Source organism: Rousettus aegyptiacus, unplaced genomic scaffold, assembly GCF_014176215.1.
Source record: "Rousettus aegyptiacus isolate mRouAeg1 unplaced genomic scaffold, mRouAeg1.p scaffold_m13_p_5, whole genome shotgun sequence".
NCBI lineage: Eukaryota > Metazoa > Chordata > Mammalia > Chiroptera > Pteropodidae > Rousettus > Rousettus aegyptiacus.
The window spans coordinates 105497668-105641846 of NW_023416308.1; the positions used below are offsets into that span (position 1 = coordinate 105497668).

Sequence of the window (144179 nt, forward strand, 5' to 3'; positions counted from 1 at the left end):
CCTCTGCTGGAAAGTGGTAAATAGGGATTTAAATACACAATTATCTAACTCCAGAATACATGCTCTTTTAACACATCTTGCTGCAACACTTTTAAATTCGAATCTATTGTTGGCATTGAATCCTATAGGTCATCTTCTATTCACAGTTCTTACCCATTAGCCACTATTAAAAGAAGACTAAAAGGCTCATTGCACCACCATATTTGTCCTCTTTCAATGAACAAAAGACACAAAAACACACATGGAAGCTGGTACGCCCTAGAATGGCCACCTGTGACTCATCTAGCTCTCTGAATTTGATCTCATTTCAGAAATACAAAACCAAAAATATTTAAATCAACATATTATAATCTAGTCACTATTCACACATAATGAGAAACCCATCCAATGATTCCAGGCAGTTCTCCCACCTGTATACCACTGGGACCATGCTGGACTGAGCTATGGTGGACAGGCCATCAGTGATATAATTTTTCAAACCTTGGTCACCCAGTACATGACAGCATAAATGACAAGCCACACAGATGTAAGAAAACTGACCCTATTCTTCTTCTGAGGAAAGACTATATCAAAAACATTCCCTCTAGCTGTAATATAGAATGGGATTGAAGAAGGGGAATAATACGTCATGAGCACAGAACTCTGCAAGCCTTCTCCCTACAGCCATATTCTCAACAACCTACAAGATACTCCATCAGAGTACATTCCCAGCATCTGAGAACTGAATAATGCGGTGGTTCTCAACCACAGGAGACACTGCCTAGCCCCCTCCTCCAACTAGTGGTGCCAGTAATGGGATTTGGAAATGTGTGCGGGGTCTGAGAAGTGTTGGTGTTGTCACATAAGCGGAGAGTTGGTCTATCCTTTAGTGAAAGAAGACCGGAAATCCAAAGGTGGCACATTAAATTATCCTGCAAAATATCAAGATACCGACTCCTTTGTTGGGAAACAATGCCATAGAACAGGCATTTAGTTCCAAGCTTGAGGTTGAAATTATTGCCAGATTACCTCCTTGCCCCTCAATCCCTCAGACCATCACACTCCTTTCACACAAAAGATGTTACTAAAAACCAGCATTGCCTCATATGTTAAAATTAATATTAGTTAGATATTTTCTAAAAATTTAGTCATAAATGATAAGGGGGAAAAATAGAGTAAATTGGGGAAAATAATAACGAATTCTTAATCGAAATTACAGATATCACATTTCTTTATTCTAAATATAACTTTTTAAATATTACTTTTTAAAACATAAGGGTCAATCATGGATTTCAGGTCAAGGTGGCAAGTAAATAAACATTGTGCTCACCTCCTCTCATGATCGCATCAAAATTGCAATCAAACTACAGAAAAACCATCAATGAGAATTGCCTAAAGTCTAGCTGAACAGAAGCCCTACAACTAAGGACATACAGAAAAGGTCACCTTGAGACCAGTAGAAGGGGTAGAGATGGGGAACAGGCCTGTCTCACACCCATGTGTAGCAGTTAACAATACATAGGGATATCTGAAAACCAGTGGAAATTATGGCTGAGTAAGACAAAGGCCTGCTGGAGTCCTAGGCATTCCTCTTCAAGAGCCCATGCAGGAACTTACTCACTGACCAACTCACCAGCTCTGAGCTCCAGTGCTGGGGAAGCCACTAGAAAAGCGCCAGGGACATACAGCAGGAACAGAATTGTCTGGCTTCAGTACAAGGGCTGTAAGGGCACTGCTGGAAAATACATTGTTCCTTTGTTGAGTCCTGCTCCTCCTATCCGTAGACTCAGGTGGCCACCATATCAAAGTCTCCATCAACCTGGCTAACAGCATTCGCCCTGCCCTGATAATTCCCCGAGACACTGCTCCACCCAACATGCAGGATTACCCAAGCTGCTACCAACAGATTTTCCATACAAATGGCCTGTCTTGGCTCATGCTGCAAACTCTTCTAAAATCTTTCAAAGGTTCATTAAACACAAATAGGCAGCATCTGGCCTTGGCGTGTGCCGTACCTCTTGCTGAGAGCACTAGCGGCAGTCTGCTTCCGTTCATGGCTTTGCCTCTTGAGGCACCTCCAACCTCAGAGTGAGAGGCAACCTTCTGAAGATGATGGCTCATGCCAGATAGCTCTGGGCAGGGCAAAGGCTGTGAGTACACTTGGCCTGCAGTGAGTCCTCTCCCAGCAAACCCGAGGGTGGCACACCTGGACCCAGCCAGGCTACATCCAAGTACAACACACTCAATGGACAGACTACACAGGCATCAGAGCCCTGCTAAAGTAAATCCTTCTCCATAAAGTCAGCCCCTGAACAACAGCTTCTCCACTATAGTCACTGGCCAGTTATCATAACTGATCAACCTGAAGGGCAATCCCTCCCATTGATGTGCAAACAGTAACCAAGGCTCAACTATATGGAGGGCACACAACCCATACAGTGGACAGAGCTGAAGCACCCAGCTCAGGTGACCAGGGAGATTGTGCCACTAGGCTCCACAGGACACTCTCATGGCTGCCCCAAAGTTCACTCTACTAAGACCAGGAGACATAGCAGCCCTACCTAATACATAGAAACAAATGCAGGGAGGCAGCCAAATGGGGAGACAAAGAAACATATCCCAAATAAAAGAACAGAAGAAAACTCCATAAAAAAAAAAAAAAACTCAACAAAATGGAGACAAGCAGTTTATCAGATACAGAGTTCAAAACACTGATTATAAGGATACTCAATGATCTCAGTGAGAATTCAACAAAGAGATAAAAAATGTTAAAATGGAGATAGAACACTTAAAAAGAACCAGTCAAAAATAAAGAATACAATTACTGAAATGAGGCATACAGTAGAGGGGAATGACAGTAGATTAGACGAAACAGAGGATCAAATCAGTGATTTAGAAAATAAGGTAGCAGAAAACAAACAATCAGAAGAGTGACAAGAAAAAGGAATCCAAGAATATTAGGGTAGTTTAAGGAGTCACTGGACAACATCAAGAGTACCAATATTTGCATCATAAGGGTACTAGAAGGAAAAGAGAGAGCAAGGAATTGAAACCTATTTGAAGAAATAATGATGGAAAAATTTCCTAACCCGACAAAGGAAATAGACATATAAGCCAAGAAAGTTCAGAGTTCCAAATAAGATGAACTCAAAGAGGCCCACACCAAAGCACATTATAATTAAAATGCCAAAGGTTACAGACAGAGATAATCTTAAAAGCAGCAAGAGAAAAGCAGTTAGTGACCTACAAGGGAGCTCCCATAAGACCGTCAGCTGATTCTTCAACAGAAACTTTGCAAGCCTTAAGAGACCGGCAGGAAATATTCAAAGTGATCAAAAGCAAGGATCTACAATCAAGATTAGTCTACTCAGCAAAGTTATCTTTTAGGATTGAAGGACAGATAAAGAGTTTGTCAGACAAGGAAAAGGTAAGAGTTTATCAACACCAAACCAGTATTACAAGAAATGTTAGAGGGACTTCTTTAAGAAGGAGGAGAAGAGAAAATATTTAAATATTAAAAATAAAATGGCAATATCTACATATTTATCAAAAATTTTTAAATGGATTAAATGTTCCAATGAAAAGATAAGGTGACTGAATTCATAAGAAAACAAGACTCTTACATATGCTACCTGCAAGAGACTCACTTAAGATCAAAAGACACACATAGACTGAAAGTAAAGGGATGGAAAAAAATATTTTATGAAAATGGAAACAAACAAACAAAAATATAGGTTAGCAACACTTATACTGGACAAAATAGACTTTAAAATAAAGGCTATAATAAGAGACAAAGAAGGACCCAGTTATCCCACTTCTGGGTATTCATCCGAACAAAGCCAGAACGCTACTTTGAAGGGACATGTGAACCTATTTATTCATTGTACCATTATCTACAACAGTCAAGATATGGAGGCAACTTGAGTGTTCATAAATAGGTGAATAGGTAGGACATATATACAATGAAATATTTCTCAGACATAAAAAGGGGTACAATCTTGTCATGTATAACAATGGGGATGAACCTAGAGTATATTATGCTCAGTGGAGTAAGTCAGACAGAAATGATGATTGCAGCTCTTCTTAAAAACCACTGATTTGTCCCAGAACCATGCCAAATGGCCACCAACCCTGGATATATTTTAATAAGAGAGATGAAGAATAAACAGGTCTTAATGTGCCATACCTGCATGTGGTCTGGAAAAATTTATCAAATATGAAGTCCCATGCACCTTAGCAAAAGATCAAGTTTCACTGCTTCTTGAGAAGAATGCCCTCATTTTGTCTCAAGGTTACCAATAGCCCCCTTCTCCTCCAGGTCCTTATTCCTGTATTAGTGATCCAGGTCTCCAAACAGTCATCTTGAGCTCTATCACTGCAACCTCAGTTTCCATTAGTTCTTTACTATTGAGTAGCAATAAATTAGGCAAATATGAGAGAAGGAATTATGAAGATCTTAATTAACAAGGGAGACAGTTGGAGGATTGAGAGTGAAGGCTGATCCCAGTCTAGTTTCTCTGGGAAAGAGCATCATCTCAATCTCATTTGCCGGTAATTAGCTCTGCCTTTATTGCATTGTAAATACTGTTTTAATTGCCATGCTCCTGAGTTCAGAAGATGGAACTCAGTATCCTTATTGGATTTCATGTTCTGGCAATCTCTCCTCCTCACTCTTTGAGCCTTGCTCTGCATAATAGAAGTATGCAAATGCAACTGGCAGGCAGTGTGAGAGGATTACAAGGGGTAGAGATGAGCAATATGAGAGATGCACAGTTCTGTAGAAGGTGCTTCCTGCCTCTCCCTAATTATCATTCTGATCCCTCTTCTCCTCGAGTCTCAAGAAGAATTATCCAACATGGATAAGGCAACCCTGTTGGGATAACTTCTGAAAAGGCTCAACTAAGCCAGCAGTGACAACAATCTTCAGGACTTCCAGGCTACCAAAAGGAAGCGGTCATTAATTAGACATTAATTAGCATCAGTTAGGAAGTGCGCCAAGAGGAACAGTGGCTGGAGTTCAGGGGATGTGAACTTGATGTTCAGTTCATCACGTAATTCACCATGGGACTTGGATAAATCATTTCTCTTTTTGGATCTCAGCTTCTACCACTGAAAAATATAGTTAGATTAGGTGGTTGCCTATAACTCCAGACCAAAATTTTACGGCTTTATTAATTTTATATTGAAAGACATTTTAAAGAGCATCTATTCTAATTCTGTGTGGCAGCCATCACATTCCCTAAGCCCATGTCTCATTTCATCTGCATCTGTAGTAGACAGCTCTGTGAAATCTACGCCTCCTCTGAACTGCCAATATCACACCTTGAGCATGTACCCTACCTTTCCACGTTCTGTTCCAGGGTCAGCTCACTGAGCAACATGCAAGTACAGTCCTTGAGTGTACAACAACTAGGGGACAGGAGTGTTTAAATTAAGTGCTCCAGTTTCCCATCTTTCAAATGGATAATACTGGGCCACACCCAGTATGCTGCTCAGGAGTCCCAGAGGAATTGATCCCTGTTGCTTACAGCAGTGACCATGGTGATGTTCCCTTACATTGGCTTTTCTTCTTTCCTTGCTTCTTCACATAATTTTCCTAAATTCGTTTCCTAAAACGCTGCTTCCAGGGAACACAAAGATACCATTTTAGTTTAAAGACAAAGAAATTAAGCTGAGAAGTGAACAATGTAACTAGGCCAAGGCCCGTATTCTTTACACTGCTCTATTTATAGATGGATAGGCCATGTGGTTGCAAAACATACTTAGAAAAGACCTACTGAGGTTCCTTCTTAGTATCTTGTCCAAGCAGATACAATCTAGCAATAGAGGAATATTAATAAACTTTGTTATGTATAAAGGGTAAGAAATATAGGTGATGGAAATTACCAGCAACAAAAATCAAATAAGAACATGTGCTCTGATATCAAATGGACCTAGATTTGATTCCTGGTTCTGCCATTTAGTAGCTCTGTGACTTTATTGCATAAGCTTTTATACCTGGTTACTTTGTTCTTCTGTAAGATATCAGGAATATGATATATAAAATAAAGTAACCTCCCAGTAAATTATTACTATAACCTTTTACTTATCATTGTTATATGTAATAATTATGAGATTGCCATTCAAACTAAAAAGAAAACTATCAATGCTGCAGATTGTAACCTTACTCAAAAGTCAACGTTTAGCTATACTCTGCCCTTTAAAAACACCACTCAGGAAAGTTCTTTTTTCCTTTTTTGTTTTTCTGATTATTGTGACACCAAGACTCAGGAAAATACCAATGAAAAGAAGCACTGTAAATTCATTCCCTTTCTCCCTTTGTCTAGAACTCTGACAGAGACCCACTGATGATACTTGGCGCCGATGTACTTCATTCCTTTGGGTTGTGGACTGACACTCCCAGGGTTGGTGAAGGCTGAGGCAGAAATCCACCTTTCCTGCCTCTCCATATTTCCAAGCCACTTGTGCCAACTGTTAGCTGGGATACATTCCCAGATTCTGCAGAATTAGCAGGCAAGTATTCAGTGATGAATACACAGGAATGCAAATCCATGTCAGAAAACCATCCAATCTCAAGGACCTTAAATGACATCAGACCCCAACCACAGAAACCTTGCCAAGTGGTTGCCCTGCTTCTCCTAAATCCTGCCACATTCCGAGGCAGCATATTTCATATTTAGCCAGCTCTGACTTCTATAAAGCTTTTCTTTATACTCATCCAAAATATTTCTCCTGTAGTTTACATTCATCATTTGTCATAATTTTAATCTATTAAATCATTTAGAACAAAAGTTCATCCTTTCTCCGTATGGAAATCCTTTTCTCCTTGAAAAAATTTAAAAAGTTGTCTAGCCACTTGGGCTAGACAACTCCATATCCTTTCTCAGTTCTTTTATATACCACAACTCAGGGAGATCAGAGAAATAACTTAAAAGTAACTAAATTGCTAATAATAATAATAATAATAATAATAATAATACACTTTAATTTCTAAACAAATAATTGAGATCTGGCAATGTGATCAAATTGTCTATAACTACAGATGGTTATGCAGGAAGAACATGACTTTGGAATCAGACCAACTTGAATTTGAACCTCTGCTCTGCTGCTTACTTACTGACTGGCACATTTCTTAACCTCTCAGTCTCAGTTTCCTTATCTGTAAAATGAACTTAAAACACCTGTCCAAGAGGGTTACAGAGAGGATTAAGTGAAAGAAATAATGTGAAGGTGCTCAGCATGCAGCCTGGCCACATGGTGCAGTAGAAAGTACCCAAGCTTTGAAGCTAGAGGAGCTGCAATCCTGGCTGTGCTACTGCTTATCTATGAAATACATCCAAGTAATGCAAGTGCCCTGAGCTCCATTGTCCTCAGTTGTCAAATGCCAAATAACACTGAATGTCAAACTTGTAAAGATTAGAAATATTATTTGGAAAGTATATAGTACAGAATCTATTTCTTGAGCTATCTTTATTTTTATAAACTCAAAAAAAAGTTTCTTTTTCCTTTCACTTCCATGGAATCTTATTAGAAAATTCAAAGCATTGGTATCTACTAATTTTGGAATTTTACCAAAAAAATAGTGAGAGAAATGGGTGTTATGAAAAGAAGATGTCTAGCATGAATTTATGAAATATCAAAAGATATTTAATAAATACAGAATTTACAAAAAAGTACAGAAGAATTTACAAAAAAAATAAAACAATGCAAAGACAATATGCATTCTGATTTTTGCATACTAATGTTCAAAAAGATACCAAGAGAGTCATTACTGTGATAAACCAGGATACCAGTGATTCTGTAATTTTTGAGTTTAAAATATCAGAGGAGAAATTCACAAGGATGAAGTTAAGTGTTTGGACCATTTGGAAGAATGTCAAATATTTTGATGGTGCAAAGAGAGAAAAAGCACATGAAGATTCTATCTTGGGGCAAACCTTTCAAGAGGTACGGTCCTGCTCAACAGATATAATGAAAAGATTACAGTGGGCTCGGTGTTGATACATCACTTCCCCAGGGAAAATATGTCCAAAATATACATCCTTCTGAGGACTCTCTGAGTGTATGAAAAGCAAATTAGAAGTGACACACTACAGGATAAGGACACTATGACTTCCAACCCTGATGTTAAAAGCAACTCTGAAAACACACAGTGGAAAAGGTATCAGTTTTCACTTCTGACCTGTTCTTAACTCTGCTTTGTACCTTGAACATATGACTTCTCCCTCTCTCTAAGCCTGAAAACAAGATGTATGATGGAGTGGGGCTCTAATGGATAATTCCCGAGGTCCCTTTCGGCATCAAGAAATACTGTGTTTTTTCTCTCCCAAGGTATTTCATATTGATTAGCATCATGAAATTAGCAAATTGTCAGGCGGCTCCTAGCATAGAGCTTGGAACATTAGAAGTTGAATAAGAAAATATGCTGGAAGTATACCGCTTCCAAATTAATGTCAATCAGTGAATGTCTAGTTAATGTTCAGAGTGGTTAGTTAACATATGGTTAATTGAAACATAAGATCACCTTGAGGATTTTCGCTTTCACTATGTTGGAACTAGTACAGACTGAAACCCAGATCCAGAAACTCTTGCACTAAAGTATAATTTTCCCAAGAACATAAGAGTCTCCCTCACTTCTTTTTAAAAGAGTCCTTGCTAAGAGTCTTAAAGGTGGTAATGTGAGCTACTATCTTCTAAGCCAAGAGGAAAGACTCCACGTCCTCTTTCACATGCATCCCATCCCTACATCCTTCCTCTCTAGTCTCAATGTGTGGCATTTCTTTATCATAGGCACAGGCTATACACTTTCAAGTTTATGTCCTGTGCAGAAAGCAGAGATGAGTGTTGGGGTAAGGCCACCCACACAGCACCTGCTCATTTGCTATCTAGATCTGAGAGAAAAGAAAAATGGAGCTCCCAAATGCAATATTCTTAGAGGTACATCACTTCTGTAGATATAACCTAAATGTTCAAAATCAATAATCTAATTATGTAATCGTCACATCCGATGCTAATTATAATGTAATCATTCTGATCACTCTAGTGGAACATGAGCACCCTCATTCAGTCACATATACTTTTTATGCTGTCAATAGGGAGGTTATAAATTGCTTCTTCATGGGCTCTTTTCTCATCAAAATGAGAATGCTCCAATACTTTGTCCTCCTGGCCATTTCTAGGGAAGCCAGTTGCCCCAATGAGTTGCTAAAGGAGGCAACTTATTAATCCCTTCCCCTAGCATGAAGGAAATGCTGTATTCATCTTGGGCTACCCACACTCTATCTTATTCCTCATCCCCTTCATTAAATGCCTTTGCCATTCCATTCCAGCAACAGAAGGCTAGGGTGGGCCAGCCGGATGCCGTGGTGCTCAAATCACTCCCGATAAAAACGTGCCTGCAATGTTACAACAGCTTTCATACTGTTGTAATGCACCCATAAAATCAAGGAACATATGTAGAGGCAGCTGCTGGTGGCAGCAAAGGAATGTAAAAAATATGAGGCTGTTGAAAAACTTTGATAGATTTTACTTCCAGCCAAGTATATATATTTTTTATGGCCTACTATATGAACCTACAAAAAAATCATGCTTTTCTTTAGTGTATTTATTCATTGTATTGTTTATAACAAATTTCTGAGACAAACTAGGAGAACAGATGATTAGTTTTCAAGTCATGGTCTCTGTTTTAGCCTTAAGAAACTCAGAGAGAAAGGAAAAGTCTTTTAATAACTGGTCCTTGGAAGGGAAGCCCTAGGTATTAGGAAGTGATTAACGTCACTCTACATAAACCATTTCCCTACATCACACCCTCTGGATGCATCAGGACCCTCAGAGGATGGCTAGTCAACTTCCTTGATCCAGGGTGGGTTTTGCTGTAACTAAATGAGGGTCAGGCAGAGCTACCATAATAAGTGAAGGGGAAAAAATCAAATTACCTATGCCTAAGGGCAGTACTAGTACACAAACAATATAAGGGTACGCAAGGTAATCAACAAGATGTTGGAAGAAAATATTAAAACTATTATATTCATTGGTATGTAAAATAACAGAGAAGAAGTTATGCTTTCCTAATATTTAATATATGCTCAATAGGAATATTCCTATTACTAGCAGGTCAATGCAGGAGAGGACTTGATCAAAAATTTATATACCAGATATTCATATATGGGCATAAGTGCTCCAAAATTTTTTACTATAAATTTGTGATTTAAAAAAGTTTAGTTTGCTGAGTTAATATTACAAAAGCCTTCACCTAACTATACAGAAAAAAAAGCACAAATTATTAAGAAATAAAAATTCCTAATACAATATGTTTAAAGCGTGGAAAACATGGCAAATTTCCAGATCATTTTATTTGACTAGAACATGTGTTCTGTGTTTGGTTGGTTGGCTTTTGTTTGTTTGTTTTTGCTTTGAATGTAATCCTTCTGTGACTCCCATGTTGACACAGTTTTTTTTTTTTTCTTACAATTTTTATTCTACTGGCATTTTAATGGGTATCTGGAAGAGTTAAAATGCATATATCTACAATCACCCCTTATCCAGCTCATTCCAGTATGCCATTGAGTCTCCTTACTGAAAGCCACAGTCAAGTTCAAAAAATTAATTAAATACTAACAGTCAAGTCTGTGGATAGAGCAACAGCCATATCTATGAATTTTAATAAAAGGGAAGTTGAAAGGTGTTTTAAAAACCATGGGTTTGGCAATGGAACAGGGTTCATATTCTGTATCTGCCATATATATATATAACGCTCTGTGTTAGGTGGACGAGTTACTATCTCTTAGACACAGTATCATTATCTATAAAATGAAGATACTTTACACATATCTTTACAGAATTGATGGTACTCAATAAATGAAAACTATTATAATGAATATCGTAGCATGATATTTATTTTCTGTAACGCCTGTCTACTGAAGAACAAGTAATATTATCATGGTAAAAATAAGGTTGGAAAAGAAGAAAGCAGTAGAGGAAAATAAGAGAAGCTTGAATAAAAAATGAGAATGGGGGAATTTAAATTGCGGTCTAATGAATCTCTTTCAGAGTCCTGCTTAGCAATACAAGATAAGGGAGTAAGCACAATTCTAAGCAGCCAGGAGTTGCTATCTTTGGGAAAAGACACTACTTGATTTAAATCTTTCCAATGGTCTTCAATGATTTATCTCTTGGCAACACAGGAACCAATGAAACAAGCACATTTCTGTTCCTGACTTCCATGGCTCAGGTGGAAAATCTATTAATAGGCATGCAAGGCCAGATGGACAGGCCAAGGCCTGGAGCACAACGGTTAGTTTTAGAGGAACCATCTGGGGCTCCTTCTCATGCATTAGAGAAAGAGCCAGTGAGAGCCCAGCACACACAGTCAGTTAGGAAGGGAGTCGTTGGAGGCCTGCTGGTTTTGTCGGCGTTTCACTGCAACAGAAAAACGCTGCTTTGGAGAAGGAAAACCTTTATCACTTGTTTTCTTCTTCCTTTTCTAATTTTCAAAAACAAGTGGACACTTTAGGGTCATTAAGAAAGTAAGCAGAAAAGCTAAGACTTGTCTAGGTACATATTTCCTGGTTACACAGGAGAAGTTTCCAGAATACTCTCCTACCATCTGATGTGTTGTTCCCATGATAGGGTAGGAGAGAGGTCTGGCTCTGGGCATCCACTATTGTAAAATTCAAGCTACTCACCAGAATTTACCAAACACCCTCACAGTTTGGTCCCAACCAATATCACCCACCTTCCCATAGTATTCATGTTAACATTTCAGATTGATTTCTGATACAAAAATAAATACCTCTATCATCATAATAATGAGATATGGTTTTAAATGTCAGCTTGGTGACTTTTTCCAGGTGACACTGGGGAGGGCACAGGCTATAGCTGAACTTGGCCTTCTGCAGGCCCCCTCCCAGGAGGTTCTGGGGCTGGCACACCCAGTGGTGGGCTTCAGACTGAGCTGAAACACCACCCAGGGCTGCGTCCAAGACAACACACCCAATGGGAAGACTGGGCAGACACCAGAATCCTGCTAAAGTGAATCCTACTTAGTAGGTCAGCCCCTCACCAGCCAGTACTCACAAACAATCAGCCCAAGAGTCAGTCTCTTCCACTGATGTGCAAACAGAAACCAAGGCTCAACTACATCATGAGGGCACACAACCTATACCAGGGATACAGCTGGAGCATCTGGCTTAGGTGACCAAGGAAGACTGTACCACTGGCTCACAGAGGACACCTTCTACATAAGGCCACTCTACTAAGACCAGGAGACATAGTAGCTCTACCTAATACATAGAAACATATATAGGGAGGCAGACAAAATAGGAAGACAAAGAAACATGTTCCAAATAAATGAACAGTACAAAACTCTGGAAAAAGAACTAACCAAAATGGAAACAAGCAACTTATCAGATGCAGAGTTCGAGATATATAAATGCTTAATCACCATGTTGAACACCTGAAACTAATATAATATTTTATGCCAACTATAACTGAAATATAAAAAAAATCATTTTAAAAAAGTCAGTTGTATATCTTTCTAAACACTAGCAATGAACAATTCCAAAATAAAATTAAGGAAACAAAGTTCAAAATTTATATTCTGAAAATTCCAAAATATTGTTGAAAGAAATTAAAGAAGACTTTAACAAACAGAAAGGCATCTGCATTCACAAACCCAAAGACTTACTATTGTTATGATGGCAATACTCCCACATTAGTCTACAGATTCAGTACAATCTCTACTAAATCTCAGCTGACTTTTCTCAGAAAGTGATGAGCTGATTCTAAAATTCTATCGAAATGCAAGGGACCCAGAATAGTACAAGACAATTTTAGGGGAACAAATGTTGGGTGTCACACTTCCCAATTTCAAAACTTACTAGAAGTCTACAGTAATCAAGACAATGTGGTACTGGCATAGGGCAGACATTTAGATCAGTGGAAAAGAACCTATGGTCCAGAAACAAACCCTTACAATTAGGGTCGATAGATTTTCAACAAAGGTGCCAAGATAATTCAATAGTCAAAGAAGAGTTTTTGCAAAAAATGGTGCTAAGACAACTATATATCCTCATGTAGAAGACTAAAGCTGGACCTCTATTTTTGCAAAAATATATTCAAAATGGATGAAAGACCTACTAATAAGAGCTAAAACTATAAAACTATAAAAATCTTCAGGACCTTGGGTTAGTCAACACCTTTGTAAAAATTATATTAAATGTACAAGTGACAAAGGAAAATTTAAGTAAGTTGGATGCTATCAAAACGAAAAACTTTTGTGCTTCATAGTACACTTCCGATAAATGTATAAAAGTTAAAAAAAATGTGAAAAGATAACCCTGAAAATGGGAGAAAATATCTGCAAATCACATATCTGCTAAAGAACTTGAATCTAGAATACATAGGAACTCTTACAACTCAACAATAAAATACAAATAACCTAATTTTAAAGTGGGCAACATATATGAATGGATATTTTTCCAAAGAAGATATATAAATTGCCAATAAACACATAAAAAGATGCTCAGTATCATTACTCTATCAGTTTCTCAAAAATTATGCATAGTTACCATATGATCCATCAATTCAACTTCTAGGTATATATCTAACAAATGAAAACATATGTTCAAACTAAAACTTGTATACAAATGCTCATAGCATAATTATTCACAATAGCCAAAAATCAGAAAGAATCTAATGTTCACAAACTGATGAATGGATAAATAAAATGTAGTCTATCTATGTAATATATTATTATTCAGCAATATAAAAGAGTGAAACATCAGTACATACTACAGTACAGATAAATCTTAAGAACAGTATTCAAAGTAAAAGAAGACAGTCATAAAATATCACATATTGCCTGAGCCTGTTTATATGAAATGTCCAAAATAGGTTGATCTATAAAGACAGAAAGTTGTTTAGGGTTTGAGAAAGTAAACCTAGAGTCTGGGAAAGGGAGTGAGGTGAGAAGTGACATTAGTGAGTAAGGTGTTTCTAGTTGGAGTGATGAAAATATTCTAAAATTGATTGCAGTGAAAGTTGCACAACTCTGTTATTATACTAAAAATCATTAAACTATATGGTATGTTAATTATCTTTGAATAAAGCTGTGGGCGGAGGGGAGTTCAAGTGTGAGTCTTTCACTGATGAACCTCTCTAAAACAAGACAACGTGCCATTTTCTCTCCTGCATGATTTTACTACGTTGGTTCCAGACATCTGAAGACACAAGTGATATTTCTCTGTGGGCAAATATATCCCTTCCAGAAATTATCCACCTAATATGGAAACGATATCCTTAATTGTCTTTATTCTATAGATAAGGCTGAGGCTAAAGATTATGCTGAATCGAACGCTTTGCTGTAGAAGATAAAAGAGGCAAAAATAGTACACAAGAGCTATTTTATTCTGCAGAATTTTTTTCCTGTTGTGACCACCGAAATCACAGTAAATGCAGCAGGATATAAAAGTTCCACCTATATTCTGACATGAAAACTCTAAGGTTATGCATCCCTATCATGTATTACAGGAAATCGTTAGATATATTCTGTTGAAAAAGGCCACCTTTCCTTGGGTAGGATGAAAATACTCCCGTCTCACAGAAAATAGGAAGGTCGTCAGGCAGTCATTGTGTTTATTTCAAATTGATCCTGGAGGAAAGGGGAACCATTTATTCTGCGGTTGATAGTTTGAGTTCAGTAATGATTTGAACTCAGACACTTCGTTAAGAGCTATATGAGAGGGAAAGAGAGAGTGTGTTTGTATGAGAGATTGAGAGAAGGCAGGGGGAGAGCTTTCAGTATGGAGGGACAAAGGAAGTATAGTTGGAAAAGTGAGGGTCTGAAGGAGGTAGGCAGCAGAGAACAATTCCAGGAGACCAGAGTTGGAAAAGTGATCTAAGGGGAAATCTGATAAGTATATGTTGGTGAATGGCCAAGAGAAGGCTTATTGTGAGTGTCCCAGCATTACTTATGTCACTAACAGTCAACCTGATAGGAATGCACTTGTGTCCAGATATCACATGAACAGGAACTTCCCTTGGTCCACACCAAGCCCTCACCATGAGCAAGAGCAATATAGGGGGTAATTCTGCCACTGTCTGGATGTATTTTGAGGATGCCTTCCTGCAGTGCTCCAAGAGGAACTGTAAGAAAAAAAGACCAAATAGTATTTTAAGAGGGGCTATGAGGCAAGGTGGAGTCAAAGGAGAAAGCTTCAACACCCACACTTGAAAGGATGGCAGTCAACAACCTTGTCCACTAAGCAGTTCTCTTACATAAACTAGATTGTTAGAGAGATCAGGTGCTCATGGCACATACTTTTTAATAGGATTGCTTGCATGACAAATGCTTTGAAAGAGGATTTTATTTTGTAGGAACTATTGATTATGATTTACAGCTGAGTCTTGTGCTTTGGGTAGGATAAGGAATAAATAAAACACTTTAAGGGAAATCCTACCACTTATTAAACTGTCTACTGAGTACAAAGTTAGTCCACATCATAGGAGGTAAATGTTCCCATTTTACAAATAAGCTGAGTCTCTGGAAGAAGAAACATCTAACTCAACAGTCACACTGCTGGTAATAGCAAAGAAAAATCTCACACTCTCCCCTTCACATTTCTTAGACTGGGTTTCTGAAAATCTGGTGCTATTATCCTTACGTGGTTGACATATTGCTTCTGAAGAGTATGTGAGCAGTAGAGGCACCATTAGGAAAAAGTGCATGGTGACGTCTTTATAGACAGCAAGGTAATATTGCTCATTATTGGTGTTAAATACGTTGCTTTTAATAAAATTATTTTATTTTTCTTATTGAGATATAATTGTACTGACTGAAGGAAGAGAAAAGGACACAGAGCTGTTCAAAAAACTTATCGGCCTGAATATTATAATCGGAAGTCTTCCGCAGCTCCACTAATACCTTGGAGTCCTCATCCCTTTGTTAATGATATGATTATGCCCTTCTCTAATGTCTGATCTCAGCAACACCCCCACAGATAACCCAATTCCAGAATACATCCAAGGTGAATTTCTATCTCAAGTTTCACTAATAATGAAAGTCATACATCATAGCTGCAAATTGCCCAAGACCCTGGGGTAGGTTAAGAGGAGACATTTTAATGGCCTTTGGTAATTATTAAGCACAGATACTTGCCATAATAGGAAATGGAAAAAGCTATATCTCAGGTATAATCCAGACAGTAAGAGGGCTGACCTTCTTTTCTATAGGTACCTCCCAGCAATCTAGTATCACAGGAAGCATTATAAGATCAAATCAGTTTTGTCAAAAGAATCCCAAATTGTAAAGAAGAATGAAGTCGAATATGCAGAATAACTGAAGTTTAAGATTGCCGCAGAGGAAAAAATAAATAACAACAGTTTTCTCCACTCACTAATTCATTTAATAAGGATAATGACCAAGATAGTGGTTTGTTTCTGAGTGCTAAAAGGAACTGTTTTAAGACATAAGGGAGCTATTTTAAGAGCTGTAATAAAACTCAAAAGCATCCTATATAGAAGTACACATACAAGCCATACCTATAAATAAAAGGAAATGAATAGTTCATTTTAAAAAAATCCCTCAGTATCAGCCAAGTGAGAAGTGAGTTTATTTTTAGCTGTCATTGTTTCTCCAGGATGTGATATGGAATGCAATATGAGCTCTACTGTTAGCTCCCATTCATCAGTGAGCTCCCTTGGGCAAATTTCTCATTACTTTACCCAGTATGGCTGGGTACTTCTGATGCCATGTCCTATTTCTCTCTGTGTCCGAACATTTAGTTCAATGTGTCCACTTGGACTTTTGTTTCGGAAGAGGGGCAAGCTCAACTTAATTTTCAAATCTTATCAGCTTTCTTTTCATTTGGTGTCAAGATCACCAATGGTCTTCATGTTTTGTAAATCCAGTGGACAGTTCCTGGTCCTTAAAACACATTTTTTGCTTGACATCCAGGATCTCAAACTCCCTTGGTTTTCTTCCTACCGCTCTTGCTCTCAGAATTCTTTACTGACCCCCTCCTCGTCGACCTTCCCTCTAAATTTGGGAGTATTTTAGGCCTCATCTGTTGAGCTGCTTGTTTTCAATCTGGACTCACTCCCTGGGTGATCTCATCTAATCTCATAGATTTAACTGTCATTTAAATACATTCGCAAATGTGTTTTTCCAGTCCTGATCTACTATTTCCTGAAATCTAGACTCAGTTAGCCTCCTGCCTACTCAACATGTTCATTTGGATGGCATCTAAAATTTAATATATATATCCATTTCTATTTATATCTACGAACCTGTGATCATCTACTCTTTGTATATTTTTCCTCACCACCCCTCACAGTACATTTAGAAGATGGCAACCCACCCTCAGTAGCTCACAGCAAATACCTTAGTGTCACCCTAGTCTCATCACTTTCTCTTACACAGCAAATCGACCCCAGCAACAAAGCGTGATGGATCACCCTTTAAAGTGATCCTATCATTTTTTACTGCATCTACCACCACAACCACCCTGATCCAAGCAACAAACATTCCCATCAGGGTTGGCCTAACACATTGTTCTAGCTTTGTTCCCCCTATAATCTATTCTCAGTACAACAATTAGAATGATATCTTTTTAGAGTAAGTCAAATTATGTTCCTTTCTTATTCAAAATCTGTTAATGTCTCACTCAGAGTAAAAGTCAAAGTCCTTACAATGACTTAGGAGGCTTTAAATAATAAACCCACCTCTCTAAACTCAGCTCTTGTGATTCCCTCATTGGCTCGCTCTACTCTTGCACAAATAGCTCCTTCTTACCCTTAATTGAACATAAAAGTCAGGCCCCAGTTCAAAGTTTTGCACTTGCTCTTTCCCCTGTCCAAAATGTTCCTTCCTTCCATCTCCCAATTCCTTCAATTCTTTGATTAAAATGTCACCTTCTCTGTGAGATCTTCTCCAAATATTCTATTTTAAATCATAACACCCACTCAGAATTACCTATCATTCTTCTATGCTTTGTTTTTCAATTTTCTTCCTAACATTTATCACTATCTGACATACTATATATTTTATCCTTTTTGATATATTGTCTGTCTCCTCCCATATATGCAAATTCCATAAAGTCAGGAATTTTTACTTTTTTAACTCAAGGCGTTGGCCCAGTTCCTAAAACAATGTGTGTCAGATCCAAAATAGGCAACGGATAAATATATTTTAAATGAATGAATGAATTCCTTCCACATGCATCCCTTTCATATTTAATAACATAAATTATTTGCTTAATGACTGAGAATCAAGCAAATACAGTATGTCACAATCTTCAAAATCAGCCAGTCCAATGTCTCTCCTCCTACAAATAGGGAGGCTAAGGTCTAAAGCAGAATCACATGCCCTGTTTCTCACTCTGGGTGCTTCCCATGAAAGTGTTTAAATGGACCCTCGACAGGGCTGTTCCATTATCTGCAGTTCCATTAGAGCTACAGAACCCTCCCATTTCCTTCAAGACAGTTTTTCTGCTATTTTGTGCTGCTGCTGCTCATGATGATGGTGTGATGGCACTAGCTAACATTTATTAAGTGTTTACTCTTCTTTAGTCATTGTAATAAGAATTTCTCATGCATCATCTCATTTAAGAGTTCATACAGCTAATCAGTAGCAGAATTTGGTTATGAGCTAAGATCTACCTGATTCAAGAACCCAAGCTCTTAGCCTCTACCCTACACATTTTCCTTTAAGTCTCTGCCTCAGGTGTACCCAGCCCCCTCTATAGATGGAGTCACTGTTAATGGTCCTGATGATGGCCACTATGAAGAAGAAGAGGTATTACAAAGCACTCAAATGATTGTTTTGAAGTCCTTTGAGTTGTAAGGGCAAGGCCCCTCTGTATAAATGACAAAAACTAAAATGACTGCAATTGTTCATTTAAAGTAATGAATCTTGGTCTAAGCATAGTAAAATTAAATATTATGAAACTTTTAGTAGCAGTCTCTATTTCAGTTTTCAATACCAGCCAAGACATTAGAAGGAAAACTTGGATTCACTAAAACTCTTGATGCAAATGGTTCATAAATAAAAAATAACTGCATGTAATTCTTTCAAAGCTCTTGCCAGCTGGAATTAGCTAAATCAAAGATCTTGAAAATAAATTTTTGAAAAATTGCATAATGAATTAAATTCTTCTTTCATTAAAACGTTTGCCATTTTATTAACATTGACAAAACATGTACTCGTATCCCTTGAAGCAAAATCTGAGAGACTTAGTTTAAACCATGGTTCCAATACTTGTTAGATACAGACATTAAGGATCACTGTTTGCCATGACAGGTCTCAGTTTATCCATTATTCTTTTTTCCATTTTTAATATTTTATTAAATTTATGGGGATGATAGTGGTTAATAAAATTATATAGGTTTCAAGTGTACAGTTCAATAATACAACATATGTATATTGCATAATGTGCTCATTTTAAAGGTGATTAATGTCACCTATCTCTCATGTGTTTTGAAGGCTAGTGACTAATGTTCTTTCTAAAGCTGACTTACATAGTAGCTAACATATAAATTCCCAACAAAGATTAGCTTGCAATTAGGGTCTCTAAGAAGGTGTATTAATTGGCAAAGAGCAATGGTATGTTATGATTTGTTAAAGGAATTTCAAGACAATTTCTAAAAGCATTTTATTACCCTTGCCATTTCAGAGACAGCAACCCTTAGTATTTTGAACTCTCATAGCTCTTTTGGATTGTGTAAGTGTAAAGCTTAGAAGTAAGATAGTGAAGTCCTGGTTAGTGAATTCACGAACACATCATATGAGAAACTGAAAACAATTTCCTGTGTGTTGACACTAAGCATGTATGTGACTGTCAACCCCAGAATGTGGTCTTTGAGTGAACGATAGAGTGAAAGTGTCTAATAAAGAAGAGTGTGCCCAAAGAGAAAAAAAAAAAAAAAACACGATTATATTCTTTATAAATCCTATTTCAAGAAATAGGCACACATGATTATGGATGCTGAGAAGTGTCAAAATCTGCGATTGGCAAGCTGGAGACCCAGGGACCAATGTATACATGTATATTTCTGCTCAGGGCTCTGCTTCTCTGATTGAAGTCTAATGAATAGGTATTATTATCAACACTGAAGCTTAGACAAAGAGAAACCTGCATAAGAATCTACCATGTCTTTTCTTTTTTAAACAAGTTAGAAAGCCTGAAGTCATATAAGACCATAAAAAAAATTTTACCTGTCAATATGTAATAGCTTTAAATATGTCCATACACATCAAAAGCCATAATGAGACTGAGGTGTCATTAAAATTATATGATGATAGTCTTTCATAAAAGGAACAAGGAATGTTCAAACCCTACTCTTAGCCATAACCACCTTTTCATAGCAAGTAATATTTAATAAATTACAGATCTTTACAACTCTACTGAGATGGTGCATAGATGGGTGTATGTGTTGTGTAGGGTGAGGAGTGGAGTAAAAGATAATTCAATCTCATTTTCATAGTGTGAATTCAACAGACCATGCTCAAAATTTAAAAAAATAACAAGTGCCAACATAAGCCCATTAATTAGAAATATAAAAGTAAATATCAAAATGAATATCTACAATAATAAAGAGTGGGTGCCTCTAAGGAGAGAGAACTTGTGGCAATGGGTGAGAGGATCCTATAAAATACGTGTATATATAGCTTTGATTAAAAATTTAAAATAAATGCAAAAGGTTTATACACAAAGATGCTCATCAAAATTTTTTTTTAAAAAATCAAAAAATAACACTAAATGTCCATATTCACAAAATGAATAGCTAAATTACTATATGTTACATAATGAAATGTACTACTAAAAATCATCTTTCAAATGGTTTAAGTAGATACATGCTTATGATAAGTTAACAGAGGTCAGCAGGCTTCAAAATTGTATAGTTGGCATTGTCTGAAATAGGAGAAAAATTATCTGAAGTAGGAGAGAAATTAACTGAAATAATGGAAATATGTGGATGTATAAATGGTAAAATATAAATGAGTTTTTTCCCTGATGCTTCTCATGTGCATATTTGTGTGTTCCGAAATTGTTAAAATGAATATGAAAAGGAGGAGAGAAAGAAGAGGAGGGGAAGGCAGAAGAGAAAGGAGAAGAGGAAGGAAGGAGGAGAGGGAGGGGAGAGCAGACTAGGAGGAGGTTAGGGAAATGACCATGACACCAAGAGCAGGAGCAGAACACTGTTTGGTCCTAGCTACAGACCCTGCTTTCCATACCTTCTTGCCAAGGATACAGAAGCACAGATGATAGAAATTTTGTGCATGTGGAGCTACTCTAAAGATTATCCAAGACCATTCTAAGGAAATATTATTTTCTTAAGAAAGAATTTCCCTGATAAGTATATAATTATACATATCTCTCTACATTCCCTTTTCTACCTTTTAAAGTTCAATTTACAACCAATAAAATGCACCAATGTAAGGCGATGCTTTGATGAGTTCTGACAAGTGTATATACCTGGAGAAACATCACTCCAATCAAAACACAGAGCATTTTTATCACTCCAGAAAGTTCTCAAGTTCCTCTCACACAACCTAACACTCCCATAGGAAATCACTGCAGTTAACATCTATCATTATAGTTTATTTCTGTCTATTTAAGACCCTTCTTAGTAATTGAAATGTATTCTCTCTTTATCAGGATTATTTTGTTCAGCATAATAATTTTGAGATTTATCTATATTTTCATGTGTATTAATAGTTTGTTTATTGCTAATTAGTATTACACGGCATGAATATATCATAATTTCTCCATCAGTTGATGGCTATTTGAATAGTTTCCAGTTTGATCTATCAGAAAAATCACTGCTATGAAAAATTTTGTAGATGTCCTTTGAAGGATATATGTCTTTTTTTTTTTCCAGTAAATATTTAGAAATGAAATTGCTGTGTCATGGGGTAGGTGAACATTGAACTTTTAAAAAATTGCCAAACTGTTTTCCAAAGAGGTTATATGTTTTTATACTACCACCAGAGACATAAAAGGACTCCAATGGCTCCATGTCTTCATAAATATTTGATATTATCAATCTTCTTAATTTTAGCTATGATACTAGGTAAAAAATGAAGTATTATGACACTGCATGCGTTTGCTTTTTGGTCATTTGTACACATCTTCTGTGAAATGTCTGTTCAAGTTTTTGTTTTTTACCTACTTTTATAGGGTTGCCTTTCTATTGAGGAATTGTTTTTTAATGTTCTAGATATAAATCATTTGTCAGAAATATTCATTGCAAGTACCTTCTTCAGACAATGACTTGTCATTCTTTTAATGCTGTCTTCTGATAATCAGGAGTTGTTGTATTTTTATTTTCAGGAGATCCAGCATATCCAGAAATCTTTGTCTATGTCAAGGTTACAAACATATTATTCCATATTTTCCTTTAGGTATATTATTCACCTCAAATTAATTTGTGTGTGGTATGAGGAAAAGATTGAGTTTAATATTTTATTTTGATTTTCCATATGGCCATCCAGTGGTTCCAGAAGTTTTGTTTAAAATTTTTTTACATTCTCCATTGAATTACCTTTGTGCTTTTGTTAATATATAGATATTAACAAAATGCCTTTCTACAGGTGTTCTCTGATTATCATTAAACACTTCATCTAAGAAAGGAAGCATTATATGTGGGGTATAAACCTAAAAGCAACAAAGGAACAGGACAAACAAACAGAAACTCATGGACATGGACTATAGACTAGTGGTTACCAGAGGGTAGGGGGTGGGGATGGAGAGGGGAGGTAGACAGGGTAAAAGGGGTCAAATATAGGGCATAGAGGGAGGGTAAAGTGGGTAAAGGGAACCGAATATATGGTAGGTGAAGGAAACTGGGCTTTGTGTGGTAAACACGATAGAATATACAGATGTCAAATTATAATGTATACCTGAAAATTATATAATTGTATTAACCAATGTTACCCCAGTAAAATTAATTTAAAAAAAAAAAAGAAGAAAAAGAAAGGAAGCGTATCAAAGAAGTGCGATGATGTACTACAGAAATCTAAATCTCTGTTCGTGATTCAGATCCTCTTGGTACAAATCTTGGTGTTTCCGAAGAATAAGCAGAGGGAATTGACATTGAGTGTTTATGTTTTGCCAGGTACTTTAGCAAGCACTTTAAGAACATAATCTCAATTAATGCTTTATTGATATTACCAAGTATCTATTCAAATTCCATTATATAGATAAGGAAATCAATACTGCAACAGTCACTTGGCCAGTTGGTGATAGAAACAGGATTTGAATCCACGTCTGTCTAAATCCAAAACCACAGTTCTTTCTGATATTTCGAGTGATCATTCACAGAAGATGTTTGAAAGACATCCCATTAGGAGCCATGAAAAAAGATGGAGAATAGTTTCAGTTATTCCTGATGTACCAGATCATTGATTCTCTTTCAAACTCCGTAAGTTTTCTTCTTTTTTTTCTAAATTGACCATCTCAATTTTGGTCCTTGCGCTAAGTTTTAAATAACATAATACCCTGAAAGTCAATGTATTGTGAAAACTTATAAATATTCCCAGAGACAAGTGTTAGTAACTCAATTATAAGAGAAAACTCAGCTTTCATATATTTCCAATGGAATTTTAAAAGTAAATATATTTACTCTAAAGCAAATGTATTAGATGACAACCTGTGAATTTATTTATAATTACTTCCTTCCCCATTCATGTGCATATACGCCTTTGAAACTAATTATTACAGGATTTTCTTGACAGCATTTTACTTTTCCATGCAGTAAATAATCTTCGTTAGCTGTAAATAATAAGAAAAAGATAACCTGTGCCAGTTTTTACATTGTATAATAGAGTTGAGGGGTTTGTACTAATATAAGGGAAATAAGGAAGGCAGAGACTTGCTTTAACAATCAGAGGAATTTAGAGTGATCAAGTAACGTTCTCTCCTGTTACTTTGACAAAATCAGTTACCAGTCCTATATCTTTCTTACTACACTTTAGAGCACCATTGGGTTTTACCTAGCAAGTGTTGTATGTAGTCAGACATGTATTTATTTAAGTAACTTGTGTTTTCAAGTAAATTAAAGGCATACAGTAATAAAAGCTATTAGTGTATTTATAAAATTACATCTCTTTTGTCATAATCTGAAAGGCAAGGTATGAGAACCATGTAATCATTTTTATCTGCCCAGTAGGTCTCTGGGTTTCTAACACCCACCAGCTCTAGGGATGAAAACAAAACCAATCACCAAGATGTTCTAGAAACGAGTCAAAAAGAATGCTGATATAATTTAAACTTGGGATGCATTCACATCTATGTCAGCTTAGGTTACCGTATCTAGAACAAAACCATCTCTGACAAATATCCAAGATAACTCCATGGGACAGAATACCAAGCATGATGACAATGTGGACTCATGTACAACCATCAGAAATTTCGAACAAAGTAGTTATGTGAATGGGTTTGAAGGGTCAGAAAAAGGAACCTGATTACCAAGCCAACTTCTACTAAGAAGGTGTTTTCTGAAGATGGTATTGTGAACGTGGGACCTAATGGACGAAGGGCAAACAGAACAGAATGAATTGTATCTGCTTGGTAGGGGGCATCAAGTGGACAAGAGACAGGTCCATCCTGACACACATCTGTCCTACGTACTTCACACTTAATCAGACAGAGTGGTGGCACTGTTCGTGTCTTTTGTAGTTATGTAGCCTTTTATGTGAACTTGCCTTGAATCTCCTACTATATTTTAAGCAGCTAAAGAATGTATTATATGTGTAGCTTTTAAAAATTCCTGAAAGTGCCTAGCACAGAACTTCATATGTAGTCAATTCTCAACAAATACTGAATAAATGGAAGGATAGAACATCAAATGAAAGAATACCATATAATTATTATTGAAGTAAGATCATTGTATACAAAACACTTTATCAAATCCAACTTGTCATCTCTATGCTTGATTCTGTTTTTCCCTTCTCTGTCCTTACTTAAAGCAATGTTTTCATACTTCTCAAGTCTCTAGTGATACCTATATACAAAGTTCATTTATTTTCGGAATCTGTTCAAAACTTACACAACTTTCTCCAATTCCCTTCTCTTTGTTCTCATCCTTACCTTTTAAAAGTAGGGTGATTTTTTTAATCCGGTAACATTTTTCTTTAATTTTTAGCCTATATTTTTCTATTGTTTTTCAAAGCAAAGCAACCAGTGTGTAGACATAATGTCTAGATGTGACTCAAGAGGTAAAAAGCTGGCCTGTTCTAACCACAAGTTCCTTGAGAAGAGAGAATGGGGACTACACCTCCCCAGATGAACTGTACATAAGATTGCTGTTAAAATGCAGATGACTCCTTAGCCACATCCCAGACATACATCTACCAAGTCAGATCTATGGAAGTGGATGTCACAAATTCATTCATACACGTGCCCCATTATCCCCAGGTCAGTTTTATGCTCACTGAGAATGAGGATCACTATGAATTTCTTTGACTTGAGGGATAGAGGGAATCAAAGTATCACTCTGATTAGAAAGAGCTCACTGTGGTCACAGATTAAAGTTAATTGTTAATAAGCACCTGCTTCCCCTAAAACAGAAAAGTTCTGAAAAAAAAAAAAGGTTATTTTGGACAATCAAAGGCATTACAAAGAAATATTCTAGAACTGATGAAGTCAGAAGCCATTTACTGTCCCAACATCAGGCCTGGGGATCTCTTCCAAAATTATTTTCAGGACAACAAAGGAATCTCAGTTTCGATTAAAGGCTCAGGACACAGGGATTATTTTCGAACATCCATTTCCTCTTTGTTTAGGACAGAGCCGCCAGCACACGGGTTTACACTTAATAATCCACTCGAACACTGGTAAAACAATCCTGTCAAATTCTCAAACTCTGTGTGATCTAAAACCCTTGGGGAATTTCCCTTTAGGGCAGGGGTCCCCAGCCCCTGGGCCACTGACCGGTAGTGGTCCATAGACTGTTAGGAACTGGGCTGCACAACGAGAGGTAAGCAGCTAGCTAGCTAGTGAAGCTTCATCTGTATTTGCAGCCGCTCCCCAGCGCTAGCATCACCACCTCAGCTCCACCTCAGATTATCAGGCATTAGATTCTCCTAGCAGCACTGGTCCTGGTGCCAAAAAGGTTAAGGACTGCTCCTTTAGGGTACCTGAGATCTGTGGAAGTACTGAGTTATGATTTTTCTTTCTCTTAAGAACAGGTATATTGAATAACTATAGTTATTTTTTTATATAACATATATTATATTCTTTGAACCCTTTCTAAAATATAAGCTACATATCCACAATACTTACAAAAACATGTGTGATCCAAAAATTTCCTCCCTTAAATTTTCCCTTTGTTAAAAAGTCATGCCTGCCTAACTTGTGTGTTTCTATAAAAGACTGGGGAAATTTCTGTCCCATGGTATTGTAAGTAAGGTAGAGTGTACTGTGATTAAAATGAATTGTGACCCATAATTTTTGCTCCGTAAGAGAAAATAAAAAGAGTCATAAGACCTCCCAGCTTCACGACAATCCCTCAGCATAGTCCACTGAGTGCGGTGTGAAGAGCAGGCAACCCTCCATCATCATCCAGGGAGCCTTGTGAGTTCTGGGGCCGAGTCCCAACACAGTCAAAAAAAAAAAAAAAATCTCTTGGAAGCAGGTAGGTACAACATAGGTTAATACCTGGACATGTTTTAGTATTACAGCAGTATGATTCTTTATTTGCTAGCAGGAAAAAAAAAAGAAAGAAATGAGCACATTCCTGAATAATGTGAACCTTGCTGTGATTTAGGAAAACATAAATAAATGATCAAAACTTTGTTGGTCCAGAAAAGAAAGCCAGCTTCTAAAATATCCTGGCTGAAGAAGATATGAGTAAGATAGAGTAGGACACATTTTTGATAACCTCAGATAGTGTAGACTCGTGAAATTTTGATGCTAGAAAATTCTCAAAATAATTTAGTTCATTGGTTTGCAAACCTGGCTGGCTGACCAAACAAATTACCCTAGATTTACTGAATCAGAATTTTCAAGGGCAGGAGCCAGGAATATGTATTAATTTTTAAGTCTTCAAATACATCTAAGACCATCTGGATAGATGAGGAAACTGGGGGATTAAATAATTTGTTGAAAATTACGTATCTTATCAACAGCAAAAGTAGTTCTAGAACATAAATCACAAAGTCTCAGAATTAGAAGTTCCTTAGAAAGTCATCCTAACATAACTATCTCATTGGTCCTTAGAGTACAAAAATTTTTTTGAGAAAATTCAGATTCTAGCCCCTAACTGAAGACATTCTCAAATGCTGAGTCTGAGGTGAAGCCTAGAAATATGCATTTTTAATAAGTCTTTTAGTGGATTCTGAAGGAGCATGATTTCAAAAGCTCTGCCTGTTAGTTGTTTGAGTCCCTCTTATGATGTTTCCTCACTTTTGTTTAAACTCATTCCAATTAAGAGAAGCTCAATACCATTGTGATACCTTTCTTTTAATGTAGGTCTATTAGGTACAGTCTTTAATATTTTTTCCTAGAAACCTGTCCCTGAAATCCTCCCCCACAGGATTTAATTCTGCCTTCCCAGGCCATACAGAAGGTTTGCTCCAAAGCAAGATGCTAGCCCTATGAGTATTCATAACCTTTCTAAGACCCTTCCGGGGAGGAGAATAAAGATTGAAAATTCCTCTAGCTCATCTCTCCTCTCACTTTGTGATTTCTCTCATTTATGGCCAAAACTCCTCTCTCACTGAAAAAGAGTGATAATAATATTTAGAATCATTGACTGATGTAGCTTCTTGCTGTCTCACGGCGCACAGCCATAAGTCTCACACAAAGTAGCTGGATCCAGTTGTTTTCTAACATTTCACTCTTCTCAACCAGTCATTCTCTGGAATACAGTCAGAGGCTGAGTGACTTCCTTTCTCCCCACAAGTTCCACAGCCTAAAGGGTGAAAATGCAGCACAAGTGGAGGTCCCTGGGAAAGCAGGTCTGGAATGACCGAGTCTCCAGGTGACGTGGTTTCTGCCTCTTTACTCCACGCCAGCTGGACTGACAACAGGTCTACCCTGCCATCTCAGCTAAGCAGCCATCTTGTTTCCTGTCTTTCCCACCCTCTTTCACTTTTCTCTCTTCTTGTTTGTTGTTTGTTTAGAAGAAATTGTTTTCTTCCATGAAGGGAATGGAAGCAGGCAGACACACTTCTCAGGGACTACAGAGAGGAACCGAGACAGAGGACCTTTTTAATGTTAAAAATCATTCAAGGCCATGCACAAAATGCCCTCGAATGTGGAGGGAAAACTAGAACTGTGCTTAATTTGTTAAAGGGTTTGAAATGTTTTGAGTGCATGGACTCAGAATAAAGCAGGGAACAGGTGAATACAGAAAAATAAAGTTCTGAAGCCTCGGAGTGGAAAAGACCCCAAAGAGACCAGACTTGGCTATACAAATGTGCAGACCCTTCCTCAAAAGTAGCTTATCCTCTAGTCAAGTGGTCCCCAACTTTTGTGGCATGAGGGACTGGTGATCCTATTGTAATGGCTGAAAAATGACTGCTAGACATTTATTACTTGCAGGAAAATCACTGCTTGGCTATGCCCATGGGAACATGGCTATCGCCATGGGAACATAGACTGTCACCCATAGGAACATAACATTTTAACAATAAGCTTTCTGCTCTGTAACCCCGCTTGCACACCCGACCTGTGGGTTGACAGGTAGTGGATAGAAGAAAAATAGACCTTTGCGTTCAGACAGAATGAAGAATGGGATTTAGAGCTTAAAAACCCTCTACATTTCGGGGCTGCTTAATTTGGGGTCTGAGTACCCCTGGAAGACCCAGCTGGCTGAATAAAGAGTGTGTTCCCTATAACTCACTGAGTTCTGGTGGTCCATGTGTCTTTCGGGGGCTGGTAGCAACAACACTATGAGAATCTAATGCCTGATGATCTGAGGTAGAGCTGAGGCAGTGATGCTAGCGCTGGGGAGCAGCTGCAAATACAGGTGAAGCTTTGCTGGCTCCTCCACTGCTCACCTCCTGCTGTGAGGTGAGCCTGGTTTCTAACACGCAACGGACGAGTACCAGTCCGTGGCCCAGAGGTTGCAGACCCCTGATCTAGCTGACATGTTCCCCCTTCCTCCGACTCCTACTGGGAGGTAGTAAGTGTGGTGATGTGGCTTCCTACTACAGGGTCAGAACTCAGGTGTGCAGGGACTTGCATCCCTGCTCTGTCACTCTGTCAATTACCAGCGATTACCTGACTGATTTAGCCTACTCCTAAATTTCATCAGCTAAAATTGGAATAATAATTCCTATTTATATTAGCGTGAGCTAGGTTCAGCTAGCAATCCTAAAGGCTCAGAAAATGCACCCACTCAAGCTGTATGTCCCACACCAGTCAGCAAGATGCTCTACCCTCCACAATTGTCCCCTATTCCAGCAACCAGGAACCCAGGGCTTCTGTCACTGCCACAGAGAAGGAGAGGAGGAGAGAGCCTGAAGGACTACACAGGGCTTCACACATTCTCAGTCTGGAAGGGAAGTGTGTCCCTTCTACTCACGTGTCACACTCATGTGAACTGGCTGTGACCTCTTCTACCTTAGACCTGAAAAGTACAGTCCACTTTATGCCTAGAAAAAAAAAAAGATAAAATGTTGATAAACCGAAGTAATATTTATCACAGGGAGGCATAGGGCTGCTGTGAGGATTAAGTGACAAAGTGCCAATAATGTGGTCAGTGAAGTGCCTGGCTTGGCACAATGGAAGTGCTCAAAAATAGCAGCTGTCATCGACCTCACTCTCTTGTGTTTAGTTACTCAGAGCTCATTATTCTAATACACATGAAACACCTCACCCAGGAGTGGAACACATCCCCAGGAACACTACGTCCAAGAGCTCATCATTTTGAACTAGAGGACAGAAAACAGGAATCGTAGGCCACAGTCTTCTTGAGCTTAGAACCGTGTGGCCCTTGGCGAGTCTCTGAATGCACTGGAGCCAGTGTAAAGGGGGTCACCACTTAATAGAAGGAAAGGGGATAAACTAGAAGAGAAGTGATTTGAATGCTCATTCCAGCCTTGCAATTTGTTGGCAGTAGAACCTTAGACAAGTCATTTCATCTTTCTGGAATTTTGGTTTCCTTATCTATAAAATGAGTAGATTAGGCCAGATTACCAAAAGCTCCATAACTAAGAATACCAGTGATTACAAATAATGCTTTTGCAAGAATCATGCTATATCTACTAAAAATTGGAGTTTTCAATTACCTATCCAACCCTATAGCTCCAGGTCCTAAATTCTATCTAGTTAAGCCCTCCTGGAACCCTGAATAACTTAACTCATGTCACACTGGATGGATGGCAGTAAAGCAAAATGACTCTTAGTTGCTCTAGCAAAGCAGAGAGTATATTAGGGTTACAGAGGAAATGTTATGAGTGCCCTTAGTTTTCCCCAACAGAGACTTTAATTTTAGCTCACCCTTAATCAAAAAGCATCTTTTCCCCCTATTACACAGTATATAACCTCTCACAGATTATCAGGACAGCAGAGAATGAGAAGAAGAAGAGAGAACTTTGATTCAGACTGCAGAGAAAAGCAGGTAGAAGCTCTAGACAAAGAGAGGTAAAACTATCCCTCAGTAGGCAGGATAATGAGCCCACCCACAAATATCCTTGTCTTAATCTCCAGAATCTGTGAAAATGTTACAGTTTGGGGCAAGGGAGATTCAAGATTGCAGATGGAATTAAGGCTGCTAATCATCTCACTTTAGATAAAGAGATGATCCTGGTTATTCAGATGAGCCCAGTGTAGTCACCAGAGTCCTTTAAAGTGGCAGTTCAAGAAGAAGAGTCAGTGTCAGAGTGATACAGCACGAGGAAGATGTGGCCATTCATTGCTGACTCTAGATGAAAGGGTCATGAGTCAAGGAATGTGGGAATCCCTAGAACCTGGAAAATGTAGAAAAGGGGATTTTTTTCTCCAAAGACTCCAGAAAAAAAAAAAAAAACAGCCCTGTAGACACCTTGATTTTAGCCTTGTAAGACCCATGTCACACTTCTGACATCCATAACTATAAGATAATAAACATGTTGCTTTAAATCACTAAATTTGTGGTAATTTGTTACAGCAGCAATTGGAAGCTAATACACTCCATGAATAATTAGCAGCAGACACTTAGCAGAGGTGGGAACAAGTTTTCATGAAAATCACTTGGTAAGGATTACAGGAGCAAAGGTATGCACAACAACTACGGTTTTCTGTAAACTATTAAAAGTACCCTAAAATATATAACAGTAATTTTGATGCAGGCCACATGCAGACAAGAATACGGGTATTTTCTCTGGAAGTGAAAAGCAATTAACAGTTTAAAATCAGAATAACATTGACTATCGGCTCTAGGTTTTGCGCATATTCTGAGGAAGTAAAATCTCATGGGTAAGAGTATGGGTGCTCGGACCAAAATATTTAGCTCTGTCAGTTGTTCATTCTGTTGACCTTGAGCATAAACACTCGAAGTTTGTGTTTCCTTACATATAAAATGAAAGATAATAACATCTACTTTATGGAGCAATGAAAATTAAATGGGTTAATTCAACATGAAACACTTAGTACAGTACCTGTATACAAGGGGTTCAATAAATGTTATCCATTTCTATTATATTTGCTTTCCCTGCTTCTATATTAATAGAATTCTCATTCTAAACATTGGCCCTTGGCACTTTAACTAATTATTTTGTTATTTTTGTAAAGACCCAATTAAATAATTGCTCCCAGGATGGTATAGTGTTAGAATTGGGTGAACCCAGTGGAGGAATCACAGTCAATATCCAAGTACCACACAGCAGGAAAAGCCAGGTAAGCATCTCTGTTGGCAGTTTTGTCTTAATGAGGGGTATTTCTGCCTGTGTGAACTATACATTATAGCAGCATCTGGACCTATTCTCTGCACCCAGCAGGTGTCTGCGGACACCAATGACTCCCATTTTTACTATAAGAGAGATGGGTAAAGAGCTGAAACCAAATGAAACAGAAGGTATCAGAAACGTCCATGGTTCTTGGCATTACTAAGCCTAAAGGACAGCTGAGTTGTTTCCCTATTCATCAACACAGATGATAGTAACTTGCACCTGTGCTTAAGAATGAAAAAAAGAGAGAGAGGAGAGAAAAAAAAAAAAAAACAGGAACATCAAGAGAAAAAGAGACTCATTCTCAGAAGTAATCAGTCAGACCATCACTCACAGTTATAGAATAGCCACTTAGGGACCTATGCTCCTCACCGAACTGAGTTTGTTAACTACAGAAAATGTCTTCATCATGTTGTATCCCACATAGTAGATGTTCAACAACTATTTATTTGATATTATTTCAAAGAGTTAAATGATATAAAATACAAAATTATGAAATGCATGTCAGGATAATTTATTAATGCATGATGTATTTTTCCTACTGTAGAAGAATGAAAAAGCAATAGATACACAACACTCATCTCTTAGGAGAAAATATGTCTTTGTACCATGAAATCCATAGTTCTCCACAAGAGAATTAAACTAATTGGTTGTTAAAAGCCAGCACTTACAGAGGAAAGAGCTAAAGTCTATGCAGAGGGTGAAGGATATACCCTTGAGATTTGTCAATGAAAGAAGTAGCTAAAAGGGAATGGCCTAAGGCAGATGAAGGAAGTTGAGGATTTAGGGGAAATTTATGAGTGGAGGATGCCCAGGCTACAGGACCTTTGATCAGGTGGCTTGTACATGTTGGAAATCTCACAGTTAAGAACCGTGGTGTTGAGAGCTATAGCTTTTAAGGCCCTAGATAAAGCTGCGCCATATAGTGGGATAGAGAAGATGGATGAGGAAATCCTGGTCAGTGAACATCTCAGTTTGGACTGTGCTGGATTAAAGACTAGTAGCCTGCCTTTTGGAGTTGCGTGTGGATTCCCAAAATTCGTAGGAAGAGAAGACAGTGAAATGACGTAAAAATTCATTTAATTTAATTTAGAAAAATAAAAAGGTATCTTGCTTCTGCCTATAGTTGTAGAGTAAAATTCAAAAAGCCTACCTTCCTACCCATAACTCTGTAGGTGATGATGCAATGATTTTTCCTGGAAACAATGGGCCCTGCACTTCTCTGGATCAAAGTCAAATTTTGTGCCTGATTCTAGCCCTCAAGAACCTAGAGAAGCCGTGATGTTCAGAGAAACACTCTGATTCTTAAAGAATCATAAAAGTCTGTTCCAGCACACATAATAATCTTGTTGATGTTCAAAGAGTACAAAGTTGGCCAAGAAAAAAAGACTCTTCTCTCCACTGGGAATATAATGTGGTAAAAAACACAGAACATCTAATTCACCATGGGAAAAAAGTTTTAATGATTTTACCAATTTTCTAAACTGAAATCTCTTTGACTAAAGTATTGTCTTATTTCTACATGATTAACAAGGTGCCTAGGTTCTTGCTGAATGAATGAATACTATAAATCATCGGAGCTTGGTTAATAGGTAAAGATTAAGACAACGGTTCTGTTTTCTAGATTCGCTCCTTTATTCATCCATCAAAAAACACTTTTGACCACCTGCTCTATGCTGATTCTGTCAATTAGATAATTCTCAATCTAAGGGGACAGCTATAAACAAACCATACCAATTCAATGGCTAAAGGCTGTAAGAGAGATGCAGAGAGATGCAGGGTAGAGCTTAGGAACAAATAAATTGCTGCCCAACTCAGAAAAGTGAGTCACTCTGTCTAAAGAAATCAGGGATAGTGTCCTAGAGGATATTATTATAACAGCAATTGATATGGCTCTTAGAGGATGAGTAAGAGTTTTTGAAACCAGCGGGAAGGATAAAGCACTTGAAAAAGCAGTCTCTTCTTACATTATCTAGTGAGGCTCTATGCTCTCAATTGTAACTCAATATTACTGACTGATGAATAAGACTGAAACTGCTAACCAGTAACTTGGTTGAAAGGAAGAGAATCCCAACTCTTGTCTATTCTACTGTAATTCAGTTAATTTGAAGTCCTCTACAGCTCTCCTTCTGCATAAGGACATATTTCATGAAGTGATATCCTTGCAAAGAATTAAAACTGCCTTTCACATGATCTGCTTGTTTCTAACATTTTTGATTTTGTTAATTCCTCTGTAACCTTCCCAGCTGAGAGTCCTTTGTAATGATTAGATAGTCTGTAACAATGCTTGAATAGACTTGTTGCCTTAAGAGTAGGTTTGATTTTATTGATTTTCTTATAATGCTTGTAATTGTTCCAGTTTGTTGAGCTTTTTTCTCTCCTTTCTTTTGTATTTCCTAATTGCTTTATTTCTCATAGAAAAGATCTGTTTGTGGTTTGTTGATCTTTTCCTTCATTAAGAATTTATGTTGTAAGATAGGCTTGGTGAAGAAAGGCAAAACTCTATTATCAAAAATTTTATTATGCCTCTGATATATGTTTCTCTCTCATAAAAACACTACAAAATGTCTTTGTTTTTCATTTCATGAATAACTGTACTCTTTGGAGGAAGAAAAACAATCTGTTACGTTCAGTACTTTCATTCTAATGTTATATTATCAGTGTTTGGAATAAAACATTTATCTTGGTTATTTGATTCTCTTTGTCCTTCTTAGTGCCTCTGCATTATCACCTGTGTTTTAACAAATTAAATGAGAAGTCGTTCAAGGTCAGTGCAAAAATCCTGAGGTGTAGCATTTCTTCCCATGCATGCAATCATCTGGCAACCATTTACTGAAACAAACAAAATGCAGTGTAGGTTGTCAACTATTAGAAATAAGGAGAGAACAAAATCCAGGTTGCCTAATGCTAAAACAGGGCAAAAATGCAGAGGGGAATGAGACCCATCAAAGGCTCCATTTGCAATCCACAGGATTTAGGTTTGGACCAGGGCCTCTGGAATCATACAAGTGTGAGTTAAAGTCCAGTTTTGCTATAAGGTGAGTGACTTCAGACAAATTGCCCAATCTATCTGAGTTCCAACTCATCTATCTATAAAATGTAGGTACTAGTATCACCTGCCTCAAGATTTTTGTGATTATTAAAGGAAATACTGCAGGTAAAATGCTAATCAAAAAAAAAAAATGTCAGATACAAAGTAAGTACTCAGTAAAAAGTAGTTCTAGATATATACCGATCCTGCCTCATTTGTATTAACCAACTAAGCTAAAAACATAGAAGTATAAAAATAAATAAACAGAAACTTCGTTTAAAATTAAATCGAGGTGCAGAAGGGGGAGCTCTCACATCCTACGTTGATTTTGGAGCTCACTCTTTGTTTATAAAAGCTCTCCCAACTTCTGCTTCTCTATAAGAGTTTCCGATTCTTTTTTTCTTGGGACCTGCATGTGGTTTGTCATTAGACCACATGCCCCAAATTGTTCCTGAACAAACCCGTATTGCTGGAGAAATAGCTGGCTGTTTGTTAAAGGTCAACAGAAAGTTCCCAGTAAATGTTTGTTGACTGAAGCTAGTCCAAATATTTCACCCGCAATTCAATCGGTTGATGCAACATCAGACATGAAATTGAAGATTTCTTACTTAAGTTGGGGAAGTTAAAAGTGTATTCGGAGGTGAATGTGGCTGTGCCTAACATGTGTATTGCAGTCCAAATCTCTTACAATAACCTACCTCAAATTATCTATTCATTAAAGGTAAGATGATGCATTAGTCCTTGCAGTTATAGTAAAATGAGCAGATATTTAGAGAAATGATATTAAACAAAAGGTGCTTGCCCACGAGGGGTCTCCTCCATGCTGTAAGGAATTATAAAATAATGATAGCTCTAGGAAAAGAATTATATAAGTCTACAATGAAGACTTCACTGAAAATTAGTAACATCTTAAAAATCATATTTAAAAAAACAAGTCAAGAGTTCTTGAGGGAGAATAGCCAGTTGTAACAGGCAATCAGTAGTTAATTACATGCATTCAGCATTTTCCAAAAGATTATATATGAACTGGAAATTCTCTGTCCATGTGAGTAATCACCTGAAGAGGCACTGGGTATATGAAATGAAATAAACTGAACTCCACTGAACTAATACAATAAATCGAACTACGAAAAAAAACATGTAGTTAATGTTACAGAGCAATAGTTTTCAATGTTAAGACACAGAGAGGTGTTGTGGGCAAAATTTCTATGGAAGTCTAGAATAAATTTGTTTAAGAATATATGTTAGAGGTGAATCCTGTCAAAAATAACATAAAAATTATAGGTACTGACTGTGGTTTACAGTATTGTCCTTTTTTGAAGGTTGATATTTACCATCACCCTGATAAATGCCTCTTTATAGTCTATTCATTCCTCATTGGCTCATATCTCCTACCTCTAATATTTATTACATAAATAAATATTTCTCAGACTATTCAGAGATAAATTTCTTCATTGATGGAGGGTTTTTCCACTGCCTATTATGTGCCTACTAGCCTCAGCCAACAATTTATTACCAGTTGAAAAAGGAGGCAATGAGGTAAAAGACAGAATTGGTTTTATGGCCATGTCTATATTTCTTAAAGAGTAAGAACCTTTATAAAAGAAATTCATCCTGGAGCCACATGAACCACCATTCATTTGGAGAAAAGTGAATTTGTTATGAAATATTGAAAACAGAATCAAATTCTATGAGGCTGTTACTTTGTTTTACTATTAGGAGCTATTAAAATCTGCACCCAGCTACCTTCTGCCTATTACCAACTAAAATAATGCTGTGAGCCTACAAATATGGGTTCCTTTGAACATCACAGATATTGGATAGAATCAACACATTGTATTAGAATGTAGGGCCTTAACACAACTTCTATTTAGGGAAAGCTCCCTCTACTAAATATGCTAATTGAATTCTTATTAGCCTTGAAGTACATAGCATGGGATAAGGGTAAGAATATTAGAATAAGAGTCAGAAAACATCAGTTTTAGTCCCAGTAGTAACATTGGCATATTTTGTTACCTAGGACAAATCATTTAACTTCTTTGTGCCACATTATCCTAATGTATTTAATGGGAGTTTAGACAAAATGACTTCCAAGATCCTTTTATTTAGGTTCTACACTATTTGAGTCTGTAGTTACCAAATAATACAAACCTTTAAATACCAGCATGCCCTTTCGACACCACATCCACTATCAAGTAATACATTTTAGGTATTGCCTGTACATTCACATCTGTGAGCATTCTTCAAAGTGAGATATACCAATTGAGCAACAAAGTTTTAATACTGACAAAATATGATTGTACAAATAGCCATTTAAATTCAGATGAGCAATCAGTAATTGCTTATTCTTCAACTACTAGATAAAATAACCAGACCTTTGGCAAAAATCAACAGATTTCTCCTTTCTCCCCATCCACAGTATAAGTGTTAATGCATAGTCACTACCCTGAATCTCAAAATTCAGATTCTAATGTGGTCAGCATTGCCAAACTCCAGGTAAGCAGACTTAAGTATTAAGTAGATTTTGTGCCCAAAAAATCAACAGAGAAAGATGATAAACCAATAGATAAATATGTTTAGCCTTGACTCAAAGGAAAAAAAAGAAAGAAAGAAAAGAAAGAAAGAAAAGAGAATATATTATGTTCCTACTGTCCTTGGTCTTTCTGGTTATCTGATAGATCCATCCCATAGGCACTAGATGATTTAGTTTGGCCTAGACCACCAGAGGACTGCAGTCCATTTTGATTGGATATTCCTACAATAAGACATATGTGGCCCAAACACAAGCCCTGAGGCAGAGAAGGAGCGTCTTGACAGATACAGATCTCTCTGGGGAAGAGGCAGCTGTGCACCCACATTACCATGGCGATGTCCATTAACCTCTTTAGGCCCACTTTCATAAGTTCAAGAACAAGAATGTTGTAACAGCAGTTATTTCCTGGCACACTGAGGCCAGTAAAAAGGCATATGAAGGAGTTCAGATCCTCTAATCCTATGGCAGAAAGTAATTTTTTTCATTTTAATATCATTCAGCTTTATTAAAGTATAATCATAAAGTATAAGCTTTGTATAAGTATACAGTTTGATAAGTATTGACAAATGTATACGACTACCACCCGATAAGTTTGGAATACTCCTATCTCTCCCAAAAGTTCCCTTACATCCCTTAGCAGACAATTCTCATCCTCCACCCACAGAAAACCAACAATCTACTGTAACTATGGCTTTGCTTTTTCTCGAATTTTATATAAATGGAAACACCATATAGTATTCAATTTTACATTAATAATCTTTCATTTATGATAACGTTTTTGAAATTAATCCATATGAGTATTAATATTTTGAACTTTTATTACTACACAAAATTCCATAGTATAGCTATGCCAAATTTATTCATTTGCCAGTTGATGGATGTTTGGTCTATTTCCAATTTTGGACTCATGATAAATGCTGCTGTGAACGATCTTATAAAAGTCTTTACATGTACATATGTTTTCATTTTTCATGGGTAGACATCAAAAGGAGGAGTGGCTGGTAAGTGCACATTTAACTATGTAAGATACTGTCAAACAACTTTCCAAAGGGCCATAGTGTTTTCCATTCCCACTAGCAGTATATCAAAGTTCCAGTTCTACATCCTTGACAATACTTATAATTTTCAGTCTTTTTAACTTCAGTTTTTCTAGTGGGTATCTAATGGTATCTCACTGTGGTTTCAGTTTGTATTTCCCTGAAGACCAATCATGTTGAGCAACTTTTCATGTGCTACTAGCTATTTATATTCATTTTCTGTGTGTCTATTCAAATCCTTTGTGCATTTTTAAAATGAAGTTATATGACTTAGTACTGAGCACAGAATTTCTTTACATATTCTTGGTAAAAATACATATATATATATATATATATATATGTATTTTTTTTTTCTTGCAAATGTTTTCTCCAAATCTGTGGCTTGCTTTTTCATTTTCTTATCAGTAACACTCAACGAGCAAGTTTCATTTTGATGAATTCCATTTTTCCCCCTCTGTGGTTTGTGCTTTTTGTGTCCAAAATAAGCAAGTTTTGACTAACTCAAGATAACAAAGATTTTATCCTGTTTTCTTCTACAACTTTTATGGTTTTAACTTATTTTTAATCTGATCTATTTTTAATTAATTGTTCTGTAAAGTTTGATAAAAGGATGGAGGTTCATTTTTTCCATGTGAATACCTCTAGTTACTCCAGCTTGATTTGTTAAAAATATGATCCTTTGACATTAATTTACCTCTGCAACTGTAACTAAGATTTTGACTTCACCTTTTATTTTTAAATGCTGACAGCTTTCAAGCCACACTTCTCTCTTCCTATTCTGCCCCTTCTCTGGGCAGGTGCCAACAGGAAATTCAGATTTTCCAAAGTCCCAACCAGCATTGGGACACTTTTTCCCTCTGCCAACCCCAGCCATTATAAAGTCCCAATCCACTCTTTCTGCCTCATTCCTGCCAGCCTGGATCTGCTTGTGCCTCCATTCCCACTAACACATTTTCTCTCACATCCTCTTGGTGTGTAGAGTGTCATCATCCCACCCGTAAATTAGGAGATGGTCCATCTGCCTCTGGCTTTGTGACCACAAAACAGATTTGTCAGAAATTGATTCGCCATATGAGTATAGGTCTATTTTTGAATTCTCGAGTAGATAAATATTTTTGTGTCAAAACCATATGGTTTTAACTACTATAGCTTTATAATTACTTTTAAAATCAGATAGATGATAGATAGATAGATAGATGATAGATAGATAGATAGATAGATAGATAGATAGATAGATAGATAGATAATAGACAGACTGATAAACAGACTGACAGACAGATCTTCTATTCTGGCAAAACCATATTGTCTTGGTTACTATAGCTTTATAATTAGTTTTAACATGAGACAGATTCTTTTTTTAAAAAATTTATCTTGTGTATTATAGATGCTTTGCAATATATAATTTTAAGAACGAGTTGTCAAATTATCAAAAAATTAATGAGATTTTGACATAAATTCCATTATATCTGAAGAAAAATTTTGGGAACATTGTTATCTTAATAATATTAAGGTTTTTCAACTTAAGGATTCCATGTAACTATTTAAGTCTTCTTTAATTTATCTCAGCAGTATCCTGTACTTTGGAATGAAAAGCCCTTACATAGCAAAATTTATTCCTAAGTATTTTTGTTTAATTTTATTTTCAAATTTTGAGTTGCTAGCATCTACAAATACAATAGATTTTTATATACTAATCTGGTACCCTGTGACCTTGCTAAATCCGCTATTAGTGCTAATAATTTTAGTATATTCCTTAGGGTTTTTCCATAAATTTGACCCTTTCATCTTGAATAAAGACATAATTACTTCTTCCTTTCCAATATGTATGCCTTTTTTTTACCCTTACCTTACTGAACTGGCACAGTTTTCCAGGTTAATGTTAAAGAAAAGTAGTGAGAATAAAAATCTTTTCTTGTTCCTGATATTAGATAGGAAGCATTTAGTCTTTTATCCTTAGGCATAATAGACTTATTGTATCCCGACCCAATTTTTCACCCTTTCTTCTATTTCTGTTTACAACATTTTCGATGTAATCTTATGGTACCATGCCACTCAACCACTCAATCTGGACCAAGTCACGTGACTTACCTTGGCCAATGGGGTTTAAATGATATGATTCGAGAAGAGGATAGAAAAGTGTTTATGTCCTCCCTTATTTCAATAAAACTTGTCTGAGCTAGGCTTCTAGAAATAAAAGACATGTAGAGCAGAGACAAGCTGACCCCGATATCTATGCCAAGTCCATCACAGATCAACCTCATCATCCCATGACTTTTAGACATATGAGCAAGCCCAGGTCCAAAACGTCCAAACCACCCAGCCCAACTTCAGCTGACTTCAGGTTCATAAGCAAGCCCATATGAGATTACCTGAGCCAGGTCAGAGCATCTGAAACTTGCAAACACATTTATTTCTCAATGCCACTGAAATTTTATGTCTGATTGTTATGCAGCATTATTGTGGCACTAGATAACTAACATAGTACATTAGAATCAGCCTGTGCAAATCCCATTTTATTTAATCCAAGAATACCAATTAGTCATCTGAAACTCTTCCATACTCTCAAAGCATCAAACGCAGCCTTATTCTGCAATTGTTTCAAAGGAAAGGGCATGAGCTATTAACATCTCGGTTTAAATGAATTTTTCATATTCGGAGGCTTTCTGTAATAATATTTACAGTGTCCTTGAAAACAGTATTTATATGTGTGTTGCAGGGGAGGGAGTGTGTGGTTGGAGAGAACCAAGATTTGACAATACTAAATAAAGTGGGCCTATTGTTACATGACAAGAGTCTTGTCACCTGCCACATTTCTTTCTCCAGCTCCAAAGGCAGTTCCCTTTCCTCGTGCTCCATCATGAGAGGAGTCCTGGCAATGAAAATGCAACATTCCTCTTGCAATTCCAATTTCACAGTTCAATGAGGAACAAGCATGAGCACAGAGTATCCTAAGAAAGGCATGACAAGCATGGCAGATGGAAGAGCCTAGTCATTCATTCTGCAGCCTCCTCCTTCCCATGACCCTTTCACTTTGTACAACAACAACGACAAAAAAAACTGAGAGTGGGCTTCCAGTTCTGATGAGGTACCAGATACAGCCTTTAACTTCTCCAAATGACTACATTCCAATCAGGCAGAAACATGGGTTGGTGTCTCTCCATTAATCTGATTTGTTTCTGCTTTACGGTTTATTTAAACAATAAGCTTCTCCTTTAGGTCTGTGCAACTGAAGGAGACAGGAAAGAGAGGACAGTGAAAGTGACATCTGTCGGCTAACAGTAATTAAGCAGAGCTATGTGGGTTTCAGTGCTCTAAATGGTCACTTTAAAGTGTTGATGAGCAGTGAAATGTCTGATTAAATTTTAAGAAGGGCTAAATGGGCCAGCCCCACCATAGGATAAGGCTAATGGAGTAGTAGACTGAGCAAATTAAATGAACAATGTGTCAGTGCTAGTGGAGGAACAAACTGGTCCAAATGTGCCTCTTCTAAAGTCTAAACACAGCTTCCTCTGAATAACTGCAAAGAATAAATCTTCTGCAAGTACCTCTTGAGCTTCTGAGTAGGTCACTGGAGTAGAAAATGCATTGGCTTAGACGGTAGGAAACTAGAGTTCCAGTTCTGGCTCTGACACCATCTGAGTGACCTAAGGCAAATCACATCACTTCCATGAGCCCCTGTTTTCTCATTTGTAAGATGGGGGTTAGTTCACAGATAGTCTTAAAGCTCTAAGAAGCTATGATTTAATTTTCTTAAAGAATCTAAGAACCAAATTTTATGTCTATGACAAAGCCAGAAAAAGTTGAAGTAGTGATCCACAGAGTGGGTACTTCAAAGCCATAAGCATCATGGAGATATCAACTTAAGCTCGAGGGACAAAGTAGAGATCCTTTTGTCATGGCTTCAGGATCTTAACTTTTCATTGAAACACAGCAGGTTTTCTCTCATCTGTTTTGTTTTGGGTTCCATGCACACATTTTATAACAGGCAAAGATTCTGCTAATAAACAAATTAAAAATCACTAGATTAATTTTTCTTGATTTTTTTGTTCATACATTTCAGGGAAACAGGCAAATTTGAAGAGGACAGAGGAATCAGAACAGAAGAACAGAATAGTGACTTGTTCACTGATGGAATCTAAGTGAGCAATCTATTTCCTCTAGACATTGAATCAGGAAGACCAGATGCAGAGTGTCTCACAGCTTCTAATGACAAAACTTCAGAATTGGCAAAGGCTCATGAGATGTTATTATGGGGTAGGGGAAATTATGAAGATGCTTGCTTCAATTCCTATTGATCAGAAAAACACATGTTCAATAAATCAGCAAAAGACTTACAAACATCTAGATCCTAAAGATCTCTAAATCCAGATCTTGTGTTTGGTATTTCTCTTGCTCTCTTATTATCTGCAATTACAATCTCATACCTTCTCCATTCTCATCACATTTTCCACCTACTTCTATCCTCTTTTTCAGATTAATGACCATACCTCATACTTCATGAGAAAGTAGGAACTATTAATCATGAACTCCCACACATCTCACTACTGAGTCTGCAAATGTACCAGCACCTTTGCCTTTCTTCTTGTTTTTAACAGAAGTCTCCCAAACTCTTATCAGACGCCTTGGGTTTCCTTCTCCTTTGACTTCTCAGTAATCTCTGCTCTTAAATTCTTATCTTTTACATCTCTTTACTACTGCATCATTCCCACCAGCAACCAAACATAAACTATCTATTGGTCCAGCCCACGCTGCCACCTACTAGATGCAGATATTTCTTTCTGTTAAGCTTTTTAAAAGTTTCTACATATGCGTGCGCGCGTGCACACACACACACACACACACACACACACAACTACTTCAATTACCATTCACATAAAAGATAAATTAGATAGATAGATGATAAATAGATGATAGATAGATAGATGGACAAATGTACTTTTCTGTTTCTCTCTTATATTATAGCATTTTTTAAAAGTCAGACTTTGCTTTGGGAAGGAGTCATATTTTTAAAGCAAAAAACCAATAAAGAAAAAAGGGATTACTGTTTTTATCAATTCTCAAAGTTGACTTTTTTAAACTGTATAAATGTTAGTTTCGAAGGGTATAATTGGTCAAGAAAGAAACTGAATTTTTATATTCCAGAAACTACCTCTACAGAAAATAAAGCTTGTGGTCTGAAAGTGGAACCATAGATTTGAAAGATGGAAGATATTAAATTTTCATCTCCCCACCTGATAGGAAGTGGAAGACAAAAGCCAACCTAGAAGGTTCTGGATAGACAGGGATGGCAGTGTGAGAGTAGGGGAAGCAGTGAAACACGTGTCCTAGATCTCCATTTGGGTGAAAAGCATGAGTATATAATGCTGTTTAAATAACCACAAAATTTGGGCTAAGATAGGTTTAGAGCTTATTTATTACTTCTCTGGCCACAGAGTGGGAAATTTTCAGTTTTCTTTGAAGAAGTACTAAGTTCAATAAGATGCTATTTAGCCAGTAGGTTAACAAATAGCTGAAGGATAATTCTAAAAGAAAGAATGAAAAAATTATATTAAGAATGTGGCGCATTATTCTCAAAGTACAGGCTTCACAATAGTTGCGAAGTTCTCTAGTCTCTAGTCACTAGAGTCTCCCTATAAGTCTCTCCATCATCTGTGGTCATGGATGAAATCTAGAAATTCCTATGTATTCTCAACAGAAGAAGCAAAGGGTAGCTGAGTCAACAGTCTAACTACCTCATGAAATTAGAATACCTTAGGAAGTCTTGAAGTATCCTATGGTGAAAATTGAGGGGTGATAGTTCTAGCTCTGCATGAGTTGGATAGTACTTCCAAGGTCTAGACTATTATGCCAGCCAGAGATGGGGCAAGGAGAGAGGTATGGGCCCTGATGATGCCATGATAAAAGACTTTTGTCTTTATTAACAGCTCCATTCGCAGAAGTCCTCAACACCAGATGCCATCAGGATGCCCAAAAACCAGAATGATTAAAGGACATCTCAATGGAATTTTCCAAGGATCCCTAAGACAGCATACTAAGTTACACATGGATCTGCTGACCTTTTATCGCAAATGCTCATGAAAATACATATGCACACATCTATACTAAACCGGCAGCTTGTCTAGAAAAATAAATAAATAAACCAGGGTCAAAGGTTGGAAATGCAACAGCTTCTCTGTTTTGTTTCATTTTCATACAACCAACTGCCAAGTTAACATCTGTACTTGTAGAGCCTAAAGGCTTCTCAAACTTAACACATTCAAATACAAATTCTTGATCTTCCTTCCCTGGGTGCTATGCTGGCTCTTCAGATTTCATCTTCTCTTTAAATGACAAAGGGCACTTCTTAAACCCATCCATTCAGACACTTGGGAGGCATTCTTGAAATTTCCTTTACTCCAACTCCTAGAAGTTTCACAAGTGAATCTACTTCTCTCTATCTTTGCTGTCACCTCTCTGATCCAAACCGTCATATCTTGCCTGGCCTACTCTCCTAAACAATAAACTAAGGATGAAGGGGAAGGGGGCAGGGAAGTGGGGGGGGGGGGCTGGAAGGAGAGGTTTTCTATTTAAATGTAGGATTTCTAAATATGTGTGGTGGAGTTAAAAAATGTTCATTGCTTTCCTCTCTTCGAATCTGTCTTAACTGAGAGTTAAAAGATAAAGATGTATGACAAAGAAATCACAAACTTGTACAAGATAGCAAGATGTTAGAAGAGTAAGTGGATCAAAGAAAGTCAATTAACCAGTGTCAGCAGAGAGGAATGCTAACGAGACACCAACTGGCAGCAATTTTCTCTGTACACCTCCCCCCATATACCAAAGGCTCAGGAGTTACAGGTAGCAGCAGTGGCATGCTGGTAAATGTTTAGCAACTGGCCTTGCTAGGAATACAAATAAACAAAAGCACTGATTTGTAGTGTTTGCTGACTTTCACGACGCAAATATATTATAATCAATTTCAAGTTACTGATGTAATGCCACTGAATGCAGACTTGAGAAGAAACGTACACAATCTGTTAATACAGATGACACAATCCCTGAATGATACCCATGATACCAAAATTTACAGCTCATGCATTTATTCCCCAGGAAGATCCTCAGATATTTGCTCCACCAAGACGAAAGAGCAAATCAAGAAAAAAGGATCCTGAAAACAGCGGCTCTAATCCTGGTTGGAAGTGATAAGAAGTCCCAGTAGAAGAGCTATACATTAGATTTAAAGGCCAAGTCCAGTAGCTATGTGATTTGAGTAAGTTATTTAACCACTCTCAGTGGTTAAAGAGTACAAGAGTACTATTTCACAAGGGTAACTGTGAGGAGTAAATGAGATAATATATGTAAGTTATTCAGAACAGTATGTGGCACATAGTAAATACTCAATAAATATTAACATTTGTGATTACTATTTGGCTTTTCAAAATTACATAACCAAGTTACTTCAATAAATATAAAGAGTAAGTTAAAAATAATACATGTGATACGTTATAAGGCTCTGAATAAAATCAGCTATATGAAGCGAAGTTTATTTATGGAAGGGTCTTGTTTTAGGCAGTACAGTTGTGTTTATTACATTAAAAAACTGTGAACATGCCGGGTTTTGCTTCTTGGGAAGAACTGGGAAACTTTGTAAATAAACTGAGGGATCTTTCCAGAGGAAAAGATTAAGATCCTAAATTATTCTCCAAAAGATTCAAAGTCATTAAAACTTATCTAGGTGTATTGAGTTAGCCTAGAGCCAAGGACACAGAAGGGCCCTCTATCTCCTAATATGAAATCAGTATAAAGAAACAAGATGGTACTATGGGCAGGCTAGACTAGTAGGCAGAAAATAATGACAGTTCTGGCTTCATGAGAACTCAGACACAAGAACCTGTCTCGAGGAAGTCATCCTAGTTATAAGCTTTTACTCTCTAGGATAGGTGATTTAGTTTCTAGTAACAGCTTTATCATTGAAAATGCAAGATAATTTTGGAGTGGGGCACACTTGGCTAAGTGGAACAAGATAAGGGCTTTTTCTTATGCCTTAAATTACCAGTGAAGTATGGTGGTGTTGGAAGAAAATGAAAAAGGAGGCTTGGCATCAGATACTTTGCTTTAGACATAACAGGTAACAACATCAAGTAGAAAATTGTCTTCTAAGACCCCTGCCGGGATGTCTGTTGCTCTGTACAGGCCTCTGTGGGTACCACAGGCATCTGGATTTGGCAACAGAAATAAAGATGTGTCACATTATTCTCAAAGTACCAGCATAACACTAGTTATGAAGTTCTCTAGTCTCAAGATTTTATCAGAAATTAGGGAGCAAAAATAATTCTTTGCACATGAGTGAGCTTCGATAAGATTCTTTTGGTAGTAGAAAGACAGACTCCCCAGAAAGAAACTACACTTCATGTTAATTGAGTGCATGAGTTTGGGTTTTATGATTGGGACACTACCTTGAGACACTATTCCAATTACAAACTGTAAGATAGAACATCTTGATTCCATATACTCATCCCTGTTATGAGAAAAATAAGTCAGTTGGCTTTTGAATGTGTCCTGGGCCCTCCCCTGCTTGATATAAGTAGAGAAGCTAGAACTCTACATTCACTTTTTGAGTGGTTTTTTTCACCTGATTTGGTGCTGTCTTTGGACCAGTGCATTCCAGCTTAGGTATTCCACTTCCCCTGTCACCAAAGAAAGATAATGAGTGGTTATTCCTTTCTATCTCATAAGTACATTGAAAGAACCAAAGAAGGCATCACATTGAGCAGCATAAATAATTACAATTTTCTAAGCACTTAATTAGGAATTCAGTGCCATACTAAGACTTTCACATATACTATCCCACTTCATTCAATTTTTACAAAAACTGTCAAAGAGATATTATCTCTAGGTCACAGAGAACTGAACTGAAGCTCAGAGAGGTTATGCAATTTTCCCAGAAACCAGAGCTAGAATTCAAGCTTACACCTCCCTGAAAGCAAAGACAATTATCTAACCCCTTCCTACCTAGAGTTCCTGGGAGAAGGAAACTACATAAATCCCCCATTACTATTTTTATCTTTCAATATCTCAAAGCACTATCCTTGTTCAGGATCCTCTGATTTTCCTGGATCCCCACAAGAGAAGTTTAGCCATATGTATCATTGTGAAATGTCAATTTTTGAGGTCATCGAAAATATTCTTTAACTCAATTTTTAGAAATATGTAAGATATTTAACTCCTAAAAGTTTGGAAATCAGACATAAGAAAAATATTTACACAAAGACTACTATCCTCACATCATCATTTTTATGGGCTTTTCTTCATATAAGTGTGGTTATATGGTTATATTCATCATGTATATTTAAAAACTTTGCTAAGTAGTCTTACTTCTATTTTTTTAAAAATAAGTATTGTTGATGGTCCCTTACTGGTCCTGCTTCCATGAATGGCCATGACCAGGTAGAAAAAGAAAGGAGAACCAGGTAGTGTGGGGAGTGGTCATCTTTCCAATATTCCATTTATATATAGAACTAATAGGCAAGCACAGAGTCACTAGTACGGTTAGAAGTCGTCAGCATGGGACAGGGGAGGAACAAGTGGGGAGTTGGAGTGTCATTAAAAAAATATAGCCACCCTCCCTCCAAAAATTGGAATGCCTGGGGGCATATTTCCTTTTTTTAAAAAGGAAAATGGCTTCATAATATTACTTTGGCTTGTAACGCCTGAAGTGTTTTAGCCAACCTCATAATAAAAGGTATTTTATTTCAAACTGTTTATTATTATAATTCTGTAATGAATACCTTAATATGTATATATTTAAATATATTTTCGATTTTGTACTTGGAATGCTAAAAAATTTCAACTCATTAATGATGCCAAAGTGAATATATAATCTACAATATATTCGTTTTCATACCAATATATAAAAAGTCTTTTTTAATTAGTCAGCATTTATGTATTAATACTATTATCATAAGGTCCTGGTTCTATGCTAAGAGCTATAGCAATATGGTTATATGAATAGACCTATTTCGCCAGTATTCTACAAGCTAATATCCTCAGGGCTTTTCATAATCATGAATAACCATGAAAATCATACAAGAAAGTTTTATAAAATGAGAAACATGACTTTCAGCCCTGCCATCTAATCTCCTTTACCTACCCAGAGTTTAATGAGCCTCTAGGCACAGGAGCTGGTCTTTATATTCACATCTATAGCAAAACGCCCCGAGGAACTCTGAAGTGTGTGCTATGAATAGACCAGTTTCCAGGTCCTATCTTCACACCTTGGTTTTCAGATATTTCATGAGGGACCGTGGGCATGTGATGACAAGCAGTGCCATGAGTAACAAAGGAGCCCATTGCTGCTTTAGAATAGGGGAGACAGGTTAATTCTTTGTCGAATCTCTACATAGTGTCCTCTTTCTCATTCCAATTACCCAGGAAGTGATGGCATTTTCTCATCCACAGCCTTTCAACACATGCTGACATGTATTTAGGACATTGCTTGGTGTCTGAGTCGTAACCATACTGTGCTCAAAAATTCTCATGGAAATTCAAAGTAACAAAGACATACAGGAGACTGAGACTTAAAACGTTCTAGACTTAGACAAGACCCATTTAAAAACCAGAGGAAAAACTAAGGTAGAAAAAGAAAGATTCTTTTTCAATCAAAAAATTTATTTAAATCCAGAAATAAAATAATAGCTGAAATAGAAATGGTCATAATATAGAATCTCAGTATTAACCAATATCTTTATTGTACTAATGAGGAAGCGAATTCCCTAGAAAATGCAGTAACTTGCCTAAACTAGTTTGTGTTTTTTTCCTTCATTAGTCCTCTGTGTAATTAAGGAATGACTGAGGATAGAGACTGGCTACCATCTACTAACCAAGTCATCCTCTACACTAGGGTGTTTTTTAAAATCTTCTGCAATAGATACTCTATGGTGAACATTAACATTTGGCACAAAGAACCCCATATTTTGCTCCCACAGGTCCATACACATGATGCCCCCCTAGATCTCCTTGTCACCTTCTAATCTTGCTCCCTTCAAGCTCCTAACAAACCAGTAAAACAATTCATCACTGCATATGAGTTTGTAACTCAGGCGACTTCTTTGTCCATACAAAGTAGATGATCAAGCAAACCAGCTAAAGCTCTTCCACACTTCCCATTGGGAGCACTTCCACTGAACACTATTTTAGAGGGCTGTTCATGAGAAGGGCTGTCCTGCAACCACACTCTATTTTTTGGCTTGCACCAATATACCAGAGCGACATCTTCATGAGTCAAACACAGTTTATTTGTATATTTGTCTTCTTTTCTATCAAATGATCATAAGGAACTCCCCATAGGGCTGCAGCTGTGAACTAAGGGATGGTCATCAGTGCTACAACAGTGAGTGACAGGGCCACCTGTTCATGGAGCTGAACTGTGACTTCTTAACCTAATTGCAGAAGTTCTATAACTTCTTGCAATGGATTGCTTCTGGGTCCACTAAATCTTAGAGTTGGTGGATCTGACAGCATGTAGTTCATGAACACTGCTGCTGACAGACTCACTTGATGCCCTGTGATTATATAACTGGTTTGTACCAGGATCCAGCATCATTCCAGCAGCTACTTCTTGAATAGTGTATAGTTATTTTTTGCAGATGGCATGGCCTTGCTCCAGAACCTAAGGGGTGTGTACAGTAACTCCTATTGGGGCCTGCCAGAGACACCACATGGCAACTTTGCTCAGTACAAATATCTCTAATAACATGGGATCAGCTGAGCCATATGGCTCAAGTGAAAAAGCAGCAGCCTCAACTAACTGCAGAGGATGTTCTTGCTCTGAGGCTCATGCAATGGAAGTAGCCTTCAGCATCGCTCAATAAACAGATGAAAGCAGTTTTGACAATTGCAGGACATGCTACTTGTGAAACCCAAAGAATCCTGGTTATCAGCTCAGATGGTCCTCCAGATTCAGGAAATTATATCTGTTTAAAAGATGCCAAGGAGGGCCTCTGAATTTCACACTTTGGTACATATTGGTGATTAACAGACACAAAGCTGTAATTTCTCTCGTCAGTGCATTGGTGGTGCTTTGCGCCGCCACCCAATTCCACAAGCCTTCTAATTATTTCAATAAAATTCCAGTTAGACTGCATAAGCCAACATCTCCCCTCCCACTTATATTCCATCTCAGTTCTTCACAGGCAAGTTCCCTGCTGCAGCATCACGCCAGGAGACATTGACTCTTCCCCTAAATTCAGTGATGGTATCCTCATTGTCATTTGGCCAGTGAATGATTTAACTCCAGAATCCTATGCTTTAAAGTAAACTTTCTAGAATGATTCCCTAGCAGCAGAGTCTGAGATGGGGTTTTTATGGAAATGATTTATTAAAAGAATGTTCTCAAAAGAAAGCTGTTAGAAAGATAGGAAATCAGGATAGAGCAGAGAAATAAGCTAAGCAAAGATGTAATTATGCTGAAATCCGGCATTAAATTGATTTCCTGGAGAGCTCTAGAACACATATAGACCTACAAAGTTGTCCCATTTTGAGGAAAAATAGTCATATTTTTGAACCCTTATATTTGTCACACATTGGCTGTGGACCACCCAAGGAAAGTGGGCATAATCTTCCAGACATTTCTACATAGCGAGGCTCATGTCAACTAAGGAGAGTTCTTAGGAAGTGGATGTAGGTGTGAGGCTATCCCAGCCAACATTTTCAGCAACTGGAATATGGGGCACCAGCCTGGCATAAGATGTCTCAATGGGCCAGTAAAAGAGTCTGCTGTAGAAATGATGATTTTCTAAGCACTCATCACTGTGCTATACTCACAAGTCAAATAATTAACTAAGCTCCTGGCCATCTGTCTTAGGCTAACACATGTCACCTTCACCACACTTCTCAAATACAACTCATTGAATGTGTTCTTGGGTACATCCTGGTATCAAACATCTTTAGCACCTGCCACAATGAGAGAACACGTCTCTTCATCCAGCATGGTGCACAACTATGAGTCATGGCAGGTAATCACAAAGAAATTTTATTTTATTGCCCTCTCCCTTTTAAATGTGTTCAGTGAGGTGATCTTTTCAATTGCTTCTAAGTGTAAACTCAGGGAGACCCTAGGACTTTTCTTCCCCTTCTTAGGCAGGGTAATATCCTGCCTAATATCCAATGCAACAGTCAAATTTACAAACTTCCGGTAAAGTTCAAGACTCTCCCCTTCCTCAGTTTGGCTCCCTAGATTTAGGAAAATGGAAGTATAATTGGTTTCTCTTCCTGGGTTGGTGCTGAGAAGGGAGGAGAGGTAAGAAAATAAGGCAGCAATGTTTTGTTGTACTCTCTGGGCTAAGTATATATAAGACCTGATTCTCGCTGGGGGCACTTTCAAGAGTTTTTAAAAATATGCTGAAATTGTCTTATCTGCAATTTTCTTGAACTTGACAAACAAATTCATTTCAGGTAGCCACTCATTCCTTTGTCAGCGCCCAGGAGTAACGTCAGTTTCTGTTGGATGAAGAATGTTCAGCTCTCTGTGCATGCCTCCCATGAATCAAATTCCAGCTCACTATCCTGCATCTGGCCCATGGGAAATATTCACTCGTTCTTTCTCCCGAACTCTGGGAATGTAGGATGTTCCTGATGCTATAGTAACAGTCCTTTGCCCCATCCCAAAGCAGGGGGCTAATCAAGTCTTGTCCTTTAGATTTCTCAAGCAGTTGTTAGAAACAGACTGTTGTGTCCTCCAAACCACAGAGGATGCCTGTTAAGACCTGACCATTGAAGCCAGTCATTAAGTTTGATTTACAAGGCAGGGACTTTCCTCATTTCATTTCCGGTAAGTAACAGGATTCACGGCACACCGAGAGCTTTCTCCAAATTTCTCTTTACAAAGCTCCTCTTCATTTTCACTTTTTCTGATTTGTTTGATAAACACTTCACTTTGAATATGATGGTCTCTATACCTCAGCACTTCTGTCATTCTTTCATTTTAACATATTGTCACGTCCAGTTTTTAGGTCTCACCTCTGCAGCTCTCTCTCGAAACTGAGATTCAAAATCATGCCCTTTCTCTAGTTCTCTATAGGACTTTCCACCCACCTATTTCATCTCTCTTAAGCCCAGTCCTAAATAACTGACTAAATAGTTGGCTATGCTCAGGAGATATTGAATTTGCTCACATTTAGTGCCCAAGTTACATAAAATCAATTCCAGGCTGTCAATTATTGTTTGCACAATCTTAAGTAAGTTACTTTGCCTTACTAACCCCCATCTCTAAAATACTTGACATGGAAAATTATAGAAATGATTAAATGATATAATAGTTATAAAACGTCAGGTACATAGTAGAGGCTCAACACATATTAGGGGCTCTTCCCCTTACACATGATTTTTTTACACATTGGTAACTGGAAGTTCTGTCATTTATAATCTGGTCACATCTAATTATCTTTTTCCTTGCCATCTCCCATACAGCAATTGGAAATCAATAGCCTATTTTCAGGAGTGACATCACCAAGATGGGAAAGTAAGAAACCCAGCCTCCATCCCTCCTCATTTGACAGCTATGCATGAACAAAATCAGCTCTAAGAGAGCTCAGGAGTCCATTTAAGAATTCACAACAACACAGTGGAACAATAATAATAATAAAAACCCTGAGAATAACTGTACAGTAAGGGAAGGAAAAACTGCTTCATTTTATCTGCATCATCCCACCCTCAGGCTGGCATTGCTCAGTGCCAAGAGGGAGCGTCCCAGCTAGAAAGAGTTCCCCTCACCAAGAAAGAAAGAGAAGGGTGAGCTTCCCCAGCCTTTTGAGGACAGCAGAAAGGACCCACTTTGCTTTCACCTTTCTTAAAGACTGGCAAAACTGAGATATATGAAGATGGCTAGGAACAAGGAAGAGGGACAGGACAACCTGTATCTGTCACACAGTGGGGGGAATCCAAGCTCCTAATAACTTACCAAGAAAAAAAGAGAGAAGACTAGAATAAAATAAGAAATAAAAGAGGAGACATAACTGATAGCAGAGATATGCAAAGGTTCATAAGAGACAACTAGGAACAATTATACACCAACAAAAACGACAATCTAAAAGGTATGGATAAATTCCTAGAAACATAAAATCTATCGAGATTGAATCATGAAGAAATAGAATCTCCAACGAGACCAATAACAAGTAAAAAGATTGCATTGGTAATCAAAAACCACCCAACAACAACAACAACACAAAAAAAAAACCCAAGGCCATATGCTTCACTGGTGAATTCTACCAAACATTTAAAGAATTATTGGTCAATTCTCGGCCTTTTGGCTAAGATCAAGTATAGTTTCTGTACTTATCAGTTTAAAGAATTATTGCCAATCCTTCTCAAACTCTTCCAAAACATTAAAGAGGAGGAGGGGACACTCCCAAACTATTTATGAGGCTAGAATTATCCTGATATCAAAGCCAGATAAGGATACTACCAAAAAAAAAAAAAATGAAAACCACAGGTCAATATCACTGATGAATACAGATACAAAAATCTTCAATCAAGTGGGATTTTTCCCTAAGCAGTCTTTAAAAAGAACAAAGCTGAAGGCATCATGAGGTGAAGGGTTAAAGAAGTACGAATTAGTAGTTGATAGATGGTCACAGGGATGGGGAGCACAGCACAGGGAATGCAGTCAGCATTAATGTAGTGGCTTGGCAGAGGGCCAGACGAGAGAAAGAACAATTAGGGGGATCGTTTTATAAACTATGTGAATGTCTAACCAATGTGCTGTGTACTTGAAACTGATAATAAAGTTAAATTTTAAAAAAAGTCAAAAAATAACAGGTGTTGGCAAGGATGTGGAGGACAGAAAACCCTTTTACACTGTTGATGAGACTGTAAATTTGCGGTACCACTATGGAAAACAGTATGCAGGTTCCTCAAAACATTAAAAATAGAACTACCACATGATCCAGCAATCCTACTCCTGGGCATATTTCAAAAGGAAATGAAGACACTATCTCAATGAAATATCTGCACTCTCATGTCCATTACAGCATTGTTTATAATAGCCAAGACATGGAAACAACCTAAGTGTCCATCAAGGGATGAATGGATAAAGACAATGTTGTAAATTTCTAATGGAAAATTAGGAAAAAGAAGGAAATCTTATCATTGGTGATAACATGGATAGACCGTGAGGGCATTATGCTAAGTGAAATAGTTCAAACAGAGAAAGATAAGTACTATATAATCTCTGCTATATGTGAAATCTAAAAATGTTGAACTTAATGAAGCAGAGTAAAACAGTGGTTGCCAGGGGCTGAGAAGTAGAGAAAACGAGGCGATGTCAGTCAGAGGGTAGAAATTCCTAGTTACAAGAGAAATGAATCTGTTCTGGGACTGATTCCTTTTAAGAGAAGTCAATCAGTTCTAATGTACAGCATGGTGACTATAGTTAACGACAATGCATTATCGACTTGAAAGTTGCTATGAGAGTACATCTTAAATGTCCTCACCATAAAAACAAACAAAAAAAATGGTAATTAGGTGAGGAATGTGTTAACAAATTTTATTGTTGTAAACATTTCAAATATATATACATATATCAAATCATCACATCTTACACCTTAAACTTATACAATGTTGTATGTCAGTTATATCTCAATAAAGCTGGAAGAAAAAATAACTATTATATTTTCAAGGAGAGACTGATGGATTTGAAACTACATGCAAAAAGCTCTAAATCCAAGGTGAATGAATGATTCAGAGTCACTGAAACAGGACCAGCTACATAATTTTCAGGACATAATGCAAACATATGAGGCCCTTTGTTTAAATATCATGAAGAATCACAAGATATCAAAGCAGAGTGTTAAACCAAGCACAGAGCCCTAGTTAACACCAGGCTCTGTGAAGCTGGCCCTTCAGAGAGGTCTGAACTCTGTGACCGGACCCTTCCTCCTGTCTCTCATCTTCCCTGTACTGGCAAAAGTTACACATACAAATGAAATAAACGTGTCCAGCTTCAACTTAATTGAAGCTGATATGGAAAAAGCTTAAAGAGTGAGATGACCCTCCCCTACCCTCTTCTACAGATAGATGGAGTTTTACTTGGTTACCTGCTAAGCCCTATTCAGCTGACAGGCAGTGTCAGGAGGCAAATTCTTTGCAGACCTTGCTATTGTTTAAATGTCTCTATCAATTTCAGGCAGCTTATAACTAGAGCAACTTGAGGTCTCTGCTGTTCCAAAAAAAAAAAAAAAAAGAAGAAGAAGGAAAAAGGAGGAAGAAGGAAGGAGAGGAGGAGGAGGAGGAGGGGGAGGGGAGGGGGAGGAGGAGGAGGAAAGACAGGGAGAGAAAGAAAAGGAAAAAGAATTAGGGCGAGGAGGCAGACAGCTGTAGGCCTCGCCAAAACACAAGCTGGCGTTCCTAAAAGATTCATGTCCTAACTACACAAGAGGAATCCTAATGTTCATCACCTGGGTGTCAAAACATGAGAAATACCTAGATCCTTCCAACTTGGCCACCACCATAGAATATGGGACATCGATTAATGATGAATCATAGTTTCGTTATCTCTAGATAAAGGCATGAAAGTGTGACAAACACTGAAACCCTATGTTTTCATTTTGTACTTATATCTGAGCAGTTTTATTAAAAGTGTGATCTAGAATATTTTGTACACTGAAAGCATGCAATAGAAAAAAATTATAAGTCACCAGATTTTGTATCTCAACATTAGACTAGATCTTTGAATTCCTCTGGCATGAGGTTAATCTTTTGGGTGTCATAAACCAAACGCACATTATTTTGCAGAGTTCTCAAGAGTTTTACGAAGTTTACAGAAATCCTTGAATCCTAAAACATCCTCACAGGATATGGGCTACATATAGTATAACCTCCCTAAGTTTTCTCATTAGCAAAATAGAAGTAAAGTGGTACAATATGAATGAACCTTGAGGATATTATGCTAAGTGAAATAAGCCGGGCACAGAAAAAAAAAAAAAAATACCGTATGAATCCACTTATATAAGGTATCTAAAATAGTCAATTTCATAGAATTAAAGAGTGAAAGAACACTTGTGATGGGCCTAGGGGGTTTGGAAATGAGGAGTTATTAATCAATGGAAATAGAGCTAGATAGTCTACCAGTTCAGCACGATGAATAAGGTCTAGACATCTGCAGTACAACGTCGAACCTATGGTCAATAATAATGTATTATACACTTAAAAATTTATTAAGAAGATAGATCTTATATTAAGTGGTCTTACTACAATAAAATCAAATGAAAATGATAATAATAATGATACCTACTTTATAAGATTATTACCAGTACTGAACAAGATAACCTAAGAAAAGTGCTTAAAAGGCACATAACAGACTTCCCTCATCTTCTTTCAAACCTTCGCATTACAATGAATGGTCAGTGTTGAGTGCACTGCTGGACCTCCCTTCAGGCTCATTCTTCAGCTACTGGGAGAGCTGGCAGCTGACAGCAATCAGGAGATTCCCTTCCTAGAACAGAGCCTCCCTGCCCTGCCCCAGCCAAGATCAAGAATCCTCTCTGGGAACAGTCTCAGTCCAATGACTGGCACTTGCAAACACATAAAAGCCTGGCTCCATCACTTCCTTTCAGTGCAACTGTTAAGAGCACGTCCACCATCGAGGCTTCTGTGAAATTGGCTGAGTCCTTTGTTAGAATGGACCAAAATTTAACTCTGTCCCACCCTGCTTCCTTCATGCTCCCACAAGGGCTTCTCTAATAAACTTCTTGCATGCAAGTCTCCAATTTAGAGTTTGCTCTGGAAAATCTGGTCTGTGACTATATTACATCCAGAGCCACATAAAGCTAAGATATGTTAAGTCCATGCCCAACAGGTCAATTCCCAAGAAAGTGGTTGGATTACTACAACCAGGTGTGGGGAGGATGGCAAGTAAATTCAAGCTCCTGAGAGGCTGCAGAGATGGCAGATGACAGAGGGGCTAGATGTACGAACTGTCCTTCAAGAGCAAGATTTCAGTCCGTAAGAAAAATGAACTGGCAGTTGGTAGCCTCAGGCATGATTGATCCAGATACCTAGGCAAGGCAGGTGAGTTAGGTATAGGAGAACAAGAAATAAAAAGAGAGAACAGCTGCTACATCGTCAGGCAGCCTGCCTCATGCAGAGGGCTAAATGTTGGGAATGGAAAGCAAGGCAGAATACAGTAAGCAGAATGGCTAGAGAAGGTGAGTCCCGGAGCTCTAGATCTACCATCTATCCTGCTAGGGGGATTATTCCACTAAGTTTAGGCAGAGCCTGTAAAGGACAGCATCATGAAACTCTGGGACTAAAGGACTGATGGCAGCAACTGGGTTTTAAACCTCAGCAGGACTTGATATTTGTGAAGATAGATGTCCCTAAGATATAAGGCTGTGTGGTTCTTTCTATGCCCACTCCCTCCTGTGCTCAAACAAAATCTTAGCCAAATACCTTGACATTCTACTGCTCTTTCCTCTGACCAATCTTAAAATTATCATCGTTTGTTATTGGTGTGAAGTCTTCCTTTACTGTGACTCCTTTTGTTTGGCTCTTTGATGTCTCAACATAGCTTAATAGATACTTAATACTTTATTAACTTAATAAAGCAATAAATAAAAATATAAATGAGATTGGCTGAACCTAAGAAGGTAGGATTGATGGCACATGCCCCCATTCACCTCCTAAATAAATATTCTGAACAAATTATGGTTTAGAAATAAAAACTTCCATCCCATATCTTGCCTCTCTGACCTTTGCCCTAATTTGAAGATATTTGTCCTGAGAGGTCTTCTCCAAGAGTTTTTTTGCAAGTAGCCCTCAGCATTCTGTGACATTCATTTTGCCATCTTGGTACTTGGAAAACTGAGAACAAAAAAGCAAATGCCACGCATCAATCAGAGAAAAAATAAAGACAGTATTTCATGACAAAAGGACCTAGTTTTCCATCGGTGACTTTATTTAGTTAAGAAATGTAGATGTCTAAAGAACATAAGACAGAAATTATAAACTTTGAATCCAGGTCACTGTTATCTAAGTGTCCAGATAGCTCACCATGCATAACATATTATGATGACTCTGAAATAGACAGCTAAAGGCACAGACATTATTTCCAGAAAGCTGTTTTTTTTTTTTTTTTTTTAAGGTTACCCAAAGGGAGTATAGGCCCACAAAAACCATATATTTCTCTCTTGGCCATCTCCAGTTTGGCCATTAGCACACCAAATGTATCATATTAATTATCATTTTATAAAGGATAGATTTTACTCTAGAAGTTTGGATAAAAATCGGGAACTTTCAGAATGAAAACATGGTTATAACTTTAAATTTGTAAGGTTCAGCCGGGTTTTAATTACATTCTATTATCAAACAATATATTCTGATGTGGGCTTTGAGTGTTATCTTAGTGTTCGATTGTTATGTTAGCATTTGGGAAGAATATGCAGAAAGATATTTAATGGTCAGTCATCTAGTTTCCATAAAAATAATTTTTCCTAAACACCCATGACTCATTTCCAATGCTCTACTCTTTCTTTAGAGATAGACATACTTAGTAAGACTTCTGGAAGAGGGATTCAATATCAGAAAAGTTACTGCTGCCTCATGCCTAATCTTCATTCCACAATATCAGCTTTATTAATAAATGACAGAATTCATACGTCGTCTCCATTTACTCATACTGTTGTCTTATCTGTCAGTTGGCTTTAAATTCAGGTGAGAAAGAAAAGTACTTATTATCCAGCCCCCTCAAATCCTACCATTAAATATAAGATACTGGTTCTGGATAGGTGACATGTGAGAGAAAATGTTAAACAGTTTGGAACTGTAGCCAAAGAGTGACATTTCAACAGAGTCCATGTAGGGTATTTAAAAAATAATAATAATAATAATAATAATAATAATAATAATCACTAGACTTAGATCTGGAAAACCTAGATGCTAATCACAGTATTCCCTTTGTCAATTTTGTCTCTACTCTAAGTGAGAGAGAGAACAAATGAGGTAAAAAATATTTCAATCTTGGAACTGAATGACTTCTATGTTTCTGTTCAGCTTCAATATTTTATAGTCCCAAGGCAAGCTGCCATTCAGCCTGCTTATTTCTTTTGATAATGGCTGGATTCTTCTTACCTCCTCTTCCCAACAGTTCTCAAAATCTAGGTAGACAAGTTGCACCACCCAGGAACTTCTTGCCCATTGCCAAGACATCTTGCATTGGTCTTTCTACACATTCTCTTATTCTGTCTGCATCCTCTCTCTTCTGTACTTCTAAAAAATCTCTCAGTCTAAAACATGAGAGGGAGAGCAAGCCTTTGCCCTGGAGTTGGGCCTGGCATGCCTATGGTTTGAAAGCGATTGTACTGTGAAGGTCTTAGTAAGCAAAATTTCAAAATATTTCCAAAAGATTCTCGATGTTTCCTGGGAAGGTACATTAAAGCTGTGAAACCAAGAAGAAATACACATTTGAAAATGTCCAGTCACCTCTCAAATATGACTCATATTGTGATGAAGTCTTTTTCTAGCTACTCAGTGTTCCCTAGTGAATATGATGGCTAGGGAAGTAAGGAATGTGAGAGAGGAAGAAATAGAAAAGGCAAGGAAGGACAAAAGAAAGGAAAGAGGAAGGAAGAGGGAAATAAAGAGAGGAGGAAGAAAGAAAAAAGGGAAGGAAGGAAGGAGGAAGGAAGGGAACGAGGGAGGGAGGGAGGGAGGGAGGGAGGGAGGGAGGGAGGAAGGAAGGAAGGAAGGAAGGAAGGAAGGAAGGAAACATTTACATTATTAGGGGCCAAGCATTAATCTGGGTGCATTCACATACCTTGGTTCATTTAAGATTAAGCCTAGAATGTAGCATTAAAATTCTCAGCACCATAGTCATCTACTCTACCAGCTGCTTGATTTCTGATTTTCTATTCCAAATGATGCCTCCTAGAGCATGAGGCTGGTACTTTCTCTGAGAGAAGACCCGCATATTCTTAGCAGGTAAATTTGGCGTTACTGTTTGAGTTCTCTTCCAAGTGCTCAGCCAGTCTTCTCAATTGGAGCAAAACTGAGCAGACTGGTAACAAAGGCTCATTGTTCCACAGTCCCAGAACTAACTCCTAATGGCCTTATGACTTTCCAAGTAATTTCTATCTGATGGAGGTAGAGAGGAGAATGGAGGAGAGTGAGGAAGGGGAGGGAGAGGCGGCCTTACAGATGACCTTGGAGCAGTGTGAATGATGCCTAATGTTCAGCACTTATAGGCTATCAGACACTAATATACTCTCTGGGCTGAACCGAAGAGGCCCATTACTCTCAACTGCAATTCACCATCTGTGAAGTGAGCTGGTGACTTCAGACAAGACTACAAATTGCACCTGATGCTGAAAAAGACAGGGAGGGGATTATGATATAAAACCAAGGGAAGAGCAGACAGAGACCTAGATTGACCAAAGAACATATGAGGATAAGAGGAAATAAACCTTAGCCTTTAGAATAGCCCCCAAATGACCCTGACCATTCAGAAGATTAAATTTATGGGTCCTAACTGACTATGGAAGTTACCGGGATCAAAGGTTTGGCGTCATTAGGTCTCTCCTAATGTGCACAGCTGGGGCTGACGAAACCCTCCCACCATCAGGCAGCCCCTTTTAGTCTGTTGTCACAATTCATTAGCTTCTTCTGACATTCATTTGACATCATTTCAGGAAAGAAATCTAACCACAGCCCAAAGAAAAGACAGAGACTGAAAAAAAAAATAATAATGCCTGCAGATTTATAGCAGCTCATCGGTTTAAAAAAAAAAAAAAAAAACAATGAAGATGATAATGACAACCGATGATGCTGACCAATAGGGTGCTTTCCTTCCCATTACGAGCAATGCCACTGGCAGATGTGGTTTTAAAAGTGTACATGGAAGTGTGTTTCAATCTGACTCTAATGCTTAGGAGTTATTGTGAGCTAAATTGTGTTCCCCAAAATTCATATGTTGAAGGCCTGATGCCCAATGTGACTATATTTAGAGATAGGGCCTTTTAGGAGGCATTTAAGGTCAAACAAAATCATAAGATTGGAGCACCAATCTGACAGGACTTGTGTCATTATAAGAAAGGGAAGATTCAGTGGAGATCTCTCTCTCTCTCTCTGCTTGCACACAGAGGAAAGGCCATGTGAGGAAACCGAGCGATTAGGGCTATATGTAAGCCAGGAAGACAGGCCTCTCCAGAGATAAACATGCTAGAACCTAGATCTTGGACTTCCAGCCTCCAGACCTATAAGAAAATAAATGTCCATTATTTAAGCCAACCAGTCAGTGGTATCTTGTTACGGCAGCCTGAGCAGACTAATACAGAAGCAATGTTAGCTTAGGCAAGGTATAACGATATCTTAAACAATTTGGGGCCATAGTCAATATTTATTGAATATTGAGAGCTTAGCATGGTGGCTGACACCTAGTCAGTATGGATCTCTCAACACCTTCCCAATGACATTCCAAGCAAAGGGACTGTGTTGCATAGCCCTGATCTTCTGCCTAAACTGAAGACTCCAGGTACTAGGAATCTATTGGAGCTGGCCCCCTGGGACACACAGCAGAGGCCTTTCCAGTATAACTTAAGAAATAGAAAAAAGAATTCTCATTCACTGAGCACCTTCTATGCACTGGTTTCTGTAATACAAACCTCCCGTGCCCACTGTCTCGTTCTTAGACCAACTTTGTGAAGGAGACAATTGCTGTTTAGAAAAGTTAAGGGGCCTAAGAACACGACAATTAAGCAGTAGTGATGAGAACCCAGATTTCATGATCTGCAGAGTCAGTCATCAAGGATGATCCACATGGCCCCTCCTAGGTAAGCCTAAATACAGAAGACACTCAGCCTGGCACAGTGAACCTGCTCACTTGAAACACACAGGACTAGCAAGAAAAAGAGAGTGGTCTGATCAGATAAAATATGATCAGTCAAGTACTATGGAGAACTTAAAATAATCTCCTCTAAGAATACCTAATGACATGCAAAAAGTATAATGATAAATAAGTGAACAGCAGCACATACAACTATTAAAAAGTATGATTCTATTTGTATGTATGTGTGTGTCTGATATTCACTGGACATTATTTCAGAGAAAAGATACACCTTGGGGTATGCATTTATATATGTAAATATTCATACATATAAAAGGCTAGAAGGAAAGTACAAAAAATATTTATTTTATAGGGACATTTTGTCCTTCCTCACACTTTCAGTGTTTTCTATAATTTTAAATATGTCCTGACTTTTTTATTCACCAAAATTCATACATTAATCAATTTCTTTTGTTTTAACCTAAATTTCTTTTTTCTGTTCTCAGATTTAACCCAGGATATCACATTACACTTAGTGGTCATGTGTCCTTAGGCTTCTCTTGCGTGAGACAGTTTCTCAGACTTTACACATTTTTGACGAACTTAAGGGCTTTGAGTATTGCTCAGGTGTTTTGTAGAATGTCTCTCAGTAGAGATTTGTCTGATGTTTTCTCATTATTCGATTGGGGCTACGTGTTTTGGAGAGGAAAAGCACCGAGGAAAATTTCCATTTGTATCACATTATATCAAGGGTATAAACTATCAACAGAACTTAGCAGTGCTGATTTGAGGTAGCGTTTGTCAGCTTTCACCACTATAAAGATACCCTTCCCTCTGCCACCATGCAGTGCTCTTTGGAAGAAAGTAGTTATGAGAAGCCAGCACTTAGAGAATAGGAAGTTACTTTCCACCTCCTTGAGAGTAGTATCTACATAAACTAATAGGAATTCTGTATAAGTTTTTCTATTTTCCACCATTTATTTATTTGCTTATGTAAATCATTTCTTTATATCAGTATGCACTCACAGATATTTATTTCATACCTTGGGATGTAATTCGACACTACTTTATTTTGTTGCTGAAACTGTTCCAGATTTGACCATTGGGAACTTTTCAGTTGACTCCTGTCCCTTCGATGTATTACATCATTGTGGGTATTTTATTTTGAATTTTTGGAACACTTGTTTACTTCCTGGTACTAAAAGATGCTCCAAACTCATATATTTCCTGCCCTAATCCTAGCCTCAGCCATTTTATCCACTCTAATGGTCTTGGCCTTTTAATTAGAATATTTAGGCCATTAATATTTAAAGTGATTATTGATATATTTGGTTTGATATCCACTGTGTTTATAAATGTTTTCGACTTATTGTATTTGTTCTTTCTTTCCCCATGCCCTCTTCTTTTGCCTTCTCTTATTTTAACAAGGCACTTTACATGGTTCAGTTTAATCTCTTCTCTTAGCATATCACATACTTCTCAAACTTTTTTGTATTGCTATAGTTTCCAATATATGTTTTTAACTAATCTAATTCAACTTTAAAATAACACTATACAAATTTACGTGTAATGCAAGTATCTTAAAACAGTATTCCTATTTCCTCCTTCTCTTTCCTATGACATTGCTGTTGTTTATTTCATCTATTCATACGCTATAATTACCCAATTCATTGTTAGAATAATTACTTTAAACACTTATCTTTTAGATTAATTAAGACTAATAAAAATAAAATATTTTATCTTACTCTCATTTATTACTTCTCTGATATCCTCCCTTTCTTTATGTAGATTCATGTTTCTGATCTATACAATTTCTTTCTGAAGAGCATTAATTAAAATTTCTTGCAGTGCAAGTCTATTGCTGACAAACTCTCTCAATTCTCATTTGTCTGTGAAAGTCTTTTTTCTCCTTCACTTTCAAGAGATCATTTTGCTGAATACAGAATTTTAGGCTGGTGGGTTTTATTCCCAACTCCTGAAATAGTTCTCTACACTCTCTTCTTCCTTGCATGTTTCCTGGTAAGTCCACTAAAATTCTTATCCTTGTTTCTCTATAGATGTTTTTTTTCCTCCAGCTTCATTCAAGATATTCTCTCTCCTTGGTTTTCTAAAGTTTGAGTGTAAGATGTTAGGTGTTGTTTTGTTTTGTTTTGATATTTATTCTAGTTAGTGTTCTCTGAATTTGTTATATCTGTGCATTGGTGGTTATGAAATTTTTGCAGCCATTATTCAAATATTTCTTCTGCTTTATTGACTCTATTCTCCTTTTGGCATACACTCCTATTAAAATTATTCTACAGTTCTTAGATGTTCTGGATTGCTTGTTTGTTTTTTCATTTTTACTCTTTGCATTTCAGTTTGGAAACTTTCTGTGGACCTATCTTCAAACTCACTGATTGTTTCTTTGGCTATGTCTAGTCAACTAATGAGTCCAACAAAGACTCCTATTCTTGTATGTTTTCTTTATTTCTAGCATTACCTTTTGATTATTTCTTAAATTTCCATTACTATTTCTACGTTACGCATCTGTTCTTGCATGCTGTCTACTTTTTCCATTAGAGCCCTTGACGTCTTCATCAGTTATTGTAGATTCCCTTTTTTTAATTCCAACATCTATGTCTTATTTAAGCCTAGCTCTTATGCTTCCTTTGCTTTTTCAGACTGTGTTTTTCCTTTGCTTTTTCAGACTATGTTAATTTTTTTTTTTTTCTGAAAGCTGGGCATATTAAATTGGATAGTAGAAAATGAGGTAAATAGTCTTTCACTGTGAGGATTTATATAAATCTGGCTAACAATTAAGCTGGGTTTCATTTTTTCTGAAGCTGTAATTGCCACAAGCTTCGAATTCCTCAATTTCCTTATTTTTGTCTTTTTTCCTGACTTTGGGCTGCCCTAAGAATTCTTCCCCAGAGAGGGTTTGTGTCTGACAGCTCTTTCAGCTGGAATTCACTGTTATTAAATTACAGGCCATTCGACATAGCAATAAGATGCTAGAGAAGAATTTGATAATCTTCTGATTATATCTTAATTTTTAGTGGGCCTATGATCTTAAGCTGTGACCTTCACAAATGTTAATCCAGTGCTATAGCTTTCTGCTCCACACCACCACCTCAGGTGAGACAAGAAAGTTAGAAGGTGAAAAAATGGAAGGAATATCCTTGCCAGTTGCAGTAAGACACCTGGAAAGTCCTTTCGTGTGGAGAGTAGTTCTTTGTTAGGTTGAATATATTTCACAATGATACTGTATCCCATCTCCTACCAGAACCATGAGGAGATCTTTCTCAGAACTTCCATGAGAACCTGGTAGAGTTCCTAGAGGTAAAACCCACAGAAGTGTGTGACCCCCACCAAGACTGGCCTCCCAGGAGTTTCTTCCTTCACACTAGCATATATTCAGCCTCCAGCAACTTACCAAAATGATCACTGAAGTGGTCCTACCAACTATGGTGCTAGTGCCTTCTGCTAGGCAAGCAGAGTTCGGATGTTATTCTCTGGATTCATATGTCTCTCCAGATTCCAGGGCGATGATTTGTCCTACTACCTCAATTCTCTGATGGGTCCAGTAAGTCATTGATTTTCTGTTTATTAAGGTTTCTTTTGTTGTTGTTGTAAAGGTAGGAGTGAGGACTTCCAAGCTTTTTACAGATTGGAGCTAAAACCAGATATATGTATGCTGCCTTTATAATTTAAAAAAATATATATTAAAGAAAGAAAAGGAAAAGAAAAGCTTTCACTACAACCTTTGGCTTAATAAAACCACTAGGCCCAATCTTAACTATTCTTAGGGGTGAAAATTTAACTGTTTTCAGTTTATAAATTCCTGTAAGTAGGAGTACTGTCTTCCATGGCTTATGTAGTCACCTAGGTCAGACCATATATAAATGTTTAGTGTAGCACCATCGCTAGAGCATGTTGTTCAGCTGAAATCAGATTCAAGCTGTATTTCTGCCACCTACCAGCTGGGTCAAGCCACTTAATCTTTCAGCCTCCTCATCTGTCAACCTAGGGTAACATTTATGTCATAGGGATATTATGAGAATCAAATGATATAATCTACATGGAAAACACTGCATAAGCTGCAGATTTTTATTCCTGTATAAATAATATATTCGTCAGAACCCTTTAACAAGTATAAATTCATTCTCCCTCTCTCGCTCTGTCTGTCTGTCTGTGTCTGTCCCTGCCCCTCTCTCTCTCTCTCTCTCTCTCTCTCTCTCTCTCTCTCTCTCTCTCTCTCTCTCTCTCACACACACACACACACACACACACACACACACACATTTCCAGAAGCTATGACAGATCCATCTTATCAGAAATGAGAATGCTATTTTCCTTTCCAACAAATCATCCCAAGATGCTAATCTAGCATCCTTTATAGACTGCTTTGGCCCTTCTTTGGATAGAATTTTCTTTTACGAATCCTATTTGTTAGGTTCCCAACTATCACATCCATGGAGATGAAAGCATGAGAAAGAAAAAAATAAAAAAGATACTGTGACAACTGAAAATCAGTCCCTGGGATGTCCATCTAGTCTCACAGCAGTCATGGCACAAAGACAAAACATGGTAGACCTAGAGGATTTTGTAACCCACCCCTTCTGGCACATTTCTCAACCCCTCCTGCCATCTCTCCAAATGTCTCCTTCATGCTGCCAAAGAAACAGTGTCTAGGAGTCTCCATTTCCAATTCCTCATGCGCCATAAGCTGAACCTTTCAAATAAACAAGAAATTAAGAAGTTCCAAGTTCATTAGGAAGTCATCGGTGCATTGATAATTGTGTGAAAAAGCCAGTGGTTCAGAAGCAATTCCACACATAATGCATGTGGACTTTTCTCTTAGCAATGAGCCTGCTGGTTTTTAGTGATGATTCAGTGGCCAAGAAAGGAAATAATGTGAAGAAACAGCTCCGCTCTTACTATCTGTATATACCTTTTATTATATACACACTATCATTGTTCTGCTGGATGGGAGCCCACTGGAACAGCATTAAGTGGAAGGTCACAACCTTGTAGTCAAAGACAGGATCAAGTGGAAAGTTGATCATCTGGAAATGAAAGGTGTCTTTTAAATAAAACTCTCAAAGTGGGTGCATATCATTAGGAGAGTTTCATAAAAGCCCTCCTTCTGGAGGTTCAGGATTTAGTGAACAAATCCCTGTTTTTACTTTATCCTACTCTATATTATTTATGACACTGTAAGTTTCACACCCATTGGTCTTCCTCCTGAGATCCTTCTTCTTCTGCATACACACAAAAAAAATCTCAATCCCTCGAGTCTATTTGGTTCATTCTACTACACACTAGTTCCCCAAGGTCTGGAATCATGATCCTTCCTCCCCTTTGATTCTCTAATTAATCTGCAATAAATGAAGGCTCCAAGTGTTTTATGACATTTCCATTTCCCATTTCCTTCTGACATTTGGAGGGAAATGAAACACACAGCCAGACCTTTGAACAAGAAGTAATAGCTGTTAAATCGAAACATGATGCAAGGTTTTTCTAACTGTGAGTTCATAAATACGTGTGTTCATGGAAAGTGATGTGCTTGTTGCCTGCAGCAAAACCAAATGCTCTCTGATTCCAGCTGGTCAGTGTTGCTGTGAGCTAGTAGTTAGTAGTTCGATGTCTGAAATCAAGAAAGAGAATTAAAGGGACAGTGTGAAAATTTTATCTCCAGAGGTCAGGCAATAATGGTGATGAGTTAAAATGCAGTGAGATTTAGATTCCATCAGTGGAATCTAGCACAGAATTATGGAAAAATAATGATAAGTGGAGACTTTAATTTGGATCCCAACTTTGCCACTTCCCAGCTATTTTGCTGTAGGCACGAAGAATAACTATCACATTGCAAAACTGTGACGTTTAAATAAAATAATGTATATAGAAATACTGCCAAAGACCTGCTCAGTAGAGGATGCCTGCTGAAGAGGAATATGAAACTGACATTGTAATATGATGTTTAAATATCATATTTATGTTTTGCATATAAAGGTTATATTAGTCTGCTACAGCTCACATAACAGAATACCACAGACTGGGAGGCTTAAACCACAGAAACTTATTTTCTCACAGCCTGGAGGCTGAAAGTTCAAAATTAAGGTGCCAGAAGGTTTGGTTTCTCCTGAGGCCTCTTTCCTTGACTTGCAGATGGCTCCTTCTTGATGTGTCCTCACTCAGCCTGTGCATCCCTGGTGTCTTCCCTCTTATAAGGACACCGATTTTATTGAATTAGGGCCCTACACTAATGACCTATTCAACCCTAATTACCTTCTTAAAGGCTATACCTCCAAATATAGTCACATTGGGGCTTAGGCCTTCAACATATGAATTTTGAGGAGCACAATACAGCCATAAAAGAGGTATTATAAATATCATTTGCTATAATATTACAAATACCACTTTAAAATTTTAAAAATGTTACCAGTAAACATTTTTCACCCCAACCCTATCTCCATTTCTGCAAACTAAACATCACTCTAGTTCCTAAGGCACTTGGTATCAGCTTCTCTGATTGGCTCTAATTCTGAACCACCCTAGAAATAGGTAAGTTGACTAGACATCCTCCTACTGGAGCTAGGATCATTTCCTTTTTTAATGTCCCACCAGTAAACTAAGAATGAAAAAACAGAGAAATAATCATTGATGAATTGAAGTAGAAGATGTGAACAAGATCATCAGAACCAACTTCTATACTGACCTCCTGGGTAACCTGGTGGCTCTTCTACCACAATTACTCTGCTACACTCTGTAAACAAAGAGAATAATTCTGCTCCCTAGAGAGTAGATGCATAATATGGAGTTGCTCTGATATATATGTATATATATACACATACATACAAAGAGAATAATTCTGCCCCCTACAGAGCAGATGCATAATATGGAGTTGCTGTGATATATATACACACACATACATATACATATATATGTACACATACATACATATATACACATATTTATATATATTTCTATATACATATAAATTAATCTAGTCCAATTACCCCATTCTTTCCCTTAGCTAATTAATTACACTTATAGCTGCTGTAGCAAGCATTCTCTACTACCATTTTGATCATTCCGTTCTTCCTACAAAAAAAAAAAAAAATCGAGAACCTATTAGGGTTCCCTCTTATTTTACCTACTAAATTTTTCTCAGATTTCTCAGGATGGGCTCTGAAATCTTTCCCCAAATATTTGCAGCCAAATCACCAGCGTCATTTTTTTTTTTTATCTCCGAACTCAATCCCCCACTGCCAGGAGAGAGTAAATTCTCAGGCTTCCCCTGCAAAGCACAACATTCTGGCACAAGCATGCGTTCGGCCAGACCCCTGATGGCTCTTAGCCCTTTGTCTTTTCACCTTTGATTCCCTCAATGCACCCAGGATAGGGCACATATCTTGGTATATAAAAGAAAAATAAAATCTAGTAATAAAAGAGGGAATGCTTCCTTGTTCCTTTCTATCTACTTGCAATCTTGTTCTGAATTTTCTTCTTCCAGGAACTCATCTAAAGACTAATCCACCTAACTGATCACCCTTTGACTATGTGGCCCCAATCCTCATACTTTCGTTAGACCTTGTGGATAAGCACTTATTGACAAGTTGCTTTGAAGCTGTCATTTCATTAGAAAGCAATTTAATAGGAAAGTTCCACATTACCCAGTAGGTAGAGTGAGCCATTGTGCAAAGTACATGCGAATGTTATTTGTGATCAACAAATTAAACTATTTCATTCATTGTCATAGTCATACCACCACTTATTTCTGAAGATTTAAACAAGGCCAATAGAAGAATTTATTATTAAACAATGCTTTAAACTGCTTACTTTGTGGCAGGAATTGGCCTGAGGATGGACTATACATGCATTATTTCCCATGATCCCCACAGAAACCTTCAAAGGAAACTGCCATTAAGCCAGTTTACCCACTAACCCACAGCCAGAGAAATAAGTCATTGAGTCAGAATCCAAATGCCAACTGTTCTAACTCCAGTGTCCCACATGTATCCCGTTAAGTTTTGGTGCCTTTAAAATTAGATTGTCTACTTATTCCCATGCCAAAGGAAGATTTTGCAAGATGTTGCTCCTTCACACATTCTGCAAGGAAAAAAATCAATAATCAGAGATAGACTTACATCCTTTCCTCCTAAACACAGATAACTCTGAAGGAGAAAGAGAATTCTATTTAATGAAGTCAACTTGGTTTAGAGTAAAGTAGAAGAGATGCAAACAGGTCATCTAGGTGAGTCCCCTACCACCAAATAAAAGCATACCTTAAACACCTAAGATTAATCATTGATCATTTTAAACCATTTTAACTCTGTCACCAGTGTCAAGAGAGTCACTAAAATACTGATAAGCAGGCATCCACATCCCTTCCATGAGTCAATGCGGAACTGCCGTGTTAGCAATTTTTGCAGAATTCTCTAGCATTCTCTCAATTAAAGGAGACATGTAGTTGTGTGGAGCTGTTTACTGTTTGGGTCTCTTTCTTTAAATCCGGCTAAATATCTTTTAAGTCATTAATTACAGATCACTTCCATCTTTGCCCTGGTGAGAGGAAAAGATTAAAAACTGCATGTGTACACTGGAGGAGTTGCTGTCAGGAAAATGCAAAGTTTATTCTTCAAGAAAGGTTTAGAGAATGAAAGAAAATGTTTTTTAAATACATCTGAAACTAAGGGACTTTCATATGCCTGGGCTCTCATTGAAGTCTGGTTGGATGTAATTACATGGAGTTCCTGATTCCGCAGCTGAGTTTTAATTCTGTTGGCCCAAAGAGACAGAAACACACATTTCCTAGCTTGCGTATATCATCTCCCTGCTTGCATTTTCATTTAAAAGATGCAGGATATTTCCTTCTTAGAACTAGTTGAAGTTGGAGGAAAAGAGAAGATATTCTGAGTTTTAAGACCCTTTATTAATAGCTCCAGGGGATATTAACAGAAGGAAAACTGAAACGGTATTGCAAGAAGTAGAAACATCTCTTTATGAATTGTGTGTGTGTGTGTGTGTTCATTATATTGAATTTTTGTTTGTGTGTGTGTGTGTGTGTTCATTTTATTGAATTTTTGTTTCTCTGAGATCTAACTGCAAGCTTTCAGAATGAAACATAAAGACGTCAGGGCAAAAACTTTTCATCTTAGCAAGTCCTCGGGTTATACACTGAGTTAAGCTCATTTAGAAAGATAAACCTTCAGGATCTCATGTTAGCCCCCATTAAGCCACATCCAAAGATCAAGACTTCAGCTGAGGAAGATCTCAAGCACAAAGCCCAGGTAGGAGGTGCTGCAAGAATGCCAGAGAGACTAGCATGTTAATTCTACCAACGGACTTTTTTTTTTTGGAAGTACAGTTTAGAAAGGGAAATTAAAAATCAGAAATAAATAAGATATTAGTTTGCCTTGTGACTTTTCAGTCCCTCCCGCTAAGGGGCATTGTACACTTCCCTATTCCTTATCTTTGGGATTTATCATGTTATCTGCTTTGACCAATAAAATGTCATCAGCTTTTACACAAATGGAGCCTCGAAATGTGCTTGTATAGCTAGGTTTTTGCTCCATTATTTCTGCCACCATCATGAAAACAGTATAGCCCAAGTGGCTGACTAGGTTTAAAGGATGAGTAAACAAGGAACAGGTCTGCTGAACACATGACCTGGCACAGTCTAGCACAGCCCACTAAGATTAGCAAATGCCTCTGGCTGGCACACAAGCATGTGAGTGAGAACAAATGATGGTGCTTTAAGCCGGTGAGTTTGAAGTGGTTTATTATATAGCATTTTGAGAAATAATGGACTAATAGGAGCTTTGAACCTGGTTTTATTCAAAGACTTCTTTTAGAATATGATGAAAGCTATGGACTTTCTTCCTAGTAAAAGTATATGCCTAAGTTTAAAAATTGCATGCAGTTTCAGAGGATTCTCCAACCTCCTAAATTGTCCATGGAGACCTAACTAAAATGCCATGATTTTAAGCTCTTTGCAGTGTGTGTGTGTGTGCGTGCCCTTATTTAAAGTAGACTTCTTTACAACATGGAGAAGCTGTTATTAATAGCGTTTATGCCAACGTCTAAACTTAGAGCAATTTAGCTTTTCAAAGAACTTTTAAAATGCATTCCGCATGTGGCATATGATTTAAGAGACTCTGAAAAAGGGAATAATAAGAGGAAATGAGATAAAGATACATAAAATAGTTAGAATGAACAAATGGTGTGATCTGATTAACCCTGTCCCATAATACAAGACTATGACAGCATTTAGATCAAAGGAAAGTGATCTTTACATAAAGTAAAATTAATCCATGGAGCTCTGAATCCAGGGGTTTTATTGAGTGAGGTAAATTGCTCAGCAAGTTTAAAGGTAGGAATGAGTAATCTTTCAGATGAGGAGAAATTACAGAGTCCATTCTAGAGGCTGGGATTTTTTAAATGGTCTCAATATCCAGATGGAAGTTAGAGGTTTAAAAAGAGCCCAATTAGATATGCATATACATGCTATACATATGTATTTGTGCACATACGCAAACATACACAATAGAATCTTATTAAGAAACAAAAACATAAACAAAATAAACATGAAATAACTAAAATATATTATCTAATTTTCATTGCAAAAAAGAAATATTCCTGATTGACCAATATCCTCTCTATAATACTGTGTTGAATAAAATACCAGTATAGTACTGTTCTAACTCTTATTGTAATGGTTAATTTCATAATATCCACTATAACTAGAATTTGGGGTATAGGAAAAAAATAAACCTTATTGATAAGACTACCAGTTTGGAAAAAGGGTCAATAGTCCAAGGTACTAGTTTAAGCTGCGTCCATCACTGGTTATAAGACTTCGAGTACCAAGATGTAATGGAAAGAACAACAGCTTTGAAGCCACACAGTCCTGGATTTGAATTATCAGTCTGAAATGTCTTCACCAGTTGCATAACTTGATTTATTTATTTAAATTATGAGTTTCTATACTGTTTCTGTAAATGCAGAAACTCACATGACTGTTATAGAAACTAAAACCTTCCTGTTCATCGTGAGATCCCAATAAACACAATTTCTTCTTTCTTCATTAACCGGCCAAGAGTTTTAGTTTCCACATCTATAAAATTAATATAATAATTATTGACCAACCTATCTTAAAGGTTTTTGAGGGGGTAAAATGAGATTACATAGATGAGAATACTCTGCAAAGTGAAAACTCACTCCGAAGATTAGGGAGATGTGCTGTCCTTATTATTCGCTGTTGATTTGTGTATGAAGATGCCAATGATAGAGGATATACCAAGACGAGATAAGCACCGAAAAACTAAAAAGCATTATGATTTTATTTTTTTATAATTAATCATTCTGATTTATAAGGATTACATAATAATGTCTACCTTGTAAAAAAAAAAATCTGTGTGATTAACAATGTGTTGCATCACTACACTGCCATTTACTGGCAATATGACAGTAGGGGAGGTCGCTGGAATGCCAATTCTGTATCAGGCGACATTCTATGCACTTAACAAATATCTTATTTAAATCTTATAGCAACCCAAAGATGCATTAGTGCTTCTGTATCTTCTTTCTTCCTGGGTAATTGTGTGGATAAAAGTTAACATACATAAATCACTCAACATAACACATGACAGGCATTCCATAAACAAACACTGCAGTTACTATTACTGGGTAAGTAGAGTGGCGAGAGAGGCATTACAAAGTAAGGAGATAAGCAGAGGCAGTGAGGTGGGACAGAGCATGAGCGGACAGGGCAGGAAGCAGGTCAGCTTTAACTCTGCTCCTTCTCACTCTCACTTCCAGGTCTTCGCACATGGTGCTCACTCCAACTTCTCTTCACACAGCCACACCTTAGACTAGATTAAATGTTCTTCTTTTGTCCTATACTTCCCAGGCCCTCACAGTCACCACTCTGCTATAGTTGCCTATCACCCTGTTAATTAGTGTTCCCTACTAGATTATAGGTGGTTTAAAAACAAGGACTCCGTAGTAGGCTGAATAATTACTCTCTAAAAGATGTCCAAGTCCTAATTCCCAGAATCTACAAATACATTATCTTAACAGCTAAAGGGGCTTTGCAGAAAGGACCTTGAGACTGGGAAATGATCCTGGAATATATGGATTGGCCGGATGTAATCACAAGAGTGGCTATAAGGGAGTGTTAAGAGGATCAGAGTATGAGAAAAAAGATGTAATGAGGGAAGCAGAGGTCAGAGAGGAGAGAAGATGCTAAGCTGCTGGCTTGAAAGATTGAGAAAGAGGCTGTGGGCCAAAGATGGCAGATGGCCTCTTGAAGCTGGAGAAGGCAAAGAAACAGATTCCCCCAAGAGCCTCTGGAAGGAAGGCTGATGCCTTGACTTTAGCCTAGTGAAACTGATTTTGGACTTCTGACCTCCAAAACTGTAAAACAATATATTTGCATGGTTTTAACCTATCAAGTTTACAGTAATTTTTTGCAGCAGAAATAGGAAACTAATACAGACACTATATACTTTTTTTCCTCCTAGCACTTAAGGCTTACATAAAACACATCTTCAATTAACGAAACTATTAGATAAAAGAAGAAATGCTGCCCAGCAATATGGACATTGGAAAACAAAGATAGGAGTGATTGATGTATGAGTAATATCATAAGGGATCCTGAATGATCCTGAGATAGAATCTAACATGAGCTGCTGGGGTCACAGGGAGAGTTGTTATGTTTCTGAAAAAAAGCATAAATGGAAGGAAGAGATAAAAATGATGGGAAACTTTCTGTCACAGAAGGCTGGAATGTACCTGAAATGATCTGAGAAGAATTAAGAAAGGTTATGAAACAAATCTCCTAGTTGTCCCACAGGTTTTCAGGAAGAGAGCAGTTTTGACTTGCGAGAGTTCGATGTGAGTTTGTGCTCCAAACAACCAGATTTGGGGATAAATTAGTGATAGGTGGGAAAGACATCTCTCTACTGCTCTAACCTGACATGATTTCAAGTACATATTAACCGATTTCGATCAGATTTTTTTAAACCTCATTTTCAGAGGATTAATACAACCTTTGTTCTTCACCGTCATCATTGGTTTGCATCTGATTTCCTTCCTGACACTTATTTGCATTTATCCTAAATATTCTAATATATTTGATGTTTACCATTTTTACCTGTGTGGAGTCTTATAAAAATGTATATGTTTTCTCTGCATGCATTTTTTTACACAGTTATGCTATAAATCTCAGTTTGTATCCTGCTTTTAAAAAAATCTACTATTGCATTTTTCAGATTTATACATGTTGCTCTTTGTACATCTATCCTACTACTTCTAAATGCAGAATAATTTCTTCTTGGTGGAACCCACTATGTTGTACCTATTTGTTTCTCCAATAATAAATATCCAGATCACTCAGGTTGCTTTCAAATCTTTACAAATAATGCTACAGTAAATATTCCCATACATATCCCCTTACAGGTCCATGGAAGAATTTGTTTGAATGCATACTCAGGAGATGACTTGCTTGATCATAAGGCACATGTCTATGTATTTGATTAAACACTGCCAAATTTTGCCCTGAATATCTATCTTCACTAGTTCTCACTCCCATGAGTTATCTATCAGATCTCCTATACCTCCTCAGGACAGGAATGGGCCTAAGGGGTAGATGGACTCAGGTATGTGACAGCAGAGGTAGCAACTAGGACTTCTCTAAGTCAGAGCTAATCATAACTCTGAAGCTAAGTTCTTCCTACTTATGAAAAACTTAACTTAGATGAAAGCTTTATCCTCCCCTACCCACAAAGGGAGCCAGTGATCAAACAAAAACATCCACAAAGAAGCTATAAAAAAAAATCATTTAATAAAAAAGATGCTTTCACTCTCTTTCTTTCCTGAATTCCTGCCTTTATTCCCTCCTTCATCTATAAGGAGCATTCGTGTTTGTCATCAACCCTTATGCTTTTGTCATGGATGCTCAATATCATCACTTGCATTTCTGGAAGAGAAGAGCTGGCTTCAATTATTCAGAATATCATTTTTCTGTTTCCTAGATGTCAGAAAGCTCAATATTACCCAAACCTAAAAGAATTATTGAATAACCATGAGAGTCAATGCAAGAAAGAGCTGCTTGATCCTTAGGTATCTGGCACTTACGTTAATATTTTAATTATAAATATGATCATGTAAGACAGAAAGTCCCAAGAGCATTATCTGACATACTGGTTCTTCAGAATTTAATAAATATTGTACTTACATAAAAAATTATTCGATCTGGTAACTTTGAGAAACTCTGAGTTAAAAATCAAAGCCAGATTTTTTTTCTGCAAGACTTCTCAGAGCCTTTAGCATGTGTTAACATGTACTGTGATTTTTCTAGACTGACCTACAGTAAACAGCTTTTCACAAACTGACCAGAAAGAGATGAGCACACTGCATTATAGATAACACTTGCAAATACAGTCTCATCCAGCATACAGAAAAAAATCATCTTATACCATTGAATAGAAGAAAAGATTATTCACCACACATTTCTAATTGGGACTTAACTGGAACCCAGGGATCCAATCAGCACAGAGTGGGTGATCAATATCTAAGTTGACACTATCATGGGACAAAAGTAGATGCATCAGTAGTTGAGAAGAAAGGATGTCAGTTAAGGTTGAATAGGTCGAGAAGTTAAAGATTTTAGATTTCACATCTAAATTATCTCAATTATCTGGTCTGAGATTGGTGCACAGGACTTTATCCGCAAATGCAAGCAGATTATTTGCCTAAATTCCAGCTCACATGGTAAGTGCTACAGAGGGTGTGCATGATGGTCCGATAACAAATCTTAATTACTACCATTCTCATCCACATGGTCACCTCGCCTCTAGATCTGCTCTCCTTCATTACGTCTTAACTAACAGTAAAATTCGCTTTCTGAAAGTAAAATGCAATGATGCTACCTTTTAATAAAATCTTTTAGTGTTTCCACACTGAATTTTGTCTAATATCTAAACTTCTCAGTTTGGCATTCAAGGTCTTTCATCTGCTTATCTGAACTTTTCTTTACCTTGCAAGGACTCGACTAGGATACTCCCCCACCACCAAACCTCTCTCCCCAGCGATACCAAATTGCTTGCAGTTCCCCAGGTCGCACTGCTACTCTTTGTCACAAACGACCTTTCTGCCGACACACAACCCCAGTCCACTCACCTCTTACTTGGAGTATGTTCTAACATTTCGATTCCAGGAGGCCCTTCTTGACTATGTCCCAAGATCATGGGCTCATCTTATCTATTTTCACTGCGCACTTGAGTAAACCTATCATCACACACATCACATGTCTAATTCACCTCTGTGTCCTCGAAGGCTTATGTAGCACGGCACAGAGCAATAGCTTAATACAAATGTAATTAGAGTGCCCCGCTTTACAAATGGGATGGGAACAGATGGCTTACGAGTGTGACTTCAACACATGTCCCCCACCTACCTATATAAGCGAGAAATCTAGTCATTCTCTATGCAGCACTCCCTTCCCCTACTTGTCCCAGAATTCCCCATCTCAAAAAGGCTAATTTCTTTTGCCTAAGTACAGAAGCTACAGCTCGGTGGTGCCCCTCTGTGGCTGCCACATCTTACAACAACTATAGGAAACTGGTTGCTTGGGCAAGAGCCATCAGCTAGCTGTTCTGTCCGCCTATATCATCTGAAGTAATGAAGTTGTATTTGTAAAACCTGGTCAAGTCTGACACACCCTCAAATCGTCCCAGGTTTCCAGTATTATGACTCTTAAATGGTTTTTTCTCTCCATCTTTCCAGGGCACAAATTTGCCATAGGAAAGTAGTCAGGGATAGGGGAGGGCCTACACCATGATTTTCTCAGACATGGACTTACTTTTCCCTCTTCCCCTTTTAATTACAGTTTGCTTGCCCAATCCCCCTCCTCTCTAGTGGAGATTTCATAGCAGGAGGCTTGGGGCCAATGTTTGTCCTGGGGATCTGGTCAGAGTTTACCTGGTCCTCCCACCTCAAGAGGTTCCAGAAACCTTTCATCCTACAGTACAGATTAGGATCTCCATTTTGCCCCAAATCTCTTATGCAAACAGGTCCACATTTCTTCAACAAACTTTGCCACATAACAATAGTTTTTTTTTTTTTTTTCTCTCAAGAACAAATAGGTGTTTTAAGTGAGGGAGAAACCCAACAGATCCAAATAGCAAATTCTACAGAAAAAGAGGGTAGGTCTGACAGAAGGAACGCCAGTAAACACCTCCCCCTCCTCTCATACAGCTACTGCTCCCGCAGTAAAGAATTCTTTGCCCATAAGCAAATCTTTCTGGGAAGGCGAAAGCTTGATCCATTCTTCCAGGCTCTGAGTCCAGTCAGTTCTTACAGAATCAGGCCTAAGGTGTTCCAACTCTTTATTGTTTCACTTCAATAACTCATCGACATTTCTATTTCTTATTAATCAGCTTTAATATAGTTTACAAATTGTCATGGCAGCACATTTGCCAATCCTCTGGATTTATGGAACTCACCTCACTTCCTAAATATCACATTTGGCAGAACATGTGTCATTTTCCACAAATATTGAAAAATCAATAATTGCTGCCAGAATCCTGTACTTGTTCAAATTCTAAGCAAGACAAATAGATGAAAAGAAATACCATTCTCTTTTAAAATTCAGAATTCAGGCAGGTCTGATTTGTTTATTCTTTTGATACCACTACAATATGGTATGCCTGGCTTTAATAATCGGAGGCCCAGCCTGCCTCCCTAACTCTTCCTTCTGCTTTATTTATATTATTTTACATATTTCTCTAAACGAACATTCAGATTTAGCACATCACTCTCATCACGCAGGGGGGAGAGACACGGATCAGATACACAGAGCCGACTGGGATGGAAAGGGGAGCAGAGTTCAATTCTAGGCACGCTTAAAGTGACTTGCCGGTGGTGCAGAATTTTGGGTTCTTTCTCTCTCTCTAGATAGATAGACATAGACAAATACATAGATTTAGAAATATATCTTTATATTTTATATATTATATTGAATAGATTTAACACAAATATGTGTATTATGTGAAATATATACATTTTAGTTACATTCACTAAATACTTTCAAGCTGTATAGTAAATAATAGAAAAGTTTGCTCTTTAAAAAATTTAGGAAAAAAATGAGATAAGGAAGATGTGAGATTATATGTGTGTGTGTACACACACACACACACACACACACGGAATATTTTCAGCCATGAAAAAGAAGAAACAACTGCCATTTGTGACAACATGGATGGCCCATGAGGGCATTATACTAAGTGAAATAAGCCAGGCGGAGGAAGAGGAATATACCAAAATTGCTTGATGTTACTAATATGGAATTTTTTTTTTTAACTCAAACTTATAGAAACAGAGTAGAAGAATGGTTGCCAGAGGCTAGGGGTGGGGGACAGGGACAAAAAATAAGGAGAGATTGGTAAAAGGGTACAAACTCTTGGCTATATGACAAATAACATTTGAGGATCAATGTAAAACATGGTGACTAGAGTTGATAACAAATACTTTATAATTAAAAGTTGCTAAGAGAGTAGGACTTGCATAGTCTCACACACACACAAAAAAGATAAATATGTGAGGTGGGGGATGTGTTAACTGAAGGAAGGGAAATCCTTTCACAATGTATATGTATATCAAATTACCACAATGTACAATTTAAACATCTCATAATTTTATATGTCAATTATACCTTAATGAAGCTAAAATTTTATAAGAAAAGAAAATAGAGAAAAAATACAAGCTGAAATACATTTTTCTGTTTAATGCATACCACCCAGTTAACAAGCTACTTTGAAGACAACTAGTTTAAACCTTTTTCTGTAAAGGGCCAGCAAACTTTTTCTGTACATGGCCAGAGAGTAAACATTGTGTTCAATGTTTATCTGTGGTGAAGCGACATGTCATTATAGCATGAAGCGGCCACAGACAACACACACGAATAAAATGTGGTCGTATTTCAATAAAATTTTACTTACAAACACTAGCCCTAGTTTGCCGATCCCTGGCTTAAAAGATGATGAAAAAGATATTCGAGGAAGTAGTGTGAAGCAAGCCCATGAAAACTTTTGAAATAGTTATGAAAACTGCCACTTTTTTTCTGTTTATTCTTCCCAAAACTCTTTTCTTCTTTGTAGCCACAAACCTGTTGCCTGATTTAATACCTGGATCTAAAAAACACACCACCACCAACAACAGAATGAGACCAATGCACATGGTTACAAACAGCAAAAAGAGAATCCTGATTCCATCTGAGCGTCTGAAGCCAGCTATTGCTGAAATTAGCAAAACTATAGATGTGCTTCCTACATGAGCCCATGGAGGAAGAAAGTACCCTTCCTCTACCCATCTTAGGCTCTTGACTGAGTCTCTGTAACAAAAGACATATTAACAAGGAAAAAGCCTGCAGATGTATCTAATGCAAGTTTCACATGACATGGGAGCCTTTGTAAGGATATGAAGACCTGAAGAAAAGGTTAAATCTGAGTGTTTTTAAAGAGTGCAAGAGTCATTGGGGAAAATGTGATAAAACAAAGGTATATGAGCTAAGAGTAGTAAACCAAGGAAAACTTAGGAAGCCTATTCATCCCAATTCCTCTCAGCATCCCTCCATCTTTGGAGATGAGGATGCTCCTTTCCTCCTGGTATAGGGAGGGGACCTCTCACAGGAGGGTCTTATAACCTGTTTCAGGAGAATATCAGAAAATCTTCCCTGAACCTGCTGTGTTTCAAATTCCTTCAGTTTTAACTAAAACACTGAATATGCTGAGGTGCCATATTTTGGTGTACACGTCCTGAGACTCATCTAGCCTCTTAATTCCCTTTTAACTTTCGTTAGTTTTAGTTAGATTTTTTGTCACCTGCAGCTAATAGTAATAATACATCCAGATTAATAATGCATAATTTCATTTAATCTTAATATGACTCTATGGAAGAAATTTCTTCTCATTTTATAAGTGAGGAAATTGAGGTTCAGAGAAGCAATCTGCCAAAGTGCTGTGGATGAAAAAAAGGGCCATTTACTAAATTTGACAAACTCAGCAAAGGCCATCATGGTGGGCCTGACAAACTCGTAAACCAAAATTAACCACACAGGATGGTCTGAACATAAAAATTCCTAACTAAAAGCAGGTCATGGCAGGTAGTCAAATCCTGGGCCTGTAGCTTTCTTGACGAAGGTCGATCTTTACTTTAAGTAAACCATTTATTGTCTTTTTACACATGAGATAACATACCCTTTATTCAGATTCCTTGGGGCAAAACCCAGTGACTCACAGTGCAGACCCCTGAACCCCTCACTCATGGTTATCTTGTTCCCCACACACCATCAGTATGTGCTGTAAATGCTAATTATTAACTCTCCTGTACCCACCAACATAAAAGAAGTATGCGTCTCTCCATTTTATTTTTTATCCAATCCCAGAGATTTCCCTGTTTCGCATTCTCCCGCCACCTTAATCTACCACCAATGATTTGATGTAACCCTCCTTACATCTCCTCCTTCGATTATAATATATATACTAAGCTGTGAAATTGTCATTCTTTGGCGTATTTTCTTAATCCATTGAGATTTTGCTTACCAGCAATTTTTGTCAATTTTGCTCCAATAAACTCATTGAAATTCTCTACAGGTTTGGACATTTCTTATGCCAACAGTGTACTTTTAGGAAGTAATATGGCCGGGTCATGAGCTCTGATGGGCTGATGACCCCTGCTCTTCATTGAGCCCAAGTTCCCGTGGGATACTTGACTGTCTCTCCTGCAAACTCATGAATCTGGGTGTAGCCCTCATGAAAGAATAAATATACAGAATCAATTCCAGAAGCCACCACTTGTGTCACTGAGTTAAATTCCTATTTAACTAAGAGAAAATAGGTATCGACCACAGTTGGCTTGATTGCAAATGTCAGACTCTTTGAATTATTAGAAATAGCAATGAAACATTGATTACATTTAAAACATCCTGTGAAAAGTTTTGCAAGTGCACATTAAGAAACAGTGTTAAGCAAATAAGAACTAATTGTTCTCAGCTGCACTGGTAATAGCCCTGTCTGCCCTCCCAGTACAATGCATATTCATTTCATTTGAACAAGAAAGGTAAATAAAAATATAAAGTCCCAGATCTCATTCACATTCAATCATTATAACTCTAAGCCTAAGGTTACTGTCCTAAGGGAACATAGCAAGACAACAGCTAATGCGTTCTGGATCAGTTCGGACTTGTCTGGAAACCTCTTCCTGCCCATTTACAATGCTGAAACCCAAAAAAAATTTTACAGAGAAAGAATACCACTGTGGAAGAAAAAGGGGCCACATAGCAAACCTGACAAGCTCAAGGAAGGCCAGCATGGAGGGCCCTACAAGCTCAGAGACTGAACTTAACCAAGTAGGATGGTCTGAACATAAAATTTCCTAACTAAAAGCCAGTCATGGTGGGTAGACACATTCTTTCTTAACAAAGGTCAATCTTTACCTTAAGTGAGCCTGTCTTTTTTGCGTCTAAGATAACATACCTTTAGAAGGTCAGAGCAATCCCTTTTTTTCCAGACCCTGGGGGCATAGCCCAATGCATCAGAGCAGGAGACCTCAGAACCCCTCATGGTTATCTGGTCCCCTCTCACCCCCGCATGCTAACCAGAAGTGCTGTAAATGTTCATTATCAACTCTCCTGTATCCACCAATGTAAAAGAAGTATATATCCCTCCATTTTACTTTTTATTCAATCCCAGAGATTTCCCAGCTTTGCTTTTTTCATCCCCTTAATCTACGACCAATGAACCCTCCTTATGTCTCCTCCTCTGATTCTAACGTATAAAATAAGCTGCAAAACTGCCATTTTCCAGAGCATTCTCTTAATCCCTTGAGATTTTGCTTCCTGGTAAGTGTCTTCAGTTTAGGCTCAAACTCATTAAAATTCTCTATGGGTATGGATGTTTCTTACATCAGTATCACATTGCATACAATAGATGTGCATCAAAAATTTGCATGTGAGAGATTCAAGATAGAGAGTAGAAGGTACAGGCTGGACGTGCCTGCTCTAGCAACCACACCAAAATTATAAAACTACAGAGCAATCGGTACCAAAGGTACAAGAGGTATGGCTGAACAGAAGCCCTACAACAAGGTCACCTCAAATAACAGGCCACTCGAAACAATAGGAGACACGAAATGGCCTGGTCCCACAACCGTGGGTGGCGGGCTGCAGAGCCACCTTCCCGACCTGAGGATCGAGGGGTCCCTGGTTGCACACTGGCTCCTCAGCTCAGGGTTCCAGTGCCAGAAAGAGAAGTCCCCATAACCTCTGACTGTGAAAAGCAGCGGAAGTGTGGCTGAGTGAGACAGAGGGCTGCGGAAAGTGGAGACCTTCCTCTTAAAGGCCGCCCCCCCAGCTTTACTTGCTGATGGACTCACTTGCTCTGAGGTCCAGTGTTGGGCCAGCTGCTCCAGGGGCACCAAGGACATACAGGGAGGTGTTGAGCTGTTGGGCTTCAGGGAGAGAGCTAGAGAACCTGCTGGCTCTCGGACAGAGGTGCAGGCAGAAGCCACTGTTCCTTTGTTGGGCCCTCCCCGACCCTAGCCCGGCGCAGGCGCATTAACCTGGATAACACAGGTCCCTCCGCCCAGGAGATTCCCTGAGACTCCGCCTCTTCCAACCTGTGGTCCAACCCAAGCTGCTTCCAGTTATTTATTTTAAACAAACAGGCTGTCTTGGCTCCTGCTGTGAAATTTCATAAAATCTCTCCAAGGCTCACAAAAGCCAAAGAAGCAGCATCTGGCCTTGGAGTGCCCCTTGCTGAGCAACCCCAGTCCTTGCACTAGTGACAGCCAGCCTCTGTTTTGTACTTGAAACCTCGAGGTAGCTCTAAGCCCAGCACAGGTGGCAGCCATATGTGGACTGCTTGGCAACTCTTACCAGGTGGGCCTGGAGGTGCACAGGCTGCAGCTAAACTTGACCTGTAGCTGGATCCTTCTCAGGTCTGTGCCAAGGGGCCCCACAGCATACCTGCTACATAAAGCCACTCTACTAAGGCCAGGAGACTTAGGAACCCTACTTAATATATAGAAACAGACACAGGGAAGCAGTCAAAATGGGGAGACAAAGAAACATGTCCCACTTGAAAGAACAGAATAAAGCTCCAGGAAAATAATTCACCAAAATGGAGGCAAGCAATATACCAGATGCAGAGTTCAAAACACTGATTATAAGGATGCTGAAGAAACTTAGCGGAAGAGTATGTGAGCTCAGTGAGAACTTGAACAGAGATAAAATAAATAAATAGATAGATAGATAGATAGATAGACAGACAGATAGATAGATAGAAAAACAGAAATGGAAATTATAAAAGGGAGCCAGTCAGAAATAAAGAATATAATATCTGAAATGAAGACTATATTAAAGGAAATCAGCAGAGTGGGTAAAGCAGACATTGGAGTCACCAATACAGAGGATGGGATAGTGGAGGACACCTCATCAGAATAACAACAAGAAGAAAGAATCCAAAATGATGACGATAATATAAAAATCCTCTGGGATAACACCAAACATAACAACATTCGCTTCATAGGGGTGCCAGAAGGAGAAGAGTAAGAATTTGAAAAACTATTTAAGAAATTATGATGGAAAACTTCCCTAACCTGGTGAAGGAAATAGACATATAATTCCGGGAAGCTCGGAGGATCCCAAAAAACAAGAACCCAAAGAGGCCCACTCCAAGACACATCATAATTAAAATACCGAAGATTAAAAACAAAGCAGCACTAAAAAAGCAGTTAATGACCTGTAAGGGAGCTCTCATAAGACTGGCAGCTAATTTCCCAAAAGAAATTTCAGGACAGAAGGAGTTGGCACAAAATATTCAAAGCGATGAAAACCCAGGATCTAAAATCAAAATTACTTTATCCAGCAAAGCTATGGTTTTCATTCGAAGGGCAGATAAAGAGCTTCCCAGACAAGAAAAAGCTAAAGTTCATCATCACCAAGCCAGCATTACATGAAATGTTGAAGGGCCTTCTTTAAGAAGAAGAAAAAATATGTATTAAAAACATGAATAAAGAATGGTAATAACTACATTCTGATCAACAAATATCTCAGATGGAAAAGAATTAAGTGCTCCAACTAAAAAATAGAGTGGCTGAATGAATAAGAATATAAAACTCTTAAATATTCTGCCTATAAGAGACTCACTTCAGATTAATAGACATTCAGACTAAAAAGTAAGGGGATGGGAAAAGATATTGCATGATGGACCTAGAGGGTAGTTCATTGACCTTCTGAACACTAATGACCTTCACTTATCTTCTAATTCAACCACTCAGTTCCATGGCCACACTATCGTTCTTATATTCACCTAGAACCTGTGCTCCACCTTCGAAATCTTCACTTTGAGAATCCTACTTTTTGGTCCTAACCTCCTGTCCTTTCATTCCTATTTGATACGACCAGTATTGTTGTCAGTTCCTTTTTCTACTCTGCTGTTAGAGTAATTCAAATGCAAAACTGACTATCTCACTCTTAAATAGCTTACCTGCTTGAAACTCTTCAGAGGCTCCCCACAGCACAATGATTTTCAAACTTGGCTGCACATTAGAGTCACTTAAGGAGCTTTTATAAAATCCCGATGCCAGACCACATCCCAGATCAATTAAATTAGAATTTTGGGGGTGTCGAGCATCAGTACTTTTTTTTTTCTTTTATCTCTCAAGTGCTTCCAAGGTGCAGCCAAGGTTGAGAACCACTGACCTAGAAGATGAAATCCAACCATGAAAGGAAAGGTGCTTTAAAAATTGGCAAGCTTTTTCCAAATATCTTTTTTCCTTCCACCTGCATCATAGTCATCAATGTTGCTTATATTCCTGGGTTCCACTCCAGGATATTGAATTATAGAGTCTCTAGCTGTATTTCCAGAGTCTGATTTTCACTAACACTCTAGACATTTCTAATGCACACTGCAAGTTAAGACCACTTCTTCATTTGCACACATTAACTTAGTCACACTGAACTTTTGACATGTCCCTACAAAAGCAGATTATGGTAAGCCCATTAGACAGAACTGTGACCTATAACCCATAACCACATATCTTTAGTTTTAACAAAAGTGTGGAAAAGATGAAGCAGACTCATAGACAGAAACAAAGACACCATGAGAAATCATGAAGATCAAGAGACAAGAGATATGTAGAACCATGCTGGATTCCGATATCTCCTGGTCAGGCCCAGGGTGTGCTTCCATTAAGACCCCTCCCCTTTCTCTAAAAAACTGAATCATAAATGACCCAATACATACATTTCCCATTTGTAGTACTTTTCCAACAGTGACCCTCTGCCTTCCCAAGATAAATAAATATTTGCTGAATGAATCATTCAATTTCGATGTCTAAAAATTTTTGGTTAAGGGTGAAAGAATTTCTGGGTACCCCTCTGTTACTAAGATAATCACTACAACAGTGTCATATTGCTCAGCTTGTAGAGATCTGAAGTCTCAATCTATCCTTGCCAGAAATTTTCTGTTGTCTTTCCCCTCTCAAAATACAAAACTCTCCTCTGTATGTCAAGCAAATACCAAGGGCATTACATTGCTTACTTGTCTAAGGCAAATCTCTTCCTCTCACCCAGTGATGTCTGGAAGCCAGCTCACAAAAGGCATTTGTTCAATAGTCAGGAATTTTGTGAGCTGGTTTTCAAACCTTTGTTAGTTTGAAATCAGCCACTGTTGGAGTATTTACACCATGGAAACTGGTAAATGCTACAAATTAGAGTTTTGTTTTGTTTTGTTTTGTATTTTTGGTAAAGCCAGTTTACCAGTATAGCACTACCCTCACATAAATGTTTTCTTTATATAGCCATTAAGAGTTTACAAAGTTTCTGAAGTTCGTCATTGCATTTGAATTCCCACAATAACACTATGAAGAAGGTACTGTTTTCCCTATTTGCATAAAGAAAGATGAGGCTAAGGTGGTTAAATAACTTGTTTATTGTAACTGAGATTCAAAAATAAAGATATGACTTCTAGTTCATACCTCTTTCCAAAACAGTATTTTATTAAATAAGGTTAATTACTTTGACACCTAAGGAAAAGGCTATAAATGCTTTACCTGATTCATTTGTTCTTGTCTTTCATTCATCAATAAACATTTATTGTCTATTTTTAATCTGACTCTGTGCCAGGCACTGGGATTACAAAGATAAATAAGACCCAGTTCCTGCCCTCAAGGACCTCCCTGTCTGTTGGGAAAGAAAGACATCTTAACATATACATCACAATAGTGTGGTATGTACAGCCCTGGGCCCTGGGCTCACATATATTCGCTGCGACTGGGGAGAAGTCAGAAGTCCATCAATGAATCATTCTCTTGACAGTAATGAAGTTTATTCCATCTTAGGACACCCAGGAACACGACCTTAAAAAACTCAAGGCCTCGTTCTTCGTAGTACATGTAGCAGATGACAGAACAATTCTACAAAAATGTATCTCTACCTAAGAAATATGCCAAAGATCAGAGACAGGAAGAAAATACCCATTTTTCCCTCTTAGATGTACGTCCAACCAATGCAAACATATTATGACTGGTTTCCTTACATCTGCCAAGAGGCAATATGTCAAATAAATAATTTAGACCAGCTGAGGCACTACAAGAAAACAAAGCCATCAGTCATCTCAGCTGTGTTATTGATTGCCAATAACAAGATACTTGCTAAGACAAATGACTCAGCTATTATACTGGCGAGGTTTTAGCCTATCTCAAATACATAAATCACATCGAAGTGTTTGTTTTTTTAAGATGGACAAACATATCTATAATCATTTTTGCCCCCCATTTTTGCAATCTATCTAAGGTACAGAATCTAGATTCATTATTTTCCCACTTACACAATTTTTCTCTCACTCTGTCTAAAAGTTACCACATGTCTGTTGTGTCTATCTGATGGAGAATGACATTTATTTATGCTTATTCCTACAAGACCTAGCTATTGGTTTAGAGGTAAAAGAGAAAGAGTAAAATGCAATTGCTTTAATAAAATTAATTCAGTTCACATAAATCAAGGTGTGATAGAATAAATACACAGCAATTAGAGTCAGAAGACAAAGGTTTAAGAGTAGCCTATTTGTGATGTGACCTAGGACAACTTTTTCTTATCCAAGGTTTGGCTTCCTTCACTAGAACAATATCACCTCACTTGCCTATTTTATGAGGTTATTATGAGAATAGTGAAAATTTTTGAAAATAGTCAAGCACTCTGTGTAGATGAGGAAGTAGTTTCAACATAAACATGTCCTATTATAAACTAATTCTCGAGAGTAGGTGTATCTGTTATTCTAAGCAGAAACAAAACATTCACATTAGGATAATTCCAGGGGGTGGTGATTTATCAAGCGACTAATTACAAAGGTGTGGGTGGGATTAGAGGAACCACAAAAGACAGCGCAGAACGGAGGCTAGTAGCATCAAGACTGTGATTACTCTAAGCCTGCAAGGATGTAAGGTGGGAGAGGTTACCTAAAGAATCCAGAATGAAAAAATCATGACGTTCAGGCTGCCTTGAGAAAAGCGAAGATCTTCTGTCACAGACACAGTCAGCCCTACGTGACCTCACAGTAAAGGAGCCAGAGAGATATATTCTAGTTTCTTCCTACTGGCTATCCCCTGCCAGCAGCCAGGAGACATGGGGACTTTTGTACATGTAATTCACACAAGTCTGGATCATAGGGCAAACAGCGAGGTGGAAAGGGGAGGAGCATGTATCTGGAAGGACAAAGGCAGAAATCCAGCCCAGTGGAAACCACTTCTGGTTATGATTATTCTACCACTCAGGATACCAATTCCAAAGCCATATTCTACTTTTCCTCTTCAAAGCTCTGTTTCAACTCAGGGATAAAATCATGTCAACTTTCTCTCTGCCATTTCTGTCACATCCATCTCCTGGTATCCATATCCATTTGCCTTTGTTCATGTCTAGATTAGGCAGGAATCTTTTTATTACAAGTGTTGCAACTCGCTTAAACTGCCGTAAGCAATGAAAGGAACTTATTGGCTCATCAACTAAAAACTTCGGGAATGGGATCACTTCATTAGGATTAAGTCTTTCTTTCTCTCCTCTCTGTGCCATCTTCCCTCCCAGGCTGTGCTGTCCTCAGTAGGCTTTCTTCCCATGATTGTATTCTGGACCTCGCATAACAAAGGCAAAAGGAGCATCGGTGTCCTATGTTTGCTTATATTTGTATTCATATTTAACAGCCTGGGATACTCAGAGTGAAATTTCTAGCTGAGAATTATTAGTTTTTATTTCCCTGGAATTTTCCCCCTGCTAATTCTTTTTAAGGAGCTTAGTGACAAAGGCACTGAGAGATGGCAACAATCATGATAGATGCTGAAGTCGATTATACATTTATGAATTCAGCCTCTTCTTAAAATCCATTTCACCCTTGATCCATATTGGATCTCTTCCTCACCTTTTCAGGTAGAAAGAGTTGGGAAAGAGAAAGCTTAACTATGTTCCAAAGTTTCAATTTTAGTGTATGCAGCCAATCTCTCACTGCCTTGTTATGAATATTAAGTGATAACCTTCGAAGCACTCACAGAGATGGTAACTTAATACTCGTGCCCCGTGTTTGCATCCAACTCACTGATACTCCTGACATATAGCCGACGGCACACATTAGAATTCTCACTTCACAAATAAGGAAACAGCCTTTCAAAATTCCTCGGCTGGTAAGTAGGAAGTTATGATTCAAATCTAGTTTTGACTCCGAATCCCCAAATTTTTCTATTTTAAGGGTGTCACCTTTATGCCTCTATTGCTTCCAAGTTGGCAAACACGTCCACATCAGGAGGGTGACACACTCCAGTTCCACGGGGACAGAAGTGCCATGCTCAGGACCTTCCCACACCTCACTCTTTGTACCTCTTCATCTGGCTGTTAATCTGTTTCCATGATCATACCCTTTAATAAACTAGTAAATGAAAGTATTTTCCTGAGTTCTGTGAGGCGCTCTTGCAAATTAACTGAACCTGAGGAAGGGATTATAGGAACCATGGATTTTTAGCCTAATCAGAAAGAAGTTGTAGGTAACCTGGGACCTACTATTGTGACTGACATCTAAAGTGGAGTGGCAGCGATCTTGTGGGACGAGGCCCTTAACCTGTGGGATCTGATACTATCCCCAGGTAGATAGTGTTAGAATTGAGTTAAATTGTAAGACACCCTGCTGGTATTGCAGAGAATTGTTCTTTGTGGGAAAAATCCGCTACACATTCGGTGACCAGAAGTGTCAGAAGTGAAGTGTGGTAGTAGTGTGAAAAATTAAGGAGAAACAAATAAGAGAACAGTAGGTTTTTCTTTTATAGCTGGGTATATTCAGCATCATGGCAGAGGACAAATCATTTCGAGCAGGACATATGTGGAGCCTAGGGTAAACTACAAAGCAATTGTTTATACTTTAATACCCAAATGTACCCTGGATACTTCTTTACAGTTACTCAAATTCAATTTGCTAAAAGTGCACAATACAGAGAGAAATTTTCTAAGCGACCTCTCTGACTGAGCTGGAGTTCTTTCTAATCTCTTCTAAAAGATGCATTTCATTTATTATTTTTCGAGCAGCCAAAAGTTGCATAACTACAGCTGTAAAACGATTCCTCTGGCTGCTAACCATTTTTCACTCTAACCTACCACCACCTTCATCCAAATGCCCAGACTGTTATTCATCACACGCAGACTGATGGGGGAAACCAACACACTTTCAGAGAAGCAAAACAAGACCCAAGAATAAAACCTCGAAATGGTCCTGGCTTTAATATGGAATCAGACTACCCATACCCATCCTGGGTCAGAGGATAACTGCAAAAAAAACCTTAGTTTACCATTTTCTGATTTTATTTTTCTTCATTTTCACAAAAGAGGAAATAGAATGAGCTGTAGATTTAGACAAGCCTTGATTTTGAATCTCACTTATTGTCTTAATGATTTTGATCAAGTTACTTTATCTTTCTGAGCCTTGGTTCCTATATCCAAAAAATGGAGGTAATGCCAAACTATCTCTGGAATGATGTGAGGTATGCGAAATTCATGCCACAAAATCAGTGTGTAGTATTACCAGTCAGCAAATAGCTTTAATGATTGTGAACTTAGTTTTCTATTATAGCAAAGGTTTCTTTATTCCTATTATAGCAGGTGTTCTGCACCTTTCATAGTCTTGAGGTTTGAGATAGGTGATAGTATCACAATGTAGCTCCCTAGTAAGCCAATCACTCAGCTAATGCTTGTGAATAAACAATCCTTTAAAATGGTACTCCTCGGAGGAACAAATTGGAGAGGCAGTCTTGATCAACATCATACAGACCATAGCACAGTTAAAAGAGAATACAATTTATCCTAACCCCTGCCCTTAAGTCGCTTCATGCCTAGTAGGTGAAATTATGATCCAGATGACAGCAGACACCATAATGACTATCTTGGGAGACCACAGAAGAGGAACTCGTGATCCAATCTTGGGGAATTAGAAGAGACTTGCTCGAGGAGAGTGAAGAGATGGATTTTAAGGTATGAATGTTGCAGGCAGAAGAAGGAGAATGTTCAAAGTGAGAGTGAATGTGATTGCTCAGGAAAATGCAAATTGTTCAAAATGATTTGAGTGCAAATTGCTAACACTGAGCAAGAGATGAGCCTGAAGAAATAAGCAAGAACCAAACACAACGGGCAAATTTTTCTTCAAATCTAAGAATATCGGCTTCATTATGAAACTATGGAGACCTCACAAGACCATCTCTCATCAAATCTAATCAAATATGATACGTAAATGCCTCTTTACCTCTTACACCCAATCAAAATAAAAGACAACTAGGATATACATAGTCCCCAAACAGTCAAGATCAGTGCATTGTGACAAAGTTACTCCTATTTTCCCCAAGAATAGGATTTCAGTTTAAATGATAGTTACACGTAAACGAGAAAAGATTTTCCCAAGATCATTCTATGTTCAGTGAACTGCTCTTCCAAGCAAGCTTCCCATTCACATCAGTCACTGTCTCTCAGGACTGATTGATGAATGGCTGCTGTGCTCTCAGATAGCTGTGCTTGGGTATTTTGGTAGAGTGTGACTGTCGGATGATTTGATTTTCAGGCCAAGTTAAGGGTTTTCTTTTCCTTTTCTTTCTCAGATACTGTCAACTTGTAATAAGGCATTACACTTTTTAATTTATCTGCATTTCGTTCTACCAAACACACACACACACACACACACACACACACACACACACACACACACAGTCATTTAGAACTAGGTACCTTCCTACGCAAACAAACACACACACATACTAATATTAAGTGACTGTATACATCAGAATGGCATGTTTAGAATATATAACAGTAACTCTTTATATTTGCATGGTGCTTTTTTTTTTATAATTTATACACAGTTGCTCCCCAAAAGGATGTGAGACAGCTACAGCACTTTACAATTCATAAAGCATTTCACCTTATGACAAGTCTGTTGGGTACAAAGAACAAATTTTGATATTCTTGTCACAAAAAAAAAAAGGAAACTGAAGCTCAAAAAGCTAAGGTGACTCCCCCAACCCCATATCCAGAATTCTGAACGCCTTGAGCTGTGTTCTTTAAATTGCACTGGGCCATCTCCTCTAACAATCTGTGCACCCGCCAGCTTTCCTTAGGAACATCCTGAGAAATGAATGAGTAAAATGTCATCACAAGTATGAGAACATACTAAATACTCTGCACTTACTCTCCGTATCCACACTCTCAGTCTCTCAAGTATTAAGAACAACTGCTAATATTTATTGAGTACCTAGGATAAGAATAATGTCCACGCATTTTACTTGTATTACCTCATTAATCCTCACAAGGACCCTATGAGGTAGTAACTAATATTAATTCCATTTTGTGGATGAGAAAAGTGAGGGAGAAAAAGTTAAATAACTTGCCCATGCCAGCATAACTAGTAGGTTTTAAAGGTAGATTTCACACCCAGGCAGTCTTAACCAAAGGCTGACTTATTTAATGACAGTGCTCTTCTTGTTATTTAATCCAGAAATTTCTTCAGAATAGATGAATCACACAAAATAGATTATATGCCCCCCAAAAAGGAGATTTGCTCATATATATGTATGAGTGCTGTGTAGTGTATTCCTCATGCATCAAGGGACCAATGGCTCTTTTAAATGACCCATGCAATCTTCTCAGGATACCTATAAAACCTTTCAAACTCACAGCATATAGAATCTCCATGAGAGTTCTCATCACTGTGAATGCAAGCTTCTGTCCCCATCATGACCAATCAGATTGGAGTCACTACCTAGAGAGGATAATTTGATTTGTCACGTAAGTTATTTTGCAGAATGGAACAGTGTCAAAAGATTTTTTACTCAAATGCAAAGGACATCTATACAATAATGTTCAGATTTATTTCCAGAGATATATCAGGGAATCATCATGCCCTTTTGCTTTAACATATCTGTGCTACAATTGTCACCACCAAGGCCACCTACCACTGTACGCCCCAAATACCTTACCTTCTCCATCCCCACCAGACATATGTGCTGTTGTCTATGACCCTGAATCATCACTGCACCTAACAGTACTTCTGATTCTTCTAAACCTGAACCTCTGATGATTGCTACTTAACTTTCCCCGAGTCCCTAACTAGGTGAGCACCTGAGAGTCATTAAAGAAAAATGAAAGAAGAGAGATTAAAATAAAAATAAAAGGGACAAGGTTCTTAGACAATAACTGACAGTAAAATATATGTCCAGGAAGTAAAAAGGGAAATTTTTATATTGATATTATTCTCAGATATCATCATTGCCACTAAATAAACCAAAATAAAACATGACTAAAATGAAGAATAATGGAAGAACATTTTTTTAATTGACCCGACTATAACAGAGACCATTGGTTGCCTACAGAACACCCATTATCCCTTCTTCCTGAGTATAAATTTTGTTGGGTCATAATATGTCTAGATAAATGAATAATAATAATAATAATAATAGAAAACTTTTCCAGATGCCCTTGCAATTAGCAGTGATCATGTTATACAATTTTGGCCAAGAAGATAGAAGTGGAAGTTGCTGGGGAGGTTTGGGGGGTGGGGAGAGAGAAATCCTTAAAAAATGGCCAGCTGCCTTGGTGAGTGCTCTTTCCCATGCCCCTTTACTTTCTTCTTGCACAGAACTCAGGTGTGAAACCAAGGGTGAATCACCTAACTTGAAACTGAGGAGACAGATAAAAGGCTGTCATTCTGACATAGAGTAGCTATCATACCAGTCACAAGTACCAAAGCTGTCTTACTTTGGAAAAACAAAAGCCCTAATTTTTCCAACTCTTATTTTTAGAACTTTTGTTGCTCTCAGCTGACTGCAATTTATAAGTGATGCACCATGCCATGCTAACCTGTGCAACTGTCAAGATGAATATACAAATTTATTCCAGCAGGAGAGCAAAACCCCGTCAGGGTTTTTCCTGAGATGGATGCTATCATTAGTTGAGTTATGCCAGAGTACTCATAGGTTTCCTTGCTTTTCTTTTTTATATGTTATAAAATCAATTTTTTCATTGAATAAACAAGTAGATAAACTCACTCACATGCTACCAATCACCTGAATAGAGCGTACCTACATATTGAATCCTAGGGATTAGAAGTTAACTATTTCTGCATTAAGTTCAATCTTTTTTGCTTTGTCCTTGCTTTTATTTTCTATTTTAATTTCTATCTTAATTAACCATCCCTCATTTACAGCCCATTCCCTCATCCCCACATATACAACACATGCCTGAATGTCAGTCAAAATACTCTAATCTTGTAGCAAGGATATAGGATAGCTACCGCTTCAAATTATCACTGTTAGGATCAATCTTATATGATTTAAAAAAATAAAAAATTTTCTACTTTCATTGAGAATGTCCTTGTTCAACTGACAGAGTAATCAAAGTATAAATTAACATTTAGGAATGTCAGCGCTTATACAACGACACACACCATACACATGCACACTTACAACTGTTAAGATTGGTGGAAATGCACATGAGCTAGAATTTAATATATTGGAAAAACAAAATGTTAAGAGTCTTATATACCTAATTAAGTAAACACTGCTATTTGTTAACTAAGTAGATGAAAATACTTTGACACACCTGTATTTCCAATATTATTTATATTCCAGTGAAATTCTAACAAAATAATTTCAAGGGAAATGCAAATAAGGATACATTGACGCAAATGTGACACAAACAAAAATAAAGTATACTATTCTTTTCCTATGACCACATATTTGTTCAATAAGTATTTGGAATTATATTATACCATATGCCAAGCACTGTGTTATGCATTAAGGATATTCAGGTGAATGTGAAATAGTATCTGTTCAAGGCTTACTATTTAGTAGTGGATGTAAATTCTGAACAAACCTACAGATGACTATAAAGTTTTGAATTGTGTGAGGACTCCAAAGGAAAGTAACAGAATTTTGTGAGAACAGAGGGGACCTATCTTACATAGGGTGTTCAGGAAATGCATATCTAGGAGAGGAATTTAACCAGAGGCTAAAATTATGATCAAGAATTAGCCAAGTCACCACCTCTTATTCTGGCAAAGATGGAGTATCCGGGACCAGTTCTACCTTAGGCCTAAAGTAATTAAGAAACCAGATAATTCTTTTCAGACACTGGGCATGAGGTAGCATGGGAAAGTGATCCCTGAGAGAGGAGAAAAAAATGAGGCGTGTCCTATCATTGCCCCAGCTCACTGTCTTGAGAGGGTTTTCAGGCCTCAGTCAAGGAAGTCAAGGGAAGAGGGGAACCAAGTGGAACCCAATGATCCTTTTGAATTGAGGAAAGAGATTTGGGAGTTTGAAAAGTCCAAGAAGGCCAGAGTTCATTGAGCAGAACAACAAAGAAGACAGAGCTGCACAGTGGGAGAACCTGGGAGATGGGCAGAAGGTCCCCTTTGGGCCTTCATTGATTCCTGATCAGAACATGCAGGAGAGGAAACTACTCTGGCCTAAAAGGAAAGGAGGGAACCAACCCTAGAAGACACACAGAGCCAGAAATATTTCTGCTCCTACAAGACAGAAGAAAAAACTTTGTAATTAACCAGGCATGGGGTAGAGTGTTCAAAAAAGTATTGGTTCATAATGAAACTAAATTAGTTCTGGAGTAAAGACTTGTCTGGGTCTGCCTAACAAAATTTGACAGAAAGTCTTGAAGGTGCCAAACTATTTTAAGGTCAATTAAATACATCTCAGAACAAAACTCAAGAATATTTATAGGGATGCAAAAATATCTCGTATTTGACAAGGAAAATTCATAATGCTTATCATCCAATCAAAAATAAAAAGCAGGTGTACAAAGCAGAAAGATACCATTCATAATGAGACAGTAAAGCAACATCTTTCAATTATTGAATGAAAAAAAACCTGTCAGCCATTTCCAACAAAAAAAAAATCTTTATAAATGAAGAAAAATAAAGACATCTTTAGATATATAAAAGCAGAAAGAGTTCATCGCCAGCAGACCTATACTACAAAAAAAAAATTTAAGTCCTAACGGCAGAAGGAAAACGATATCAAATGGAAATCTGCATCAATACAATGGGATAAAAACTACTGGAAAGAGTGAAAATGTTGATAAATATGAAAGACTTTTTTCTCTTATTTTTAAAGCCTCTTTAAAAATAACTCATTAGAGCAAAATAATAACAATGTAGTAAGGGGTTTATAACACATGTAGAAGTAAAACGTATGACCTAAATGGCACGAAGAGTGGGAGGAGGAAAATAGAACTACAGTATTATAAAGTTCTTATACTATACATGAAGTGGTATATTACTCAAAAGTACAGTGTAAGAAGTTAAAGACATGTCCCCTAAAGCAACACCTAAACAAACTAACAAAAGGGTAAAATGGGATCATTAAAATGATTCAATTAATCCAAAAGAAGGCAAAAAGGGGAAAAAAAGAAAAGCAGGTAGAAAAAAATAGAAGTAAATAGTAGAAAGGTTGACTTCAGCTCAACCATGATCATATCGAATGTAAATGTCCTAAAAGTCCCAATTAAAAGACAGAAATTGTATAATTGTCTTTAAAAAAATAAGAACAAATAAGATGCTCCTTACAAGAAACAAACATACTAGAAGTAAAAGGATAAAAACAGATATATCATGTTAATATTAACAACAAGCAAGCTGGAGGGGCTATGTTTCTTTCAGACAAAGCATGTTTTAGAACAAAGGATCTGATCAGGCATAGTATCGTTTCATAACGTTAAAGGGGTCAATTCAGCAAGAAGGCATAACAGCCTTAAATGTTTATGCCCCAACTACAATTGGCCTTGGAACAACATGGGGGTTAGGGGTGTCGAACCTCCCATGCAATTGAAAATCTGAGTATAACCACAGTCAGCCTTCAATCACTGCGAATTTCCAACTGCAGGGCTGACCCTTACACAATGTGGATTTGAACTACACAGGTCAATTGAAGAAGTCCACACAAAAGTGGACCTTTGTAATTCAAACCATGTAGTCCAAGGATCATCTGAGGAGAAATAAACAAATCTGTAATTATGGTGGTAGATTTTAACACGTTTCTCTCAGCAACAGATAGAACAAGTGGGTAGCAAATAGGTAACAACATAAAAGACTTGAATGACACTACCGAGGGACTTGACCTAATTGATATTTATAAAACATTCTATTCAACAACTGAATATGTATAATTTTTAGTGCACAAAAAACATTTCCCATGATCATATTCTGAATCATGAAATAAATATAAGTAAATTTAAAATGATTTAAATTATACAAAGTATGTTTTTGGACTATGATGCAATTAAAGTAAAAGTCAAAACCAAAAATATTTTTAGAATTCTCTCAACTTTTATTTAAAAAAGAAAGATTTATAAATAATGAGTCAAAGAAGAAATCAAAAGGGAAATGAGAAAACGGTGCAAAGTGAATTAAAATGAAAACAGCATATCAAAGTTAATAAAATGTATCTAAACCAATCCTTAGAATAAAAGGTATAGTACTACACGTCATTTTAGAAAAAGAGAAAGGTTTCAAAACAATTTCAGCTTCCACTTCAAGAAACTAGGAAAAAAAAATAGCAAATTATACATAGAGTAAGCATAAGTATGAAAGTAATATAAAGAACTGAAAAAAGTCAATGAAACCAAAAGTTGATTATTTAAGAAGATTAACAAACTTGACAAATCTCTAGCCAGAATGATAGAAAAAAAGGAAGACACAAAGTATGCCAAAGTATGGAATGACAAAAGAGACTCCTAGAGATATTTAAAAAATAACAAGGGAATATTTTAACAATTTTAGGTCAATAAATTGAATAACAGAAATGAAATAGACAAATTATTTGAAAGACCCAAACTGTCAAAATTCCTTATGATAAACCACTGATTTGGACAAAAACGTTATGTCTCCTCAAAATTCACATATTGAAACCCTTCCCCACAATGAGATGGTATTAGGAAGTGAGGCCTTTGGGCGGTGATTAGGATTAGATAAAATCGTGAGGGTGGCACCTTCATGAATGGGATTAGTGCCCTTATAACAGTCAGAAGACAGCTGTCTTCCGCTCCCTGCCTTCTGCCATGTAAGGATCCAATGAGAAGTTGGCAGTCTGCAACTCAGAAGAGGACTCTCTCCAGTGCTCGACCATGCTGGTACCCTAATCTTTGACTTCCAAACTTCAGAACACTGAGATATAAATTTCTGTTGTTTATAAACCAGCTAGCCTATGGTACTGTGTTACAGCTGCCCGAACAAATTAAGACAAATACATAACCTGAACAACCTTATACCTCTTAAACTAAATTTATAATTAAGTACCTTTCCACAAAGAAAACTCCAGACACAGAAAGATGTCTTCACTGGGAACCTGATACAACATTTAAGAAAAATTCCTCACAAACTCTTCCAAAAAATAGAAGATGAGGAAATGCTTGCCAATTTACCTAATAAGGCCATTATCACTTTCATATCAAAACTAAATGAAGAAAACTAAACCCCTACCAAATCCCCTAAGAACATAGATGCAAAATACCCTAATTAAATTTTAGCTGATTGAATCCAAATTCAACAATATATAAAAAGGATAATATACATAGGAATGTAAGTTTGATTTAACACTTGAAAATCAATCAATGTGATTCATCGTATTATGGCTTAAATTTTTTTAAATACAATAATCTCAATAAATGCAGGAAAAAAAACATTTAAAAATCCGACATTCACTCCTAATAAAAATTCTTAACAAACTCGGAATATAAATGAACCACCTCTGCTTTTCCACTAAAATCAGAAAGAAGGCAAGCATGTTAACTTACCATTTCTATATAATATTGTATTGAAGGTCCTAGCCAGTACATAAAGCCAAGCCAAGGAAATAGAATGTATTCAGATTGGGGAGGAAGAAATAAAAATATCACTATGTGCTGATGGCATGCTCATTTATGTAGAAAATGCTATGAAATCCATAGCAGAGCTAATAGAATAATAAGTGAGAAAGCAGTTGGAGGAGACAAGGAAGATAAAAATATTTAGAGATCCATTCATGTATTCCACTACATAATATACCCATCCCTACACTTTTTTTTTAGTCTATTCACCTGTTTACGAGTATTGGGGTTATTTCCAGTTTGGGACCAATACAAATAAAGTTGCTACGAATGTTTCTATCGGTGGTTTATTTGGACATATGGTTTCTTTTCAGCTAGATGAATCCCTAAAAGTGGAATGGCTCAATTGTATGGTAGATGTTAAACTTTTTAAGAAACTACCAAATTATGTCCAAAATAGTTGCACTATTTTATATATCCATCAGTAGTTTATGAGAGTTCCAGTGGCTTTACATCCTTACCAATATGTAATATATTCCAGTCATTTTTATCTTCTCCATTCTAGTAGAGTCATAGCAGTATCTAAACATGATTTTACTTTGCATTTCCCTAATGACTAATAATGTTGAGCATCTTCTCATGTTTATTGGCCACCTGTATATCTTCGGTGAATTCTACAGATGAATCTTTCATCTGATACATGTTTATAGATTTTAAAAACTTCATTCTTCAAAGGCACTTTCAAAAATGAATAGGACCAGTATCTAAAATATATCAAACTTCTTATAACTCGTAAAAAAAAAAATTGGGCAAAAGTTTTGAACGAATACTTCACCAAGTGAACAGTGGGAGGAATATCATTCCAAGCTGGACTCATTACGTATAAACACTCTGAGGCAAGAAAGGACTTGATGTGTCTATGGAACTGAAAAAAGACCTATGTCACTGGAGTGTTACACAATAGGTAAGCGGCGTAATATGAGGCTGGAGCTGGCAGGGGACAGGATCATACAGGACCCTGAAGCCATCGTAGGGAATTTGCTAGCTGTACAAACTTGGGCAACTGTCTTAAACTCTTTGTGTCTTTATTTTTGAAAATATAAAATCGGGATATTATTTAATTCATAAGCTAGTGAGTTAGGAAATGTAAAATGTTTACTATGTCCCTAGCACGTAGTAAGAGCTGTAAAGCATTTGCTCTATTATTTCCACTGCAATACATAATACCCTCTATCCACTATGGTATCATAGGCTAGAATTTAGACACCTAAACAATAGGATTTACAAATTAAATTCTCTTTCTCCATCCTCAGTGGGACCTATTTAAGCTCTTAACTATCTGCATAAAATGCTAATACCAGTAACTAAAAATTAATAATGAAACAATGACAGAAAAATAACAGCAGTGGCATTGTTCCACCTTTCTTGTCTCCTCAAGACAAGAGTCCCTGCTGTGCTTTGCAACATTAGCAATTGTTATCATACAAACTAATCTCTGACTCTATCTTCTGTTTTAAAAAAAGCAACAAATGAACAAACAAAGCAAACAAACTCATAGGCTCAGACTACAGTTTGCTGGTGACCAGAGAGGCAGAGAGATGGGGAAGGCTGAAGAGGGTAAAAAGAGCTAAATATATGGTGATGGAAGAAGGCCAGACTTCAGATGGTGAGCACACATGCCATATGCAGAGAGAACTGCAAATTTTAAACATATAATGTATCAACGAATGTCCCCAATAAATTTAATTCAATTTAAAACTCCCCCTCCGCAGTGCCCCCAAAAGGAAAAGAAAGCTACTCTGTAGTAAAATTGTTCTTCATCTGGTGATTACTATTTCATGGAATTTAATTCACACACCAAATCTTAAAATGAAAAGTTTTGTGCAAATATCTCGGACTTCTGCTTTTCCATTAAAACAAGATTTCCCTACTATTTTTGTAATCTATGCTTACTATATTGCTTCTTAAGTAATTATCTGTAGTGTGTTATTAGTACAAAACATATTAGGATAATGAAAACAATAGAGAGTATAATGTGGTAAATACCAATGTAATCATTATCTAGATTTTTAATAAAAACTTATGTAATGAAGTCCCCTGTGTGCCCTGCCTGTCCCCACTTTCCTTTTTCCTCAGCCCCTATTGTCAACCATTATCTTGAATTTGGCTGTTATTCCAAGGCACATTCTGAAATGTTTCCTGTATACCTATGCATCCACAAGCAATATGTAGAACTGTATTGCAGATTTTAACTTCATATTATCAGAATCACACTGTATGTCTTTGTGGTAGCCATGAAAATGTGCCACTCAGATCTCCTTGTTCTAGTGGACAGAAATTGCCTGATTGGCATAGCTGTTGCCTACTGGGTCTATCCCTGCGTTGTGCATTGGTTCCCACAGCAACTCCTAGCCAATAAGTGAGGACAAGAGGGTTGCTCATGCAGACACATTCTTGCAAAGCGAGGGACGATTTCAATGGGTAACTTTGGTTCCTAAACTCGTTGTCGGTCTGGCTCCTCTGCACCACAGTCTGAAAGCTCATCCCACATTCTCCAGCTCCCCCTTCTCCTTCACAGGTGCTACCAACGATGAATTTCTTGCACATCTAATTTTGTCTTGGAGCCTACATTTTAGAGGACCTGAACTAACAGAGCATTCTTTTACAATTTGCTTTCTTCATTTAGCATTGTTTTTATAATTTATTCATATGGATACATTTATCTCTGGTTTATTAATTTTAACCACTGCAAAGGATTCTGTCTTATGAATCTAGTATAATTGATTTATCCTTTCTCCTTGTAATGAACATTTATGTTGTCTCCAATTTTTTTGCCATTACAAGTAATGCTTCAATGAACATTCTAGTACATACGTCATTGGGTAGGTGCACCTTTACCAACAACTGTCAAATGCTCTCCCAAGTCACTGGGTAAGTTTACACTCCTCCCAGAGAGTGTCCACAGTTCTACTTTCTTACAACAATTGAAATTGTCAATCATTTTAATTTTGTCAGACTCATTGGTACTAAATGATACCTCATTGTAGTTCTAATTTGCATTCTCCTGGATACTATTGATAAGATGCATTTTTCACATTTGTTTGCCTTTTGATTTTTTATTTGGTGATTTATCTGGTCATGGTCTTTCTCTATTATTAAAATGAATTGTTTGTATTTATCTTCTTGTCTTCTAGGAGTTCTCTAAGTATGCTGTGCAATGATCCTATGTCTGTTATCTGTTTCAAAAATCATCTCAGGTGTTGATAAATACCTTCTCAATGTTTTTGATAACTTTTTATGCAGACAGATTTAAACATTTAATAGTTTATTTTATCATTCTTTGCCTTCATAGTTTTGCTTTTCATTCTCTAAAAAATCCTCTCTATGTCAAAGTCCTTCTGATATTTTTCAATACTGTGTTCTAAAAACTATTTAAATTTTGTTTTTCATGCAGATGTTTAAATCAAATAGAATTGGTCTTAGAATTTGTTGTAAGAAATGGATCCAATTTTGCTTTATTCTTAAGGGTAACTAATTGTCCTGAAATCATTTTTTAAACGATCTCGCCTTTCTCTCTGATTTGCAATGTTACTTTTATCATGTATCAGGTTTCCATACACACATCTTCCTGTGCAGGCTTCCTACTGTGTTCCATATTTCTATCTCTGTGATAATAGCATATTGTTTTAAGTAATAAACCATTATAAGGATTTTGATATCTGGTAATGAGTCCCCCACTTTTGATCTTCAAAATTCCCCTGATCATCTTTATTCCTTGTTTTGCCATATAAATGTTAGTATATGAGCTTGTCGAGGTCCATGGAAAATCCTATTGGGACTTTAAATGCAAATGATATAAATTTATGGGTTAATTTTTAGAGAATGAGGATCTTTATGAGTTGAGTCTTCCCAGCCACCGTCAAATCGTCTTCCTCCTCTTACTTGGGCCTTAAACATTCTTCAACAAAGATTTTAAATTTTCTCCATAAAAATATTCTCCATTTTTACTTTGATGTTGTAGAGATTATCTTTTTTATATTACATTCACTGGTTTTGGCTGATGATTAAAGATGTTTATATATTGGTCTTGCATCTAGTCACTATATTAAACTAATTAATTCTATTAGTTCATTCACAGCTACTCTTGGATTTTCTTTTTATGGTTTTTAAATTTTTTTATTTTTCAATTAGAGTTGACATTAAATATCATTTTATGTTAGTTTCAGGCATACAGAAGAGTGGCTAGACATTTATATAATTTATAAAGCGATCTCCCCAATTAGTCTCATACCCACCTGGCACTACACATAGTTATTATTGACTATATTCCCTATGCTGTACCTTGGATTTTCTACATATCCAATAATAAAATCTGAAAATAATGATTGTTTTGTTTCTTGATTTTCAATTTTTATGCCTTTTATTTCATTTTTGTGTCTTATTACACAGGTTACAGCCTCTCATACAATATAAAATAGAAGTTGTGTTGGATGCATTATTGGTTTGTTCTAGTCTTTAGAAGAAATAAATCTAATATTTTCTCATCAGGCATCATATTCATTCTCTATTTCTGTTACATATCTTTAAACAATTGAAGAAATTCCTATTACTATTCTGAGTTTACTAAGAGGTTTAGGGTCATTGTTGTTGTTTGATTCATTCTTCTGTATATGTTTCATCTCCTTTCACCTGTAAATTGCATTAATAAAGTTTCTGACACATTCTTAAAAATAACTCGAATGGCTCACAATGTATCCTCTTCTTAAATATACCTAGATTCAGCTTGATTTTTTCAAATTTAGGACTATTTAACTTGGATTTATTAGTGAGATTCGTCTCTAATTTTTCTTTATCACATCTGATTTCAATATCAAGATTATACTTGACTCTTAAAATGAGCTGGGAAGCATTCTGTCTTTTTCTATTCTCTAGTATAGTTTGAATTAAACTTGGAATTATCTCCTTGTGAATGTTTGATAGAACTTACCTGTAAAAAGTCAACTGGGAAACCTAATTTTGCCTTTTTAATTTTTCGGATTTTTTGACCACTCATTCCTTTAACAGTTATATATCTACTCAGATTTCCTATTTGTTTTTGATTGTTAGAAATATAGCTTTCTAGGCAATTGCCCATTTGCCTACATTAAAATTTATTGTTAGAGTTCTTAATAGCATGTATTATTTTAAAATTTCTGCTATCTTTGTGTATGTTCCATTATTTATCTCTAATGTTTTTTTATTGTGAGGCTTCTTCCTTTACTCTCAATCTTATCAAAAAATATGTCTATTTTATTATGCTTCTCAAATAACCTGATTTGACCTTAAGTTACACTATTGTACTTTTTTCTTATTCATTAATATCTGTGACATATATTAATTACAAACGTTTACATTCCTTGAGTTTACTCTGTTTCTTCTTTTCTAATTCTGGGTTGCAATTTTAGCTCATTAATTTCCAGTCTTTCTTCTTTCCCAATATAAGGGACTTAATATATTGATTTAGTTGTCCAATAGTAAGTAATTTTCTGACATCCATTTTCTGATCCATGAGTTGTTTACAATAATTCCTTTTAAGTTTTCAAACCTACGTTTGGAATCTATATATATATATATATATATATATATATATATATATACACATATATATATATATAATCTCAAAGTTTTCTTTAGGTTAATATTTAATGTATCTTTTCCCATCCTTTCACTTCAAAATTTTTCCCCCATTTTAAGACTAATATTTTAGTCTGTTTCTTATAAGCAACCAATTAAAGGATTTTTGTTTGAATTCAACACAACAAACTCTATCTTTAACTGGCAAACCTAGACAATTCACGATTATTTTCTTTATATTTTGATTTCATTTCTATTATCTTATTTTGTACTTTCTATTTGTTTATCCATTTCTATGATTATTTTTCTCTTCTCCCCCTTCTTTCCAATTTTGCCTTTTTTATAAGTATTCTGGGTATCCTCCAATAGTTAAGGATATGCTGTGAAACTCTTCCTCAGTGTTTTCATTTTTCAACAACAGAAATGTTAAAGATGTTTAAAGTGACACATATACCCCTTCGCCCTATATTCTGACATATCCCCAAGGACCATTTCCACCCTTAGAGACCAGTGCTTTGAAATGTACAAATTCTAACCCATCTGGAAATTTTTTGTTTTATCCCCACACTTCTTTTTTCAGACTCAGATGTATCTAACACTTGTGCAATGACTCCTATTGGCCCGAGCATTTTATCCATTAACTCTGCATCACTAGTGAGGGACCTGGGATAGAAAGCTTCAATAATGTGCCCCAGTTCACACAGCTGTTACAAGTTAAAACTGGGGTTTAGAGTTGCACCTGTCTAATTTGAAGTCCTGTGGAGTCTCTGGTATTCTTATTTTGTGTGTCTGAGAAGAAAACATGGGTAGAGCTTCTCCTGTTAAGAACTCATTTCAATAGTCACAATATCATCAAGAAAGCAGCAGAGGCAAAGGGGAGAAGAGAAATCAGCACAATCAGAAAACTGATGAGATGTTATTTAAGCCTTTCAAAAAAAAAAAAAACCCCTCAAATTTGAGCTGATCATCTGAGAATGTATAGATGTTAGATTTGCCCCTTTGCTACATCTGAACAGGACTGAGGAGCTGAGTGATGAAACACCATACTTTAGGAAGGCAACAATAAGCTTCAAATGGAGACTGAAAGAGAACAATTCTGGATGCTGAGCAGCTGTGCTCACTAATCAGGGTGTTATTGTGCCCAAATTTCACCAGTGTCATCTCAGATGTAAATTCTCCACATGGCCTTGACCCCCTATTAGCTGAGTTGTCCTGAAGGCAATGTGTTGACCCGCATGTGTTCGATTATGTTTGAGTTCATTTTTTCCCCTGGCTGTGAAATTCAATTAAACCCACATTTTATAGTCTGAATGAAGTGGAAAGTAGATGTTTATGGCATTTTCTAAGCTCCCAGTCTATTATTTTTACCAAATCAGAGCAACTGTTGACAATCCTTTATACTCCTTCACATCCTACTAAAGAATCACTCCCCTAGTTCAGGCTGTGAGAGTCCTATATCCTTAATACCTGAGGTTGGGGACATTATCCTTGACTCTCAGGCCTAGATGTCGTAGTAGCCTTGTCTGGATATGTCTTGCTAATATCCACTAGAAATTAGCCAACAATTTAAAAAGTGCATGGCCTAAGATTTCTCCGCCACCTCTTTTGGTATTAAGAGATGGAGGATGGACAAGTGGGTCTGCTAAGGAGGTAAAGCTTTAAGGAAGACCAGAGGTACTTCTCTGCCAAGAAAAATATCCACAGAAGAAGCAATGACGTTTGTGCATAGAAGATGGCAACACCGGGAAAAAGAAAACTAGAGTTAGTTGTTTAGTTTACACACTTCCCTTGAGAGAAATCAATGTATCACTGATGACGATACACCAGAAATTGTAGAACAACTCTTCAAACACTGAGAATTATGGAACCCAGGTGGGTTGTCTTTAGGTTGGATCAACACAGGTTGAAATGGCAAGGTTTGAACTTAATGCCTTGATCATCCACCCCACATGAGTATGCCAGTATCAGCTGTAAATTCCAGCAACTAGCTCAATGCTGCAATGTTCTACTTACTATTAAACATTTTAAACATTTTATTGTACAGCAAATTGGCTATATAACGAATTAGATGAAATATTTATCCAGGGTCTTCTGGTGATCATATCACAGAAGTAACCACATATGATTTCACTAAGGGTCCCATATTGTGATATTCTCAGTGTTTTGTGGAATACACAATCATGGACAGAAGATACAGAAACAGCTCTTAAAGAATTAAGACTTTGGTTGGACCCATGCAATACAAGTGTTTTCCTTACAAATTTTTGCTCCTATAAGGTGTACATATTGTTGGAAAATATTTTTTTTAATCTCTTCTTAATTCAGAAAACCTCTCCACAAAGTAGGAGAAACAAAACAATGTTATTATTGAATGAACTTAAGCCAGAATGTGATCACAGGCAATTCACAAAGAGACTGCAAAAACAAAGAAACCTCACCCTTCTATACAGCCAAGCTGATACAACTTATTACATACATGCTCTCAAGATAAACAATAACTAGTCCTCAAGTAAGAGAACTTGACAGCACCATTAGTCACACATAGTTTATCCTAAATTCACTTAGTAATTGCAGTGGGCATCAGTGTTAGCTAATTGGCTATTTCCAAAAGAAATATAAACTTCTCATATATTTATGACAAGGGTAGATGGAGGAGCCTGCTCAAGTTAGGTTTCTACTCTCCCACAGAAACTGGGAGATAGGGACACTATCTTTCTTCATGATTACATTTCAAAGAGACCAACCCCAGGTCCCTGAGAAAGACATCCTGAGTTTCCAAAGCTGACAAAAGGATTATTTAACTTTCTAAAAGATTTACATACATTGGGAAGAGATGGAGAAAAATCTTACAATTAGTAAGTAAATGCTCTACGAAAAGGAAGGTGAGTCTTCCCTATTTTCAGTAATCTTTTTTTTTATTTTTATTTTTTCAAACTTTATTAAGTTATAATTGACACTTAAAAATTTGTATATGCTTAAGATGGACAACTTAGTGCTTTGATATAAGTTGTGAAATGGTCACCACAATCAACAGGGAAAACTTCTATTTGCCCTTGTAACGTATGTACCCAGTTCTCCTGTTTGAGCAGCATAGGGCAGGAAGTTAGTGATGGTCTCAGAAAAGAAGGAAATAACAAGTTTTCCACCAGGCTGATGTTCTTAGTCTCAGTCAGTGGCTCTGGGACTCTTAATTCTTCATGCTCTCGCAGTAAAATACTGTGTTTCAGCAAAAAAAAATAGAGTTTTATCTCAAAAAATGTGTGCAGATGCAGCTCCTATAGCTCAGGAATGCTCCAGCCTGTTTGCAATTTCTAATCAACTGGCGAGATAACAAGAGTAGCTATTGCAGCTCCGACAAGCTCCACCTACTTCACAGAAGTTTGTATTTTGTGACTATGACCAATCTCACTTTTATCTACTGTTTAAAATTATGCATGCGTATTACTGATATCGCCAGTTTAATAGTGAATGTACTTTTCATTTAAACACAGCAGTTTTCATATTAATTATAATGAGAATTAAAAGATCATTGAATAGACGTTTCACCTGCAAGTATGTGACTGTGGGGTGGTAGAATTTGAAACTAATCATATTCATAGATTTAAACATAAAGGGCACAATGAACTATAAGAAGGTAGGATGCTCTCAGGGATAGAGTACAGGTTTTAAGAAAAGAAGCCTTGTATTTCAACCCGAACTTGACATAGGATTTGCTATGGGATCTTAAGCAAGTCATTAACTCAGTCTCCTCAAACACATAAACACACACACGTTCCTTGGAACTTGATTTATGTATATATCAAATGAGAATAAAAATAACTTTCTACCCATTTGATATGCTTACCAAAAAGATAAAGTCATAAATATGAGAGTTTTGGAGAAAAGTAAAAGTGCTACACAATATAATTATTCACTATCATAAAATTAACCATTACGGACAAATGGTAAATCTTATAGGATTTGGGGGCTGGAATTTGTAAAAGGGGTAATCAGGACACGCACAGTACCTGATATATATATATATATATATATACATACCATATTTAATAATAAGGTCCAAATGTTCAGGAGCAGTGTTATGATACAGGTGTGTTCAATTGAACTTGAAAGGTGCTTTGCCTCCAAATAGATAAAGAAGAGAAGGAAAAAGAAGTTCCCCAAATAAGAAAACATCAAGAGCCTAAGAGAGCATTATTCGCATGATTTGGAAGGTAAGCAACTTAAGCAGCAAGCTCTGTTGAATATCATCCAGGGCTCAGAAAAACAAATGGCCTTCTTGGCACAAGTAACCCTTGAGAGGACATGAATTCCTTATACAGGTGCTTAGATGACATCTCCAGGCCTCAGCCTCAAGAAATCTAGTTGGTTAAATTCCAGCAGCAGGAATAAAACAAAAGAGCAGAAGGACAAGGGTCTTCAGATGACGAAAGAAGGATTTGGGGACTACCAACCAGAAGTCGAGACTCTACATGCTACTGTATAACATTCCTAAATCCATGTTACTTTGTCCCATGTGTTTTTCTTGCCTCCTCCCAAGGATCAGAGGTAAAATATTTAAAAGAAAGAGCTTGCGTGATTATCATTAGGGAGCCCAGAGAGAAGAAGAGTAAATCTATCTACAGCCAGACTTGCAGAAGAAAAGACCAACCAGGAGAGACAGTCAGTACTAGGGGAGTCAAAATCATTGTCAAGGGCCTGGGACAAGGATGAAAAAGAGAAAAGCACAGAAGCCAGAGCAGAACTGAGAAATGGCCAAGGGAACTTAATAGTGGAGGGCCCCGGTTACCCCTGCACTGCTAGAGGGTTGAAGACGGTCGACAGACTAATAGTGGAGGCTATGCATAAACACCAGTCTTTTATAATTCCTAGACCCACTTTGTACTTAGTGAGAAGCTGATACCTATACTTATTAAATCCATTATGAGCCAGGACCCAGGCCTCTACATTCACTATCTCTAATCTTTACAATGACCCTGAAAAGGAATTATGTCCTAGTTTACAGATGGGAAAAACTGAGGTTCAAAGATGCAAAGCAACTTGTATAAACACATACTGTGTACCTGGTAGTTTATCAAATGTTTTGCCTTGTAACTCATGTCTTCTCACAATTAGCCCATTAAGGAGGTTTTATTATTGTCTTCATTCTACAGATTAAAAAACTGAGGCACAGAGTCGTTAAGTAGGAGCTGGTATTGCAAATGAGGTCAGCCTGCATCTTTCCCTTTGCATAACACCATCTCTGGAAGACAACAAATTGTTTCAGTTAATTAATTAATGCTTCTACTTCATGAGTAGAAGCAGGTGTTAGTTCTGGGGACTGGAACTTGATGTGTTCCATCCATGAGAACACTTCCAGGCGCCCTCTGAATTCTACCCCATCTCTATCCTCCCTACAATGCTTTCCACAGCCCCCCGGAAACCCATCCACATGCTCTCTCATATAAACTTATGCACAAGGGCTGATTCCTGATCCCATCTTACAATATGTCATTATCACAGTTGTCATGGAAGCTAAGTTTTCAGAGTCTTAATGAAAGTTTCATTCTTTTCCTCATTGTGCAATATCCAGATTTTGACAAACAGTAAAAAGGAACCAAAAGTGGTCCATAATTAATCTATTCACTAAACAAGGATTGTATTGGAAAGAGTAGTACCAAATTAACATTCTTGTAACAAGACAATGGCAGGAACAGAAGTGGCTATAGAGCTATTTGGTTCTCACTAAAGAAACTATAGCAGGCACAGGTGCTTTGGAAAAAAAGTGGTCCACTTTTAAAGACATACAATTCCCTGCTCTCCCACAGTAAATCCTGGGGAAGTCATCAACAGAGTCCTATATAAAAGATGTTTACATATAAGGGCAAATTTTTTGTTATATTTGCACCAGACAGAAGGAAAGAAATTGGATTATTATATCACCTACCCTCTTAACACAGTTGTTCCGAATGTTAGTTTGTTTTTGATTTCATTTATTTCTGCTCTAATTTTGATTATTTCATTTCTTCTGCTGGTTTGAGGCTTAATTTGTTCTTCTAGTTTTTTTGAAATGAAGCATTAAGTTGTTTATTTGGGCTCGTCTTTGTTTTTGGATGTAGGCCTGTAATGATATGAACTTTCCTATTATGACCACTTTTAGCCGTGTCCCAAAAGCTTTGATATGTTTTACTATCATTATCATTCGTTTCTATGTATCTCTTGATCTCTCTTTTTATTTCTTCTCTGACTCAGTTATTCTTCAGTAGCATGTTGTTTAATCTCCATGTATTGTGGTTCTTCCTGCTTTCTTTTTGAAGTTGATCTCTAGTTTCAAATCATATGATCAGAGAATATGGTTGGTATGGTTTCAACCCTTTTATATTTGCTGAGACTGTCTCTGAGTCCCAGTATGTGGTCAATCCTTGAGAATGTTCCATGTGCACTAGAGAAGAATGTATAAGCAGCTGTTTTGGATGGAAAGCTCTGTAAATGTCAATTATGTCCAGCTGGTCTAACGTGTCATTAAGGATGTTATTTCCTTATTGATTCTCTGGATGATCTGTCCATTTCCAATAGTGGGGTATTCAGGTCTCCTACCACAATAGTGTTTTGGTGTGTTTCTCCCTTTAGTTCTGTTAGTAATCGTTTTTGCATATTTCGGGGCTCCCTGATTGGGAGCATAAATATAATAAGTGTTATGTCTTCTTGATTCATGGTTCCCTTTATCATTATGAAGTGTCCCTCAGTATCTTTCTTTACCTTTTTTATTTTGAAGTCTATTTCATCCAATGTTAGTACCACTACTCCCACTTTTCTCTGAATATCATTTGCTTGAAATATCATTTTCCACCCTTTTACTTTGAGTCTATATTTGTCTTTGGAACTGAGATGTGTCTCCTGGAGGCAGCATATGGTTGGGTTTTGTTTTTTGATCCATTCTGCAACTCTATGGCTCTTTTATTGGTGAGTTCAGTTCGCTTATATTTAGGGTGATTATTGAGATATGAGATCTTCTTATAGCCATTTTATCTTGGACTTTCATTGCTCGGAGTTTTCATTGCTTCCTTGTCCTTGTGTTTCTGTTTTCTTTATTTTGGTTGGCTTTTGTGGGTTTTGCCTTTGGTTCTTCTTGTTTTATGTTATATACTTCAGTTCTGAATCTTTGGCATGCGGTTACCATTACAAATATGTAAAGGATAGTTATATACATACGGTTATCCATTTTCTTCTGCACATGCCTTATCTCCATTCCCCTTTGCAAATTTGGATCTTTGAATTCCCTCTCTTTTCTGTCATTATCTCAATTTGTCCCTATGTATGCTGAACGTTCATCACTATCTTGCTATGGCAATTCTCTTCTTATTGTTTAAGCTTATAAAGCCCTGTGCTTAGTAAAGGTTGCACTTCTCTGCTTCTATTTGCCTGATAGTCACCTTACTCCTAATAATGTATTTTTTTTTTTTTTTTTGTCATTTAGGTTTAGGTGAGCTGACCCCTTTCAGTATTTCCTGCAGTACAGGCCTCATAGCAGAGAATTCCCTCAACTTTCATATGTCTGGATAGGTCTAATTTCTCCTTCATATCTAAAGGAGAGCTTAGCTGGATACATTATTCTAGGCTAAAAGTTCCTTCCACTTAATATTTTGAATATTTTATTCCACTCCTTTCTTGCTTGTAAGGTCTGTGCTAAGAAGTCCAACGATACTCTAATGGGTTTTCCTTTATAAGTTACTGTTTTCTTCTCCCTGGCTGCCCTGAGAATTCTGTCTTTGTTGTTGATTTTTGATAATTTTAATACAATGTGTCTTGGTGAAGGCCTTTTGGGGTTGAGATAATTGGGTGTTCTGTTGACTTCTTGAATTCCAAGCTCCAGTTCATTTCTTAGATTTGGGAAATTCTCATACACTATTTTTCTGAAAATGCTTTCTAGTCCCTGCTCCTTTTCCTCGTCTTCGATAACGCTTGTTATATTTATGTTTCCTCTTTTGATGATATAGGCTAGTTCTTTTATTTCTCTTTCATTATTTTTTATTCTTTGGTTTCTCTCTTCTTCCTTCTGATTTACTTTTAGATTTCTGTCTTCGATACCACTGATACTTTCTTCCATTTGGGCAATTCTATTTCTTAAGCTTGCTGTTTAAATTTTCAACTCTTGCAGTGTGTGTGTATTTTTTGTTTAATCTCCATAAGATCTATTCTATTTTGTTTCTTTCTTTTTTTCTTTTTTTTTTATTTTGAGGGTTTCAATCTCCTTTCTCTGCTCATCTAGTTGTTTTTTTCAATTCAATTCCCGAAATTGTTCATATGACTCGTTTTGGAACTCACTGAGTTTTTTCAGAAATACCATTCTGAATTCTGTCATTTAAGTTGCATGTTTATACATCTGTAAGGTTATTTTCTGGAGATTTTTCTCTTTCTTTCTGAGATGCCTTGTCACCTTGGTTGTTCTTGATATTTAATGGACTATTTCTCCTCCTGGGCATTAATGGACATGTATTCTGCTTTTTTCTAGAAAGATTTATTATATAAAGGTCTCTCTTTAGTCTGCTGCAAAGGTGGCACTTTTCTTTTGGTTTCCAGTAGGTGGCATCTAAGCCTCTTGGATCCTTGCTTTATATAAAGCCTTAAAAACACCTTTTTATTTTCTTATAGATATTTAATCATTCTCGTTACCCTCAGTTTCAGTCCCTGTCAGTGTTAGCAACAGTTTCGGTAGTGTTTGCTCAGCTTCCCCTGGGGCTCTGCGCAGTGATCGGTCTCAGAGGGTATGGAATGAGGGGCCACCTGGGATGGGGAATTGGGGTTGCAGCTTTGCCTCAGCTTTGCATCCAGGGCCAGTAAAAATCAACTGTTGTTTCTCTGCCATCCTGTCCTGCTTCTCTGCTTTCTGTCCTAATGACTGGGTACTGCTGCCAGCCACACGGAGCTCACAGCATTTCCATGCAGGGCTGTTCAAGGAAGCTGTCACATCTTCATCCCTCAACCTCCTCCTGCAGTGAGCTGCAGAGGCTGCAAGAGGCAGCTTCTTTATTTCTCCCAGTCCACTGCCTGACACCCGGGTTTCTGATCTGTGGTAGCTCTTATGCACAGATCCTATGCTCGGTTGTGCTGTTGTGTAGTTTGGGTGTTTTTTGTTGAGTTTTAGGTGTTTAGCTTATTGTTGTTTCAAGAGGAGAGATCTGGGGGCGTCTCTCACTCTGCCATGTTTCTCCAATCTCCCAAATGTTAGTTTGTTTTAACAGATTAACAGCAACCAGGTCTCCTTTCTCTAAGAATGAGGAGACATCACTATCCTCTTTTAAATGAGGACAATATTCCTGGTTACTTTCTTACTCTAGGTCTTTTAGAGCAATAGACTTTTCTCAGAGGGACAGCATTTTAATAATGATTGAATTAATTTACTATATAGAATGAGCAGGCATTGTTCCAAATGGAAAGGAAGGAAGAAGCGAATTCTAACTTTTTAAATGTTGACACAAAGAACAGTCTTGCCTCCCATTTAATTAATTCTAAATAAATACTTAAAATAGTCTGACCAGCAAGTATAGCATATTTGCATTATGTTCTCATCTGGTATATTTTCATAGTTACTCTCACTGCTCAAGCATGATTCAGACTAAATATTTCCAGTAGTCTGTTTAGGGTTTTTTTGTTGTCATTGTTGTTTTGTCTTTTAATGTTTGCTTTTCTAACTACATTGTCTTCTCGAGCAAGCAGATATTTGCTGAGCTGTTGAATCTATTTTATCTTAAATTAACTACAACCATCTGAAAAAGATCCCATGTTCCATAATGCAAAGCCATGGTGAAAAGTAATGCAGTGGTGATGCTGGACAGATGATTGGGTAGGCCAGCAGTAACAAAGAATAGGGAAACCAATTTGTATAAAATAAGAGAAAGCAACATATGAGCCTTTTACTGAACACCAGACTTGGGGCATCAGCTATGTAGGGGCTGTTTAACCCTACTCTGTCAGTTTCCTTGTTTCATTCTGGAGCAATCTGACTTCCTTCTAAATTTTACAATAACCTTACAATGTCAGTGATATCCTCATTTTATATGTGAGGACTCTGAAGCTCAGAAAAGCACCTTTGCCAAGATTGTACAATAAGAGAGCAGAATAACGTAGTGTTTGAACTCAGGTATAGATGACCCTAAAGATGCAATCCTATTTTACCATATCTCACTGTCACCCGAATTAAGATTTAAAAAATCTAATATTTATTTAAGCAATGAAAAACATTCAACTGAATGTCAAGACTCTTTGTGACAAAAGGTAATTTCATTTCTGCCAAACTACTAAACTGGCAAGATTGAAAGCCTTAGCTGAAATGCTAGATCTGAATTATCTTGTTCCTTCTTTGCCTTGTGATGGATATAGATATAGAAATAGATATAGATACAGATAGAGATATAGTTATCGGTATAGATACAGCTATAGGTATAGATATACATGTACTTTTAGATAATATATATGAGATGTAGATATAGACGTTGAACTATAAAATATATTAGAAGATACCAAATTTCAGCTCTCTTATCATTCTTCTTTTTTGAACATAATTTTGTCATTTGTCTTTGATATAATGGATAAAAGCAGAAATGACATAATATTTTCAATAGCTTGGGAAGAAAGTGTGGAAAACACATGCCTTATTTCAGAAAGGTGTGGAATATGGGTACCCATCTCCTTTCCCTCTGAACCTGGGCAATTAATGCGTTAGGATTTTTGCCTGGCTGCTTTCCTGTGCAAATATAAGAATCCCTGTAACTGTAGAATTACTTTGCAAATCAGTTCCTGGGACCTCGGTGCTTTTATCAGTAACCCACAAATTCTGCCTCCAAAATCTCTCCTTTTGACTTTCCACATCACAATGTCTTGAAATTGTTTTAATGTTTGGCTGAGCTGTCATTGTAACTTTTTCTTTTGTATAAGTGAAGGTCAAACATTTCTGAAATAGACAAGACTATAATAGTGTTCGGCCACAAACTATATATATTATGTGATGAGCCTTCTAGCTGATTTGATTTTTATCTGGGATCTATTAGTAGGGAATGGAGAGTTTTCAGACTGTAAATGAAGCAACAGCTATTTAGACCTTCATCTCTACTTTAAAAAAATATATATCTGAGTTCTCTTTCTGTAGCCCACACATTTCTGTGTGTACAATACACAAACAAAGCACAAATCCCCAGGCTGCTTCTTACAGGGGTGACATCTCAGAGTGGGACACAAGAAATAACCACAGGGAGTTGTGTGTTTTTAGTAATAAAAAGAAAAACTTTGTGATAGTCCTCAGGTCTCAGGTTTCTTTTTGCTGGCTAAAAGCCAAGATGGTCTATAATGATCATCTTTTTTATTTCTCTCTTCTTGTCCTTTCTCTACTCACCTCTTGTCCTTCTAGTACCAGAACTTCCACAGCAGGTAAAGCAAGAATGCTCACTAAACTGGAGGAAGTCTGCATCCTCAGATATCTGACCTCACAGAGGATGGAAACAAAAAGTAAATAGAGTCAGTTAACAAAGATGCCATATTTTTAAAATCCAAACTTTGAATAATAAAGAGATACTGAGAACCCTCTACAACCAGATTAACTACCTTATTAAAAATAAAATGATCAGGCCCAATGAGGATTTCATTAATCTGGGTAAGATTAGTAGGCTGGGAGAGAGTCCCACAGGAGACCCAGCATAGGCAATAACCATCTGCAGATCGCTTTGTAGTTCTCACTGGGTAGCCCTGAGCAATCAAAAGCAATGGCTGACCTTGGCCTACAGGGGAGCCCCTCCCAAAGGGCCACAAAACCAACACATCTGGAGGCTGGCACCAGACCACAATAGAGCAACTGCTGACTAGTCTCATCGGTGATACACACAAAGGGTGGTTGCAACAAGTACACAAGTCTGCTAGGGCAAATCTGCTCAGTGGGGTCAGCTCCCACACAACTGGTCTTACTCTATGGGTGCATCCAATTCTGACAACTAGTCAGTCTGAGAGTTAATCTCATCCATTGATCTACTAACAACAATAAAAGCTTGGCAACAACAGAAGATCACACACAACACACACAAAGATCATGTCCAGAGTCCATGGCATAAGGGGTCAGGGAGAGTGTGCCACTGGGCCACACAGGACACCTTCAACATTAGGCCATCTGGCCAAGGCTGAGAGATGAAACAAATATACCTGATACATAGAAACAAATACAGAGAGGCTAAAAAAAAATGAGAAAAATAAAGAAACATGCCACAAATGAAACAACAGGAGAAAACTCCGGAAAATAAGCTAAATGAAATGGAACCAAGCAACCTACCAGAGACAGAGTTCAAAATAATGGTTATAAGGATGCTCAATGGACTTATGGAGAGAATGCATATGCAAAATGAGAACCTCAACAGCATAAAAAAGGACATAAAAACCATAAAAAAGAACCAGACAGAAATGAGAAATACAGTAACTGAAATGAAGAATACACTAGAAGGATTCAACAGTAGATTGGACAAAGCAGAAGATCGAATCAGTGAATTGGAAGACAAGGTAGCAGAATATACCCAATCAGAACATTAAAAGAAAAAAGAATTAAAAAAAAATAAGGATAGTTTAAGAGACCTCTGGGACAACAGGAAGCATAGCAATATCTGGATCATTGAAGTACCTGAAGAGGAAGAGAGAGCTCAAGGAATTGAGAATCTATTTGAAGAAAAAATGACAGAAAACTTCCCTAGCCTGGCAAAGGAATTAGACATACAAGTTCAGGAAGCAAAAAAAGTACCAAACAAGAGGAATTCAAACAGACCCACAAGAGACACATCATAATTAAAATGTCAAAGGTCAAGACAAAAAGATAATCTTAAAAGCAGCAAGAGAAAGGAAGCTAGTTACTTATGAGGGTACCCCCATAAGAATGTCTGCTGAGTTTTCAATGGAAACTTTGCAGGCAAGAAGGGAATGGCAAGAAATATTCAAAGTTATGAAAAACAAGAATCTACAACTACGAATACTCCACTCAGCAAGGCTTTCAATTAAAATGAAGGTGAGATAAAAAACTTCCCGAACAGGAAAAAGTTTAAGAAATTCATCAACAACAAGCCAGTATTACAAGAAATGTTAAAAAGTCCTCTGTAAAAAGAGAAGGGATAAAGAGAGAATAGAAATAATAAATATGAATAATAAAATGGCAGTAACAATGTACCTATCAGTAGTCACTTTAAATGTAAACAGATTAAATGTTCTAAACAAAAGACATAGAGTAATCAAATAGATAAGGAAATAAGCCCCATGCATATGCTGTCTACAAGAGACCCACTTCAGATCAAACGATGCTATCAGACTGAAAGTAAAGGTATGAAAAAAGAGATTTCATGCAAACAGAAATGAAAAAGACGCTGGGGTAGCAATACTTATATCAGATAAAATAGACTTTAAAACAAAGGCTAGAAATCAAGGATACCTAGAGACAAATGAAAATGAAAACACTACGACTCAAAATTTATGGGACACAGCGAAAGCAGTCATAAGAGGAAAATTCATAGCAATACAAGCCTACCTCAAGAAACAAGAAAAAGTTCAAATAAACAATCTAACTTTGCGATTAAAAGAACTAGAAAAAGAACAGCAAACAAAGCCCAAAGTGAATAGAAGGAAGGAAATAATAAAGATCAGAGTGGAAATAAATGAAATAGAGTCTAGAAAAGCAATACAAAAGATTAATGAAATCTTTGAAAGGATAAACAAAATTGACAGACCCTTAGCCAGACTCGTCAAAGAAAAAAGAGAGAAGACTCAAATAAATAAAATCAGAAATGAAAGAAGAGAAATAACCATGGACTCCAAAAAAATTCAATGGATCATAAGAAAATACTATGAGCAATTATATGTCAACAAATTGGACAATCTGGAAAAAATGGACACATTCTTAGAAACATATAATCTCCCAATACTGAGTCAAGAAGAAAGAGAAAATCTGAACAGACCAATTACCACCAATGACATAGAATCGGTAATCAAAAACTTCCCCAAAAAAAAAAAGTCCTGGACAAGATGGCTTAATAGACAAATTTTTCTAAACATTTAAAGAATTATCACCTATTTTCTCAAACTTTCCCCAAAAATTCAAGAAGAGTGAAGGCTCCCTAACTCCTTTTATGAGGCCAACATAACCTTGATCCCAAAACCAGACAAAGACATTACAAAAAAAGAAAACTATAGGCCGATATCTCTTATAAACATTGATACAAAAATCCTCAATAAAATATTAGCAAATCAAATTCAGCAGTGCATTAAAAATATCATACACCATAATCAAGTTGGATTTATTCCTAGGATGCAAGGTTGGTTCAAAATCCACCAATTAATTAATGTGATATACCACATTAACAAATTGAAAGATAACCATATGATCATATTAATAAATGCTAAAAAAGTGTTCAACAAAATCCAGCATCTATTCATGATAAAAACTCTCAGCAAAGTGGAAATAGAGGGAACACAGCTCAACATAATAAAGGCCATATATGAAAAACCTACAGCTAACATCATACTCAATGGGGAAAGGCTAAAAGCATTTTCCTTAAGATTGAGAACAAGACAAAGGTGCCCATTTTTCACCATTCCTCTTCAACATTGTATTGGCCTATATTAAACTAAAAAGTTTCTACACAGCAAAGGAAACCATCAACAAAACAAAAAGACAACTGACTGTTTGGGAGAAGATATTCACTAATGATACATCTGATAAAGGATTAATATCCAAAATATATAAAGAACTCCTACAACTCAACAACAAAAAAAAAACAAACAATCCAATTAAAAAATTGGCAGAAGACTTGAACAGATACTCTTCCAAAGAAAAAATACAGATGACTAATAGACATATGAAAAGATGCTCAAAGTCGCTAACCATCAGAGACATGAAAATTAAAACCACAGTATCACATCACACCTGTCAAAATAAATCATCAATAAATCAAAAGCAACAAGAGTTGGTGAGGATGCAGAGAAAAGGGAACCCTCATACATTGTTGGTGTCATTGCAAATTGGTACAGCTGCTATGGAAAACGTTATGGAGGTTTCTCAAAAAATTAAAAATGGATCTACCTTTTGACCCAGCAATTGCACTTCTAGGTATATAGCCAAAGAAAACCAAAACAATAATTCATAAATATCTATCCACCCCTATGTTCATGGCAGCACAATTTACAAGAGCCAAGATATGAAAGCAACAGATGATTGGGTAAATAAATTATGGTTCATTTATTCTATGGAATATTACTCGGCCATTAAAAAAAATGAAATCTTACCATTTACAATGCCTGGATGGATCTAGAGGTTATTATGCTGAGTGAAATAAGTCGGACAAAAAAGAAAAATACCACATGATTTTACTTATATGCAGAATCTAAGGAACAAAAAGAACAAACTTATCAAAAACATACTCACAAATATAGTGGACAATTTGGTGATGGACAGAGGGGAGGGAGACTGGGGGACTGACAGAATGGGGTGAAGGGTTAAAGAAGTACAAATTAGTAGTTGATAGTTGGTCACAGGAATGAGGAGCACGGCAGAGAGAATGCAGTCAGCATTAATATGTTGGCTAGGTGGAGGGCCTGGGAAGGAGGGAGTAATTTGGGGCATTGTTTGATGAACTATATAGATGTCTAACCAATGTATTGTGAACTTGAAACTAATTTAAATTAAAAAATACATTTTTAAAAATAATAATAAATAAATAATTTTGTTTAAAAAAAGAACGAAGACAAAGAAGCGAACTCCTAGGATCATGATGATTAAAAAAAAAAAAAACATTTAGAGTGAAAGTAAGACAAGGAATTTCTTCTTATCTAAACCTGTCTGAGGATGTTATCAGAACTGAGTATTTGAATGCAAAATCACGTTTGTGGTTATGGAGTAATTATAGAGGTGTCCCTATTTGTACTTAGGTTAACTTTAAACAATTAATTCTATAATGTAGCATCATTAATAGTTTTGACAGGTATAAGAATCCTCGCTAGGGTTAGGTCAATCATAACCTTAATCTCTTTCCCACAAGGCTGCCTCAGCTTCTGCTAAATCACTTCCTCCTGCCAAATTAAAAAAAAAAAAAAAAAAGTCACAGTGAAAATAGTTAATATTATCATAGTATAGTGACAGGTGTTTACTAGACTTATGGTGGTGATCACATCATAAGGAATATAAAATTAAACCGCTATGTCGTATACCTGAAACTAATATAATATTGTATGACAGCCATATTTATTAAACATTACAGTAAGAATGTTATAAAAAAAATGGGACTGTGATATATTGTATTGGCTTGGAGTGACAGCTTATAGACTTTTCATTAAAAAATAAACATTGTTAAGTAAAAAGAGTAAACCCTGATGATCTCGAATAATAACAATGAAATTCAAATTTCCCACAGCCACCAAAACCCTTATAATTATTAGCTTCACCTCTCCTTGCCTATCCCTTCCCTCAGAAGCAGAGTAAAGGAACAGGACTAAAGTAAACAAAAACAAGAAAATCTGGTTAGCTGTTGATCATATTAATTCTTAATGAACATTCTTAAGAAAGGTGAAAATAAGGGTGAACAGGAAGACATAATTTATATTTTATAAAATATGCATGATTTTACAAAATCCTGCTTTCCAGAGAGGATAGACAAGGTCACCAGTAGCTCTAAGAGCCAATGCCTTAATAAGAATCTCTTCTATTTTGAGTGTGTCACTGTATTCCCAGGAGCTAGACCAACATCTGGCATTCATAAGATGATCAATTATTATTTGTTGCATAAATTACAAAAAAAAAAACAGCTAACTTTATCTTTCTGACCCCAATTTGCTTAACTGAAAAATGGTGAGTAGCTAAGGGTTTTGTTGCATTTTATTTAGCAGCTAACCTCATTCTGGTTTTCTAAAAACCCTTAACAAAATAGAACGAATCCTCAGAGAAACATACCCTTCCCTTATGCAGGACAGATAGACTTGGACCTGGAACATGGAAATAAAAAAGATATTCTTCAACCAGAGATTACCATTCATTCCCTCCCACCTGACATCACGGGTCTGTAAAGCAAGAGCAGTTTCTGCTCAGCTTTGGCTTTTTGATAAACCTCAGGAAAGCTGAAAAGTAATCAATTGGGCTCCTGGGTGTATAATTGTTCAAAGGTGATTTACGGCCTAAGATATTGATAATGGTTGCAATCAAGCTTTCATTTCGGACAAAGTTTCAGCATACACCCAAGGCTAATGTCAAAGAATATAATTACCTTATTAAGAAAAGGTCAAAGCAAAAACTTGGAGCTAAGATATGAACGTAGCGTGGCTGAGGGTTATGATGGGTGAAGAGAAACATGAAATTTACAGCAGAAAAAAGGAATAAGCTCTTCTTCATTTTGTAGAAATAGATTGGGATCTATTTTCTAAAAAAGAACTGTGGCATGAGACTCTAAGACTCATAGGACCCCACATTGTTTGTATCTGAATACTGCTATTCATAATCGCTAACATTTATTGACCCCTTTTAAGTGGCATGCACAGTTTTGAGTGCCTAAGTTCATTGTCACATTTAACCTGCTCAATAACCCTATGAGCTCAGCACACTTTTTTACATCAATTTTATAATGGGGGGAAAAAAAATGAAGGCCAGGCTTGGTAAGAAAAAAGTTCAAGGATACACAGCTAATAAATAGCAACACCAAGATTCAAACTCAAGCCTATTTAATGTGTAAGTTCATACACAGAATGCTGCCATATGGAATGCCAGTATCTCTGTTCCTGACACCAAGCCCCCCTGAAATCAGGTAAATGTTCTAAATGATCACCCCAGCCCCATCAGTCCTGCCTTTTCCTGACTGATCTTCTGCCAGAGCCACGTATAACAGAGTCTCAAAATGGCTGGAAAGCCAAACTATGCTCTGTAATCTCTCATTAGTTTCCCACTTGCTTAGCTTTGTCAAGCAGATAACAAAATATACAGCCACCCAGAACTCATCTATTAATAAGGATTAAAAATGCTCCAAATGCTATGCCAATTAGATGCTCATCCAGAAGTTGAAAATAACAGCCCAGCATAAAGGTGGCACAGTGTAGGGTAGGAAAAAGGGCAGCTTGGGCCCAGCTTCTAGCTGGATAGCTTGGGAAAATCATCCAAGCATTTAAAACTCAGTCTTCTTATCTCAATTGGACAGTACTAGCCGACTGCACACATTGGTATAGTCAAACGAGATGAGGTGAGACTGTTAACAAGGGATAGTGAACATCGGTGAATGAGACTGCCATGCAGAGACTGAAAGGCGCTGGTACACTGACACTCCGTTCAAACCTCACCTTGGTTATTTCACTGCTCTATGACTTTGCACAAGTTTATTAACTTCCATGTACCTTAGTTTTCTGAACTATAAAATGGGTATTAATAGCAATACTGCAGAGGGTTGTTGTGAAGATTAAATGAGATAATAGAATGACTGGCATGAATAATAATAATAGTGATAATTTATTGAGTGATACTATGTGTTAGGCATTATATTTCCTTTTTAAATATGTAATATTAAAACAATATATTTTTTTACTATTTTTAACACTATCATTATTTACTCTTATGGATATCTGTCTTAGGAATCGATCATTTCAAAACACATTCAAGCAAGCTTCACTAAACAGAGATACATTCTGATGTCATCTGAGCCCCTAAACCAAACCAAGATTGATCCCATAACCACCCTAACTAAGCCTTTGAATGTCGTGAACCAATAAATACTTAAAGCAGTTTAAATTGTTCATTCTCTTTCTTAAGCCCCAAACGAGTCCAAATTGATAGAGCCGAATTCACTCAAATAAGCAGTTACTCTCCAATGGTATAACACTGAAGAAAAGAAAACACCATCCGATCACGGTTTTTCTTTCAGCCAGTTCTGAAATGCAGACCCTGTCGCTGACATTCACCAGCTGGAGGAAAGTCTGGAGAAGATAGATGCGTGTGATAACTGAACAGACTCCATGTCAGTAACTGGTCTGAGGCCCTCATAAAATGTAAGAAAATTATAATATTATGTACAAAGCTGAAAGGGATTTGTAAGGAGTAGTTTAAAAGGGTCCGCTATCTTAGGAGAGAGCTGTGCAAGTAGAAGCTGCTGTGAAGAGATTCATGGGTTGAATCCAACAATAAGAAAAAAGTACATACTTAGTATTACAATTAAAACAATAGACTGAACTCAAGCAATAGTCTCTACTTACTCCTAAAACCCTATTACAACAACAGTAAAGAAATATTTAAAAGACATGGTAAACAAGGACATAATGATGCGGAAGCAAAGCCAATGACGACACAATTTCATAATTTTAGAAGCTGGAAAGTAGATAGATGAGAGAGAACAGATTTAGCAGAACAGGAGAGATTTAGCCAGCAGTAGATAAAGACAAGATACAAGTCATTTAAAACTCATGATCCTCTAAAACACTCAGAAATAACCAAGCACTAGGTATCTTTAGCAATGGGGGTGAAGGTAGGATTTAAAAAATTGGTCGAAAGTATTTAAACAGGAGTTAGATCTCAAGATTTCCTTCCCTCTCAACATAAGTGTGAGGTTTATTCCCTGAAAGTATTGAAACATGGGGTATCTGGGCTCAGAGTACTCAGGCATGATTAGGTCAGGACTATGAGTAAAATCGGGCCATGAAGAGCAAAAGCATCTGTAACTGAACATTGAGACTCTAGCCTTTTTCCCGCATCTGCTCGCCTACAGTGCTGGAAGCCAGCCATGTCCTCACTGAGCAAGAGACTAGAAGACCATTTTCTGAGGAACCTGACCAGTCTAAAAGAAAAGAAATAAATATATAGACATAGGAGTTTCCTCAAGGAAATACCCAAGCCAGAAAGCCCAGAGTTGACAAGCCTCATATACAGAGTTTCCAACTTGTGTCTGAGTGTTCCACTCTTTAAGTATAAATAGGCAGCTGATGATCACCAGTTATTAATCACATGCCTCTAAAATAACTGACAGAGACAAAATAGACAGGATGAATTTAAAAATGGAAGAATAATTAATGGGGGAAAAAAACTAAACGAACTACTAAACAAAAATCTAGCATTTAAATCATGAGTTTACAAGAAAAGATATTGCATTAATGAATCAAGAGAAGGGTGGTATTAAACATAAAAACACATAGAATTAAAAATAGTCTTTGGAAATAAATATACTCTAGCAGAAATGAAAACAATGGAATAGAATATGGAAATTTTTTAAGGAAGCAGGAACACAAGGAAATGGAAAATAGGAGAAAAAAACTTTTAAAGACTAGCAATCAAAATTATTGTAATAGATGTTCCAGAAAGAAAAAAGAGAGAAGAGAGAGAGAAAGAAAAGGAGGAGGTAGGGGAAAGAGTGGAAATCATAAAAAAAACAAAATTGAAGAAAAATTTTCAGAACTAAAGGAAATAAGTTTACAGAATAAATGGAACATCATGGAACTAACATAGTACATGAAAATAGACTCCTTCCAAGACATATCCATCATCAAGCTTGAGAACACTGAGAATAAAGAACATATCCTAAAAGCTCCCAAATAGAGAAAAGAACAGTTTCATATAAAGATTTTAGAATTAGAATGGCACAAGACTTCTCAATAGAAGCAAAAACAATAACTGGAGTAATGTTTCAAATTCTGAGGAAAAATTTCCAACCTATAATTGCAGATCTTGCCAAATTATCAAGTGTAAGGCTATTAGGAAAATATTTCTAAATGTGTAAGGTCTCAAAAATTTGCTTCCTATTCTCCCTTCCTCAGAACAGTACTGGAAGCAACACACCCCAAAATGAGAAAGTAAACCAAGGAAAAGGAACATGTAGTTAATTAAAGAGAGGGCAACGGAATAACAGGCTAGTGGTGAAGGACGATTTCTAATGCTACAGCTGGGGAGCTGAATGGTCAGAAGGTTTTGAAAAAATTATTTCAAGAAATAAGACTAAAACTAATTCTTAATGTATCTGATCATATTCAGAGAAAATTTATGCAATGGAGGAAGAGTGTAAGAATAAGTTAACTGTAGAGTCATAGAAAAATAAGTCAACCATGAAATGACATAAACCAAAAATGACAATTAATAAGTCCAAGAAAAAAATGTTAGGTGTGAAAGGAAATCACGCGCACTACAAGGCGTGGCTGTGGACAGTATTTACACATTCATAATGGTGTAAGCACTGAATAGTGATCCAAGTATAATCCTAAGGATAGCTGCTAGGGATGGTGTAGAGAAAATGGATGTGTACATGCATATGGGGTGACAGTGATCAAAGAGAGAGAAATCCTCACCTTCCATTGTAGGAAATCAACAGATTATGGTTAAAAGTAAAATATTAAGAAATTGCAAAAAAAAAAAAAACATGTAATTTAAAGATGTGAAGGTAAATGTCAAAGGAATCGGCTAAGAGTTCATTTGGTTGCCTCTGCAGAATAGGAGATAACAAAACTTGTCGGATTATTTGCCTCTTTAAGATATGTGTAAGTATAAGTTTAATTTTTTTAAAAAGCAAATATAAAAATGACTCGGAATCTGCATTATTACCCTTCACTCCTTGCACCCACAGAACAGGTGGCGCCATTGCAAGCTGCTAACCATAAAAACGCACTGCCCGAGCAGCGAGAGATGGATTTGAGCAGATGACATTCCAAAGACATTTTTAAATAAACAATGAACCTTTAAAGTAATGGAGGCCATATTTATCCTACTGCTCAAATTGATAGCTGGGCTGTGGTTTACGATATTAAAATATTTATAAATACATATTTAATTTCCACCCCTCTCTACCAAAAACCATAATGAAAACTTTAATCAGCGCTTTCCCTAACATTTGAAAGGCAATTATAAGACTATATTAACATTCATCTTACATGGCTTCTTTAAAAGGGCTCAATTATTTAGCATGGCTGTTAAATCATTAAGCAAGTGCACTGTGTGATATCATAAACGTAGCTGATATGAATTCACTATTTGCTTATCTAAAACATTTTTCTAGAGTTGAATTAAAGAAATTACCTAATTATCATACAAGTCAGACACAATTCCTTGACTGATCTGATCTTGGTGAGAATATGATCTCACTACCCTGGTTGAATTAGTCACCAAATACCTAAAACAAAATAAAATTATCTTCATCAAATGCAACTTGCTGTTTAAACTCTCAACACATTTCAATTATATAATGAGAGAATTAACAAGATATATGAAAAGAGTCAAAGAAATAACTTTTGATCACAATAAATGGTTGTTAAATGATAGGACCCCATAAATAAAATTCTGGAGGGCACCTTCACTATTCTAAACTTTACAGAAAGGATTTCATGATGCCTTCTCTTTGTCGATTATTATAAATAATTAAGATTTCTTTCAGGATCTTGCTTGTCTTCCAAGAGAAGGCTATAATTAAAGGTTAGATTCCTCATGCTTCCCAGGCATTCAGGCTAAAAAAATTATCGGTCATCTCCATCTTTAACGTACTCTATCCATTTAACATATCTGGTTGATTCCGCCTTTCAAATCTCTTCCTCTCCGTTATCCACTTTCATTCCCATAGTCCTAGCTTTCATCACCTTTCACTTGAAATAACTTGTTCATTTCTAATTGGTCTTCCTCTGATCTTGTCTCAACTGGCCATTCATATTTTATATTACAGCCACATATAAGATCTTACTGTTTTCCTGAAATCCAAATTCTTTCAGCTTTTCTATCAAGCTTACTTCCCACTAAATTCCACATATCATGCAATAGAATGCAAGTCATTTGTATAGTGGAGATTTGGAGTTGTTTTATTCTCTATAGAATTTTCAGTGCCTAATACAGTGTCTTATACTCTGTAGGTGCTCAATAAATATTTGCTGAACACAAGAATGGGTGTGGCTTACTCTCACCTTATACTGAACCAACCATTGAACAATTACACTCAGCTTTGAAAGCTCTGGACTCCAACTACACTGATCAGAAATTCCAGTAATCTCAAAATTCTCTTCAAACGATGCCTCTTCTGAGAAATATGGCTGACATCTTCCCGTCAAATTGGTGTCTCTTTTGTTCTCAAAGGACCTAATGCCTTAATACTGTACTTTTAAACATGGTAAAATATAAAAAACATAATTTCCATTTTATGTGTATAGTTCAGTGGCATTAAGTACATTCACATTGCTGTGCAACCATCACAATCATCTCCAGAACTTATTCATCATCCTTAACTGAAACTCTGTACCCTTAAACAATAATTTCCCATTTCTTCTCCTTCCAGATTCTGGCAATTATCATTCTACTTTCTGTCTCTATGAATTCAATCATTCCAGACACTTTATATAATATTTGTCCTTTGTGTCTGGCTTATTTCACTTAGCATATCTTCAAGCTTCATCCATGTTGTAGCATGTGTCAGAATTTCCTTCCTTTTTAAGGCTGAATAATATTCCATTGTATGATATATACCATATTTTGTTATCCATTCATCTGTCAGTAAACTTTTGGATTGTTTCCACATTTTGGTTATTGTGAATAATGCTGCTAAAAATACAAGTGTACAAATATGTGTTTGAAACCCCGCTTTCAAATCTTTTGGGTTTATACCTAGAAGTGGAATTGCTAGATCATATGGTAATTTTATGTTTAATTTTTTGAGGAACAACCATATTGTTTTCTGCAGCAGTTGTACTCTTCCCACCAGCAATGCACAAGGGTTCCGTATCTCCACATACTTGTCAGCAATTGTTAGTTTCTGTCTTGCTTTGTTTGTTTGTTTTGATAATAGCCACGCTAATTGGTATAAAGTAGTATCCTATTGTGGTTTTTGTTTGAATTTCTCTAATGATTAGTAATGTTGAGCATCTTCTTTAGATGTGTTGTATATTTTCTTTGGAGAAATGTCTGTTCATGTCCATTTTCCACTTTTTTAATTGCATTCTTTACTTATTGTTGAGCTGTGGGAGTTCTTTATATAGTTTGGATATTAATCCCTTATCAGACACATCATTTACAAATATATTCTCCCATTCTGTGGGCTGCCTTTTCAGTCTCTTCATGGTGTCCTATGAGGCACAAAAATTTTTAATTTTAAACATTACTTTTAAAATTAACTTTAATTTTAAAGTCCATTTATTTACTTTTCATTTTGTTTCCTGCGTTTTGGGTGTCACATCCACGAAACCATGGCCAAATCCAATATCGTGAAGCTTTTCCACTTTGTTTTTTTAAAGAGATTTATAGTTTCGGCTCTTACATTTAGAACTTTGATCCATTTTGTTTTTGTATTGGTGTAAAATAAGGGTTCAACTTCATTCTTTTGTATGTGGATATCCAGTTTTCCAAGCACCACTTGTAAAAATTTCTCCATTGAATGGTCTTGGCATTCTTGTCAAAAATCATTTGAAGACCCTTGAGGGTCTATTTCTGGGCTCTATATTCTATTCCACTGATTTATATGTTTGTATTTGTGCAAATTCTATACTGTTTTGATTACTGTAGGCTTATAGTAAGGAAGTGTGAGTCTTCCAACTTCCTTTTCAAGATTTTTTTGACAAATTATTTTTATTTGGGGTTCCTTGAGATTCTATATAAATTTTAGAATAGATCTTTATATTTCTGCAAAGGAATGCTAATATTTTGATGGAATTGCATTAAATCTGTAGATTGCTTTGGGTGGAATCACATCTTACCAATATTAACTCTTTCAATCCATGAACACGGAATGTCTTTCGAATTATTTGTGCTTTCTGTAATTTCTTTCAGCAACATTTTGTAGTTTTCATCGTACAATCCTTTAGTCTCCCTGGTTAAGTTCATTTCTAAATATTTTGGGTTTTTCTAATGTCATAAATGGAATTATTTTATTAATTTCCTTTTTGCAATTGTTCATTGTTCATTATATAGAAATTTAATTGATTTTTGTGTGTTGATTTGGTATCCTGACACTCTGCTGAATTACTGTATTGGTTCTAACAGCTTTCTGTGGAATCTTTAGGTTATACTGAACTTTTAGTTTGTTCTTTCTTATAGTTATTATTTATAGTCATTTTTGTGTCTGCCTATCTCTTCCAGACTGTAAATTACTTGAAGCACAAGTTGCCTTTCTTTATAGCCCCTAGCCTACAGTTTTTGTGGATACAGTGATACAAATAAATAAAATAAATAAATCAGTACTTATTTTAAAAGAATATCTATGATCCTGAATTATGGCAGTATTCTGAGAAGGGTCATTCCTGGGACTGGAGATGTCTTATGTTCTTTTCTCTTACAAACCCTCTGCTCACCCTATGATATATTTCAGGATCCGAGGATGAGGAGGAAAAACAGAAGAGCAACATTTACTGAAATCAACTCTCTTTCAAATACAATTCTCATTTCATATTCACAATATGATGAAGCAGCACTACTCTATCCATTTCTCTAACGAGATTGAAGATTTTTAGAGAAGTTAATTGAGATTACATGTCTAGGAAGTAGAGTAGCCAGAATTCTATGGGTAAATTATTAGGCAAGAAGAATCTTTGGAAATTGGAAAGAGTGAAAAGAGGAAGAGAAGATGGCTAATGAAGATTAGATATCTTTATCATAGGGTCTTATAAGACAAAAAGTTAGTCCCATCAAGACTGGAAATGTGATTCTGCATTGGGAACAGGAGAGGAATTTGAGATGTATTTAAGGGGCTGTGACAGTACAAAATCAGTTTATTTTACTAGATTGTGCTGGGGCAAGGTATGAAGTATTCATGGGCAGAGCTGAGGTTTTATCACCTGTGTATTAAGGCAGGAGCTGAGAAACCCCCATGGATGCACATGTCAAACAAAGTAGTGAATAAAGTTACTCAAAACTTCTGCAATATCAGGAATTCTGCTTATTCTGCACCTGTGGAGCTCTAGGAGTTATGGGTCAATGCATTCGAACCCCTGGTGTGGCTGACTCTGAGGTCTGTTTTTCCTTCACCGTACAAACTTAAGACTTATTATTTCCTAGGAATATATCCTTTCTATCTAGGTACTTTATTCTCAAGATACTTCCAACATGGCCAGAATCAACTGTACTACTAAACTTTGCAAAACTGACTTAACATTTTCTCCAAAGAGGTATTTGCTTTTTTTTCTTCTTGACTAGTTTAAAGAAGGAAGAAATAGGTAAAAGAATTTATCTTACAGCACTCTGCTATTACGGTGTTTAATAAATACTAAGTAATATGCTTGTAATTGCTAAATATGGACAAAATGCTGCTATGGATCACAGATCCACTCTATTAAAAGATTTCATTATATTCGATCAATGCTGAGATAACACTGCTGGTTTTTGTCTGTTTTCGGCTGTGAAATGAATAACCACAAAAGAGAATTAACTGGTAATAATATATTCTGAGGACACTGTCTATTGCCCAGTCATGGTTTTTTCTAGATTTAATATCACTTTTTCAATTTGTATATTTTTCTTTTTATTCATTTTCAAGGTCATATTTTCCTTCAAATGTTTGCTGGAAATTGGCAATGTGTGTGTGTGTGTGTGTGTGTGTGTGTGTGTACATGTGTGTTTGTGTGTGTGTGTGTTCTATCCTCATGTGGAGATAAAGAATAAGTAGGGATTAAATAGTTGATCTATTTTCAAATATAATCTAAAAGAACTGCTGTGTGTCATCCTAAGGGCACACTTAAAATGAATTCCAGTAAACATCACATGTCTCAATCTGTCTGTCAATCACAGTAGTCCTTACATCCACAGCCAGACTCTCAACAGCAAACTTTAGTGGAAAAAATCCTAACTTGCAATAAAACTATTTCGACATTCTGCATTATTTGTAAATTTCCTAAATTTCTCCTTCCTTCAAACTACTTATTTATGTTTGATATTTTTTAAACCCTGACATTTAAAAGATAACTTTGCATAAGAATTTTACTCATTTTCCCACAAAATGACTCGTCATGAAAATTGCCAAGGGAAAATTTACAAAATAATTTCACACACACACACACACACACACACACCATTTTCAAGCAGGAAACTGCATTATTATTGTGTCTTGTCAGTCCTGGAGCTGTCAAAACAACTCCAGGATGCTGAGCTCTCTATTGTGCCTTTCACATCAACAACATAATCTTTAGTTAGAATTTGAATTACAGAAGTGTGGACAGCTGATAAAAAGAATGTGACACAATCTTCCAATCCCAGGAGTTGACATGGCTGTGTCTGTAGAAAGCTCACTGAGACTCCGCCCTTGAATCTGCAGAACCCTGAAAAGGGAATTTGCCAGAAACTGACTTCTCAATAACTCTCTGTACCTAACTTCAACAGAGTGGCACTCTTACTTTGAATAATCATGAAGACGACACAGAGGTGCTCGATGCCACTGTCAGGGTTCTGTGGAGCTCAGTTTGAGCCTTTCCTCCCTTTGGATTCTAGCTTCAGAGGGAGTAAGGCAGTTTCCCAATGTTAGTAAAACTTTGTTTTATAGCATTGAAGTCTGTCTACGAGAGCAAAGTAGGGGATGTGAAGACTGCCGTAGCAGAGGGAGAAATTCACTGCTCTGCAATGCTCTCTGTCCATGAACGAAGCATCCAACAAAGCGGTGAGTCGCCTCTTAGCAGCCTCAACTTTTATCCCTGAAGCCAGAACTCACAAAGTAGGTGACTATGAACCTCTTTCGGTTTGTTCTGTCTGTACTGACACTTCAGCCTTTCTTCCTGATTGGCAACCACAGACCAAGAATGATCACTCAAAAATGAAAAATGGAAAAAGGAGTCAGATGGCTTAGTTGGTTTGTAGGTAGTGCTGTTAATGCTGAAGTTATGGACACGATTCCTGATTTAGACAAAAGATGAACCATATCTTAATGTACAAGGACACCAGCATTGTATATCGCAGAAACTGGCAGAGTAAGGGTGGTAGAGAAAGAGAGAGAGAAATGAATTAAAGGATATTAATCATTGAAAAATTGACTTTCTTCTTTTGAAAATAGCCATCTGTTAATCTTAGGGGTGGCGAGTGATCTCATTTACTCATACTTGCACTGGATCACAGACGAACAATCAATCAACATTACCAAAAGGGAAGAGACAGTAATAGCATAAATGTCAAAAGAAAAAACATATGATTGCTCACAATTAATGAACTTTGTCTAAACACTTAAAAGTGACCTTGGCATCTCCAAAGCAAAATGGTCACTCATTGTTTCTATGTATTTTTCATCTTTGTAAGCCTGTTTTTTTTTTCCCCCTTTTTAACTTTCTTAAGCAATGAGGCTTTTTTTTTGTCTAAAAAATGTCCAATTCAGAACAGAACCATGAATCAAGAAGGTTTAAACCTGTGAGATCTACCATTTCTTGCACAGGACAAGTTACACAGCTTTCCAGGGTTCTAGTCCTCTAATTATGAAATATCAAACTTTAAAAAAAAAAAAAAACATTTAAAAATTCTGAGAAGCCAAAGGATAATGCTAAATTGACACAAACTTCCTCCATTTCAAAATTCTCCTGCCCAGGTGATTTGAAATGATTGTCATGATTCAAAACACTCACTGTCAAGAATACTTTTGCCTTTGTGCTGTGTCAAATTTAAAAGGTTTTAATGCATTTGTATTGGATTCTCTGCTCCCGTGCCCCTTGGTGCAGTTACAAGTGGTGTATTGATTGAGGCTTTCTGAAAATGAAAGGGAGAAAAGAGACTTTTATTCTCCCTCCTCAACTACCATAAGTCATGCTTTTACATCTGACCTCACCTGCTTTCCTCTGTCTATGATCCAAGTACAGATAAGGCATTTCTATCTCTTAGCGGGCAACTCTTTCTTTTTCTCAGCCTTAGGTTTCTGAAAAATAAAATGTTATTTGCAAAAAAAAAGGGGGGGAGAGGGGTCTATGCTGGTTGACTTGTTCTGATCCTAGTCTGAAAGCATGCCTAAAATATGAAGGAACTGGGAGTGATTTAGTGTAACACCAGCAGCAAAACACAACTGTAAATTATTCTTTTCCAACCTGCTCTCTGAGGCTCAAATTGCTGTTTTGCTGTCTGCATCTTCAATGATGGCTGATACATTCCCTGGGTAGAAAAGTGCTGATCTCTTCTACCTTGATTTAGTAGCTGAGTTAAATTTTATATATATATATATATATATATATATATATATATATATATATATATATGTATGTGTGTATATACATATATATGTGTATATGTGTGTATATATATATATGTATGTATATTTACTTAGCAGTCATCAAAATCAATGAAGGCAAGAAGGAGGGAGGGCGGAAGAGAAAAACTGAGGTTTAATTTGCCATAAATGACAAATAATTTCCATATACAAACAACTCTCTCATCTCAGTTATGATTTAATCTGTTTTGGACTAAAACAATAAGGAGTCCTAGTACTTAATTATTTTGTTTTGTTTTTTAAATCAGAGCAATTCTGATTTTGTAGTAATTTGAAAGGAAAAGTTTTTGACAAGCCAAAATGACATCTTAAATAGAGAAAGTAACAAATGCATCTAGTATGACTGCAAATAAGCCTGGGTACCATCCTGAGACTTTAGAGAGAATCTAATGCTTAATCCTTCAATTCTCATGAGTCACCTGACCTATCGAGGTCATACTTCTCAGAGAAGAAACAGATTTGGGGGTTTAAAAAGTCTTCCCAGGGAAAAGATTGCAGATGAAAACTGAAAGATAGATGGAAATTAATCAGAGAAGGGCCTTTGTACTCTACTCTTATACAGAGCTGCAGAGATACGAAATATCATGGATTTTTCATAAATGAAGATAGAAGACATTAATCATCAAATCTGTGGGTGAGAAAAGCTTTAAGGAAGAGAAAACATGTTTTATAACAGAATTCTGTACCAAATGACTACCAAATATTGAGCAAGGGATGAAATCTTATAATAGAACTTAATACAGATAAATGTATTATTTGAATCCCACGTGTGGATTCAAAATATATTTTTTTCTTAATTCTAAACACTCTTCTATAGCATAAAGACAGAAGTTACCGGTAACACATGTTCTCAGAGGTGGTAAACGTAGATACAGACCCTTCTGGGGTCGAGAGAGGTAAACATCGTGCTCTTTCTCCTCTGCCCCAGTCAGATCACTCATGGGATGATGTTTGTGCTCAGTTCCTTATGAGACAAGCTAAAGAGATCAGGAGAAACTGGAGCACAGTCAGAGAAAAGTGACTAGGACTATTGTAAACTGGAAACCATCACGTAGAGAGTCAGATCTGAGCCGTGCCTGATCGAAGCATTGGCAAAGCCATGCTTGACTGCTTCGCAGATCCTGTGGCCAAAGCATTGGCAAAGCCGTGCCTTGCTGTGTCACAAACTGCCGAGGACAGAGCAGCAAAACAGTTAACGGACAGCTGCTTCTAGTTTAACATAGAGAACTGGGTACAGACAGGCCTTGGAGAATTACTGCTGCCAGCAAGTTTCAAGTCCTGAGAAGACGACTTCCACTCCCTCCTCGACCTTCAAAAGTATATAATAAACATGCTGAGCTTGGCTCGGGGTCACTGTATGCAAAGTGCGGTGTTCCACGTGGCCCCAGCTTTGGTATATACTGTCTCTGTGTTTTTCTCCATCCTTCCATCACCCCCTCTCAGGTATATCAACCCTCTAGCCGTGCAGGTCGCGGCACCGTGAAAATAAAATAAATCAGTGGTGGTGCTGGTGGCGGTGGCGGGGTGGTGACGGTGCTCTAAGCACACATGCTCGGAATGTCTCAGCTAAGCACTTTCCTATTTCATGCCCACTTTATTTTCAAGGGTGGCAAATTTCAACTTGTTGCGTAACAAGTATGGTCAATTGGTTGTAACTTCTGGAGAGACGTGACAAGAGTGCTGAGACTCTATGCAAACCCTGCCAAGAAATCAATTAGCAGTGACTTCCACAGCCATGAGGACAGGAGTGGGGGCACTTATGCTAGGTTGTGGCCATTTCTGTCTGATCGGCTATACCCATCGACCACATAAATTCAGTTGCAGGCTTTGGGCTTACCTTCACCTCAGCCTCACAGTGGCCTCTCCAAAATATTCTGGTAAATCCTTCTGGAAGGTAGCCAGGCCAAAATGATACTATAAAGCCACCTTAACGAGCACCGCTGAGGCTGCAGGCGAATATTAAATGCCTTTGCTTTCCCTCAGTGCCCTTCAAGCGAATTAGAAGAAGCATGTCTGAGCGGGTGCTACCCGTAAATTGTCTTTGGGCAGATAGTAGGGACTGAATTCTAAGTGAAATAAGTTAGACAGAAAACGTTGCAAGCCATATGATTTCATGCATATGTGGAACATAAAACTATAAGCAACAAACAAACATGACAGGCAAGCAGAGACTTGTGGACACAAACTGTGGGTTAGTGGTTTCCAGAAGGAAGTGGGGAAGGGAGAGGTAGGTCGAGATGAAGGGGGGTCAAATATTTGGTGATGGAAGGAAATCTAACTCTGGGTGGTGAATACACAATGCAATATATATATGATATATTATTGAATTGTACAGTTGAAACCTATTTGATCTTATTAACCAATGTTACACCACTCATTTTAATAAAAATAAAAATTAATAATAAGTTGTCCTGGTCCCTGTGAATGTATCCAGAGAAATACAGCATTAATATAATAAATAAGATAGGTAGAGAAGGTCAGTCCTTTGTAGTCTGTGGTGCATGATTCCCCTTCTTTCAGGCCTGTTCTCCCTAGTCTTTGGCTCACAGGCATCCCAAAGTCCAAATGGATGCATCTTGATGGGGCATTAAAAGAAAACATCATGGAATGCTGTGGTGGCTGATGAGGTCCCTAGGGGGAATGGACGTTTAAAAGACTTAACGTATTTTCTCTCCTTATCACAAATTAGTCCTATTGGGCATGATGGAATGAGTCAGAAAATCAGGTTTGAGTCCCAGTTTTGCCAGATAAGATCTTAGATAAATTATGTAATCCTTACAGAAACTAAGACACAGAGAGATTAATATCATTCATATTCTAGGATTTCTTTAGGGATGAAATGATGAATTTCTTTCAATTATGTTTGCTTGGTTTTAAAATAATACATGATCACTGCAAAAAAAAATCAGAAAACAGAAAGATTAAAAAGGAGTAAAAATAAATCACTTCTTATCGTACAACCCAGTAACAACCACCATAATCGTTTCAGTGTATAACATTTTGAAAAAAATAGAAAAATTATATAGTATACACATATGGACAGACACACACACGGGTACAATGAATAATAAGCCTTAAGCCTTGCTTTTGCCCAAGAGCTCAGGAGTAACCAGAACTAACATGGCTGAGTATCAACAAATATCAACAATTTCTTGTTTGGCCGTCTAAAATTTTACTCTGCAGATATAAGCATTATACATAAATTCATAGATTTTTTTCCATATATTTTATAAGTCCTTTAAATGTAACTGAAAGCACTTTTTAATGTTGATAAATACACCATGTAACAGTAAGGTGATATTTTTTACCGATGAGCCCTACTTCTGATAAGACAGGGAGATTGGAGGACATTATTGGGCTATGGAATCCCTGCCATATTATCAGCAACTACAGAAGCTTCTAAAATGATATATTCCCAAATAAATGTCCATTGTTATGAGATGAGCCCCAAATCGTAAGCTGGTCTTCTATTTAGCTTATCACATGTGTCATATATTGTATATTCTAGGTAAGTCAAGCAGTTTTCTCTCTGGCCTCTCTCGTCTAGATTTACACACTGGTTTGATCTCCCTGGATCTCAGCACTCAGATACTGAAAGGAGTACACAAACTAATCTGAATGAAAAATCAGATAAGATTTGAAATAGATGGGTCTAAGCGATCCATTCTCTATATTGTCCTACTGCAGAAAATGCTAAACCACCCAACTATATCAAACTCATGAAAGAGAAGAGAGCTACATTTGTGTTTTAGATCAAACCCTTTTGTTTTTCCACTTTAGGCTCTTCTCTTAAACCTCATATTCAATCATGTGTCCCTGAGAATGCCTTTGTATTCCTTAACTCACTTGCAACTTGCTCACCTTTGAATGCAAGGGGTGAAGGGAGACGTAATGCCTTGAATACCCTCTAGAGGTTAATCAGGGTGTTAATTAACTATTGTTACCTTTTCAACCCTGATGCCATGACTATTGCTACAATCCATTCAATCCACAGATAACTTCCTTGAGAGTAGAGTCACGTTTCGGGCTGTCAAATAGAGTCAATTAACCAATGAAGTTACAATCATCCAAAAGAGGTTTCCTAATTAGAAATGAGAAATTAAGTTCAATGCCATTCCTTGGCACTGACCCTGACATTACTCCAAGAATAATAGTCTTAGAAATCAGAAACAAGACTGGCCATTTAACTCATGTGAGCATTTACCCAATTGAAAAAGATATCTATGCACATTTGCCACAATTCGTGAAAATCAGTTTTAACTGGCAAACTAGGGAGTTGGTGATGTTGTACTGAGTTGCCTCTTACACGGGCATCAGGCACTAAAGTTACCATATTACACGACAAAATTATGTAGGCAAAAGTGCTCTTGAAAAGTAAGGAAAAGGGGGGAGGGAAATGGGGGAAAAGGGGTCAAATACGGGGTGACAGAAAGAAATCTAATTATGGAAGGTGAACACACAATGTAAATATATATATGCCTTACTGTTAAAATGTACAGTTGAAACTTACTGGATTTCATTAACCAATGTCACCATAAAAAAATAATTAATTATTTTAAGAACTCCATAAATTGTCCAAAAATTATAAGAAATGTTTTGTATATAATCCTATAAATTATTTTCAATGAATTTTCTGTCATTTTTTAAATTTATTTCAATTTATATTTGAAGCCCTCGAAAATGTCAACAAGTGGTCAACAAGTAGTTTTCATATCTTTGAATGATCAAAAACACTCTTTCATAGAATTAACTCTTTTGGACCTGTTTGCCTACAACATAAGCACATTGAATTGAATGAAGTATAGGACCACTTATCTTATTCAATGACATTAAATCGATAAAGATTTTTAAGTTGAGTCATATGAATTTTAGTCGTGATGGTAGAATAAAGAGAAAAAATATTTTGGAGGTTTAGCCTAGAGACAAATATGGTCTCATATTCTCTGATTCAGCTCTTTAAAGTCAAATGACAAGAAAGTGACCACTTTATAATAACATAAATACCTACTTTTTATTCAGTTCTTATTTTCAGCCAAGCACAATGTTAAGCTCTCACAACAGCTTTTCAAGATTAGGTATTAATATCTCCATTTTATAGCTGAACTTAGTGAAACAAACTAACTCTGCTCAAGGTTTTGAAGGAAAAAAATGATAGACCACAATTTGAGCCCAGAAAGCTAAAGCTCATGTTCTTCCCATCTATCTAAAGAAAATGTATCCTTTGAAAATGGGATTTGAATTTCCTACATCTGATAAATAACTCTTCTGCTTTCAACGAAGGTGTCACTAGTGACAGAGAGTAAATCATTATATGATTTATCTCAGAATATGAACCCGTATATAAAGAAGTATTTCTCCTTTTTGCTGGCACTTTCTGGACAGTTAAACTCATTCTGAAAACACTAAATCTTTTGGGCTCTCCTTGCCCAGTGTCATCTTTCTTCAGTCTGAGTATTCCTTGGTGAAGATCTAAGCAATAGTTCTGAAAGTGTGGTTACCAGCCAAGCAGTGTCAGCAACGCCTGGGAACTTAGCAGAAATGCAGGTTCTAGGGTTCTGCTGCAGACCTGCCAAATCAGAATAAACTCTGGGGGTAGGGCCCAGCGATCTGTGATTTACCTAGCCCTTTGTGATTTTGTGTCACGGTCAAGTTTGAGATTCAGTTATCTACAGGAGTATTCCTATAAGTCTCTCAAACCCTGATATGACCTTCTGCAAAGTCCACACAGAAAGCATTTATCAAGCTTCTAAATTCAAGTGATTAAGAAAGTGCCAACTCTAAATTTGTTTGACTTTTTCCTTAAACAGAAAGACTTTAATTCCATCAAAAGGCCCATGCAGAACAAAACACCACCACCTTTCCCTAGGAGGTACTGAAAGGGTGGAACCAGGGATATGGGTATCTGTAAACACAGACACAGACAAACTCACCCACACACATACAAACACCAAAATACGCAAGCATGACGGGAACTCTGTCTAGGTTTAAGGAAATCTCAAATGTCCCAGGGATCCTTATATAGGCGTAAGAGCTCAGGGGCAGTGCTTGACTTAAACATAGTGAAACTATCTTGGTGTGCATCAGTATAGAAGAGAAGACACTTTGAACTTCATATCATTGGCTTGCTGTGTGATCTCAAGCAGGTAAATAGCCTCTCTTATTCTCAGTATCCTAATCTATAAAATGGGAGAGTTAATATTTTAGTAGCACTTCCCACATGCTGAGAGCCTAGAACTAAATGTTTTTCAAACATTTCACATTTAATACTTATGACAAGCATTATAGTCCCTATTTTACAAGTCAGAAATTCAAAGAGACCAAGCCAATTGTCCGAGATCACACAAGAGTTTAGTGATGGAGAAGGAGTCAATCCTTGTTCCTAATTCCAAAACTTGTGATCTTAACCATTGTGCTTCCTCTATAATCATCCTATGTCTATCATTCTTCCATCTGAGGACTCAAATATAACTTCCCAACTGTACCTGGAATCCTGGTGTTTTTAGTTAACTTGGATTAATTTGAATTGCACATATAGCTGAGTAAGTCACACATTAAGATAAAACATTTCCAAAGATTTTTAAGGCATGGAAAAGGAGAAAATCTTGGCTAGGATAGACACATAAAATATCTAATTTGTTCATAAAATCATATAATGTATAAAGTATAATTTATAATTTAATTTATAATATATAATTTATAACAATGTAATACAGAAAATATATAATTTTGTTCATAAAACTACCATATTTGGAATATACAGAAATGACTTGGCTTCAGCAAGAGATAAAAGTAATAATTTCACTGTTCTATGACTCAGTCCAAAAAAGTTTTCAAAGTTTTTAAATGTAAATTCCTTGGAACCAGTACTATATCTTCCTTACTTTGTATTTCTAGTATCTGTCAAGATCAATAAATGATTGCCGAAAAACCTAATCGAAAGAAATAAATATAAAATTTGGGTAATCCCTCACTCTTATCCCTTTAGTAACATGTGTAAGATGAATGTATTCAATAAGATTACTTTCCCATTACTTAGATAAAGCTACTGATTTCAATATATGACTTTAATTGGGAAATGGCATAGAAAGAGGTAGTTTTGGAACCTAGTTTTTACAGGACAAGTTGTTATATTGTGGGTGAGAAGCCCAGTAAACAGTCTGGGGTATGAGTGCCTTGGAACTGGAAGAGGGTGGATTAGAGGAAAGAAAGATAGGACAGGGTCTAACTCAACCTCAGGCCAGGCTACCTGCCACTCTACTCTGCTCTAAGCAATAAAAAGTTTGTCTCCACAGTTGGTCATATAACCAGAAAGGAGTCTAAAGCCATTTAATAAATAAAACAGGCTCTAAATTCCCTGAGGGTAAAAACAATGCCCACCCATGTATTCCCAGCTACAAACTAGGCCTAGGCACAGAGCTAGCGCTAAGTAAAATGCTTGTGCCTAAGGATCACCATACCTCCCTACTGTGTACTAAGCATCCCCCTATGAGCTGGGTGATTTATTTTTTACTTCTTTTATATTTTTATTCATTCATTCATTCATTCATTCATCCATTCATTCATTCATTCATTTTTAGTAAGGCAACCCTTGGTTGACCTCACAGATTGCAAGGACCTCGTCAGCTTACAATCCCTTATTTTTTACTTTTTTAGGCCTATGGCATCTGGTCTCCCATTCAAGTACTAACCAGGTCCAACCCTGCTTAGTTTCCGAGATCAGACAGGATCAGGCTTGTTCAGGGTGGCATGACCGCAGACTGAGCTGGGTGATTTAAATGCATTATCTCTTACTCTACAAATTTTCAAGCCATGCTGTCTATCTACATAATTTATTATAAATAGGATTCTTGAAGACTGTAACCATTCAGTTTCATTTAAATAAGGTATATTCCGCAGTGTGTCTATAGTTGAAAAAATGCACCCAGCATCAGACTGATAACATAAACAATACATACTCATAATTATATACTGTAAGCCCTGGAAACTTCAGCTTTACACTAGTAAAATATAAAATATTTGGAGCTAGTAACAGTGTCAATGGTCACCATTTTGCTAGTTATCAAGAGGTTGAACAAGTCAGCACAAATGGTAAAAACACCCCCCAATGTGGTAGAAATCTTTTTTCTTTCAAAAAATATGGATGTTTTAAAATAAAAACTCTCCATTTATGTGGAAGAAAATGAAACATGAGAGCACAGCAAGTAGTGATCTACATCAAAATGATTCTAAGAATGAAAAGCTTCACGGGAGAATTTGACACTATGCAGTCCGCAACCAAGATCTCACGCAGTCCAAGGAAATGAGGCTTTGGTCCAAAGGCAAAGGTGAAGACAAGTGTCCCAGGTCACAGTGGCAGAGTGCCATTATTCTCATCTCGACTTGGTAATTGAGGGAACTGAGATTTACAGGTGGGAAATGATTTGCTCAAAGACTCATGGTTAATATAAAGGTGCATGAGTTTGGCTCAAAAATCCAGCAACGACAGCCCGACCCATCACTCCTAGAAAAGCAAACCCAGGCTCCAGGGTCCAGAAAAGAGACTATTAACAAAGTGCTAACAAATGAGCTTTATATTCCCAAGATGCATAGTTCAGGAATGGCAGAGGAAGGGGTGGCTGGAATCAAAACAGATTGACAAGAAAAATAAAGTTCATTATCAAGTGATGACCAATAGCCTGCTGTCATTTGTCCCTCCTTCCTTTCTGTCTGGCACTCCCCACCTCACAGAGGTGGACATAGAGGCGCTGTCCCTATCCACACTTGTAGGTCAATTCTGGAATAACAAAGACACAAACGGCTCAGTGTGCAGAGAGATGCAGCTAGTCCAGTACCCACTTTCTGCCAACTTGGAGATAAACGACAGGCCTTGATGTTGCTTCCTAGCAACATAGTTCTCGACCTTTTCACTAGAAATACAGCCATCACATAAAACAATCCTTGTTGCAGTAATGGTGGTGATGATTCGTTTTATGACTCATCAGTTGGCAGACAGGACATTGGGAGAACAGAGTCCTCTGGTGCATCTTCTAGGGTCAAATAAAGACAAATGGCCCCCTTCCCCAGCCTCTAGGTGACCATCATTGTGAGCTTGTAGCCTAATTACTTCCTCATCCGATATTTTTATTCATTATGTAGAAATATCTTTTCTCATTCTGGCTTTGATTTCTATAAGTAATAAAGGAACAAAAGGGTTAAAAATCAATTACCAAGAAAGTCTTTGATCAAATGGGATCCAATATTGCCGGTGGATTCAACTGGATTTTTTGCTGGCTATCTCACCCTTGGTTGATCTAAAAAGCTAATGAAGGAGGTGTTAGGCTGCGTGTCAGTCATAGACACAAAGAGAGGAAAGAGCCGAAGTAGGGGAAAATTTGGTGGAAGACTGCACAGGCGAGAGAGAAGGAGGGGGCACTGAGCACTGAAGAAGGAAGGAAGAACAGAGAAAGAAGGAGGGAGAGCAGGAGGGAAGAATTAATTTTCTGGGCTATTGACTTGGGTCCAGATTGGGCTGGTGCATTTAGTAATTTTGATAAGAATCTAGGGTGGTTCTAATATAACACCAGGATTAATGACAACTGAAAGGAAAAAACAAATTAGAGCATTAGAAACCAAAGAAACCTGAAGATGTTAATTGGCATTCACTATTAATCAACAACTTAACCTCTCTGAATAATGTATAATTGTATAATGTATAAATAATGTATTTACAGTACACAAAAATAACTACAGTGAGAAGTGATAAACATAAAAATAAATAAATTGAATTCTGGGCCACTTAAGTGTGAGAAATTTCACTGCCACCCTGGGTACAAAGGGCACTGGAG

At 37.0% G+C, this 144179-nt stretch overlaps 1 pseudogene; it reads left to right on the forward strand.

Moving 5' to 3' along the window:
• Positions 1 to 53717: 53717 nt before the first annotated feature.
• On the forward strand, positions 53718 to 53897 carry LOC118603250 (annotated as a pseudogene).
• Positions 53898 to 144179: the final 90282 nt, after the last annotated feature.